The sequence below is a fragment of the Clavelina lepadiformis genome, chromosome 3, assembly GCF_947623445.1.
Source record: "Clavelina lepadiformis chromosome 3, kaClaLepa1.1, whole genome shotgun sequence".
NCBI classification, from domain to species: Eukaryota; Metazoa; Chordata; class Ascidiacea; order Aplousobranchia; family Clavelinidae; genus Clavelina; species Clavelina lepadiformis.
The window spans coordinates 14,453,154-14,555,081 of record NC_135242.1 but is presented as its reverse complement, the minus strand read 5'-3'; the positions used below and the strand labels follow the sequence as shown (position 1 = coordinate 14,555,081).

At 35.0% G+C, this 101,928-nt stretch overlaps 4 protein-coding genes and 1 long non-coding RNA gene across 7 annotated transcripts; 2 read left to right on the top strand and 3 right to left on the bottom strand.

The window, feature by feature from the left end:
- Positions 1-8,997: 8,997 nt before the first annotated feature.
- LOC143449788 (uncharacterized) lies at positions 8,998-14,300 on the bottom strand. 2 transcript variants are annotated; one of them, XM_076950117.1, is made up of 7 exons: positions 14,154-14,300; positions 13,484-13,750; positions 12,697-12,811; positions 9,937-10,052; positions 9,733-9,850; positions 9,343-9,489; positions 8,998-9,226 (listed from the first exon to the last, which is right to left on the bottom strand). In XM_076950117.1, the coding sequence occupies exons 2-7, from the start codon at positions 13,737-13,739 to the stop codon at positions 9,124-9,126; spliced, it is 855 nt and encodes a 284-aa protein (XP_076806232.1). In that variant the 5' UTR covers positions 13,740-13,750; positions 14,154-14,300; the 3' UTR covers positions 8,998-9,123. The 2 variants fall into 2 exon arrangements, with proteins under 2 accessions (XP_076806232.1, XP_076806231.1); XM_076950116.1 differs by lacking the exon at positions 14,154-14,300 and having other exon boundaries at positions 13,484-13,917.
- Positions 14,301-25,773: 11,473 nt separating this feature from the next.
- On the top strand, positions 25,774-34,020 carry LOC143450843 (sperm axonemal maintenance protein CFAP97D1-like). Its single transcript, XM_076951573.1, has 5 exons — positions 25,774-25,923; positions 29,118-29,269; positions 31,668-31,829; positions 32,377-32,499; positions 33,865-34,020. Exons 1-5 carry the CDS (start codon positions 25,821-25,823, stop codon positions 33,922-33,924), a joined length of 600 nt encoding a protein of 199 aa, XP_076807688.1. The 5' UTR covers positions 25,774-25,820; the 3' UTR covers positions 33,925-34,020.
- A 6,292-nt stretch (positions 34,021-40,312) lies between these two features.
- On the bottom strand, positions 40,313-48,868 carry LOC143449974 (sperm axonemal maintenance protein CFAP97D1-like). Its single transcript, XM_076950336.1, has 4 exons — positions 48,620-48,868; positions 47,118-47,317; positions 41,127-41,319; positions 40,313-40,936 (listed from the first exon to the last, which is right to left on the bottom strand). Exons 1-4 carry the CDS (start codon positions 48,710-48,712, stop codon positions 40,856-40,858), a joined length of 567 nt encoding a protein of 188 aa, XP_076806451.1. The 5' UTR covers positions 48,713-48,868; the 3' UTR covers positions 40,313-40,855.
- A 2,286-nt stretch (positions 48,869-51,154) lies between these two features.
- Positions 51,155-52,917, top strand: LOC143449597 (uncharacterized). 2 transcript variants are annotated; one of them, XR_013114595.1, is made up of 2 exons: positions 51,155-51,559; positions 52,222-52,917. It is a non-coding gene; the product is annotated as an uncharacterized LOC143449597 (long non-coding RNA). The 2 variants fall into 2 exon arrangements; XR_013114594.1 differs by having other exon boundaries at positions 51,155-51,708.
- Positions 52,918-56,946: 4,029 nt separating this feature from the next.
- On the bottom strand, positions 56,947-97,339 carry LOC143449612 (histone demethylase UTY-like). Its single transcript, XM_076949879.1, has 25 exons — positions 97,070-97,339; positions 93,720-93,780; positions 91,184-91,289; positions 89,785-89,834; positions 89,601-89,659; positions 85,923-86,043; positions 85,691-85,745; positions 85,456-85,590; positions 84,044-84,170; positions 83,771-83,912; positions 82,920-83,063; positions 80,738-80,898; positions 77,209-77,410; positions 73,710-73,871; positions 67,332-68,212; positions 61,786-61,912; positions 61,478-61,654; positions 61,270-61,404; positions 59,973-60,179; positions 59,057-59,271; positions 58,850-58,994; positions 58,595-58,779; positions 58,395-58,521; positions 58,151-58,318; positions 56,947-57,689 (listed from the first exon to the last, which is right to left on the bottom strand). Exons 1-25 carry the CDS (start codon positions 97,144-97,146, stop codon positions 57,669-57,671), a joined length of 3,990 nt encoding a protein of 1,329 aa, XP_076805994.1. The 5' UTR covers positions 97,147-97,339; the 3' UTR covers positions 56,947-57,668.
- Between the last annotated feature and the right edge of the window lie 4,589 nt (positions 97,340-101,928).

Sequence of the window (101,928 nt, the reverse complement as noted above, 5' to 3'; positions counted from 1 at the left end):
CACAAAGTAGCTTCTTGAAAGTGGTCTTTATCCCAGCTTGACCGACAGCGCAAAAGAAATGGCTTCGATGCTTGGTAGCACGTACACATGTGAACAAATGTTTTCAACAATGAAATTCACGAAGAGCAAGCTAAGATCACGCATTTCCGACGCCTATTTAGAAAATGTTCTGGTTCTTGCTTCATATGACTTGTCACCAGATGTTGAAAAACTTTCACAAAGCAAGCAGCATCAAGTGTCACTTTAATGCTGTGTTGTTGAAGTGTGAATACAGATATTTTGCTCTTCTTGTGATTGGTACGATTGAGATTGCAGCAATGTGGTGTAATATACTGAAGTGAGTGTGAATTATAGTATTAATGAGGCATCAGGTAAGTAAATAAAGTGACTAACCGCTAGAAGGGAAAAAGTGTTACCGTAGTCTGTGCTATAAATTCATAACCAACAAGAAATATTTCATTTATTTATGGGAAGTTATATGACTGTTATAATTACATTATTTGAGCATATTGTGTATACTTACATTTCCACACTATTTGATTTTAGACATCTTAAGAATTCTTGTAATTTTTTCCACGTGAATAACGATTGTATACATTTCGAAATGGAATTCATTTTAAGTGAAAAAGGCAAACGAAAGTTGGCCTTGAACGGTTTCATGTACGTTCGTGACAAAACAACAAATGGCGTAACTTACTGGAGATGTGAGGACTACCTCAAATGTAAAAGCCGTCTATCCACAGCCGAGGACGACAGCCTCATGAGAACACCATCTGAACACAGCCATCTACCAAACCCTGCACGTGTTATAGTTGCGAGAGCACAAGCCAGCATGCGAGATCGAGCAGTCAATTCAGATGAACGTACCTCAAACATTATTCAGAGCGAAACGCAGGATATATCCTTAGCGACCGCTGGTGCTCTCCCTAAAGCAACATCATTAAAGTGGATGATACAGCGTAAGCGCGTATGTCCAGAAGGAAAGGGCTTGATGGATGAACTCCGCGTGACACCGAGGGGAGAAGCCTTCGTTCTCGAGGAAGACGATCAGAACGAATTCTATATGTTTGCGTCTCAAAAGAATCTGGATATACTAAACAACTGCGCTAATTGGTTTTGTGACGGTACATTTGATGTTGCCCCACTTGGATACCAGCTGTACACGATACACGCGCTGGTCGATGAAAATCGCACGGTGCCACTCGTATACACCGTTACCGAGAACAAATCTGAAGCTGTGTACAATCGCATCTTTTGTTTATTGGAACAACAGCGACCAGGAATAGCCCCAGAAACCGTAACAATAGACTTTGAAATGGCAGCATATAATGCTCTTTCTTCCAGCTTCCCTCGGGCAGAAATTCTCGGCTGCCTTTTCCATTTTGGCCAATGTAGCTTCCGGAAAATTCAGGCTCTCTCTCTGCAGCGGTGGTTCAATGAAGATCCAGAGCACGCCCTTCGCATAAAATGCTTCCAGGCACTGGCATTTGTTCCGCCTGAAGACGTTGTACAACGGTTCGAGGACTTCCTGGCCACGTTCAGTGACGACGATGAGCAGCACTTGTCTGAATACATTGACTATTTCGAAACTATACTTGGATTGGACGATTGTGTCGCAGGAATCGTCGTCAACCTCTATTTCCTATCCGGTGTTGGAATGTCTTCCACCGGGTTCAAGATGACCTTCTACGAACGAATAATAGCATTGAAGGATGGCACAATGCGTTCAGCAAGCGTGTCTCAATATCCCATCCGACGCTTCGCAGACTCGTCAAAAAAATTAAGCGGGAACAAGGTTCCAACGAAATGTTAATTGAGCAATTGAGTGCTGGAATTGATGGCCCACCTCGGAAGAGGCGCTACGACGCTGTCAACCAACGGCTGAAGAGCATAGTCGAAAATTGTGATTCAACGAATATTGACATAAAAAGTTGTAATTAAATGAATGCGATTGAAATGTGCACTTTGTCAGTTGTCGTGCTTAGTGCATATCGTCAGTTGTTTCGATAAATTGTGGATCTTTTAACCCTATCCTAACCAGGCTCGCGAGTTTACTAAAAAAACTAGGTGTGGCCGACCCCGCACACACATTTGCAATCGTTAATTACTAAAAAACTATACGTCGTAGACTGATCAGATTTTTACAGGTTAGTAGAAACATCATCTGGCTTCCTGTATACATCATAATTGTAAAACTAAAGAAAGTGAATTTAGTGTAAATTAGGTATTTCTAAAAGTGACACATTTCTAGAAATTCTTGTTGTTACACCGCGCCCCCGCTGTGAGAAGAGAACGAAAGAGAATAGTTAGTCAAGTTATTGGTGCGTAAATGAGTTAACGAAAACGTTACGCTTCAATGCGAAGAGAACAAAATTATATAAATATCACAATATCTCAAAAATTACAAAATCCAACTTTATCAAACAAACATGGACAGATAGCTGAACATTTTTTATGAAAAGTCACCAACTTTTAATTTTCTACAGCAAACAATGCAACTGTACGCCACGTTTTGCTATGACTGTGTGCGGGAGCAGTGACGGTCTCTGGTTTGGTGTTTTTGTAATACAGACACTGCCAAATTATGGAAAATTAATATATATATCGCTATCTGACTCTTAAGAATGATTAGAAGGCTATGAATTCTGTCTAGAAATCCTAAACTTCAGTTGAATAGTTTATATAATTTTAAACGCTGAGATTCTGATTAATATAGGTTTTAGTATTCTTCATTATTACTTCAAACAAACACTAAAATTACAACAATATTATTATTATACAGAAAAGGTTTTAAGAATTATTTAACAATAAAAGCGCATCGCACTACATTTCACATCGATTTAATGAATTATTCACTGAGTTATTAAGATCTATATCTTCTCATTAATTGAACTTTTTAAAACTCCAATTGTATACTGAAGAACTAATATTTAGACAACTAGAACCAATATAATACTAATTCTGAATGCCCAATTACATAGCATACAACGATACATTTATACCCTAAACAAGATAATAAAGATACAAAGATTCAACTTGAAGAGCAATGCGCTTTTCGATAACAGGAAATGATTTGGACTTTTTAAACTCGAAGTTTGCGCTCAGGTGATAATTACAATTTGGCAAATTTCAATTAAAGGAAACAAATGTCAATCAATATGGTCTATTTTTATATTAACAATGTTGTTAATACAAGCTCAATCGTGCAGCTAAACATTTTTACCGATTAAGTTGTCAATCACATAGGGTAATTTTGCATTTTGCAAACTCATACTGCAATGTGAATAACATGTTTGCAAAACATGATGCCAAATATGGAGTTATAATATTTTGCAATAAATTCAAAGGTGCAATGCAGCAAGTATGTTACTGAACTGATTGGCAATCAACTATTCTTCGATAAGTTTGCAATTATACCGTGAAGTTAGATTGAACTTATGGCAAGTACGACGTTATGTAATAGCGCGTTAAATATCAGAAATTTAATTAAAATGATACAACTTGGAAGACAATGGAAACAGTGTCTTCCAGCAGCAACAGTCGATTCGATCAACTGTCGCTTTGATCAGCTGTCGGTTCGATAAAGTGTCGTTCGATCAACTGTCTTCGATCAGCTGTCGTTTCGATCAGCTGTCGTTCGATTAAGTGTCGTTCGATAAAGTGTCTTTCGATCAGGTGTCGCGTCACGTGGAGTACCACAGGGGTCTATTTTGGGGCCCTTGTTTCTCATCTATATTAATGATTTTGTTAAGTGGGTAAATGATATAGAAGATATTATGTTTGTCGATGATACAAGCCTATTCATATGGGATAAATGTATCTAAATCCACCTGGTTGAATTAAGAAATACTGAAATGTCTAGAGTAACTGATTGGCTTGTCACTAACACATTATCACTCAATGTAAACAAAACTAAATTTATAATCTTTTCTGTTAAATCTGTCCAATCCTTTTCATAAACGGTGAAGGTTAATGGTCAAAACATTGAAAGAGATAAAACAATCAAATTCCTCGGAATTGATATAAGCGAAAACTTATCTTATTCACTTTTCTTATAAGCGAAAGATCATATGAAATTTGTGCTTCAAAAACTTAAACCGAATTCAGGTGTAATCATAACAATTAAACCATATTTAAATTATGATTGCTTGCTTGCCCTGTATCATTCTATTAGTTAGATATTGTATCCCTATCTGGAACCATGGGTAAATTACCTTAACGAATCGAATCCAGAGACCATGCAACAAATTTGTGAACAATATTATGAAAAAAGCTTGAAATCTTCCAGCAATCCTTGTATGTTGTCATCGAATGATTTTGTTTTACTAGAAACCTACACAATCACACATAAACATTTAAATGGGCTCTAGCCGGCAATTCCATATTACGTTCTGGGAATAACTACTCAATGCCGTTCTATATGGGTACAAAAGTTAAAAATAATATCTTTCTGCCTTTTTGTAGAAATATTACAACCCAACAATCCCTGAGATTTTTTGGTGCAAAATTGTGGAATTCATTAGGCTACCTGACTCAGTAAAAGACACCAGGTACCACGCTAAGTTTATGAGTCTTGTTAAGCGTCATTTGCTTGAAAAGGCATAGGGTTGATTTAATCAATGTAATATCGCTTTTTACCCTTGCTTTAATTTTTGTTATTTTATAGTGTCTAGTGGTGTTTCAAGTTACTTAGACTTCATTTCCTTTCGAGTTTTTCTGATTCTAAGGTTATTGGGGCGTCATGCACACCAATCACAATGAAAGAATCCAGTCAATCAAAGTCTGTAAGTATTCTCAACAAGGTCATTCTAAAATTACTGATCTGATCTGGTTTTATCACTTTTGCTCCATGTTCATCTTCATTTTAAAACTGATTTGCTTGTTAAGCAGAAAATATATTATTGGAACTTAGCATTAACAAAAAACTGCCCATCTATACTTTTGGATAAGGTAACTAAGACAGACCTACGCAAAAGTACCATGAAACAGTTACCACGACCAAAAAATCGCGAGCAATCCGGTAATGAAGGAAATACTGTAATACTAAAACCAAAATAAAAAAACAACAAAATTAAAAAACATTTCTAGTTTGATATTTCCAGGTTACTAATTTTTTCTGTGATTATTCTCAATTCTTTTATTTTTTGGTTCGGAAAAATTCAATTTGTTTATAGCTTATCTTCTGAAAGTTTATAACCTATAATGCCCCATTTTATTTTATGAAATTATCTAATTTAGTAGATATTTGTGCAGAACTTTCATTTTTTGTGCTGACATAAACCGACTTTTTACTCTTTTAGTTGGAATTGTCCGGTTACACTGGTCAACAGCCAATTTGCTTCTGAAACGAATGAGGTCAATCTTGGCTAATTTGGGGTCACTGATCTCGAATATCAACTTTAAATTTGTTGATTAGCTCTAGTTTTTGAGATATGGCACCATGCCAAAATGTGCTTTACTTGCTAACGTGGAAAGAAGTGTGCGTTTATCTGTTGTAGCTTGCATCTGCCAGATAGAGTTGGGCACTTAATATATTTTTTTGAAGGTAGATGACGTTTCTATTCATATTATTTTTATTTTGACGTATGTTTGAGTTGGGTTGTTTGCTTGCTTTATGTGTGTAGTCTGAACTGCTCTTTCTGCAGATGCCTCGTAAATGCATAAAAAATGCAGACAATTTCTACTAGATTTGTGGTTAAATAACTTTTTCTTCACAAAAGCGAAGTATAACGGCTGTGGTCAGGAAAGCAAACCTTGTATTCAACTTGTATTTTGGATGTAAAGTTGGTGATCAGGACAAGAGTTGGGCCCCTCACATATGCTGTAGCTCCTGTGGTGCAAATCTTTGGCAATGGCTAAACGGAAAAAGAAAATGTATGCCCTTTGCTGTTCCAATGGTTTTGAGAGAACCTACTGACCACATTAGCGATTACTACCTTTGCACGACCCCCCCCCCCCCGGTTTGTAAAGGTTTGTCGAGAAAGAAGAAGCAAAGTATTCAATACACAAATATTCCATCAGCAATTCGTCCCGTACCGCATGGAGAATTACTTCCTGTTCCTGAGGTACCTAAAGAATTCACGTTACGTTGAAACACTATCTTCCAAAGAACCACACCTTATATCTCAAAAGGTACTACGACACCTTATCGAAAGACACTTTATCGAAAGACACTTTATCGAACGACACCTGATCGAAACGACAGCTGATCGAAAGACACTTTATCGAACGACAGTTAATCGAGCCGACAGTTGATCGAAAGACACTTTATCGAAACGACAGCTGATCGAACGACATTTTATCGAACCGACAGTTAATCAAAACGACAGTTGATCGAACGACACTTTATCGAACCGACAGTTCAAGCAAGATTTTAGCGTGTTTCTCAAACATTGGAACAATGAGCCATTGTGATGTGCGGTCTTTGTAATGGTGTGCATTAATGAATTGTGATGTATATATCATAAAGTTGACGATTTATATTTTATATCTATATTTTATATTTGTATCATAAAGTGTTCGATTGCGCATGGCGGCCGGCCCGCCCACATATTAATAAGATATCACAAGAATACGCACGAGAATCACTAAGTACGAGATTGTCTGTACAGTAGACTAGACTAGTCATTATAGATACAAAGAGTAAGGAATTGAAGGCAAAATTTAATAGCAAGGGGCATGTCGCTGTCTGACTTTTACACAAAGTAGCTTCTTGAAAGTGGTCTTTATCCCAGCTTGACCGACAGCGCAAAATAAATGGCTTCGATGCTTGGTAGCACGTACACATGTGAATGTCTTCCACCGGGTTCAAGATGACCTTCCACGAACGAATAATAGCATTGAAGGATGGCACAATGCGTTCAGCAAGCGTGTCTCAATATCCCATCCGACGCTTCGCAGACTCGTCAAAAAAATTAAGCAGGAAGGTTCCAACGAAATGTTAATTGAACAATTGAGTGCTGGAATCGATGGCCCACCACGGAAGAAGCGCTACGACGCTGTCAACCAACGGCTGAAGAGCATAGTTGAAAATTATGACTCAACAAATATGGACATAAAAAGTTATCTTCGAGCAATTGCACACAACTTGTAATTAAATGAATGCGATTGAAATGTGCACTTCGTCAGTTGTCGTGCTTTTAACAGTGCATGTTGCCAGTTCTTTTAATAAATTGTCGTTCTTTTAACAGTGCATATCGTCAGTTGTTTCAATAAATTGTGGATCTTTTAACTCTATCCTAACCAGGCTCGCGAGTTTACTAAAAAAACTAGGTGTGGCCAACCCCGCACACACATTTGCAATCGTTAATTACTAGAAACCTATGCGTCGTAGACGATGAGATTATTACAGGTTAGTAGAAACATCATCTGGCTTCCTGTATACATCATAATTGTAAAACTAAAGAAAGTGAATTTAGTGTAAATTAGGTATTTCTAAAAGTGACACATTTCTATAAATTCTTCTTGTTACGCCGCGCCCCCGCTGTGAAAAGAGAACGAAAAAGAATAGTTAGTCAAGTTATTGGTGCGTAAATGAGTAATACGTTTCAATGCGGAGAGAGAGCAAAATTATATAAATATCACAATATCTCAAAAATTACAAAATCCAACTTTATCAAACAAACATGGACAGATAGCTGAACATCACAATGACCCATTGTTTCAATGTTTGAGAAACACGCAAAAATCTTGCTTGAACTGTCGGTTCGATAAAGTGTCGTTCGATCAACTGTCGCTTTCATCAGCTGTCGGTTCGATAAAGTGTCGTTTGATCAACTTTCGGTTCGATAAAGTGTCTTTCGATCAACTGTCGTTTCGATCAGGTGTCGTTTCGATCAGGTGTCGTTCGATTAAGTGTCTTTCGATAAAGTGTCGTTCGATTAAGTGTCGTTCGATAAAGTGTCTTTCGATAAGGTGTCGGGTCACGATCTCAAAATGAATTGCACGATCTTATCCGGGATTTGGAACTACCAAAAGTTAAATCAGAAATTTAGACTTCAGCTCTAGACTACAGCAATGGAATCTTCTGGCAGAATCATCATCTTCGAAGACGGTAAATTTGATCAAGTGTTATTTGACAAAGAGAAAATTGCATGGGAAGCGTTTAAGTTGCAGGCCACAAAATTCTTGGGGAACAAAAGAGCTGACAACTACACGGAATTGGTGTAAATTTCATTAAAGCATACAGATGCATGGAGTGCAATATGTCACTGAAGATACAATTTTTGGACTCGCACCTGGATCTTTCCACCAAACTGTGGAGATGTTAGTGATTAGCATGGTGAGCGATTTCACCAATGCATATCTTCAATGCAAAAGAGGTACCATGGAAAACAGAATCAATTAATGCTTGCTCACTTTTGCTGGATGATATCTAGGGATGCTCCATTAACCGTATACGAGTTACAGGCCAAAAGGAATATAACAGATAAAATAGATTAGAAATTTATATTTGGAAAGTGGCAGTTATTTGTTGCATATGCTATGCTGAAATAAAAACGCTTGCAATTATTACACTGTTTGTAGATTGTTACTGTTGTGTTCAATAAAGTGCACCAAGGCTTGCCATATATAGATCAACATACAAAAAAAATTTTATCTTTTAAACTAGAGCTAATCAGCAATTTTAACCAACATTTTTGGATTCAGCGTCCAAAAATACATAAGAATCAATTGTTTTCTTAACGGAAGCAAAAAATTTTTCAAAAATTGTTGACCAGTGTTATTTTTAGACTTCTTTACTTATGTTTAATGTTGATATTTTTGATCGAAGGTAATTGGGTGACAACCATTTAAGAGTCTTGGCTATAGACTTTAGACTGCCTTGTGTAGTACAAGCTATATTGGTTAATAGGCTAAGTTAATATTTTGCTGCACTGAAGCGCTGTATTCTACTTTATTTGTCAATAAGTTATAGGCTCAGTATGTATCGTTGGTCATAAATGGCGCCTATTCACAGACTTCGATTTTTTATCTTGTCTCGAAGTACAAATGCAGTGAAGCATTATTCTACAATATATTACATTATGCAATTATTTTACACGCAAGGAGAATACTGATTGTTTTACAGCAATTAGCAAGTTGACATGCATCAGGATAGCAATAATTATTTCTTCAATGCTTTTACTCTTTTGAAATTCCGGCCGGAGCAATATTTTTCCCAGCAGTTTTTGTACTTGATGTAGATCCTGAAGTAACTGCTTTTATTTCCACCTTGAACATTACACTGTAGAAACATACAGAAACGTAAAAATGATAAAAATATGAAGGTCTATTTAAACACTGCCACATAAAATTCCCGAAAACTATCATTCAAGTGCACGCATTGTGTATACTACTTACAATTCACATATATATTTGTGCTTTGCAATTTGACTTCCCCTTTGGCTAGTAGAACAGGTTTCTTGTTTCCAACGTGCTCCTTGGTAGTCTTTACTAATGGCTACCCTTTCAATAGCTTGCCCGGGTGCATCGTTTATATCAATTATTCTGCAAACAGAATGGCAGACGAATACTTTCAGCAAAAAGCTGTTTAATTCTGATTGATGATAAAAATTAACTATTTAATAGTTATAAATATAATAATTATAAATATACTTATTATAATAAAATTATTTTCATGTGGCTGGTTAAAACACTTAAATAATGTTTAAAAGCAAACTTCTGACTAACTGCAGATTTACACTAACATTTTATTTTTATTCCTTTTTTTATATTATTTTTATCACTTACTGAAGAAGATTTTTTTTGTAATTATTTTTCAATTTTCTTGTTATGTCGTAACTTGCCGCTGATCCATCCTCCCAGGTCCAGACAGGAACTCCATCGTTGATATGATTATACGACAACCCTTAGAGGCGTATTTAATTATTGCAAAATTTTAAATCGGACACGTTCAAGTCTCCTGGTAAATAGGTGTTTGTCTGTTTTATTTACCTATCCAATAAAAATCTTCATCGTTAGGATCAACTTCTCGAATATAATCAGCCAGTTTTGTCAGATGTTTTTTGTCCTTGGCCACCGCAAGTCTTGCATTTTTATCTTGAGAGCAACTAAGCCAAAAGAGAAAATAGAATAGACAATAGTTTCAGTAAAAAACGTACTATGCTAAAAAACCTTTCATGATCCCGCAAAAAACCTAAACTGTGCTGGTGCTTGACACGTGTGGTATAACCTATATATCCCACTGCAAATACTTAAACAGATAATGACATAGTATGACATCGGAGACTGTAGTTGATTGACACACGAAGGCTAAAGGGCTTGGCCACAATAAAAAAAAGACAATGATCTTGTCTTATCGGCTCTAAAAATGCTTTGCCTTAAAAGCTAATGTATGTTGTTACTGTCAAAAAATTCTTATCAACTAGCCATTTCTTTATAATGGAGACACTTGGATAAGTCCCTTTAATTTGAAGCGAAAGACAGATAATAATACGTCGATGTTAGATACAGTTAATATTTGTATTGAACAAGTGATGCATTGAATTATGTTTTTAGCGGTAGCCTATACACAAAAAGGTGATTGCGAGTTCGTATTGGGAAGTAATCAGTTGGCACGATTGGGTGGCGTTAACTGTCACAAATCTTAACCTTTGACCAATCTTACGAGTTCTTAATTAATTACGTCAATTAGTTTCGTAAACAAATGGCATAGCGAAAAAGTCGTGATTAATTTCTTTTGTTTTTGAGCTTTAAAGTTAAAATTTAAATAACATGTATTCTATGTGAAATCTAAAAAGAGCCAACAGCCTTCTGCAGAAGTCATACAGTTTACATGTGGTCATCGTTCATTTTCAAACTGCAAGATGCTTAATGCGCCACATTAGTATACATGCAAGTATAATTTTTAAAATCGAAATCAAGATAATTGTCTTCGTAAGATTTTAATCACGACTCCATAAAAAAGAAGAATAACATTAATTTTTCCACCCTACATAATTAAAAAAAATAAAATATGTAGTAAGAGACAAACATTTTCGCCGGTTTGGCTTCCTTCGATAGCTTCGATATTATAAGCTATATAAGTACTTTATTATATAACGTAGATAGGGGAGATAAAACGGTAATTTCTTTCTCAACGTGACCATATTCTTTCAAAAGCGTAAAACACAGCGGAATCCATTTTTCGTTAGCAACTTAAACTGTCCCTACAACGACGTTGTACTTACCACCAATAAAAAGTGAAACCTTTTTTTGTTGGTGAATACAAAGGTCTCTTGTCTTAAAAAAGTAAGAGTTTGCAGAAATGACCGATTTTGCAAATTGTCTGCTGTCCGAAAGCTAAAAAACGATGGTAATATCGTCATCCTAACAGCAAGAGGTACAAAGTGAAAATAAAAATTCTTGAATATACCAGAAAGTATAAATGGTTAGCAGTAACAATGGCTGTAAAAACATATATTTTAACTGTAAAACTGTTGACTTATATAGGGTAATAATAAAAGTGATTCTCCTCAAAACGTAGGTCAATATAACCTAAACTAGCGCAGGTGAATATTATCTGAAACTAGTTAGGAATTATGTAAATAAAATGTTTTAACTGCAATTGTTATAGATAGCCGTTGCTACTTTTGGGACTTAGAAAGCAAATTCATCTCTCCCCATACCTTACTTTGCTAAATATATTTATTACATTAAATCAACCTGTTATTTTAATCTGTTAGATGCCATACTTTGTATGGTATATCTGACAAGTATCCAGTTATGGTAACCATGTGTATGGTATCCGTCATTCGCATGGTATCTTTATACAATAGAACATTTTGAAAGAAAAAATATGGTCCAGCTAACATCTGTATCTCAAAAAAATCTTGTTTTGCCTAATTGCGATCAAACGATAAGAGAGTATTGGCCAATAAACAACATTTTTAGTTTTGAGTTTTTTTTAGCAAACACTTAGTTTATCGGCTGTAAAATGCTTGTCTTAAATCAGGTAATTTATGTCAGCCTTATTAATAATAACATTCAAGCCTTGTCGCTCATTTGTGGTGTCAGATTAGTGATGGAAGCAATGGAACAAAAATGACGGCCTACTTGAAACAAAGCAAACTGCACATTGCAGTTGTGGATACGGAGTTGCTTATTGTTTAATCGAGTGGTAATAACAATCTTAGCAAAGTTATGCGCCGCATAGATCAGCTTATGAAGAGAAACAATTGCAAGCCTCGCATTAAACAGTGCAACGCTCGCCATTATTTTGTAAATGAATTTGTGCGTTTTAACATCTCTCAGAGAGGTTGAGAACAACAAAGCTTGTGGAAATTAACAAACAATCGAACCAAGAAGGTGGAAAATATACCTAGGAAAACAAATAGATCAAAAACAAGTAACTTAGTGGGACTGCAGACTACAGCAACGCATTTAATGCCGAAATTGCTTCATTTTAGAAAAAAAATATACAGCTTAACTAAACATTAAGAAACAAACAAAACAAAAACAATTGTCAATTATACTAAGGTTGGCGACCACGTATATAATTTTATGTATTATGGTTTTTTAGTGATAGGCTACAAGGTTTTGTGATGCATAATTGTGATCTTTTTTACAGATCCCCGAAAATAACCATATTTCGTTATTACCGCGTTTGACACCCTTACCTGCACTGGGGGTGCAAACCGTTTTATCTTTTGGCTGGAGGTACGAGGTACCTCACAAAACTGGGAACCAAATTACGAAATAATAAACATCTATTACATGTTCATGGCTTCATTGCAGTCCATCTCTTCTGCTGATATTTTAAGGCAATTGTACCCATCTTTGGTTTTGAAATATCCTTCTGGACATCTGCATTCTGGAAGCTTTGTACAATCTGCAAAACATATTTAACATAATATAACTTATTTTCCTTATCCTGCTGTCACAGATTTATAACATGAATTTATATAGTATTACTTGTAAACACAATACAAACTTTTATTAGAAGTAAACCTTTTGAATTTCTTTCATGTCATAGCATTATATTGGTGAGGTACAATAGGATTCATATCATATAACTCACATCCGAGTCAACTCGTTTTTTCAACAGACAAAGCAAAACAAAACACGACATTTACCCTAACGCATTGTTAACGCACATAAACGAACTTGTCGAATCGAAAGAACTGAAACATTTTATTATAAGTATGAACGTTTTTGCAGAGTTAAACAACGGTACGAGGTTCGCAATTGAAATCATTATATCTGAACTCAGTAAGATACTAAGATCGTAAGTATGGGTTTTAAATTCCGCTATGATTCATCACATCAGGGTTCGAGACACCTTTGACAAACTTTTTTCTGCAAACATTTTTCCAGTGACCTTTTTAATGAACTTGATACTGACCGGGCACCAATTAAGACTTGCAAAAAGATAACAATGTACCAAAAACAGTCAAATCAAATACACGTTAACTAATTGACATATTACACATTGTATATTGCGCAGCTATAAATTTCAACAATATAATATACGTTCTATGTTTGATTATAGTAAAAAGCCTACCATGTGCTATTGTTTTAATCCTTTCAATTGCTTTATCCAGTGAAGGAGGATCAGAACTGGAAAGTCCAGATGAATATTCTGCTAGAACACTTTGCATTCGTTGTAAAGCAGGTTTTGAGCAATTGCACAAAGAAAGCCAGCCTCTTGTATCATTTTTAACTTCATTTTCAAGTTCTTCATCATAACTTGCTGCTTTTACCGCCAGTACAAAGCAAGTTATGGTAACGAAGTATATAAGGTGAGATAATAATTCCATGTTCAAAGGTACTGAATAAAGCATGTACTTTAATATCTTAACAGAGACATTATTTTAAAACTTGGAAACTCCAAGGAAAATGTTAAATGTTAAATTTAACTTATAACTTCATTAAGTTACAAGGACATTTGTCGTTCACATTACTGAAGATATAGTTCATACCGACGGAGAAGACAGGAACTGTTAACTTATACACTATAGTGTCGGTACTCGGTAGATGTACAATTTGACGCTGCGCTTACATACGTAGTTAAAGTAAGCTTAACAAGCGTACATGTCTTTTTATCATAGTCGATATCTTAGTTTCTTTACATTAAAAGAACATATCTTATAGATAAATGGTATACTGTTATGGATATACAGATAGTCTATAATTACCATATATTGAACAACCTTAATTCAACAACAGCCCACCTATTCCTGCCGCTATGTAAAGTAATTCACGAAAAGACTTTCAAAATGTAATCTCCAGAATTTTGAAATTCTCTACGTTTATGAGACATTTTTCTAGCTAAAGAAGTTTACTTTAACATACATGCTTAGTTCATTCAGAGCTTGGTTGACGTATGTGTCATCGCCACGGGCGTAATCAATTTAACCACTTTGCTAAAGTCAAGGCCGCAGGCATCAAAAGAAGTTCATTTCTCTATATTAAAAAGAACATTGTATAACTGAATTTTGTCAGAGACACCTGATATTTTTTCACCTGGAGCTATATGCACAAGGTTGCAAGTTAAGTTCAACAAGCTTCGGAAACATAGGCTTTTAACAACTTTCACACATATCAGATTATGCCACATCTGATTCAAATTTTTCGTGACGCGCAAGAAAACGTTTTTGCAATATACAGTATTACTCTCACTGAGCTAACCTGACAAACAGGTTAGACAAACTACAATAAAGCCTCGGGCCATTCGCAGGAGGTTATATGATCGCAGACATGTGAAAAAGCATGTGAAGTGAACATGTTGAGCCCCCGGTCTATCTCTTTAAAGCACATATGTAAATGCGAAATATTTTATTATGGCAAAATGTTATTACGCAGACAATACTGCGAGAATCTTAACCATGCGAAAGGAATTAAATACAAACCATTTCCATCAGTTTCTACTATAAAAATATCACCACCTTTTTAAATATAATCCATTTCCTGATACTTTTTTGCGTGCAAGACCAGACAAAGCTCCTGTTGCCAAACTATGCAAACTATATTTTTTGTCAAAAAAGAAAGTGCTCTTGCTCAAGATCAGCTATAACATACCCAAAAATCTACCTTCGACCTTTTGATTATATTCGGGTTGAGTTAGATTTAGTTGGATAGTTGTCCCTTTTCCTTGCCTTACCATATTCACAATTTTGTTTATTCGAGTGTCGGTAAGAGCAATTTTTCTGCATCATCTTGTAGAATGTAGATCATCATAACTTAACTTTAAACTAACGGGATTTCCAGATTCAATCGCAGATTTGATTTTGTATTTCTGTGACTCGGAAATGTTAAGAGTGACTAATGTGTAATGTGTCATTTATTTTAGAAAATTTTTTTTTGGATTTGTTGTAAATGAAATCTAACTGTTATAGTTACTCCGCCTAAATTAAGTTAATAATAAGTTAATAACTTTGATCAGTCAAAGAAGTTTTCATATTTCAAATTAATTTTAATAGAATAGGTAAAAAGACTGGATGTCTAGGTGTTTAAATTATTTTATAACCTTGCGGAACACTTGGAAAAATCTATAAACAACTGGTTGTTGTTTGTCCGTTTATAAATGAACCATCAATAACGTTCAAATCAATAAATATGCTATTTACTCGTAGTATGTTTACAATATTCTGTGATTCAAAATAATGATGTCTGTCTCCTCTTGATTGTACACCCGCAGAGTAAATATGGTTTTCAAACCCAAGTACACCAGCAATTGAATTTTGAGATGTGAAATCAATTTGAAAGTTCTGTGATATAATTCATTATTGACTTTAGTGTATTTATGTTTGGTTTAATAGTTATCAAGTTATTATGTTTTCTTCGTTCCATTTCTAATTGATTCCAAAACGCTGCTTATCATTTTGCTCTGTGTCACTCAGAAAATCAGCACACAGCCACAAGAAATAATGTATGTGACAAACATATATTGGGAAAACTTGAGGGAATTTATAATCCTACTATAAGATAAACACTTGAACGTGGTATTGTTTGTAAGATATTTGGAACAAAAGACAATTTTGGCTTGGGTCTGGAAGAAAACGTGACGCGACACCTTATCGAAAGACACTTTATCGAACGACACTTAATCGAACGACACTTTATCGAAAGACACTTAATCGAACGACACCTGATCGAAACGACACCTGATCGAAACGACAGTTGATCGAACGACACTTTATCGAACCGAAAGTTGATCAAACGACACTTTATCGAACCGACAGTTAATCAAAACGACAGTTGATCGAACGACACTTTATCGAACCGACAGTTCAAGCAAGATTTTTGCGTGTTTCTCAAACATTGAAACAATGGGTCATTGTGATGTTCAGCTATCTGTCCATGTTTGTTTGATAAAGTTGGATTTTGTAATTTTTGAGATATTGTGATATTTATATAATTTTGCTCTCTCTCCGCATTGAAACGTATTACTCATTTACGCACCAATAACTTGACTAACTATTCTTTTTCGTTCTCTTTTCACAGCGGGGGCGCGGCGTAACAAGAAGAATTTATAGAAATGTGTCACTTTTAGAAATACCTAATTTACACTAAATTCACTTTCTTTAGTTTTACAATTATGATGTATACAGGAAGCCAGATGATGTTTCTACTAACCTGTAATAATCTCATCGTCTACGACGCATAGGTTTCTAGTAATTAACGATTGCAAATGTGTGTGCGGGGTTGGCCACACCTAGTTTTTTTAGTAAACTCGCGAGCCTGGTTAGGATAGGGTTAAAAGATCCACAATTTATTGAAACAACTGACGATATGCACTGTTAAAAGAACGACAATTTATTAAAAGAACTGACAACATGCACTGTTAAAAGCACGACAACTGACGAAGTGCACATTTCAATCGCATTCATTTAATTACAAGTTGTGTGCAATTGCTCGAAGATAACTTTTTATGTCCATATTTGTTGAGTCATAATTTTCAACTATGCTCTTCAGCCGTTGGTTGACAGCGTCGTAGCGCTTCTTCCGAGGTGGGCCATCGATTCCAGCACTCAATTGCTCAATTAACATTTCGTTGGAACCTTGTTCCCGCTTAATTTTTTTGACGAGTCTTCGAAGCGTCGGATGGGATAATGAGACACGCTTGCTGAACGCATTGTGCCATCCTTCAATGCTATTATTCGTTCTTGGAAGGAAGCGGAATTGGCCATTGGCCAAAATGGAAAAGGCAGCCGAGAATTTCTGCCCGAGGGAAGCTGGAAGAAAGAGCATTATATGCTGCCATTTCAAAGTCTATTGTTACGGTTTCTGGGGCTATTCCTGGTCGCTGTTGTTCCAATAAACAAAAGATGCGATTGTACACAGCTTCAGATTTGTTCTCGGTAATGGTGTATACGAGTGGCACCGTGCGATTTTCATCGACCAGCGCGTGTATCGTGTACAGCTGGTATCCAAGTGGGGCAACATCAAATGTACCGTCACAAAACCAATTAGCGCAGTTGTTCAGTATATCCAGATTCTTTTGAGATGCAAACATATAGAATTCGTTCTCATCGTCTTCCTCGATAACGAAGGCTTCTCCCCTCGGTGTATTAGCTGAGCGTGATCTTAGCTTGATTTTCGTGAATTTCATTGTTGAAAATATTTTTCACATGTGTACGTGCTACCAAGCATCGAAGCCATTTATTTTGCGCTGTCGGTCAAGCTGGGATAAAGACTACTTTCAAGAAGCTACTTTGTGTAAAAGTCAGGCAGCGACATGCCCCTTGCTATAAAATTTTGCCTTCAATTCCTTACTCTTTGTATCTATAATGACTAGTCTAGTCTACTGTACAGACAATCTCGTACTTAGTAATTCTCGTGCGTATTCTTGTGATATCTTATTAATATGTGGGCGGGCCGGCCGCCATGCGAAATCGTACACTTTATGATACAAATATAAAATATAGATATAAAATATAAATCGTCAACTTTATGATATATACATCACAATTCATTAATGCACACCATTACAAAGACCGCACATCACAATGGCTCATTGTTTCAATGTTTGAGAAACACGCAAAAATCTTGCTTGAACTGTCGGTTCGATAAAGTGTCGTTCGATCAACTGTCGTTTTGATTAACTGTCGGTTCGATAAAGTGTCGTTCGATCAGCTGTCGTTTCGATAAAGTGTCGTTCGATCAACTGTCGGCTCGATTAACTGTCGTTCGATAAAGTGTCTTTCGATCAACTGTCGTTTCGATCAGGTGTCGTTCGATAAAGTGTCTTTCGATAAAGTGTCTTTCGATAAGGTGTCGTAGTACCGGAAGAAAACCCCTTATAAATTTATCAGCAGAAATTATTACCAAAAGAACTTCAGAAAACGGTTTGTAAAAAGGTTTATTAGACGCAGAATTTACGTTACAGATATTGATGTAATATGGGCAGCTGATCTTATTAATGTACAACCTTTGTCTAAACAAAACCTGGGATACAAATATTTGTTAAATGTTATAGACATTGGAAAGGTTTCACATAAGATAGGTAATAGGTAATTATTAAAATGGTTGGGTTATCCGGAATCACTGTCAACTCGGATACCTTATTTAGAAAATGTCACCCTAAATAAATACTTTGCGGAATGTCAGAAACAAGTCCAGGTAATTTAGATCAACAATGTTGTATGTGAAAAAAGAAAATATTAAGGCATACATTTACTAATTGTTCCACAAAGTTAGGAAAATTAAAAACATTTGAACAAATTAATGCAGCTTTTTACGTTTTGGAAAAGAATTCTGGTCTAACTTTTTCTAAGTCACAAAAATCGTATTGTGAATTTATAATCACATTTTCAAGCCATAATGAGAATACAGTTAAATACCCTTGTAAATTAAGACACCAAGTGGAGTTCTAGCTCATGCTTTTATCTAGGAACATGTAAAATATGTGATGATATTCATTTTGATAATGAAAATTGGATAACTGATAAAACTACACCTGGAAACAATTATAAAAACTAATTTTAATATCTATTTCACACTAAGCATGGAATGTCTTACTGAATTATTTTTTAAATTTAAGTTTATTATGTTTTCCTCATACTTTAAAAGCAGAATCAATTTGTCTTTTCCCATTTTTGTTTTTTTTTCACCTATATTAGGAGTTGATAAGATATCTGATGCAAAAATTCTGAAAAATACTTTTATATTTTACATAGATAAACATAGGCACCACAAATAAAAGGTTGAAAATATAAAACCACCAGTTGGAGCTTCGATTCACTGCGTGTCTGGTTAAGTAAATTGTTTAAGTGTTGGTTTAGCGCTAAAAGTCTTCCCTGAGTTCAAATCACGAAGGGAGCAGTAGGGATAATCAAATAATGTAAAAATGTAGGTACTCTGTTGAGAATTATTTTTGAATCAACACTAATAAAATTTTTAACTTTATCACATGCATTTTTAAGAAAACTTCCACCAATTATTTTTTCTCTTCCAAATCGAATTTCTGGTTGTGATATCAACTTTCTAGTTAATATATGTAATTCTACGGGTTATGCCTATACCTTACGAAGGTTAATGTAAAAAGTTACTCTTTCATTGTTCATATCAGCGAAGTTATTATCTTGGTCTTTGATTGAAAATCGAATACTGTCAATTTGACATATATTTTCATTGACACAAAAACATTTTGTCCAAGTTCAACTTCAATTAAACATCCAGGAGCAACATTTGGGCTAACACTAAATAACAAATCGCTTGATATTCCATTGATATAACTCTCTTCAACTAAACTACAATCAATTTGTATGCTGTTAAGATTTGTAATATTGACAATATTTTGACTATCGTGCACTCTGTTTTCTTTCAGTTTTTCAGTTGTATTCCATCAGCCTCTTCAAGCGTACTACGAAAATTAGGACTCTTTAATGTATGAAATAGAAACGGATGATTTCTACAAAGAAGTTAATTCCGACGTTAGAAAAAAGTTTCGAGACTATAAAATTATGAAAAAAATCATACATCTGAAATAGAAACAGGATTAAATTGTAAAATTCCTGGATTTATGAAAGATGAAGCTGGTGGTCAAATAATTACCAAACTTACAGTACTGGACTTAGGTCAAAATTATATCTTTATATATTAGAATTAGACGAACATAAAACACGTAAAGGTGTGAAAAATAACTTTATTAAAAGAAATTGTCATTTGCAGATTACAAAAATTGTTTGTTTAATAAGGAGAAAGAATTTCCTCAGGTGAATTTGATGCGTTGAAAAAAGCATGATATTTACACAAACGAAGTAAATAAAGTTGCTTTCTCCGCAGACGATGACAAACGTATAATTATATTAGATGGAATTAGTGCAAAGGCATGTGAACATTATAACGTTAAACAAAATAAAATGATGATTAAAATTGATAAAGTTGAATTAACTTACTAATCGTTAACAAATTTAAAATTAATGGAAGCCACAAAAAAATTAAAAATAAACTATCATCTGGTTATGTTTTTTTGATCATCTATGTTTGCGTGTAGTAGTAAACTTAGTGATGGTTTTGATTTTCAATAAATGATAAATGAATTATTATGATTCTAAGTAACCAAGAAAATTTAATAACAATAACTAACATTAGACTTCCCACTGACAAATTAGGGCTTGATAAGCAACTTTTTTTAAATAATATTTTTTCAACCCAATCTAAATATATTGGTTCGTATCTCAGTTAGCATAGGTGATCAAATAAATATCAATAATTCGCTGTGATATCCTTAAAATACTCTTCCTGACATTCATAAAACTCTTCCCAAGTTTCTGGTTTGGGTATTATTTTTAAAAATACATCATATATTACAAACTATTTATTACTTTTTTTCATCTATTTATAATTTAAAACTCCAAATTTTTTTATTTCTTCTGCTTCTATAACCGCTTTTTTCCATTGTTTACTTTTTCCTTATAATGTCTTTCCAATAATTTCTAGATCTTTTTCTTTTTTAAACATTTCAATGATTTCCGCAATAAACACAGAAAATTCTTTTCTATATTTTGTTTTTAAATTTTCTAAAGTTTGTTCCACTTTTAATTTTTTGGGTACTTTTCACAATTTTATATAATGTAGTTTTAGTTTAAATATTTTATGTACTTGTATGTTATTGAAAATTGGATACTTTTAAAGCTTCATTTTTTGTTGACGTGCTCTTTTGTGTTAGCATGGGGCAGGTAGTGATGCAGACCGCGATTTGATTTCGCTGTGAGATACACTTCATTTGCTTGTCGTGAAATAAAATGTATATCTTATGAGTGCAAGTTAAACGGTAGTAAATATGAGATAAATAATGGGTGTTAATAGTATTACCCTAGGTATCAGGGGGTGCATTTTGGTTGTGGGCGTTTGTGGAGTTGTTTGGTTATGAAGCCAAACGTTTGTGGGGTCCAGTTTTGCGCTTGTGAAGCTCAGTACCAAAGACAGTTTGTGGGGCTTAGTATTAGTTTGCATTTGTGGGACCTTGTTTGCGTTTGTGAGGTAAATTTCCCCAAGCTGATACAGAAGCCCTGTTAGGCATAATATTTGTGTTGTTTAGTTCTTTGTTCATTTATTCATTTATGTAAACGTTTGGACAGTCGTGTTGTCCACTCTATAGTAAAGTATAGCGTGTTTTCTAACAGAATGGATGAGTTTTAAAGTTATTACAAACATAGAGCAGTGATACCACATTGAAATGCACGCCGAAATGATTAAAAAGCAAATGAAAATTTGACAAAGACAAAACTTAGTAGTTTGGCTGGACGCAAACGAATCTCGCCTTTAGTGGGTTGGCGCAATGACCAATAAGGTTAACTTGCATTAACTTTAACGGCGAGCGGCGGGGTGCTCATGAACTGGCAATCATTGTATATATTTTTCATTTTTTAGAAATTGCCGGCTGCGTAACATGCTTCGGGGAAGAGTTGTAGGTAATACTGTAAGCCGTGTACATGTGGAGAAAACTTTCTAAAAACAATAAACAGAGTTACAAGTGGTATATCGGTAAAACATTTATACCAAACACAAAGTCACACATTGTGCACAAGAATGGCGATAACAATATCGGGGGAATAAGCTACATATACACTTAAAAACACATCATGGAATATATCTAAACATACGTCTAACTCTAAAGCATATCAAAGTGCAATGCTAACCTAACACGCCTGTTGGCATGGTTACAATACAGAAAATTACAAAAGTTAAATTTTGTAACAGTACTATGGGGTGGTCGGACGATTCAACCCACGGACGATTCAACCCCGGACGATTCAACCCACGGACGATTCAACCCAGGACCATTCAACCCAGGACGATTCAACCCACGGACGGTTCAACCCACGGACGATTCAACCCGCGGACCATTCAACCCGCGGACGATTCAACCCACGGACGATTCAACCCGCGGACGATTCAACCCCGGACGATTCAACCCACGGACGATTCAACCCAGGACCATTCAACCCAGGACGATTCAACCCACGGACGGTTCAACCCGCGGACGATTCAACCCGCGGACCATTCAACCCGCGGACGATTCAACCCACGGACGATTCAACCCGCGGACGATTCAACCCGCGGACGATTCAACCCGCGGACGATTCAACCCGCGGACGATTCAACCCCGGAAGATTCAACCCGCGGACGATTCAACCCGCGGACCTTTCAACCCACGGACGATTCAACCCAGGACGATTCAACCCCGGACGATTCAACCCGCGGATGATTCAACCCGCGGACGATTCAACCCCGGACGATTCAACCCAGGACGATTCAACCCACGGGCCTTTCAACCCACGACAGCATCTTCCAAATGTTAGTGAAGTCGCTGTCTGCATTGTCTTTTGTTGCAGTCGCTGACCTGGAGAGTATTTTTGAACAACTTGCCAGCACATTTCCAGACGAGGTAGCCTGCAACGATCTTTTAGTTTACTTTGAAAGCAATTATATCCGTGGTTCAAGAACAAGACGCCAGCAACGACAGGCTAGATTTCCCCCTTCGTTGTGGAATCATTACGACGACGCGATACTTTGCGAGCCCAAAACAACAAATTGCACAGAAGGGTTTCACAATGCCCTCAAATCACTATTTCTGTGTTCTCATCCGAACATTTGGTCATTTCTGGACGGTATAAAACGCGATATCGCGATACAACGGCTCGGTGCTCAAAACGCAGCAGTTGTTAATTTGGACCAACCACGAAGCAAATACACGCACCTGGCTCACAGACTTTCGGCAAAGGTTTGCACTTATGCAAATGAGCCAGATAAATTGATGTATCTGCGTGCAATCGCTCATATGTGCTAATTAATTACCGTTTGTAGTACCCTTTTCAGCTTTGTGTTTTATACGTGCTGTGTTTGTGTTCAGGTTCATGTTCTTAAGCTTGCCTGTAAATAAAACAACTTTCTTTCTAATTAATCGATGTATAAACAGGTGTCTATAAAAATATCTGTAATTTGTGTACATGCAAAAAAATAAATACACACATTTACGTACGTGGGTCGAAAGCATTTTGTCTTTTCAAAAACTTCAAAAATGTTAACTTAATGCTAAAAGGAGAACATTTTATATAATAACCGATCTACACGGGTAAATACAAAAAATAATAGCAGGCGTAGACAGAAATGTACGCAAAGTACTGTATAGGGCAAAATAACAATATTCAAGGTTTTACTGGAAAGCAGAAAACAATAAGTGTTTTGATGTACAACCAATGCTAACAAGAAGTGGTAAAAGAAAAAAAAAGGAAACACAAAAAGCTTTATATTAGCTTAGGCCTATATATTAGCTTTATTTAGCTTACATAATATTGGCTACAAAGTAACTTGGTGATAACCTAAGCCAATAGTACGTGAAAGGTCCGTGGGTTGAATGGTCCTAGGTTGAATCGTCCTGGGTTGAATGGTCCTAGGTTGAATCGTCCTGGGTTGAAAGGTCCGTGGGTTGAATAGCCCGGGGTTGAAAAGTCCTGGGTTGAAAGGTCCGTGGGTTGAATAGTCCGGGGTTGAAAAGTCCTGGGTTGAATCGTCCGTGGGTTGAAAGGTCCGTGGGTTGAATCGTCCTGGGTTGAATCGTCCGTGGGTTGAATCGTCCGTGGGTTGAATCGTCCGCGGGTTGAATCGTCCAGGGTTGAATCGTCCGTGGGTTGAATCGTCCGCGGGTTGAATCGTCCTGGGTTGAATCGTCCGTGGGTTGAATCGTCCGGGGTTGAATCGTCCGTGGGTTGAATCGACCTGGAACCGTACTATGGGGATGGCGAAATTGATTGTTTTATGTGAGCCTAAAGCCAAAGGCTTTAGTTTTTTTTAGAACTCTTTGACTATTTTATTTTTGACTCCGTGGTTTATGCTATCTATGATTGTTTCTTTAAGTCAGCACAACGTTCATAAAGTCCAAATTCTTACATTCTAAAATATTATCGTAATAACATCAGAAGCAATTCCATATCCATTTTTAAATCCGAATAACTTAGAGCTAATCACTTGAACTGCATGATGAATAAGAGAGAAAGGAAAGAGATCGCTTTGAACAAAGCCTCAGTTTTTATACCACTATGCCAGCCAATGAGTGAAAAACATCATTATTTACATCATGCTACGTGTACAGAGTATTTCATAGTAATAGCTAAAAATCTTACATATTCTACGTCACCGAGATTTTTTACCACAAGTACCATTTAACTTCGTACGCTCTAAATATATGACACTTAAAAACACTTATAGCCTATACTGGGTCCACGATGTCGGTTTAGGAATTAAAGGTTTGAATGACATGATTAACCAATGACAGTAGGCCTACAGTTTCTTAATATTACATTTGATCTAGCTCGAGAACACACACGGTTATGAAAATGCCAATTAGATAAATTAATTATTATTATAATTCACTTTTACAATCACCATAGTAGCCTACAACTGTGCCATTGAAGGGTTGCAACTCGAGTCAAGTCAAGTCAAGTCAATTTTAGTTGTGACTCGAATCAAATTGAAAAACATTTTTGACACCGCAGTACGTTTTGCGTTAAATGGGTTATGTTTACTTCATGACGGTCTCCAAATTAGTCTAATGATGATCGGTACTTTCTTTCAAAGTAGTGTAATTTTCTAGAAAAGATAAACGATTTTCTTACCTAAAGCTACATTGTTTGCTATCGCAATTATCATCACCCGATTCGAGTCCTTTTAAACATTGAATTGAGACAAATCGAGTCACTTTGAAAATTAACTCGAGTCATGTCGAGTCATTTAGCCATATGACTCGTGTCAAAGCAACTTACAGAAAATAATGGCTCCGGTCAAGTCAATAACTCGAATCAATGCAACACTGGTCACTGGTTATTGCATACTACCACAACAATACTTTATAACATTGGGAAACATACTAAAATTTTGCATCGTAAGCTATATGGCTAAACGGGTTAAGCCTCTTCATTTAGTACATTTCTTCTTCATTTGCTGCATTTAGTATGTTGGTTATGATTTCAACATACCACGTTTCTTCATGTTATCTCGACGCAAACAAAAAAGTTTGGTAAGTCCTGATCTAAATTATGTACTTTAGAAAAACTGAGTCAACTTTACTGGCACAAAGGATAAGTATTTGATACAGGTAGATTTTGTTGATTCGGGCTGTTAACTGGTTTCAAAAATAAGTGTGTAGTTTTGACATTATTTGTAGTATTTTGTAATGCCATTCAATTTTCTTTTATTCAAGGCCACTCAACGAGTCTAGACCTAGACTCTAGACTACAGTACAGTTGATTTATTTATCTAATTTCTATGACGCAGAATTACTTAGTGATGTCATAATTTAAAAAAATAATCAAAATCACTAAGCTAAAACTTTTCCCTTAAGTTGAAATTAGGAGTAACAGGACTTGGAAAGATTAAAAACGTAATAACGTATAATGCATCGCGCATATCAGCCAACTACCCCCGCAAATAACAAGCTACTAAAGAAAAGATGGGATCAAAGTCGATTTGACTTTCACAGGCGAAACGTAACACAAGGTAAGAAATTGTGGAACTCATTAACCCTGAAATAATTGCAAGGAAAGTTTACTTTACAATGTTTAAACTGGCTTAAAAGCCAACATTTTGTAGACATTGTTATTGTGGTTTCTGATTTGATGTTTTGCCTACCCTACATAGGCCTACCATGTTTTCATTTAATTGAGTAATTACGGCCACAGACCAAAATTTTTGATCGAGATCGAAAATTTTAGTAACGAAAAAGGAAAATGAGATACGGTACTTCTTTCTATGTCAGGGGTTGTCAAATCCTGTCTATTTCTAAGATTATACACTTATTCTGAGAAAAAAGTGTCTTCAGTGGCTTAGCCGTATTCTAAAGGTACGTGGAGCGAACATGTTATCACTGTAGAAAAGGCAACTCAATTTTTACAACCGAAGTTTATTTTTCGAATATGTAACCGGTAAACAATTTACCTTGGGTTACGGGAGTACAGTAAATTTCAAACATCGGGAACCGGAGATTGTATTTCGTTTAAGCTGCTTTTTCCCGACCAGTGGTCCCGAACTCGGAATCATTGTTTGACGTAATTGCTTTATTAGAAAAATTGCTATATTTCTGTAAGGCTCACTTCAGAAATTGGTATAAAATCATAAATCGGGCGACAAACTTAAATCAAATAAGAAAAGGACGACCGCTATCTATTTATAATATGAAGACTGACTGCACAAAATTATTTAATAGCAGCGTTTGCCAAATTAAATCTCTGCTAAATAAAAATACAGTGCGGTTCCAGTACTAAACCACAACAACAGCATTTGGCATGATGAAGTTACTTCGATTAGCCACGTTCCTACAGCTATTGCACTGACAATGTTACGTGTCTATTGAATAGGTCAAAAACCATTATAACTTTAATTGACATTATTTAATTACGCATAGGCCTTTAATTTTTCCGGTGGCGAGCACATTCTCATCATAGCTGTTATGACTGGAAGGAACATTTTGGGCTTTCTCTTGCATTTACGTACTACGGTAAAACTTTGCTGCGCCTGCTTTTCTGTGACGGTTGTTTCTATGACAAATAATTATGGATTGCTAAAACAGTCGAAGACAATGCGGTGTGTTATAATGTATGTTTGCTGAGATTCGTTTAATGCAGGTTTATTCAACGGGGGCGATATCGGCCCCCAAGTGACAATATTGTCCATCAAGGGGGCAATTGTGACAATCTTTGAAGTTGGGAGCGATTTTAGTCTTTAAGGGAGCGGAAAACGCTGTTATCATTGCCTTCCAAATTGTGATTTTATAATTATGTATCTGTTATTTACCGCGCTATTATTGCATAGGTCATATTTGCTTTATTTCTGATTGTCCTTTCTATTTTGCAATAATTTCAAAGCATATCGTACATCGCAAGAAGTAAATACATTCGTAGAAAAATAATGAATAGGGGCGATTTTGACCCAGAACTCTGTAAAAGGGGTGATTTCACAAAATAGGTTGAAGACCACTGGTTTAATGGATAGGATCAGGAGATGCTGATAAACAGCTTATTGCAGTATTTTTTATTCTTATACCTACGATTAACGCAAAATTGTATAAACAAGTAGAAAAATTTGCCTATTATAACTATATTTCCCTGCAAAAACGTATCAGTCGTGGCAGTTGTCCAAATCTACTACATTGAGCAATCACAAAATATAAAACAAAATTCACGTAAAATCTTGTGTTTCTATGGCATCCATTTGTTTGCACGTATCGCGTGGCATGTCTGAAAACATAGTGGTTATATGATATGGTATTGACATAAGGCCGGCCATGACGATCCAATGGCTGCTCGACTTGTACACCCACACATTATGCCTGCTACTTACAATAACACTATACTTACTACTTTTGGTAAGGTATAGCAAACACTTTTTGCATAAAACATAGCTTTTAGTGTCACTACTCTGTTTCTTATTACTAACATGTTATTATTACAACATAATTTTTTTTTTGTCAAAGGCTTATTTACTTACTTCTGTACAACCTACCATGTTAGAAACATACTTGTATACCAATTACCGTATAATATTATATGCTAACCTATAGAAGGTTTTGGCTCCATGACCGGCCGTTCTGGACCGTGCAATATATATGCAATATGTCAAACATGGCAACTGTTAATTTATTATGCCAGTTTTAATCCCAATTTTGACTTCCAACCAGACCACGATAAAATTAAAAATTTTGATGTCAAAAATTTTGATACAGTAATTAAGTTATGATATGTTTCCAAATGTCGGCAAAACTATGAACAGTTTTTTTATTCTAAAATGTTTTTATCATAAAGCTGAATGAAATAAATATATGTCTGGTGCCAGCACCATTGACAAATGGCTCTTTTGATAAAACAGTGAGATTAAGATAAAATGGAAGTAAAATAATATAAGTCAAGTTTAGTCAAGGATAAACCCGATATTGCACAGTGCTTCACCGTTTGTAGAAAAACTTGGAGGTTATATGTTCATCATTATTGTGAAAAAAAACTATGTCTGCACAAGTCAGCCTTAACATCAGAATGATTTTTCCTCAAGTGAAGTATTCTTTTTGCCCTTTCTTCTCCTCCTTCGAGTTCCCGCGTGTCATCCCGCATTAGCTACCTGATTTGCTGCCTTCCGATACTTTTGCGTCTAACTTCAAAAGTGTTTAGTTGCAATCTGTCTCACATACGACCTTCATTTAGGCATGTCCCATTCTTGTAGTGTGCCAGTGTGACCCTTATGCAATAACATAGCGTAACGTCGCATTGCGTATGTTTCTTTTTTATATTTTGCTTGTGTAGTATTGCCGTTTTATTGCTTTTGCTTTATTGCGCTCTGGAATTTTGTTTTTTCATTATGGTCATGCTTTTTAATTTATTTTATTTTAGACTGATGATGTCTAATCCTGGGCGAAATATGTAGCGGTTTTAACACCATAAAACTATACTGTTTTTTTAATAAGTTGATGTTGTCTGAACCGTGTTAACCAAATTTTGAAGTGAAATAAACAAAAGGATATAGTTTGGCACTCTAATGGTAAAACGAAAGACCATTTCGCAGTACACCTGAAGAAGCAAGCTTATGCTTGCGAAAGCTCGTGTAGAAAACTATAAAGTTAACCTTTAGAGTGCCAAACTATATCCTGTTTTTTTATTATGTTTTTCTAATGTTTCACTTAATTGTTCTTATGTGGCGTACGATAGCAATGCCTGTCATCGACAATCGACCACCTGAAACATACATGCACTTGCACCTAAAACTGAAAAAATTGCAAATGGAAGAAGAAAGACTGGCGATAGTAGAAAGAGATAACCGAATACTGATGGAAAAAATGAGTTACATAATGAGAACAAAGGTATATTGATTTTATTACGAAATAATTTAAAGATTATACCATACTTTACCAGAGTGGTAATCATACTAATATTTAGAGCTAAATACATAACTCATAAAATGGTTTCAAAATTATAAATAATAATAATTAATTACAGTATTTGGTTGCATCGCGAGCAATTTGGGTAACTTACGTGCATGTTGGCTTTAATAAAACAAAACTCAATTGGGCCAGTTTATTCTAAGCAAAAACTAACCAAGCCTATCATGCATGGCCAAGACTAGCAAACATCAGTAACACATAGTAGCCAGATATTAACTCGGGCTGCTGGTGGTTCAAGAGCAATTGATTTTCTACACCTCTACTGCAATAGACTCTATACTGTAGCAAGGGTTCTTAATGTTTGCTTTAATACCCGTGGGGTTATTGAGATTACATTTTCGCGATACAATATTGAGTATTTTTATTTCAGAATAGGTGAAGTTATAGATTACACAGTAAGTCAGTAATTGTAATGCGAGAATCGTAAACGACCTGAAGTAGCCTAATCGTAGCGTAACTGATACTCAACTCAAATTGGGTTGTAGGCTACATTTCAGAATAATGGCTGTCAGCATAAATTTTTCATTATACCTTTTTTACATATGATATCAGTTTTGTATATCAGTATTCAGTATTTAACAGTCACTGGCAATCAGGCATTACGCTTACAACGTTTCATTGTTACATATTAATGATAACATTACCGATATTAATAATAACTTTAATAAGTTATCAATGCTAAACTTTATAGGTATTGGGCCAATAGGGGATCTTCAGATTTAAGGTTATTTCGATTAAGGGTATTGAGACATAAAAACTTAAATAACCACTGATTGATTTAATTATTTACTTTAACCAAAGAAAAGGTGTTGTGTTTGAAAATAGTGAATGGTGCTGAATGCCACACGACTACACAAGCATCGTGGGTCTAAATAAAATCAGTGAAATCAAATCACACCTACAGGGTGCCGAACTGGAATTGAAACTATATACCGGTTAGAGCGGATGTTTTTTAGGAGACCGAAGCAAAAAGGACAAAAATACTTACTATATAAGTCTATATCGATACTTCTAATTGCGAAATGTCCTTAGCTAAGAACTGCCCACACCTGATGAATTTCTTTGAGATAATGAAGTTACTCGGAGCGAACCATACGTTAGTAAGTTTGCTAAACCTGAACCCACAACAAAGTAAATGTTTGTACCCAATGCAGACCTGAATGGAAGTATAACCCGTAAAATAACATTTTGTAAAACCTGAACCGGAGTTAGGCCGTTTCCAACTGTGATTCGACTCCCTCCAAACCTTACGATCCTATATAGCTCAACTTGTTGCAAAACAGCAAACCTTGAAAGATCATGCTTTACTCAATAAATAGGTCATGTTAATGGGTATTGCTAAATTCATCAAAATGCATCTAAGACCTAGTGTAAATATTTTGAAGAAATTTTTGCTGGTTAGGTTTTTCTCTTCCTTGAAGTGTCCTACCCATCCGGACCTCAGCAAATTCGAAATTTGAAGTGATTTAAGATCAGTTGACCGTTGTCAGAGTGATCTTGCTGATATACTTCAACTTCGAGTGAGATTAGTTTAATTAAAATCACGGGTAATAGAGCCTTAAGTAAGTTTGTTACTGCGGTGGGAGATAAAGGACTGTTACGTTTTGAATAACAACAAGTTTGCTTATTTCTACAATTTGATAATTATACTAATACCTTATTTGATGAAATATGCGATGTATATTTCAATATTGCAACCTAGATACAGAATTTACTTTTTCGTTGTTATCTGATATCATTTGCCCTGTATCTGTATTGTACTGCGATCTGTAGAGTGCATAGAAAAACTTTGATAGAATAACTGGAAAGTTATCAGAATACTAAATACAAATGTCTAACTAATTTTTGGCGGTAGTGTACTTCTACTGTATTGCTCACCTCACTTCTACAGCATATTAAAGTAAAAAATGTTTTACAGTAATCATTATAACTAGTCTTCACATATTATAGACTTCATATGTTATTATAGATTTCACATGTTATAAAAAAGGCTGCCACTATTTCACGGAAAAAATTCGTATACGTACGAAGCTATATTTTTTAGTTAGTTGTCAACTCGACTTATATGTGATAATAACGTATTAACCTGAACCTAACGTAAATCTACCTTCTAATCTAAATCTAACTTCAATTAAACCCTAAATAACTCAATCGACTTTTCGTATCAATTTTCCTAACCTAACCTATCTTTAACAACGGGCTGCTTGACTTACTTTCGGTGAAATAGTCATTGTATTATAGATTTTTTGCATGTTATTTGTTAATTTGTACGAGCAATGATCGTAAAAGAATTATAGTTATCTAATTTCCTCTAAAGAGTCGGGTGGACAACTGGAATAATTATGAGCGAAAGAGTCTGAATAAGACAAAACGGCAGCGCGAATTGTTAAGAGTTACGCATGAAAATCAAGCAATATTAAAGAGATTATCTTCAAAACTACCCCATTATAATCGCTTTGTTTGGGAGGATGCCTGGAGGGTAAGTTTACAGTAATCAATAATCGTACTATGCTTATCTATGTGCTGTATTTTATAACATATTACTTATAACAAACTCAACATGAATAAATAACGTCAGTCTAGACATTTTCAAAACAATTATAAAATCTTTTCCAAAATTTAAAAAAATTTATTTGAAATGTTTAATGTTATGTAGCAGTTGTTTTTTTAATAAGATCATTACGAATAATGGTTTCCGTAACAATGTTGATGAATATTTAAAACCGCCATAATATGGTAAACATCTTTTCCTTAAAATGTGAACATTTTCGGGGTGCTGCGTTGTGCCTTTATAAAGCTCTCTAAACAGTTTCTAACGCTTTTATTAAATAGTATGGACTATTATCGATTTTTCAGTAGTTTGTTTTGTAACCGAATAATGTTCGGTGATTACTTTACGTCAAGAAAAGTAATTTCTAAAAAAAAACGTTTCTGGGCAAGAGTAGTAGACTACGACAATACGGTATGAGAACCATTTTTAGAAGGACTAATACTGTTCTTTTACATGTTTTATAATGTTATTACAGGTTAATCAGGGGTACATGGCAAACATTTCAAAGTATCCAGAAGACTGGGATTATAGCAAAAATTCTCTTCGCTATTCTTCACGGCCTCAGTCTTTCCATTCTCAACATAAGCCAAGTCGGAGGGTATTGTGACAGACACGTGAAAACTAATTACAGATGATTTCGACATAATAGTTTCATCGTATATAGTACAGTAAAACCTTGTTAAATCGACTTGGGTTAACTTAAAATTTCGAATAACTTGAAGTAGATTTACCGGTCCCAACAAATGCCCCAAAAAAGCAACAACCACTGACAGTTCCAACCATTAATTCCACAGCAACAAACATTTAACTCAAACGTTCGGTTAACGGGAAAATCTTTTTCTGATTCCCAGGGCATAAATAGCATTGCGTTATCACAAAATTAATCGAAAAAGTAGTTAAAGCTGCAATGCGCTATGGCCGGAAGGCGGAAACTAAATCTTAGGCTCTCTCTTCGCATTACGGTAAACCCACTAACTATACTATTCTGTGGCGGTTGATACCTAAGAAAAATTTCGCGTTTTGCGTTCAATAAACGCTAAAATGTTAAAACCATTCCGAAAATTTTGTTTAAAATAAAATCTGTGTGAACACAATGTTCTAAAATACGTTGGTTGCGTTTGTTTGATGCGTTTTATAATGTAAAACTTAAATTCTTTGTCATTTTGAACGGAATATCCTTTAATACAATAAATATATTTATATTAGGAAATATTGTAATCTTGTATATATTGTATTTTGTATAATAAATGTAAGACGTGTAATCGAAAGCAATAGTGTATAAGGTAACACAGCACTTCATTATCAGCAAAAAGGTTCAGGAAGTGGACATACTTCTTATTTGTAAAGTTCAGCACGACTACTTTCTGATGCTATGCCAAGCGAAGCTATACCCTGTTTCAGTAATTTCAAATTAGGTTATGATAATTTTCGTAAGCAAAAGAATGTTATTTTAAAAGTAATCTGTCAAATCGAACACTATTACGTTAAAAGAAATGAAGGTTTGCGATAAATCTTGCAAGAAATATCGGCAAAAATAATTAGATCAGATATGTAGAAACAACCCCAATAAAGTAACAACAAAGGCGTTAGAAACCGTACAAGGTAGCAATAATTAATTAACCATTACTCATTACTTGAGGAATTAAAAATTTATAGCCAACTTCATCCGCAAATATGAAAACAGTTCACTATATAGAATAATAAAAATCATGCCATTTTAATAACCAACGGTATCGTTTAAGAAATCGGCTACACAAACAAATGCCTGCTTGTTTGTTGTTTTGTTTAAACCGGTCATATGATGTTGTTGTACAGTCTATCAAAATAGTGACCAGTAAATTTCAAAACCCTGCTGTATAGACAAGAAATCACTTGAAAGGTTTTAATTCACATGTCGAAATTAGATGATGTAGGTTACAGCATGTAGGCGATATACTTTTAAAGGCAATTATGTATGTAACAGACGGCATCATCCAAGACAAAATCTGGTGGTCAATCACAAAACGAGGGAAAAGGTCATTAAGAAGATCAGGCAAACAGAAATTTGTAAAGGTCATTGGAAATTGAAGAAATGCATATAGCATACGAAAATTTGATTGAAATAAAAGTTGTTAATGTCTTTTGGTTTTAGGGATAGTTTACTGGATAGGCTGCTTTACTGTATAGGCGTAAGGTATAACCCCAAATCATGAAAAAGATGTTTGCTTGAATTTCAGTTTTGCGTTATTAGTAGCTTATTGGTTAGAGATTTGCGTGGTTGGCACAAAATCTATAATCTGAAAAAAGAGCAAGACAGCAAAGCCACTATACGTAAAAAATAACACCACTTATGTTTAGATTAGTTTTTTTTTATGCACAAAACACGAAAATATTGTAAACAATGGTGACAAGAAATCTGCATATATCTTATTCAGCTTTAGCTGAGACTTAAGGCGTTTTTTAGCCAATAGCCAAGCGACACGATCTATTTCTTGGTTTCTTAAACGAAACATACGGATTTCCTATACGTTTGTTTCGTTTTGTGCTTTTTCTGCTGAGGTCACACGATGAAAATTTCAATGCAAGTTTACGAGATTTGTTAGCAAACGAAATATATCTTTGAGCATATTAACGCACAGTATATTTATGATCACATATATATTTCAGTTTTATCACTTATATTTTCGTGCTTTCAATTAATACTGATGATTAGGCTTCAGACTTTGGCAGTAGCGGCGGTACTTTTCCAGAAAAGTAACAAGCCAACTAGGGCAGCGCCATTACTCTCCAGTATAGTGGATATATATGTATATATATATACTATAGATACTTTTTCTATAAAGAAAAATGCTGAGGTCGCTAACAAAGGCGATAAGCATGAATGTTCTATGCAACTATCCATGAGTTTAAAGGCATGCTTTTCAGTTTTATCGCTTAAATAAATTTCCCTTGGCCTAAGATGTGCCGTTATAGTCAAATTCTTCTTCACTAAAATCAGTGTTACATCATAAATCGTCATTATATTTCGCCATAATTGGCATGTGCGTTACTGTGTCTTTTTAATCGCTTGGTTGCGCTCGTGGCTATGAATCGTACTGCCGCCCTTCGAAAATTCTTTGTTGTGCACTCATTTAAGCTGGAGGTCATGTCAAGCGGGTATTTTCTTAGATTTTGTAAAGTTTATTAGTTAATCAACAACGATCCGGTATAATTTGTGCATTTTATCATTTATATATATGTATTTCATTTTGTAGGAGCACCGTAGAAAGCTTTAAATTATTATGTGATAGCCTAATATTGAATTAAGGATTATATTACACTTTCAATGGATTCATATGCCGTTATTGGATTTATTTCGGTGAACTTTGTACAAACATTTTGTGATGATTATCACCTTTTTGAGCATTTTGTAACACCTTTATGATCAATATTCATTCTACATGTATTCATTTTCACATTTGTGTATATAGCATAGCTATTCCGAAGGATATTGGCGATTGTCATAATTTAACCATACCTGGTCCGAAAAACGTGTATTGAATCAACCAGTGCTTCACGTGACCAGTACACTATATGTCATCGGAAGATTTTCGGGCAACCACCTATTGATGTTGTCAGCGCCTTATGCTGCAGAGATAAAGCAAATAACACGGCAATTACCTTGCTCTCACGCGATCTGGAAATCAAACCCAAGACAACAAGACGTTTTTCCTTAGATGCTGCAGTCTTTTAAGACCGTAATCGCGGTTACTCTTTTAAAGTGAAAAATGGTATTCAATAGACGCTCTATATAACTGGCGTCAGTAGCGGGAGATAATCGGCAAGAATTAATCCAGGCGGAAAATCAGATCACAGTTATTCTGGCAGAATCCTAGTAGAATCATAGTGCCCGAAGTCAAGAAGTGTTTTCGACAAAAAAATTAAAAATACTTGTCCTAACAGAGCAAATAAATTCGAATGTTTTGTTGAAAGTTTGACAAAGACGTCGGGGCGTATTTTATTTTTAATTTGAAATCAAATTTCACCTAGTAACCTAGTTTATCACTGACCAGGTTACATTGTTCATTTCTGGTCGGAAAGTCGCGTTATTTCGGACAATGTCACGCTGCCACGCGATATCTTACTGTACACTGGTAGCGACATATCTGTCATTTTGTTAAAAACGTCGTTCAGCTGAAAGTTTGGTAGAGACGTCGGCGTTTTTAACTTTTTGATATGAGAACAAAAGACACAATATGGATTTGATTTCATGTTGTGTAATCGTTTAGTGCCAAATATGTTCATTACTATATTTTAGCCTCTTTGTTGCAGTTGATATGCCCCATTTGAACAAAAACATTTTCTTAATTTTTATGACGTAGGACGTAGTACGTAACCTCTTTGTTTCGTTGCCACGTTACCAGTTGAGTTGGCTTTCAAGGTGTAGGTTAAGTCAGTCCCACTATGGTTTGGCAAGCAACTATTGAATTGCATGAAAAGTGGACGGCAGAGAAAATATATTACATATGTAACTAAATTGCTTTTAATTTAAGACTGGATTAACTTGTAATTAAGCAATTTAGTTTTTATTCGACTTCTGTAGATCAGGATATGTAACGTTACTACTTTAGGCTATCCGCCAGAAAGCACTTGCGCAACTATTTTATGCTGCTCGCATAAACTATTTTCTAGTTTATCTACTAATTAATATTTTCTAAAAATTTGCTGACAAATGTCTCTGTTTTACAAACTACAAAAGAAGCTTAGCTTATATTCTGTATACGGACTTTCTGTGTTCTTTTCTGCAGGCTTTATTTAATACAGCAATGTACAAATTATTCTCTGCATTTTTAGGTGGTTACTGGCACCCGTATGACGTCCTTATTGATTTGGGGTTTGGTTCTAATAACTTTTTTACATTCTCTTATTTGTCCGTAATGCACATTTCTGCCCTCGAGGCCTTGTCACATTTGCCCATTCAATTTGTGGAAATTGTTGTCAATAACTACTAATATGTTTGCGACCACCAGCGTCAGCACAATTTTTTCGTCTCCCACATTGAGGGCGAAAGATAAAATGATTCACAGTCTATGTGATCTGTTTCACCACTCAACACACTTCCGTTTTAAGAAGGTTCTGTATTATTATAGGCTATAAGTTGAAACAACTCAAATTGTTTTACGAGCATCATTGTGTTTTTCACGTTAAGAAATCGGAGAACACAGCTTATCGAAAAAGCAAATTTAGCCCTGCGCAAACGCGTTTCATATAGAACTGCGTTAACGTAAATGATATCATTGTCATCCATGATGTAATAAATTATACTTTTCACATCAATTACGCAGCGTAAATAGTCATTACAACTGCATTCATATTTTTTTTAAATATTTTGCCATATCAGCAGTCTTGTGCAATACGCTGTCTTCAAACAACAAATATTAACAGAAACTTGCGAAATGACTGTGTCATCTATAATGCTCTTTCTTACAATATTGGAAACACAAAGAAAATTGCAAACAAAAATTGTATGATTAGTTACAAAACTAATGAAAATTCTTTTGAAAGTCTGTTGGTGTTTATCGACAGAAATTAAATTCTTCTAAAAAGAACGAAGAAAAAGATAATGCCGATAATCATTACGTTTCCTTGCATCTTCCTTAAATATGTTTACAACAAAAATTATTGACTGGACAGTTTCGTTTTTAATGGACGGACATAGATCATTCCAACGTTTGCCTCCTTCACCTTAGTTTGATGTAGTCTCTCTCGCTTTATGAAGCTGTTTTGTTATTTTAACTTTGACAACAATATTTGAGGTAATAGGACGTTTACAATGTTTTATCTGATCAAATTATGGCGGTTAGATTTCCTGCACAACACTGCTGTAACAGCATCCAAAAATTTTAGTGAGTATATAAGAAAACATATCCAAAGCGTTCCATGTTTGAGTGTACCATGTCATAGTCAATGAACTGCACACGACTATAACGTTACACTGAATTAATTCTTTGAAGGATGAAGGATCACTTTATACAAACGCAAGTAATTTGTAGCAAAAGCATGAACCCAACAAAATCTGAAAACTTTCATCTGGAAGGAAAATTTTGTGTCGTATTTCATTCAAGTCTCGTTGACCGAAGCCCTCATTACAAACAAATCATATTAATACATTTTTACTTTGCTCGGTTTTATGGTATTGGAATCGGTTTATCGCGTGGCGTTATCCAGCCAGGCCGATTCTTTTTTAATGTGAGCCGCCGCACCGAACACATCACAAAGAAACAGGAATTTTGTTCAAAACCTGTTATTTGCGATAGAAATCGACCACACTTACCTCTAATATTTAACAAAAACAAGGCTTACATATAGACTACCGACTGGCGTAGTAATGGCTGATAAAGAAAAGTGAAAATGTTCAAACTACAACACACGCACAAATCAGACAAAAACAATTAAAAAGTCTTAAATTGAGCAATAAAACCCAAATAAAACTTAAATGTTACGGCGTTGATAAATCTGTAATAAATCTTAAAAACCTATATGCTTGGATTTATATACCATTCAATGCTTTTTGATTATTGGCTGAGTGTGCAGGTAGTGGTGGATTTGATTTCGAAAAAATACTTTTGTTTACGCTGCAAACAATATTTATCTGTTATACAAAGTTCATACCAAATTTCTTCACGAAATAAAATCGCAAAAGTTATTGCCGCCTTAACGCCGAAAAGTATTTAATAGAACGATAGAAATGTCATTTGCTTCACAAACTAAGAAGTCGCGAACCAACGTGACATTGTCCAAAAATGCGCACCTTTCCGACCAGAAAGGAACAATCTAACCTGGTCAGTGCTAACCTATAGATGAAATTTGTTTTTAGATTAAAGAATAAAAAAAGCCGACGTCTCTACTAAACTTTCAGAAAAATGACCCAAAGTATTTAACAGAACGATAGATATTTCGCTCCCAGCGTTAAGACGTCGCTTGCCAGCGTGGAATTGGCCAAAATAACGCGACTTTCCGACCAGAAATGAACAATGTAACCTGGTCAGTGGTAAACTAAGTGAAATTTGATTTCATATTAAAAATAAAATCGTCGACGTTTCCGCCAAACTTTCAACAAAATAATCGAATTTATTTGCTCTGTTAAGAAAAGCATTTTTAATTTTTTTTTGTCGAAAACATTTCTTGACTTCCGGATACTATGATTCTATTTGGATTCTGTCAGAATGACAGTGGTAAAATCAGACAGGGTGATGAAATAGACAGAACACAACTATACAAAGGAATCACGTGTTGCCATATTGTCCATTAAAATGCAAGCAAGAAAACCACGCTTCTAGAAAGTCACTGCCTTATCCGTCAAAAGGGAAGAAGAATGAACATTATATATACTGAAGGCTATGGTACTAGACCAGAGGAAAAAGAGAAGAAGACACTACCGTGTGAATTTGAAAATCTCTTGTTGCAAAAAGGGTTGTGAACCGATCGAAGAACTCTGTGAATGAACTTATCGTGATTATTGTTACAAATATTAATATCTGGTGGCAACTGTATGCGTTTGTCAATATCATGTACATTTGTTGCTGGTCGTGTTCCTTGGTTCCAGCAGTTGGTAGGTTGATGAAAGCGAAATTATACATTAAAAACCCACTGGTGAAATGATACGTTTCATAAGTAGGTTCATATAGCGCTAATTAGCGATCGACGAGGCAAACAACAATCAATTGTGACGTAGACATCAATCAAGAGAATAACATTTAGTCACAGATCACCACCACAATGCAATGCCACTGACACGATCTGCCAAGTCAGGGCTTCCCAAATCATTAGTTGCGACCCCGTTTGGAGTCGCAAGGTCGTGAAAAAAATTTAACTTTTATAAATCGAATTGTTTTTTTTAATTGTTATTTTTTGATTCGCTTTACATTTGTATGATTTTACCATAGACAAAAATATCACTTCAAATTTGTGATGGGACGTTTATTTTTTTGATATCCTTCATGTGTGGGCTACTCATCAAGGGGTCGCATAGAAATTTCTTTTCTAAAATGGGGCTTGTGCTAAGTGTTTTTGGAGATTGAACCTTGCTTGTTTACTTGTCACCTAAAGTTAGCTTCGCTCTAGTTTCGACAAGCAGTGTGTTTCCTGGACCCGTTGCGTCTGCACGGTTTTCGATCTTAGGTTTATAAACAAACTCATTTCTTGTGTAGCGCCTGGTAGTATCGACTAATGTACACTTTCGAGCGTTACAATCATATGTCTAAAATCAAGCAAATTTATAAAAACTCAAAGAAATTAAAATAATTTAAATGCGTTCTATTGTAGTATAGTATTATAATAAATTCGCTTGTACTTAGACGGATATGTCATTTATATCATTTAGGTCTAAATGAATATAGTAGCAGGTAACGTCCTTCTTTCGTGCATAAGAATTGTATAAGTTAAAGAAGGCATTGTGTTCAATATCTTTTAATTTTGTCGGCGATTATTTACAACAGTACAGTTGGCATCACTGAAATGTAAAAAGGGGGTTTATAAAATGGAAAAAACGAAGTAATGTTACAGTGTTTGACTGGAAGTTTAATTTGAATTTTACAAAAAATTTCATAAACGTCTTGTTCACAAGTTTGTTGTTTGAACGAAAACAAAATAATGCACCATTGAAACCACTAAAACTAAGCAGAATTACAATAGCAATAAGAAATATTGAACAATAGTTTTAATTTACGTACAAAAAAAGTTTAAAATGAGATAGATTAATTATTATTAGTGCCACCATATTTTGCAAAAAAGAAAGGCATACTTTTCTAGTATTTTATCCATAATCCCGGCATTTTACAGCCTATGTACCATGAACATGAAACCTTAACAGAGGTGTGCAACATTGAATATTGATAGCAGGGTTCTGGAGATGTGAACCGCTTATACGTAAAAATGATACCAAGCAAAATATACAAATACATCATGCATATTAATTTATTAAGGTTTTAACTTTTTTACACTTGTTTATCTTCATCAGTATCTTGTTTCATTGCCATTGGTGCTGAATAAGACTCACGCTTCTGCTTTTGTTTTCTCTGCAAGTACAAAAGGTTTTCCGTGGTGGTTTGCATAGTTTATTACCATGTTCAAATTGAAATTCGGAGATGCGAATTTATGCACTATCAGCAAATTTAAGATTGCAATAACCATGTGCAATCATGATATATAAAACCCTAATTTAATGAACAAATTTCTCAAACAACACAACAACAAACAAACTATTACCTGTTTTTCAACAACTTTCCACCAATTTTTTGGATATCTACCAATATTATCCATCAGCTTTTCAGCAGATTTCCACTCACATTCCCATTTTTGATGATTATATTCCGGTTCTCTCAATGTAATGCGGTTTAAAATATGCTGATTTTCACGTGTCACACGTAGCAACTCACGTTGCCTCTTTTCACGATTCAAGCTAAAAAAGAATTAAATAATGGGTCAATATAATTTTTCTTGTGTACTGAGAACCTTGTTCTGATTTAATTTAATGGTTTCCTGTTCTGGTTAAAACGGTTACAGCAATTGATTTATTAGCGCAGGGATGGGCAATCTTGTGCAATGCAAGAGCCAGATTCGGATAACCACAGATATCACAGAGCCAGTAAGTCTTTTTGTGGTGTTAATACAAATATTTTAAACCAGTGCTTCTCAGCCATTTTGTCCCAGGCCCCAATAATGCTTTCAAAAAAGTTGTGCTCCTCAGTATCAGGAGTGTATTTAGGATTGCGTTTCAGGGGCGGCCAAAAATTTTAAAAACTAACTATAAAATTCCAGCATTTGCTTACCTCGCCTCACAATCAAGATTTTGGGATTTTAGAATACCTCAAATGCTATCACTAACACACCAATTAACAGGCAACAGACTTGTTTTGAGCACAAAAATAATCTCATTGAGGCTGAAGTAATGCAAGCTTGCAGCTCACTGAAAACTTGAAAGGAAACTGATTGGGATAAAATCTGATAAGGAGGTTATGGAGAAAAACAAATCAAGGAGAAATCAGTGTTAAGCTAAACCTGCTCATAGTAGATGTTGGACTCCACCAAGAGTGTGTATTTTCACTTCTCTTCCTCATAGTTTATGTGACTTGAATGGACATGTGTCATGGTGGGAAACACAGGTGTCAATCATCTGTTTTTTTTGAGAAGATTAGGCTTTTTCTGAACTTGATCTCCAACATGAAACCAATTGCTTTGCTCAACTATTTGCAATGACTTAGACATGAAATTGTGCATAAATAAAACTAAGGTACTTTTGCCTTGCACTACAAACCGCAAACCAGGTGGAGGGGTGTGACAACATTGGAGTAAATTCCTGTTTGATGGAAGGCAGAAGAAGTGCAATCATGTTTGAGCTTTAATGTTTGGTGGTCACGAAGCCAGGTCTTTATGAGATTATTAAGCTCTCATTTTTTATATCTGCTTTGTTCTAACCCTCATCTCTTATAATCAAGAACCCTGGATGGTGACTAAAAGACGTAAAGACTTCAAAACAAAATTCCATGACAAGTTTGGAATATACTACTGCAAAATCTGCAAATCTTTCATTGCTAAGCCCCTCTTTTTTGAATTACATAGGAATTCTACTTTTTCCTACTTTTCTGAATGATACAGACAGACATCTTAACATACCTTAAATAGATTCGTTTATCCATTACCTATTGAATCATAGTCTGTTATTTTTATTGTGTACCGTCTGCATTAGCACAATGGTGTATACATCTTGTACGGTTTATTTCGCACCTGTGTCTTGCACATTGTTATATCTTACCTATTAATTATGTAACCTTTAACAAATATTGTTGTCTGTTTTACACCGTGGATTTTTCATTTGTGACAACTTCTGAACGAAGCCATTTATATACTGCAACATTTTGATATCATGCATTTATTTAAACATTTGATCTGATGAAGAAAAGCAGTTTTTTTTCCTTTTAGTAACATCATAACAGTATTTTGACTCTACTCACTCAATGCCTGTACTATCTTGAAGTTTGCTTAAAGTGAGGGGCAAATGCTAAAACAAGTCGACCTTAAATCAAAAACTAGCTGCTACGAAATATACCAGGGTAAAATATTTTTTACAATTAATTTAGTGGTTAAGCAATTGTTGTAGCAACTTTGATGTCAAATATGTGAAGTTCATGTGCATTATGGTGGTGCTCAAGTAGATTATTTTTCTGCTTTCTCCACCTACATTTTCATTGATTTCCACCAAAAATGGACAAAATCATGGATCACATTTTTCACAATGTTCTTATTGTCAGTAAGTATACTGCAGCCAAGTTTCTTAGTCTCATAAAAAAAGAAGTGTTTGGAAAATGAATTAGGGAGACATTGGCTGCAAACCCCAATTTTGTGGTTTTAGTAAATTGTGACTTTTTGTACCGTACACAAAAGTTACTTATAAAACTTTCTGATGGTCAGCTATGAATAAAACAGAACACCTATGCGTGCTAAGATTAATTTTTTAACATGGTTGTCACTTTTTGAATATGATTGATAAGGTTCTAAAAAAGCTTTAAAAAAGTGTAAAAACCTACTTCCTGCTTGTCACACATTGTGGGTAACAGAGTCACAGTGGCACCTTTAAGTCAGTGATCTTTATTTCTTGAAAAATTTATGTAATAGATTGAAGTGAATTGCAAGCAAGTTCAGGCAATTATCTTGTAATTTGTACTATTTTGCAACATCATGTTACAGTTTAGAGTTTATGTAAAAATTGTCTGCTGCACTCCTAATGCTTTGTTGCCATTTTAAACCAGCACAAACTACACTACAGATGATATTTTGCAGTACATAATAATCTATGTCTCTAGCCTATTGGTTATAGCGTGAGACAACTAGCCCTATAATAACATGTTCAACTTAACCAAAGTGCCGGACATAAAACTATTTCCAGCTGCTTCTCCTATTTCAATTTTATAAAGATTGCTAACTGCTAACTTATAAACAGCAAATTTCAGTAGATTATAGAACAAAATATTATATTCAGAATTAAAAAATTAAACTGTGCAAAGTTTAATTTTTAGTCAAAAATATAAATTTTACAAAAACTTTGTTATAATTCGACGATGAATAATCGAACTTTTCGTAGCTAGCTAAGGCCATACTTGCAAGTGCAACTGTGCAGATATCATTGGCATCTTGATAACTCCAGATAGTGTGTCTTCTAATACATAAACTTAAATTATGACGAATTCCTCATAATGCTAAATCTACCTGATATCTCACAATCTTGATTTTTCTATCTCCAAGTTCACCATTTTACTGCTGGAGGTATTGTCATTTATCTCTCCTGTAATGAAAGCCTAAATATCAATTTAGTAGTTCCTTAATAGAATTAAAAACAAAAAATTATATACCTTTGTGTCTTGCCTCTTTCTCTGCTGGGTAAGGCAGTTTGAAATTATATAGCAAACTCATGCTCCAAATATACCTCTACAATAATATTTCTGTGATTCATTACCTATATATACAGTACTATAGTGAATTCCACTAAACAAATTCAGTCCTGATATTTTGTGCTAAGACTTCAAATGATACAAGCTATCAATCTACACACATATTAAACGAGCAAAGATTCTTTGCAAATTTCAATTTAACTTGAGTTTCTAATCCTAATTAAAAGTGGATTAGCATCTTTCTATCTAAACTAACTGTGCTGAGCTAAGCAGTGGCCTAACATGCTGACTTTTAACAGTAATTGTGGTAGCAACACCACGTTTTGCTTTTGTAAAACAATAGCAAGAATTTGAGAGTACTATTTATTTATGTACAGTATTCACTACTAGCTTTTTTTTCCAAACACAAATAACAGTAAATTTGTAAAAACTTCAAACAGTCAGAAGCACTTTTAGGGGTCCCAGTAGCAGACTGCCCTGTAAACTGCGCAACTGTGTGGTGCAATTGCTAGAAAATAACTAATTGTTTGTGTTATGATTTTCACTCAGTTGCATCCACCATTATTGATATAAGTTCATAGCACAAGGCAAGCAGACAAGGTAATTCTATGACGTCACGATCTTCATTGAAAATGGCACAATTAATTCCAAATTTGTGGTTATTTTGGTTGTACAGTAATTTCTTTAGCACAGTACAACTGAAGAAGCAAGCCTATGCTTGCGAAAGCCCGTGTCAAAAAATATAAAGTTAACCTTCAGAGTGCCAAACTACATCTTGTTTCTTATTTTTCTTTATTACAGTAGGTCTAGTAAAAGTTTTAGACATTTTATAAGTGGATGCTTTCTTTGGTTTTTCGGATTCAGATAAACAGCTTGTAGGTGTAAAAACTTATTTTACTTTCATTTAAAAACAAAGGGGTCTGCATATGGATTTGGTAGTAACAGAAGGGATCCACCAAGACAAAGTATGCCCTATATCAGCCAGGATGCCTTATATGTGGATGCCAGGATGCCTTTTATAACCAGTCTACAGATTGCCAAAACAACACTGTTTACATGTATGTGTGAATTGACCATTTGGGTGATTATTGGCATGATGCTAAATATCATTCATGTTATGTACATGCAATAAAATATCTTGTGGAAAAAATTTGCTACCGGTATATATAATATATACTAGAGGGGCCCACCATCCTCTTGAAGCGTTTCTCCTCTGTCAAAAAATCTTTGACCTCTTCTGAATTGCCTAATTAGATTCGTGTAAATTCACTATACTTTCACTTTCTTCAGCTGTTTACAGCCACTCCACATAGGCAGTACGTAGTATCTTCACCAGTTGTGATGCAAAACAGCTTTGTTACATTTCATTGATTAAAATAACATTGTTAATTGCTATTGTTGTATCATGGGAAAACATTGCATTAAAAAGGAAAACTCCATTTCCTTGAAATTATATTTTTTTCTTTTGATAGTTTTTTGAACACTACTTCCTTCACAATTTATCTTGTAGAATACTGTTGCAGATTTTGGAAAGTATTATGTTTGTTCTGAACGGTAACCATTACGGTATTACACATTCTTTCTCCCATTATTGTAATGATATGTTTGATATATTTGCAAGGTAATATACGTATATTATATTACATGTGCATGTTGACCTATTCAACCGCTAAGAAAAATATCATAAAAAATCTAATACTGTACTCAGTGTTATTTTTTCCTACATGACATTAAATTAACTGAGCTTGCGTCCAATTTCTATATTTCAATTTCTTGCAAATTATTATAGCATGACATCCTACTAAGTGAGGTGGTTATTATACTGCAGGTGTAAGTAATCACCTCCATGTGATTAATAATACATATTTAGACTAAGCCTCATAACATACATCAAGTAAAAAATATCAAAGCTGTTTTTCAAAGTAAGGAATGTTAGCAATATATATTTTCGGCCATTGTCATTATTTTCATTCATTCTGAAGGAAACTAAATATGTTTACAAAGTTTTTCTCAAAAATACAAGTATATTGTGCTACAACAATCCTATCAGAAATCTGTACAAAAATTGCTATACAACTACAACGAATCATTGCAATGGCAAAAAATATTTGCTAAAGCCTACATACAGTTCCTAACACATTGCAACAAAACAGTTTTGAAGTTAACTAATATCATACATTTGTAATTTCAATTACAAAAAACTTTGAAAGAAAATGTTCTGTAATTCCGAGCGGTTTTCAGATTTGTTGGTAAAAGCTCATTTTACCAACAATGCTATAACAAGCAAAAAAAAAAAACAAAACATTGGAACAAACAATGTCATAAATTGACCAACCTATAAAAATTAACACTCAATGCGGCCTTTCACATAAAGGAGGTGTACAATTCCTGGTTTACAAGTTAATTATATACAGTGATATTTGAGTTTTTAAGTTAGGGTAAGAATGGTCACCACCCACACACTTTTCAGCTCCAATAAACATTGAAAAGAAATGTTAATGATTGTACATGTGGAATGCGGAGTGTTAAAATTTTATAAATATTTTATCGAATAATTGCTGTCTGCTTTAAACTTTTACTTTTGCTAAGTTTAAATTTTTCAATTTACTTTTACACGCATGATTTTTTTTGACAAATTAATGATTTAAGTTAAGTTCTCCGAAAAAGTTTTCAGTTTTGTGGGTATTTCTGTGAGGAAAAAGATCAACTCCTTTTAAGTTGTTAAAAAATTGGTTATACTGTATTATGCACCCATCCACATCACCTTCCAGGGGCAATCAAACTAACTTCAGCACAAACATACATACCTTACCTTTTATACTCATAATCATTGCGATTTTCTACTCGTCCACGTGTTCTCATGATTAAGCTCATTTTTTCCAAAAGTATGCGATTATCTCGTTCAATTGTACTCATCTTTTCTTCTTCAAGCTGAAGCTTTTTCAACTTTAAATGCATGTGCACATATGTTTGTGGAGCTCTGGTATCAACTACTGACTTTACCGATTGCACCTTCAAAAAATTTGTAGAACATTGAGTAAGACAGTGCAATTGCACCAAGTATTCCCGTATTCTGTGCTATAATCCTAAACACCTGCAAAATCACTTTTTACACAGAAATTTAGTACAAAATTACTTTTTCAAGTATAAACTTGGCCAGCCAGTAATATTAAGTTCATATAGATACCATGGTTGCAGCCAGACATACTAATTTACTAACAGCCAGAGCTGGGCATGAGCGTATGAAGGAACAATGGAATGTACGACTGTGAAACAGGTTTCAAACACTTTACCAAAGGCACCATGCCATTACAATAGAAAGCTATTTTGAGAAAATCCCTATGCAACTAACATGAGTGAGAAACACGTGTTTGTTTGTTTGAAGTGTTTTCGTCATATATTAATGCTAGACTAGCAATTATGTATTTTAATCATGTCAGCTACATTGACTTTAAAAATGACTATTCACACTGTTATATATGACACAATGTTTTCAAAGATGCGGGTTGTGTGCACACTTAGGTTCGAAGCCAGTGTGCCAATTGTACAAAATTAATTTATAACCCGTGAGAAGGATTCCACTGAATATTAGTAGCACATTCAAAGTTATGTTGAATCCATTATTAATTTCCCAGGCTTCTTCTCTCATATCCTCGAAACATGGGTTTAAAAAATTTTGCCTCTAATTGGAAACACTACTCGAATGTTTGTTGAATGAATGTTACTTGTTTGATTCAAACATACATGGATTTGAAGCTATTCTTACAGCATCAGGTCTCATAATTAATTTCCTACGCTAACAAAAGACATACTGTTATACTTGAGGTTATCATCTGCGTATACTAAACAATAAGCACACTATTGTGCAATGATGTAGTAGCTCCCACTCATAAAATGTTCCATATTGCAAGCTTTTTGGCAATGCTTCTTGCAAAATTCTTTGGTTTCAAACTGCCACAGTTTTGATTTAAAAGCTTACAAAGAGGCTTCTTTTACTTATAATAAAAAGTATTAGTTGCTTTCAAAACAAAAAATACTGTTATGGTAGCTTTTCACTCCTCAATCAGAGTGAAAAAATAGATGAAAAATATTTTCAAAATAACTCGAAAATAAGCATAAATCTTAGAAAAAGGCATAAATTGGTAACCCTATTTACATTCCTACAGCATTTGGTTCAATTCCTGTATTTACTAAAATGCTTCACTTATTTGCTTTACAATAAAAACTGCACTCCTAGAATATCATCATCCTCAAAATGCAAGTGAATGGTCCATACTAATATTAGTTGGTTTTATTAATATTATTGGTATTTACCTTTCTTCGATGTTCCGTATAGTAAGTGTTATCCCATTTCTTCTGGAGCAGCCTATTATGACTTGGAAGGATAGGTTGGTATGCGCGATGCATACTTTCTTCACTATGCACTGATATACTTTCACAGAAATTATACGAAGTGCAAAACAGTATTGGTAATTATATACTCAGCAGTCAAGTGAAGTGCATATTACATATCCTACATATTAAATACAAGAAAGTAATGCAAAGCTGAATGCATCCACTTTAAATACTGTATTAAAATACTTAAATACTGTATTTACACTAATAGTAATGAAGTATGATAAGTATGGCAAAATGACTAAAAATATAGTGAAGCAATTCAATGAGCAAAAGTAGCCTAAACTCTGTTTTCATATTCACACAATATATTAGACAGCGTTATTGAATACATTATTTTGTCCTTAATAGTGCTACTGTTCAGCTTTTATGTTTGAGCTATTCAAACCAGTTAATCAGTGAAGTTGCATTGTGGCATCAATGAGTAACGCACAATCAGCTAATTGTGCAATGACAATTATTTAGTATGTCATTACAGCATTAATTAACTATTATAAAAAACTTAATAGACAAAAAAAAGCATACTGTGCCTACAAGTTACACTGTTGAGTTATCTGATTGACGAGTTGCCCTGGGGTGGGCAAATTTATGGAACATTGGCAGGACTAGAATCTTAAACCTCTGCAATATGAGTTCAATTGCTAACCAATATGACCCCAGAATCCTTTCTTTCTCGTTCAAAACAAGAGATTTTCCACATTCAAACAATTTGGGGTAAGTTGTTTAAATGAGGAAACTCTCTTGTCAGCGAAAATCTGCTGGTAAATGGACATTGGTGAAATAGTCACTTTGTTTAGATAGACTAAATTTATAGTTATATCCTTAAGTTTCAACCTAGATATTGACTAGAGAAAGACTGGATTGACTCCTTTACTTTTGCACTCCCATATGAGGATCGAGTAACGGGGAATAATTGCGTCATAATTCATTTTCTATTAATTCAAAACTTTTGCTGATTTTGAATACGATAATGTAATAATTATAATAACGTATACCAAATATCGACTCTTTGCAAATCAGCTCCCATCAGAGCTTGCTTCGTGATATGTTTTTCACCAAACATTCTTTTTTGAGAATAACTTGTGAAATAAAATTGATTTGTGCGAAATAAGAAAAACTAAATTGTTATTTTTGCTTTGTTGCTAGTATCGTAGGTATCACGAAGCCCAACGCAGTCGTTCGCTCGGATTGGCCTATGGCCGGCCCTGATTACAATTCATACAATAGTTTCGTAAGACTTCTGCCTGCTGTAATCACCGCGTTCCTACGTATCTACGCAACGCTTCTACAGATCAATCAAACTCAAATAATCATTCAAGCGTGTCTGAACACCTCTCATTATAGACATCAAAAATATAATCATCACGGAAATATAGATATTGTAGACCAGTGATTCTCAACCTTTTTAGTGCCAGAGCCAAATTTCAAACTTAAGGTTTGCAAGGAGCCGCGTGAAAAATGACGTCACAAACCACAAAATAATTTTACACAGTAGGACGGTAGTACCCTGGTAACATTAGTACTTCGTACATGGGATCCTTGCTGAGACAATTCACTAATTCTTGATTTCTTTTACTTCCTTTGTTGCAATTCTGGTACAACTAATTAATTTTTCGCTAAGTTAGCGAGAGCCGCGGTTGAGAATCACTGCTGTAGATGCCCGACTTGGCAATCTAAGGTGAAGCTAGCATGCAATCTACAGAAAGGCGTGAAACTGCATGGACGTAAGTGAAAGTTTCAAAAGATTGTCTGCTGTACAGCACTTTTTGTGGAGTTAAAGTAGTTTTCTTTTTTAAAACAAAGTGAAAGTAAAGCAGGATGGTGTGGTTTTTCATATATTTTGTTTTAGAATATGGGTGAATGCAGCGATAGCCTGGACCGGAGTCTGCGGAATAGGCTAAGTTAGACAGACGTTAAAGCAGTGATTCCCAAACTGTGTGCCGCCACAGATTCTTAGGTGTACCGCGAACACGTTTGTTTAGTTGTTTTTTGTTAGCTTTTCGTTTTTTACTCTTTTTCGCTTTAAACGTAGAATAACACAAACAAGTGAAAGTTTTCATTGTTTTATGGCGGCAAGCGCGACGCTTTGGATATTTTCCTTTAATTTCTCGTTTTCCTCCTTAATTTACATTCCTTCGTTGATTGCTTTTCTTTAAATATCCTTTCGTTTTTAACTTTGTTCCGTACCTTATTTTACGTTACGTTTATCAGTTTGCAAATAAAGTTTTATCAGTTTTTATTCATTTGCCAACATGCTTATGTGAAGAAATTAGTTAGCTGTGCTTTCCGAGAAAAACACACAACTTTATTTGAATTTGTAGCGGCCTATATAGGTGGTATTTTTAATACCATTACATCATCCGTTACAGCTGCAACGACTCGCAACGCCTTTCTTGTCGAACATTTTAACTCCCATGGCTTTCACGTTATATTGGCTCGCACTTCTACCAGCGAGCAGATTTAGTCGAGTGAATCATCGAGATAGAGCGTTAACTGCGTGAATCAGTGAAATCAACATGTATTAAACATTTTATAAGCACTAGTACAGTATTACTTATGTTCTTGGTTATTTGTAATATAGAGAAAGTATACAGTACCCACAATGAAAACCTTTTCTTTTAAAATATTTCTGTTGTGATATTAAAACTTTTCGGCTGACTAAAGGTTAGAGTAGCCTACTCTAACTGCACGCAACAATAGTCAGATATAATTCAACAGGTGAATTAAATGAAGACACCCTCATAAGTTAAGATACTAATAAGATAAGAAAAAGGCTCTTCAGAGTCGGATGAAGCCTCATCGTGTACTGACATCCTGTTTGGCCACAGTTTTACTGGAAAATTTTATTGACCGATGAAGGTCAGGAAGTTTGTTTAGTAACGAAAAGGCTTGGCCAGCATTTATCGGCAAGCTTGGCATGTGAGGCAAAAATGGTTGCCTATCAGGCTATGTGGATAGTATAACAACATTACTATGCAAGACCTATACTGCTGCGCAAGCGGTACAATGTAATTAAGAAAAACTGGTTTACAATAGGCCTATTTGCATTAACACCATCTGTGGTTATCTGAATCTCATCCGCTTTTGCATTGCGCAAGTTTGCCCACCCCGATATAGTCTATTAGCTAATGCTAATTGGTCTCGTAATTAATTAAAATTAGAAATCAACTTGTCCAAATAGAATTTTTTGGTAAAACAATGAAAATTTCTATGCTACAATTTTGCATTATTCTACGTCTAAAGCGGAAAGAGTTAATAGAAAACGACAAGTAACCAAAACAAAATTATGCAAACCGAACGTACTAATTTGTCGTTTTATTTAAAGTCCTTGCTGCTTATACTGCTGCGTACTGCGCTCCAGGCTATCGCCGTATTCACCCATATTTAGACACTAAATATATCAAAAAGCACACCATAAAGCATTAAATATGTTATTTTCACTTTGTTTTGCAAAAGAAAATTGCTTTTACTCCACGAAAAATACTGTAAAACAGGCAATCATTTGAAACTTACGGTTCTAGGTCGATTCAACCCGCGGACGATTCAACCCAGGACCATTCAACCCAGGACGATTTAACCCACGGTCGATTCAACCCACGAATGATTCAACCCACGGACCTTCCAACCCACGGACATTTTAAACCACGGACTTTTCAAACAACGGACGATTCAACCTACGGACCTTTAAACCCACGGATGATTCAACCCATGGACGTGTGGCGATCGTGATAACAAATTATAACAAGTTCTATAATTGGCATTTGTTAAGCAATTTTTGTGTTTTCCAGTCAAACTCTAAACAAAATTAAAATGTATGCTTCCTAGTAATCCTTATTCAAGTAGTTCCAAATCGACATGTGACGTAGTTAAGTGTGTCAAGTGGTTTTCTGTACCCGATGTAAATCGATTTGAATTCTTTGTGATAAAAGCTTAGAATGTAACATAGACAAGTAGATACGTGTCATTGTATGGCTAATTTGGCATTCGCTCATTGGTTAAAATACGGGAGTATAAAAGCTAATGTTTGGTTTAAATCGCTCTCTTCGAAACTCTTGTCTTTTGGTCGTTTAGCTAATTCTTCTGTTCTGCTGAATTGAAGTATTGCTGAATCATTCGGAATTGGAATCATTATTGAATTCAAGTTATAGTTTGGTTTAAATTTGGAAAGATGGTGTAATAATATCTAATTCGATACAACCTATTCGGACAATATAACAATTAGACTCTATGAAGTTGGTGTTGATTTGAAGAAACATTATAGAGACAGTAAACGCAACTGAGTCAAAGACAATTATCTCGGAGTCAAACAGTAAGACTATTAGTCTCGGCCTCAGGCCAGCCTAAAAGCAAACACACCACCATCATCCCCATAGACCAGGGGTGGGCAACATACGGCCCGCGGGCCGGATCCGGCCCGCGACGGGATTTTGAGCGGCCCGCAGACAGTTTCCGGTCTTACATGATAATGTGGTAATCCCTGTATTGCGTCACTGAATAAGTCCAAGTTTGCCAACCTGAGAAAGATGGCCATGAATCTACTTGTTCTGTTCGGGTCTACATACATTTATGAGTAAACATTTTCGACCATGAACATTAATAAGACAAAGCTGCGTTCCAATCTATTCAGCAATCCGGCCCGCCAAGTACTTCATTTTCTCATATCAGGCCCGCCGACCGAAGAAGTTGCCCGCCCCTGCCATAGACGATTCAACCGCGGACGATTCAACCCAGGACCATTCAACCCACCGACGATTCAACCCACGGATGAATCAACTGCCTGACGAACAGAGGATTCTTGTGGCAGTATAGACTTGTAACCAGTGGTATAGGTGCATTATATTGCTGTACTGGCATTGCATAATCTAGTATGGCTAGGCTATCCAAGATGTACTGGGTGTTCATTGTATTCTGTCACAGTAGACTAGGCGGGTAGCCTGTATGGGCTGATGAAAGTATTTCAATTCTGTTATAGAGTACTATAACAAACGCCTGATAACAAACTGCGTAGACGTTTTTGTAAACGGGTTAAATCGTCCGTGTGTTTAAAGGTCCGTAGGTTGAATCGACCGTGGGTTGAATCGTCCTGGATTGAATGGTCCGTAGGTTCAATCGTCGGCGGGTTGAATCGTCCGTGGGTTGAATCATCAGTGAGTTGAATCGTCCGTGGGTTGAATCATCCTTGGGTTGAACCGTTTTAGGTTGAAAGGTCCTGGGTTGAACCGTCCTGGGTTGAATCGTCCGGGGTTGAATTGTCTGTTGGTTGAATCTTCCGACCACCGTAACTTACACTTGCGCCCATTTACGACCATGCAGTTTCGCTCCTTTCGTCAATCGCATACTTGCTTTACTTTTTTCCCTAGCAACGTAATTTAGTCGGGCATCTAGTGTTTTTATTCCCAGTGTCTACGCCATTCACAGCAAAGAAAAACAGGAATTAAGATAGTGCAGAGGCTTAATTTATCTTATGTTAAATTGATTTAGGAGTATCTTAACTCCTGTTGGTTTATCTGACTCTATTGTTGCGTGCGGTTAGAATACTCTCACCTTTTGTCAGCCGAAAGGTTTTAATATTACAACAGAAATAGTTTACAAGAAAAGGTTTTTATTGTAGGTGCTGTACACTTTCACAATATTACGCATAACCAAGAACATGGTAATACCACTGCTTATAAGGTGTCTATTGAGTTGCAAATCACCATGACTAGCGTCAACAGCTCACCTGTTCATTTCAATGATTTTCTGTATGTGCCTCTGCTCGCTGGTAGAAGTGCGAGCTTATAAAACGTGAAGCGATGGGAGTGAAAATGTTGGACAAGAAGAACGAAGCATTTCAGCAAATTTGCAGCGAGGAAAACGATGTGTTGGCAATGGGAGATACATGGAGTTAAAGCTGACACATAGATAATAATCAGTATAAAGTTAAGAAGAGGGCATTTCGAATAAAGATTTCTTATCAGCAAAGGAGCTGGAAACAACCTGGGAACGTACGAAAAGGAGTTTTCACACGAAGTTATTCAGACCAAGTTTCCAAATATCAAATGACAGTTGAAGTGTTATCAAAAAACAAGTAAATAAACTTCAATCAATAACTAGAAAACACTTTTCCAAGAAATAATGTAATGGTATTAAAAATGCCACCCAGGCCGCTACAATGGTAATCCAGGGTTAAATTTTATTTTAAAATCTTTCTAGGTTATACGAGCTTTCGCAAACATAAGCTTGCTTCATCAGGTGTACTAAGAGAGCTAGACAAAGCAAAGCATCAAAGCACTGTGACAAGCCATACTGAACAAAACTGAAAATCGTTTGGTGTAAGGTTGGGTCGGTCAAGTGGGATAAAACGTCTAGTCGGAGGCGATTATGCGTTAACAAAGAGTGGAGTGGTGGGTTGAAATCGTTGTTGGCCAAAGTATCGATAATAATACATTGCATTATGTAATATTGTAATGTGATAATATCTATGGCCCAGTGGTGGTGTAGCATTCACCACCCTGTTAGCTAGGTAGCGACAAGAGACCTCTTCCATTGGCCAAAAAAGTCATTGTGTTCTTCACATTTCACAGTTTGTATTTCAATTTAGTCTTCTTTCACACAAGGAGGCACGCAGACGTTCTTTTGAAACGTCGCTCCACGTTAAGTTCTTCCTGTGCTTCGGCACATGTTATTTGCTAACAAAATAATATCAAGTTCTCAAAAAGCGCAAGTCCAAGTCAAGTCGAGCCTTTTCGTTACAAATGAAGTCTTTCGATCTTTACTACAGCGAAAGTGGATGGAAACATTACGTATTTCGGGATAAAAAAGTTTGGCGTACACCTTGACGAATCTCTTGTGTGTACAGTATTTGCCACACGTTCTACTGTGGATTTTATAACGCATTAGGCCATACAATTCAGCACAGTAATGACTATTGTACAAAGATGTTGCAACCTGAACTTAGTCACAATGCCTATTTCTCAAAAATTACCACAAATTACGAGTAGGCTATGTTGGATGGCAAATGCGTACGCAGTTCTGCTTATAAATTACAGAAATTATGCAGGTTTCACACTTTTTAGTGTTGATAGCTAAAATTCTCTAGATTAGAAACTTTTTTTGGTATAAAAGCAGTACAAAATACAATATACTGATTTTATGGAGACCGTTACAAACACGTGATAGTGGTAATGGGTACTTGATGTGATAACGATTTAAGTGATGACTTCAAGGTTTTGAGAAGAATGTTTTTCAAAAGTTCATTATAATTAAACTTCAATGCAAATTTTAGTACTTGCTTTTTGTTTATCTAACTTAGGCTACAAAAGCCCAATAAAATCGTAAGGAGTGAATTCACATATGTTCTGACCTGGAGTAACGTTTGGCGGGACCATAACAACTGCAAAATTTGTACTTACAAGTTACAACAGGATACGATATACAAAAACTACCGGTAATTCTAAAATGTATATTAATACAGAATATGGTAGTCGGTAGTTTCGAAGTACCGACTTCCCACCACTGAAAAATGTATAACATTTTGGACTTCAGTAGTGACTGCTTCAATGTGCTTTATAATCAGTCGTCCGCCCCGGATTTACATGGGAGTGTTCTGGACTCCTTTCATTAAATTATAATTTCAGCGCACATTCGTAAGTTAAGTTATGTTAACTTTTTATAGGAACAAGTATACTTGCCAGTTGCTGTTAGTGTTCCATAAAAAATTGTGCAACTGCAACCTACTTATAATAAAAATGTCGGCCTGAATAAATTTAAAAAAATTATTGAGCGCTTTGAAAGAATAGAAAAGTAATACGTGTTTGCGTTTTGTTTCGTTGGACTTGGACAAAAATTACAGCCCTGCAGACCCTAGGAAACTTTATTTCATCTTCGGCAATAATGGCCTAATTACAGCATAGTGATGAAAAATTCTTTTTCTGCCTTACTTGATTTAACATTTGCACGCACTTGGACCGAAAGCTCCAGCACCAATGCGACGCCTACTTCTTACTTCCGACTATTTGGGCAAAGGTTATATCAACAGTAACGGAATTAAATTTTGCAAGCCTATAATCGGCTGCAATATTCTACGACGGCCCAACAGCTGGTAATTTGTTGATAGGAAAACCAAATGTTACCGGTACAGATTTGTAGATTAAGTTCGGTAGCAAGGCACAGGAGAATGTCATACTTAAAATTGCTGCAAACGAAGCGTTCCCATACGCTTCCACAGCCTACAACCAAAGCTATTGTTGGAAAATTTTACCTCTGTAGAAACGACAAAACTATATAATTATGCATTCAAGCATTTTGTGCGTATGATTATCATCTGATGCAAGCTAAGAAACGGAACAAAGAGTGCTAGCAAACATTGAAAAACATCAAAAGAATAGTTATGCGTTAAAATGCGCCATTAAGGACGAAAATACGAACTGTTAAACCGATTTCCCGAACAAAGAAAAAACAAGAAGCAATAATGAACATGTATTAAAAATACGACTATTTGTGCGAACTTCCCAAAACTTATAACAGAAAAAATAGTGCGCAACTTAAAACATGTAGTACAATTCCAAAATGCAAACAACAAAGTAACCCAAAAATCCGTTTTGCTTTATTTGTTGTTAATAAGTTGCGATTCGAAGTTGACTATATTGCACTACCAATTAATTGTTGTCAAATCTATCAAAACACTGTTGCGTATATAACATGACCAAATATGTTACTATTCCAGGTACTTATGTTAAATAACACAAACAAAACGATATTTAATTTTCTACCTTAAAAATATTCGTTTGTGAAAATATAATACGTTTACAAGAGTTGTCAACCATGACATGAAAAACATTAAATTCCTCATAAGCTATGGATTACATTGAAAACAATTAATCAAACGTAGATTGCTCCCACAAAGTGTAAACTTGCATAGGAGGTGAAAAATTGTATTCCTCTGGGAGTGCTAGCAGACCGTTATACAGCTGACACCTCAAAATCTAGGTCATGTCTTATTTTTTTTAGCCTGAATAAAAAAAATCAATGTAATAATAACTAAACCAGCGAACTGAGAACAGCTAAAACGAAACTCTATTTTTCTGGAATTTGAAAAGTTACATAAATGTAAGTCAGGTCTATACACAGTCAGTTGGGCTTACAGCTGGTGAATGTGAATTTTATATAGTACCTGAAATCCTTTTTAAAAGAAAGTTGTTTATAAGTGAAATGCTATTTTATTACAGTCAGTTGAATGAAATTTTTTAGATTGGCAAGACTTCAACGTAAAATTTCAAAACTTGACCCACTATTACTTTTTCACCACTTCGGCAATATCGTAACATTGGACACGTGGATAATGAAAGTTCTTACGATAATCTGAGCTAAACCAAACTTACTTCATCAAAGAAATAATTTATTGAATATGTATATATAATAAATATAATATAATAGAAATAACTAGCAGTGGTATAAACATTTTGTATTTACCAGAGAAAACTGATCGTAAATGCCCATCAGTTCATCCGTCTGATATTGGTTGAGAATAACGAAATTTTCTAAAGTAGTACTGAATTTTCGTGCGCAATTTGCACAATGTACCGGATGCGTTTGTAAATTTTCACATCTTCGCACAAACAGCAGATTAAACAACTCCACCTGTAACGATAAAAATATATTAATATTTATCACATGAAAAGTATACTAGTTAATGAAACTAACGCTTTCAGTATACCTCGCACGTTTCGCAATAATGAGATGGTTCGTTATCACCTTTACCATGCCATATAACCTCGATATTACTGCGCTTCAGGTTATCCAACATATGCTGGCATTGCCACAGAGACCTCATCATACAATTTCTTGAAAAAAAAACGACAACGTAAGATCTTGCAAGGCTCAAGAAAACCAATCTTTTCCATACAAGCGGCTTACTTCATCATGGAAAATAATTTACTGTCAGTAACACGAACATGTTGAGCCATGTTCCATGTTAACTGCAATAATGGGACGATTGACTTGTAACCACATAGTTTATTCCATTCATAACGTTCAACTGCCATTTGATATTGGTAAGCAGATACAAGCCCAACATTCCAAGCGATATTGTTACACCAGCCCTAGCAAAAAAGGGGGGCTAAGTAAAAACACCACTGACAAATCGTAGATGTTATAATGGATAATAATCACCACAGCTTGCACCCAGTGAACAGTGCCAGCATTGAGCCAAACCATATCACCAGGCTTCTGAATAAATCTGTATACGGGAATGTTGGCATGATAAAGATCTTCAAGAACTGGCCACCAAGATCCAGAAAGATAATTGATGTTATGCCTAAAAACCAATGTAATTAGCTAGTGGGTCGAGTGAACATAACCGTTGATTTAATTACATACCTTTCACATAAACTGTTGATTTCTCCCCAAAATTCTTCTGGTACAGCAAACCATTCACAATCTCCGGGACCAATGTTGATATTAATTGCGGAGTAGTTGTTGTTTTCTTGATGCCCAGGAGTTCTAGATCCAGGCACTTTCATATAAAGCTGAATAGTATTCATTCCCAGAATCTTGTGACCAACATGACTAAGCATATTTCCAGCGGAGACAAGCTGAAACAATTTTGCAATACGACATAAACACAGTACAAAAATATGGACTAGAAACCAATTAATCAGTTATGGTAATATTGAAGTCTTCATATAATGAAAGCCATTTTTGCAAAATGCAAATAAATATTACTATACAGAAAACGACTGTAATCGATTCTGGACATGTCCAGACTGAACACTAGTTGAGTTATTTAGTCACCGTTATCATCAGGAATTATAATTTTGTTGTAATAAATATCACCAGAAGAACAACCGGTTCAGAAGTCTATAGGAAAACAGCACAGAAATAAATATAAAGATACATACACTGCGCTTCTATGAACTACACAGTGATCCAAAAAGGATTTAAAGTTCAAGTTCGTTGATTTTTTTGGAGGAAGCTGACACTGATGATATATGTTGATAATAATGAACAGAAAAGCAAACTGGACAAAAGTTTTATGGTGTTTTGTGCCCTCATCACACTGGCCCGATCACATTAATGAATCAGCTTGAATAAAACTACACATATCCAGTGCTTAACGAGTGGACGGCAAGTAAAAATACTATATTGAAACTTAATTGTTGGCCATCTTCTAAAATTTCAGCCAACCAATGCCAACGAGTTGTTCTACAAACTGACTGCAGGAGGTCCAAATTAGAAAACACATCTCGGAATGAAAAATGTATCTATATGAAAACATCGCCTATGCAATGCTTACCCTGAATAACCATGGTAATTTTGACAATTCTTGTAGTTGCGAATGCCATTTCTTTTCATTAGACAAATCAATGTTTGTTCCAAACTTGATAGTTTTAAAACCTTTTCTTTTCGAAACATTAGGTTGAATAAGTTCATTAGCTTCTGACTTTGCTTTACCATCCAGCCCAGCATTGGAGGTTTGAGTTTGGCGCCTCATTTCTTCTTCCTAAACAATTTATTGTCATCCTTAAAAGCTATATAATAAACATAAAAAATCATGTGAAACTAAAAAATAATTGTAACTAATCCACTAAAACAAAGGTATTGAACCGCATTTGAAAATGGTTTATTTTCAGTTCAGGTTTTACAAGAATTTATTTTACAGTCATGCTCCAGTTTGAGATAGTATTCGTTCTCATTCCCAGGCTCTGCAAACATGCGCTTAAACATATTCAAGCAAATTGCTTTTACTTTACTATTTTTCGTTGCTGGTCTTCAGGAACACTAGTTTATAGATCAGGGAATTTTACACAAACTAACAATTTCTTAGTTCAACACAAATAATTGAAATTAGGTAATTGATCTCATGGCGTCGACTAGAGAAATGCTTTCAATAACTTTTCAGCCAAGTTTTATTACTTAAAGACTTGTCAATACCAAAACAGATTTTAAAATTCCAGTTTGAGTTTCTGTTGCTTTCTCTTTAATAATAATTAAGAAAATTTAAGCGTATTGATTAACTTCAATTTTTTTACGAAAGATTTATTCCAGTTCAAATGATAGTGTTTGGTTCCATTTAAACACTTTGTTTTGAAAAATACAAGCATTTGTTGGAATAAAGGGTTTCATTTTTTTAACATTCAATTAACTCTAAAACAATCAGACGAGGCTGCTCCCTTGGAAATTTGTTTTTGAAAGTATTGAAAAGTGAAAGCTGAAATAGTGCAGTAACAAGTTTATCTTACATTTAGAAGCACATATATAACCGAATAAACAGGTATAAAGATTTTAAAACATTTAACGGTGTTTAGGCAATTATTCTAAAAACTTAAAAAATCCTAGAAATTTGGCATTCACTGTGACACACTAAGAAGGGATTGTAATTTCATCCAGAGAAAACACGCATATGCATGATAAAAACTCTTGATTACAGTACAGGAACTGAAAGGAGTGTCTTGTATTGATTAAGAACTAATGGATAGATCAACCGATCAAATAGGAAACAAAAATACGTTGCAGTTAATATTTCCGCAAGGCAGTCAATTGTTAAATTATTTCTATCCGGTCTATGGCATATGTTACGATAAAAAAGAAACCTGAAGGGATTCTTGAAATGTTGAAGCTTGATATTGCGCATATTTTGCAATGCTAGTGTATGATCTACTGCTTTCACAGAGCCAAACTTTTTTGGTACCAGTGGGATCCCAATTCTCTTCTGACGGCTGCTGAAGCTGCGTAAACATACGTTGAGAAGTTTTCCTCGGTCAAATGTTCAGTCACAATGCTGCTAACCATAAAAGGTACCTGTGTTCGTACTTCAACAGTGCAGTCTGGATTACTTTCAACAAGTGTTTTAGTAGAAAATAATCCCAAATCCAGCTTCAAGGCAGCTGCCAATCCTCTTATCACAGTGACAGGATTTTTTGGATTTGTGCAAAAATCAGCTAAGGCTTTCGACATGGCTTCTTTCTTGTTTTCAAGCTAAGAAATAGTTTCCAAAATAAAGTTTTTATCAACAAAATATTCAGAGTTTAGAAAGCTAAAGCAGGACATTTTACCTACAAACAGTTTACAACAACAAACACAAGTAGGTGTGAATAAAAATGTCATACATATATTGTGGGTGCAGGGGGGCATAGCTCTTCTTTGGAAATCATACCAACACGCCGCTTGGGTTTTGATGGTGGCGGACACTTGTCAAGAAAAAAATGTTTTGATGTTCCATTGCAAGTTAACCTCCTGGTGGTAAAAGGTGTAAGTCATTAGAAAATATTAACACAACCTCTAAAACTACAAATCGATTGTAGTTTTGGATGGATTGATTGCTGATTCAGATTTACACAAACCTCAATCAACAGGAAAATTAAACAAATAAAGATTAGGTTTATTGGGATATCTAACTTGTGACTCTGCATGCCATGTTACTGGCTACGCACTTGGAACAGATTCACACAATGACAATGGTCAAGGTTAACTGAATTGAAATATCAACGTTTATTCGTCCGATTTTAAACGATTCGATTTTATTTCTTTTTTGATTGCAGCTTGTTTATTACTCCGAGCGCAATTTGTGGGCAGGGGGGTTAGGGTGGCGTTTAGCTCCACATGGCGTTATCTCTAAATCTTTTCGGAAAGTTTCTCACAAGTAAATATCATTGGGTGTGTATAAATGCTTGTACTGACATAATGTCTTACGTTTCATGAGTTCGAATAAACGTTTTTGTTTGAGATTTTAACCTAAATCTTTATCTGCACTTTTTGCTGGCAGAGAAGGACACAAAGCCTTCATGGAAGTCAGGTTAAGCGGAGTTAATTGACGCAGACACGTGATCTACCAATCAGAGATCGCTACAGTGTATCGACCAGCGGTTCCAAATCAATGGGAAATTTAATTTAATTAATAAAAAAACCTGCTTTTCAGTGTCTGTCTGTAGCAATACATTTTAGAAAAGACTGCACTGTTGACATAAAAAAAACAAACTTAACTACTTTTGAGATAAAAAACGAGGTTTAAATCTTGCGTCGCGAGATGTTTGTTCTCCTCAGATTTGGGTCACGCTCAAAAAAGTTTGGGAAACGTTGGTTTATACCAAAGGTAGGCAAACTGCGGCTCGGTGAGATGTTTTTTGTGGCTCTTCTATCGAAATAGTAATACGCATTATTGTTCATTATCCATGCATTATTTACCGTATTTATATTGACACTACTGATTTTGCGGCTCGCTACTGTGTCTAGTTTTCCGCAAGTGACTCTTTCATTGAACAAGTTTGCCCACCCCTCTACTTTACAGCCTCCTGCACTCACAAAACACGCAAAGAGATATATCCAGCTCATAACTGTATAGTATCAGGCATGACTGAGATATGCAAACTTTGCTTTTGTGGTACATTTCAAAGTTGTATTGGCAAGCGAGTTACAAGACCATCAAACTATGATTAAACAAACACACTACCAAAACATAAATATCTACATGTTTTTACAATTACTACTAGTAAGCTTGAAGAAAGTCATAGGGCGAGAGTTAAAAAAAAATATACTATAAATGTTTGATCACAATGTGATGTTGCCAATGTTTAACATCTGAGTGGATACACCTCTGGCCGTTAATGCGATGTTTGTGCTTATCGTAAACTTAAAAAGACTAGAATGCTAATTATAGTCTGCAATATTGTCGGTCATGGTACCGTTATAATCATCTTTTATTACTGAGACAACTATCTCTGCAGTGCCGGCATTAAAAAAACATATAATTACCCCATAAACTTGCATTTCAGTGTCATTGTGTTACAAGTTTGTCGTGTTTGATTGCTATAAATTCATTAAACTAAAGTGTTTGGTTGGCAATGCTCAATTAGGCTATGTAAGTGAGGCTTACAATACTGTAGCAAGAAGGTAGTTTTAATGCTTGTACAGTATGCTTACTAAAAGAAACTGAAAATTTCAGACTGTGTTTGGCTTTGTTAGTGGGAAATCAAATCAAAAGGTTAAGAACCGCTGGTATAGACTGGTACATAAATTGAAATACTGAAACTAAACATTGTCATTTACATGAGTATAGGTGCCCGTACACCAAGCAGATTGTATTCTTGAGCCCATCGTATGCCCACCAATAGTTTTATGACAAAAATGGTTTTTTGGAATAAACGCAGCAGTAAACCCTCCAGTTATGTTACGTCATCGTTAGGGCGATTATTTTTTGACTTGTCAAAAAAGTAAAACATTTGTCAAATTTACAGCGTTAGGTCAAAAATTGACAAAATTGTTTACAAACTGGATCGCCGTGGTGTCATAGAGGTTGAAATATAGATGAACTTGTCATTTTACATCATACACCTTGTAGCCTACTTTATACTGTTGTAAATGGCCCATTGTCTACTTATTGTGAATCTGCTCTTGCTTCGGTTTTGCTTTAGATACTTTATGTATCTTTAGTTTAGACAAATGTATTGAACAGTTTTTGTTGTGTCTTAGTTGCAGTTTTTTTGACAGTGATTTTGTAATTAGCTCATTTCCCTTTTCAGAATAGGCTAGGTCTGTGTTCAGACTTTTGCTCTTCTTTACTACAATAAATTTTAACTTTTCGTACAATAATGCCTAATTTAACTACTTGAGTTCTTCATACGTCAAAATTTGTCAAAAAAAGTTTTTTTAATGTCAAAATTTTCAATTTTTAGGTCAAAAAATAATCGCCCTACTTATCATGTGTTACGGCAAAATTTAATGTCATAATGCACACATTACGTCTGGGAATAAGTTAATATGATAGTCAGCAGGGTCAACACAATGAAGATAAATGCCATTTAGAATAGAATTTCTTACTCAGATCGGAGTAATGTGATAGGCTATCTGTTATTAAAATGCGACCACGTAACTCTTAAATTTTATGTATTTCTTTAATTTATTGCTATCGAGTATGTTAGTGTAAGGTTGTCAATAAGTTTGAAGTGTAGTTTAAGAAACTATAATCAAAGGGTACAGACCCAAAACCACTACCACAGAGCTCAAAAGCTGGGAAGGAAATAGAACTACATAATTACTAATTATAACCTTTGTTTTATGTACATGTATGAAAGTTCACGTTGTATTTTCTTAAATGATTAATTAGGTTAGGATAGGTTACAATGAATTAAACATGCTTTTTTGATTTTTTTTTTCCGTCAACAAGCAGCTGGAAGTCCCCATTATGATCTTAAAGTGCATTTATGAAGAAATAAAATAGCTTTTATAAGAAACATTAATTTTGTGGTCCAAGAAATCTTAAAACTTGTTGTAATGGTCCATGGATAAAAAGAAGTTGGGAACCACTGATCTAAGTACATCTAACTGGCAAAGTTAGTTTTGGTGTTAATTAATAAGTGCTGTTCGTCACGTGACTAGTTTTTGCAGGATAAGCATTCATAAGCAAAAACAACTTCCTAGAATATGGCAATGCTATTTACTGCATTTTGAAATATTACAAATCTTAATGATTTCGCTCAAGTAAAATTACTACTGGCTTAAATCTTGCAAGATTATGATGAAATATAGTTTTGGGCCATTATCTTTGGATCATATGATTTGATGTTCTAAATTTTTATAAGCTTAAATAGATAAACAAATGAACAAAACCAAAGTTTCATCATATCAAAACAAACAACTTTTAGGGTTAGAGAAAACTACAAGGGATTACCAGCATTACGAACAATAGCCTGGTGATTAACTGTAGTTTGTATTTTTTGCCAACATGCTTTGGTAAATGCAAATTTTTATACAGAATTTCAAGAACCCACCCTGCAAAATAGTTAAGCAGAATCGTGTAATTTTTATAAGGTTCAAAAGTATCACTATCACGTGATCAAATCCAATAATCACTGCTGGTGTGTTTGTCTTCAACCGAAATGACATTCTGAGCTAACTTGTCCGATTTTTGTGGAGTGAGCCTTGTAACCATATAAGATATGAAAGTAAAAAAATTTTTCCCTACAGCATTTTTACTGTTTTACTAGAATATTCTGGTGAATTTAGAGACAGAAGTATTTTTTTGCTTAAAAAAGTAAAAACAAAATTAATGTAGTTGATCAGTGGCTGCCAGCTTAGGGGCCTGAAACCACTAAAACCTTTTTAATTAAAAATTATCGGCTTATTCTACAACATTTTTGTATTGTCGGGGCTGCTGTATAATGCATAATTGTTAGGGTATTTTTAAATGGAGAGACATTGTGTTCCAATGCGCCTGTCCTTTGTTTAATCACAATTAAAAAAGCTGATCATAAATCTCAAAGTTGATTTTGTTACATGAGTTTACACTTTAAGCATCAGGAGGTTGGCAACTGTTTTCCTTACATGAAACAATATTCATCAAAAAGTCGAAAATTTTTTCTATACTTTTTGCAACAGCAAATGTAACTAATACCTTTAACAACTGATTACATTAACTGATTTTGCATTAATACCACTTTTATATATTACCACAATTCTTCACAGCTACAGTATTTTGCTGTTAATGTTTGCTGTTTTTTTTACCTAACAATTGACTAAAGTTAGTAATTCTGGTTCTAAAAACTTTTAATGATGCCTCTAGAAAAATGTGCAGATACTAACTAAATACCAAATTGAACTGAAGTTTTAAATTAAAAGACCCACTGGCTATTGACCAATACAGACTTACTGCAGTACAATAGAATGAGAAACAGAACACTGCTATAGTTTGCCAATGGATATGATATTGTATGGAAAGGATATAGATTGTCAAACATGAAGGAACACGGTGTCATTATATACCCCTTAACAGTCAGTACCTCTTATTCGGAAACTTGTACCTCAAATATCACTTGACTTTGGACACAAAAATATCAAAAACCATCTTGTTTATACCCAATCTCAAGCAGTCAATAAATTGTTAGTAATCTGAGAGGGTTAACCGAAAATTTGTAAAATTTTTTGTTAGAATGACATAAAATGTCTTCATTATGAAAAATTGGGATGATAACTAACATTGAGATGATAACCACACCTTAACATTCAAACAATACGCTGGAAAGGAAAGTTGTTTAAAATTAACACGTCAACAAGGACTAAATAAATGCCAAAAATTGGGTGTTTTAAAAATTTTCAAAAATTCATTGAGTAGTCACATGACCATAGTCAAAAGCAAAAAATGTTATTTTTTCCAAGCCCATATGGACCAAATTTCAAAGTCATTTGACTTCATTTAAAGGAGTTACAGGTAAAAGCAATATGGAATAAAACTTTTAATAATGATCTGTCATAATAAATACTTTCGACAATTTGCTCAAAACAACTGGTTTCAACCCCTAAAAAACCTAATGTAAGGAAAACAACTTTAATTCAACATATATTCTCCACAAACACAGCTTCCTACAACTAAGGGCCTCTACTCAATGGATTTATAAGTTAGAGACAGAAACATGATGTCATGTGCCACATCTAATTGAGTAACTGTCAAATACAAGTAGATTACGTTAAAAGAAAAAAGTGTGCAAGTCAATTACCAGTCTCTTAGCATTAACTTTAGTGTCTGAGTAAAATAATTGGGTAAAAATGTCATTTCAACAGCATTCAAGTACAGGCAGTTGTTTCACTTCCGGACAAATTCTACAAACCTGATTAACAGATAATTATAGAACACAGCTAATAACCAGAAGAAAATCACGTTTACCTGCAAGTGGTAATAACATCTCGAGCTGGTACATTTTCTGAGATTCCAATTGGTCTAAGCAGATGTGGCAGAGCCCTACTTTCGATTTGAGATAGCAAGTAAGACTCTTTCTCATATGGATCCAAATCAACACCAGTGAAAGAGCAATGCCTTTCTAAAGAGTCATTTCTGCAAAAAACTTGTTCATGGTCTACTGAGGACAGGGTAGCTGGTGGAGACAAAACATTCTCCAGAGAATTGTGATTCGAAAAAGGAGACATCTTCCCATGAAAAATGTTGTTTGCTTGCTGGGCAGAAATGCATGATACCTGTCCACCATCACTAGATGGAGTGTCTTGTGGGGTATCAATGGCAATATTATACCTATCTTCATCATGTGCATTTTGGAGTACTTGATCCTGTGAAACCATCATGCCCTTGTTCCTTTTGTATAAAAATGGAGGACCTTTACCATTGCAGATGGACTGTTTTATGACTGGTGTAGTTGAGGTAGTTGGTGTTGCTTGCTTAGGACTCACTGCTGCACCATTAAAAAGACTTGTTACAGTTGAGGAAGGTGAAGACGCTTCTTTTAGCGCAGCATCATGTGTCACAAGCAATGGTTTTAAATGTTCAGTTTTACAGTGATTTGTATTATTCAAGCCAATTAATGTATTGGTTTTTGTTGATAACGGTGAAACATTATTGGGGGTACAAGTTTTGTCAAAGAAATTCTGCTCATTTTCCTGAGGGCTTCCAAAACTTCCGTTAAGAATTGGTATTGAAGAAACGGTGTTTCCAGGTAGTTCACTGGATGGTGTTGCAAGTGGTAGGGTGTCGGGAATTGACAATGCAGATTCCGAAGAATATACTGGATCATACTTCTGTGCCTGACTAATGCACTAAAACATATATTATTTTACTACACTACATACATGATTCACTCCAAACAAAAGCACTAAGGTATAGTAAAAAGCTCAAAAACTTGACTCTGTTTTAATCAAAATTTTGAACTTGATCAACTGTTTAGTTGGTCCCTAGTCTTTAATTTGGTCATACACACAATAGGAGGAAATAAATGTAGTCACAAACATTTAAAATAAAAAAATTAAGTCGTTACAGAAAACAAAAATACAATTACTCCTCAGCTAAGTCTTATCACTTTTTATTCTACCAATACGCAGTGGGATTGCATCTTGTCAATAAACATTACTGATACTATGGTCAGTGCCATTAAATCATTATCAAGTTTTTTTTTTTAAATCAAAAATGTGTAATTTTTCCTTACTATGTGCTTTACAACTTACCAAATATTTACTGATCGCTAAAAGTGTATCGGGGTCCAGTTATGTTTTTATGGATGATTACAGTCAATTTCATTGACTCAAAATAAATCAAACTTTGGAGAATTCCATTTACTTTTATGAGACCTTTCAACTGTCAGTTGGTAAGCTTCCAATGTATAACTAGTTCATATACAGTATATCCTTAGAACATGAATGAATTTTGGAGACTAATTAATGTTACTGCAGTTACTTCTGCTACCAGGCAATTTAACTGATGAATTAAAAACTGAAGTCAAAAGTCAATTTCAACTAATAATACTTTGCTGAATACTTACATAAAGAACTTGCCAACTTTGGTTGCAAAAGCTCAAGACAGTTTAATGGACACCTTCAGCTTGTGTAATCAAGCTTTCAATGTATATATTTATATGGCATAGTTGTACAATGTACAATGTACAATGTACAATGTTTAATTTAAAATTTCAACCATGTTGACATTGTTTTACTTACCATATAAATAGCATTGAAGAGGGTAGCGTGCAATGAACTCTATCATAAGAGGTGTATGTGACCCAACAAAAACCCTGAATTGATTTCATAAATATGATATCAATGTTTCATTGATATTAAGGAATTTAGGCGAAGTCAGGAGAATCTCGATTAATGATCACTCTGGTCTTACAACAACCAAAATGAGATCCAGATTATCTTCTTATTGTAATGTATACCACTTGGTTCCCCTAAGACAACCACTCTGGCATTCAGACGACAAACACACGATAGCTGGTGAAAAACAAATAACTGAACACCGCCTTACACGACCATTTATCTATTATTATGCAAAAATCCACAAATTAACTACAGAGCTCTGCCTTTTGAGCACATAGAATTGTATTCTAGAAAATCGTTTGTATGTGAACACACAAAAGCTAGTGCATGGGATACCACTTTTTGGTATGATAAATATAATAATTTATTATACATTTCCATTTATACTGTATTATATAATACAATGATTTATTATTTATAGATAAAGACTTTTATCTTGAAACCTTTATTCGTCTCAAGAGGACAATAATGGCATAACATAAGACCAAAGTTAAAACAATTCCAATCAAAGAATTACACTAATTACGCAAAGGGAAATGTCAACTATTGCATTAAAACAAGATTTTATTATTAAAATTTAAAACATTTCAAGCAGGTAATGTTTATTTTTGACATATGAATGACAGCGCATGAATTGGTTAAGCATTCTTGTCTTTATGGCAATTACTGTTACCGTAGTAGACTAGTGCCAATGGCCATGACTGAGCTTTACCTTAGAATTTACATTAGAGTCATTCCATGTATAATCAACCAATTTTTTTAAAATTTGTAACCACTACTCTTGGATTTTGATAATTTCAATATATGTTATAGACCTTGGAAAAAGCCGAAGATTAAAAAAAAAATTTTGAAAATATCTCCAGGCGTTTTCGAGTTATTCAAGTTTGAAATTTTCGCCACACGATGGCTTTTGGCTAGTGAGCACTGGTCACGCTTTATGATTTTCTTTAATATCTTTATTTCTGAAGGTAGAATAATAAAACAAATGTTGAATTTACCATTTTTGGGGTCAAGGAATTCATTTAAGCACATAAAAAACCTATATCACACCTCCTTCATGGAGTAAATTAAGTTTTTTCATTGATGTCAAAGTTCAAGTTTACGACGCAATTACAAAAATAGCAATCGCATTGGAAACATAATTTTTGCACTTTTGTGTAACATGGTTCATGTATTTTCATGTATCCAAAAATTGGAAACTTGTTTTTTGTCCTTTAGGAATAAAGTTGGTTTTAACAGCAAGCACTCTTTTTAAGATTCTTATAAGATATAAAATGCAGATTTGAGCAATATCGTAAAACTGGTCATGCATATATATGCAAGGTTGCAATTCCAAGGCACCAACTGCTAGTGTTTAAAGATTATTCACCAAAAACATTAATTACTGCCTGCTAAAGGTGCACTCTGAGAGAGGTTACAGTAAATTTGAGTTCCTTTTTTGAACTTGAATTTTGCCTACTCCTATTTTGATTCTTATTATTTTATTATTATTATTCTTACTATTATTTTGATTTCATTTATGTATGAAAATGATGAATTTGCCTGCTTAATGCCTGGAATTAAAGATTATGTAAGTGTTTCCAAATATTTTCATAAGCAAAAGAAGCTCATTTTGTGCAATTTGAAGGAATTATATGCCACATTTTGTGAAAAATGTCCCGAGCTGAAGATTGGATTCTCAAAGTTTTGTTTACTCCATCCCAAATGGTGTGTCCCCGTATCATCCAAAGGCACTCATTCTGTCTGTGTGTATCCAACATCAAAATGCAATCCTTCTGGTTGCTGCTGCCAACAACAATGAAACATACAAAACATTGATTGACAAAATAGTGTGCAGCACGGAGAACAAAATGTGCATGTTGCATCGTTGTGAACAATCTGCTGGGTCTCAAGCACTAGAAGGCTTTAGGCTTGGACAGTATGATGAGAAACTTGATGATGAAGTCCAATGCCAATAATGGAAGTCTACAGACACGATGGATCTTATCACGGTGTTCATGATAAGATTTGAATGGATTCAAGAAATTATAAGAGTTTTGGATGACCTTACAAAGCATTCATTCATAGCTAAATGCCAATCTAGATACTTAAACTCCAGAAAGAGTTCTTTAACAGATGATAATTGTGTGATTTTGCTGGATTTCGCTGAGAATTACACTTTTACAATCTAAGATGAAGTACAAAGCTATCACTGGAACCAGCAGCAATGTACAATCCACTCCGCTGTTGTGTATTACATGCAAGATCACATCTGGTCAGATGTAGGTCTTTGTAAGCTAGCTGTCTTAACCAGTCGTTTAACAGTACCTCCAACACCATCACATGGAGATTTCCCGTGACTGGTTGCAAAAAAGGACCAACACGCTTCCAGGTTGAAATCACACTTGTGACGGCACAGATTCAGCATATTTTTATAATTTTTATACTGTCCAGCGCGACCGTCCGAGAAATATTCAACTTTAGTAATGGTGCTGGACAAGCTTGGAATCAATGCAGTGAGTTTGTACAAAAGCCCATGCACAAAAGCTGTCTCATGTGTTAAGTCATCTGAAACAATGCAAAATGACTGCTGGTATCATCTGTTAAAGAACTCTGCTGGAGTTTAAGTATCTAGATTGGCATTTAGCTATGAATGAATGCTTTGTAAGGTCATCCAAAACTCTTATAATTTCTTGAATCCATTCAAATCTTATCATGAACACCGTGATAAGATCCATCGTGTCTGTAGACTTCCATTATTGGCATTGGACTTCATCATCATGGACTTCATCTTCATCAGAATGAGTGCCTTTGGACGATACGGGGACACACCATTTGGGATGGAGTGAACAAAACTTTGAGAATCCAATCTTCAGCTCGGGACATTTTTCACAAAATGTGGCATATAATTCCTTCAAATTGCACAAAATGAGCTTCTTTTGCTTATGAAAATTTTTGGAAACACTTACATAATCTTTAATTCCAGGCATTAAGCAGGCAAATTCATCATTTTCATACATAAATGAAATCAAAATAATAGTAAGAATAATAATAATAAAATAATAAGAATCAAAATAGGAGTAGGCAAAATTCAAGTTCAAAAAAGGAACTCAAATTTACTGTAACCTCTCTCAGAGTGCACCTTTAGCAGGCAGTAATTAATGTTTTTGGTGAATAATCTTTAAACACTAGCAGTTGGTGCCTTGGAATTGCAACCTTGCATATATATGCATGACCAGTTTTACGATATTGCTCAAATCTGCATTTTATATCTTATAAGAATCTTAAAAAGAGTGCTTGCTGTTAAAACCAACTTTATTCCTAAAGGACAAAAAACAAGTTTCCAATTTTTGGATACATGAAAATACATGAACCATGTTACACAAAAGTGCAAAAATTATGTTTCCAATGCGATTGCTATTTTTGTAATTGCGTCGAAAACTTGAACTTTGACATCAATGAAAAAACTTAATTTACTCCATGAAGGAGGTGTGATATAGGTTTTTTATGTGCTTAAATGAATTCCTTGACCCCAAAAATGGTAAATTCAACATTTGTTTTATTATTCTACCTTCAGAAATAAAGATATTAAAGAAAATCATAAAGCGTGACCAGTGCTCACTAGCCAAAAGCCATCGTGTGGCGAAAATTTCAAACTTGAATAACTCGAAAACGCCTGGAGATATTTTCAAAATTTTTTTTTTAATCTTCGGCTTTTTCCAAGGTCTATAACATATAATGAAATTATCAAAATCCAAGAGTAGTGGTTACAGGGCCTGGTTGATTATACATGGAATGACTCATTACCAAATACAAATAGACCAATGATAAACTAGCTTGGGCTTATTTCACGCAAAATGTTCCTGTTATACATTTAATTAAACCGATTACTTGTACCATACGAAACATTCTACTTATACTTGATCAAGATACCAGAATCCTGCCCATTATTTTAAATTGTGACAAAATGATTTATACTATCTTCTACATACTAAGCGATATAACTGTTTTTCACCACTTATTTATACCAATAATTCCTAAACCACTACACATAAGTTATTAGCACAATACCTTTGTCTAGTACACTTACTGTTACAAACAACTACTCTTTGATTTAGGGCCGACTTGTTTTTGGATTTGTCCATCACTTCCAAGGCATTTGCTTATAACTAAAATGAACCACTGACCCCGCACATGTATACGACTTCAGTATAAACAAAACAGTTTATAATTTTAAAATAACTATGCTGTTCAGTTATTTGTTATGACCCCTGCCTGGGTGATGAAGAATGCCAGAATAAAAGGATGTAAGCCTTAGACTAACTCTTTTTAGGAATATGGATTTCTATATTACTAAATGGCGAGCTTCATAGTCAGTAGTGAACCTGTACTTCGTGGCAGCTGAACACTCAAAATTAATATTTTCAAAGTCAGCATTTTAAAGACAAGCGTGCAAGCCCATAGAGTCATAGACTATAATAAACACTTCTTTCTTAAATAATTTGACTTATGATCAGTTGATTACCTTTTGGTGATGTGACATAACTGAGAAATTATGTTCCAGCCTTTCTAAATCCACAAGCTGATGATTGGTTAATAGAGAACGATTGAGGCGCAAGTTTTGTAGAACTTGAATCTGAGGTGCACTAAGGTACCATGATGGAGGCTGCCATGCTTCTTGAGTTTTCTGATGCAGAGGTTTTAAATGTTACTATTAAGCATTACACAGCTTGTACATTAAAAACAATAGTAGAATGCACCACAAAAGGCCAAAATCTGTTTTAAATTTGAGCATAGGCGCCTACTTTTGAAAATATCTGGGGGGGGGGGCAAATGTTAATGACTCAAGTATCAAGTTAGTGACTAGCTTTAAAGTAAATTGTTTTATAAATATAAGTGATTTAGGCCTAAATTGTATCCATTTGGTCATATAAGCCGGGAACATGAGCATTGTTCGTTTTATGTTCCAAATGATCAATTATAACATCATAACAGGCATGGTTTGTCTCCATTGGCTTTGCTGATACAGTAGTTTTGAAATTGTTTATTATACGTTTTGGGTATTGCACTTAGTCACATTAAAGTTTCAAAACATTTAAGTCGCATTGATCTGATAATCTTAACCTCCAGCATTTAACTGTAAATGAATACTCTGGACAGAATAAAAATGCTATGATGTATATAAGGGGTCGGTAACCACCGGGCTGGGGCCCAGTGGTCCATTAGAAATTTTTACTGGGAAACAATATTTTAGTAGTACAGAAAAAATGTTTTATAAACGGATGTCAACAGAAATCAAGTTAAAAGCCTCAACCAACAAAATTGGTTGTATAGTCGTAACAATGGACATTGTTTTTCAGTAACCAGTAGTAGCAGCTATTTGAGGCAGTGGGAGTTGTTTTGAAGTTATAAGTATTTCGTATTTGGCAGGTCATGTTTCAATACTTAGTTAAAACCGGTCCTTAAAATAATGCCTGATATAAGTCGATCCTTAGTGCTAAAAAGGTTGCCGACCCCTGATGTATATGGATTTATAAGGACAGAATATATACCCCTTCATTAATTTTTTTAATTTTGGTATTACATCAGGGGAACTACCGTTATATGCTTGATTGCTGAATTCTTCAAAGCTGAGTGCCTAAGTCTTTTTTTCCAAGTCTACTAAATTGTAGATGGTCATAAAGACTTGTTGGCCAAATTTCAAGGGGGAGTGGAGCCGCACCCCTGAAGTGGGTGCCCATGAATTAGACTGATATTTCAATTATTGACATGGATGAAAATTTCTTAGTCCATTTCAGCTTCCAAGTCTATATACCATCTAAAACAGCGATTCCCAAACTTTTGAGCGCAACCCAACTCTGAGTTTGGCGAACATCTTGCGACCCAAGTTTCAAAGACCATATTTTAACCAGGGCTGGGGAGCCACTGCAAAAAAGCATAGGCTCCGGCTCCAGCTCCGAAGCTATCAAGCATTCATCCACTAGCTCCAACTCCAGCTCCGGAGCTATAAACTTTTAAACAGCGGCTCCGGCTCCGGTATAGGTTTTAAAAATAGCAGCTAAGACAAATTATCACTACGTAACACAATTTTTGTTTGGCTACTTTTTTTAATATGTATTTTTGGGTGCTGAGTTCAAAAATCCAGTTAGTTTTTTCGTACCATCGTTACTTTTTGAAATACTGTATTCAAATTTTGATATTTCAAAAATTCAAATTGTGTTCTACTCTTGCAGTAGATTTTAGCTCCACATCAAGGTTCTGTTTGGTTTATTAAACGCAAAAACCAGTTTAAAAACGTTAGTAAGGAAGGCTTGAAGATAAATGTAACATAGTTTTGTCAAACAGTAAGAGTCGTTCAAAAATGTACTTTTGAGCGAGTTTTTCTTTTATGACTACTCCTGTCTTGCCTTACTAAAGACCAAATGTAGTTTCCCATCATTACACTATACCAGCGGCCTTTATATCGTTTTTCCATTGGCTAAATATCCTGATGAAGTCTCTCACCGTGCTCCTCACTGAAGTCACCTAGATTTTCTTGAAAAAAATCCAGATGCGAACATAAAAAATGAAGTTTGACAGACATGCGACAACCCATGTTTTGGTAACTTTTGATCAGTTTCTCCACCAACTCTTTGTAATTTCTGTGCCTTTTATTTCCCAAAAATCGATCAACCACACCTCGAAATGCTTGCCACACTTCTTTTTCTGTTTCATTCATTTTTTCTTCCAAGCTTTTACACTTTAACATTGTGTTTATCTGAGGACCAACAAATATTCCTCCTTTTATTTTGGCAAGTGATAGTCGGGGAAACATTGAACGGATTTCTTGAAAAACTTGTCCTTGAAAATCCAAAGCTTTGACAAACTGTTTTACCAGACCTAATTTGATATGAAGTGGAATCAGTAAAACTATTTCCCGGCTTACAAGAGGTTCCCTAATAACGTTGTACATTCCTGGGTTTAGTTTTTCCCATGTCGGCCATTAATTTTCTCATAGTGCTCACCGTCAGCTCTACTATTCCACAAGCACAGAAAGCAAGAGTATTTTGAGTAACCACCCTGCAGACCAAGCAAAATTCCCAACATTTTAAAGTCACCACAAACATACCACTTAAACTGGGTGTAATTGATTTTAATGAGCAGTTGCTTGACGTTTTCATAATCTTCTTTCATCTGTAAGGAATAAGCAAGTGGAATTGATGGATATATGTTGCCATTGTGAAGTAACACTGCTTTAAGACTTTTGGTAGAACTGTCAATGAAACGCCACCACTGAGTAGGATCATGATCTATTCTAACAGCACCAAACAGGCCTTCTACATCTTTGCAATAGCAAAGGTCTTCAAAAACTTCAAAGTTGACAGAAAACTCCAAGCATTTGAATAGCATTTTTGAAATCAGCGCTTGAAAATCATACAGATACACTTAATAAATGTAGCCAAACAAAAATTTTTTTAAATTTTGTTGCGTAGTGATTAAAGTTTGTTATATTCAATACTGGAGCTGGAGCTGATAAATATTTTGTAGCTCCAGCTCCAGCTCCGGCTCCACAAGAAATGTTTAAAAAGGCTCCAGCTCCGGCTCCGGAGAAAATGCTTGGCTCCAAGGCTCCAGGCTCCGGCTCCCCAGCCCTGATTTTAACACGAAAAACCAATGATTGTATCGATGATTTTTGGCGTCAAGTTGCTAAGTTTATTTTTAATGTCAGCAATGTAGTATTTTCTCAAATACCTACGCTACAGACAGGCAGCGGTAGTGTGGTCCATTCACTATAAAACAACCAAGTTTGGATTGCCTCAGAGCGACCCATATTTCAGGTACCACTAATCTAAAAAGCTTAAAAATCTAAAGCCACTGACAAGGCGATATGCTAAATCTAAATCTGGCCTACAAACTATACCTATCTAGCAGAACTGAGTCATACATTTCGCAGTCTAACTGAACATTTTTATCAATTTGTTAACCAAGTAATACTTACAATTTTATATACTTTAACCATAAATAAATCCAATAAAAATACTAACAGTAAGTTTCCTCCTTTTTGGCTTAATCGCTTGCAAGGTTTCTTCAGCAACAGGTTCATGATATAAGTTGTCTTCTGAAAGTGGGGTTGAGCTGTTTGTAGCAGAATGGTCTACAACATTTGAGCTATCTTTTTTGGTATTTGTACGAGTGAACACATCTGTAAGTGAGCCAAGCTGACCTTTTTGCTGGATCGGTGGGCATCTATAAAAATACATGTGTCAAATTTTTTACAAATTAACATTTCATTAAATTTAGGGGCCAGTGCAAATACAAGTGAAGTTTTACTAAAGTGGCTTGTTAGTAAGTAAGTGAAACAACAAATGCTTTGATAACAAAAAGTGGTAAAGGAATCATTGCCAAAAAATGTCATGAAATTGGGGTTTAGATTGAAGTTGTTTAAATATTGTTGAATAATTATGCAGCAAACTTATTGGTTTTGAGCAGCAAACTTATTGGTTTTGAGCAGCGAACTCGAAAAAACTCGGTTATTTTGCTGAACTTGAACGAGAAAATAAAAAATAAAATTTTCTGAACTCAAAAAAAATCGATGGAATCCGAATTCATTAACTGAGTAATCTTGAAAAATAAAATCTTTTTTAGCTTCTATATCAAAAACACTAAAAGAGTGTGCTTTATCTTACAGCAATTGGAATAATCTTTTACCTACCATTGAATGGATGCACAAGAAGCACAACAGAGTGCAACGTCATGCTATGCTTGAAGGTCAGCAATAATGGTAGAGCTTTTTTTCCACCAATGGTAAATAACATTACACCAGACGTGACCAACCTTTTCACAACAAAGCCCACTTTTTTACATGCGGAGCCAGATATGCCATAAAATTCTTTCATATGATTAGATATTACAGAATAAACAAAAAACAATATCTAACACAGCTGACCAACTTTATGTGTCATAATGAAACTTTTTTAAAAGTCACCGACAAAAATGTGTCGAGTAAAATTTCATTTGTACTTTTAGGTTTAATTTGGCATGCATCGGTGCTTTGGTGGTTTTTTATATGCATTACAATAAAAAATTCATTAATTATATATTGCAGCTTGAAATTATAATAAACTCCCAAAATTGATCTGAAAAACTTGAAGTCGAACTTAATAATATTGCTGAACTTGACCTTTAAAAACCTTTCTAAACTTAAACTCACTTGAAAATCGATCGAGTTTGCAGTCTTGTTTGCAACATAATGTTGATTGCTTCATAACTATAGTTAATGAAATCTTGAATACAAATTTGACTTCCCTTACTGAATTACAGTAAGTAAGAGATATCAAATTTACACAGACGTTTTTATCGACAAAATATAGAATTATTTCTCATCAAATTTAATAGTTTTACAAGCAATGATGTACTGAATATACTGGTATTAAATACTACAGTGAGCTTACACGCCAAACTTAACATTGGTGTTTTAATATGTTCTATGATCCTTTGGTCAAAATACTAAACATTGCTGAACAATCAATGAAACTCAAGGCTGGGATTTTTTCAAAAAAAAAACAAAAATCATCAACATACTGATACGTGAAATCCTTTTTGCAACGATCAATTTTGATTATTTATGCAAAGGCTGATAAATTGAAAGAAAAAACAGCTGACAGTAAGTATAAGTTAATAACAGCATGATACAAAATCAGAAAGCTTAAAAACGGAGTTCCCCAGGGTTCTGTACTGGCCCCAACCCTGTTCAACATATACATGAGTGACTTGCCAACTACAAGCGCTAAACAATTCGGATATGCTGATGATTGGGCAATAGCAACCCAGTCAACAAAATTCAAAAGCTTAGAAAATACGCTATCCAAAGATGTCAGCACACTCCATAGTACCTGAAAATGAATACCTCCAAAACCGTTACTTCGGTATTCCACCTGGACAACCAACGGGCAAACCAGACACTGAAAATACGCATTGGAAGCAAGCTGCTACCAGCAGAGCGTAACCGAAAATATCTTGGACTAACACTAGACAGAACATTGACTTACAGCAAACACACTGAAAATGTAGCAGAAATTGAAAATCAGGAACTCGATTCTGGAACTTACTGGAACAACTTGGGGTCTCCACCAAACCACACTTAGAACATCAGCCTTGGCACTCTGCTATAGTGTAGCAGAATACTGTGCGCCGGTATGGGAACGCAGCAAACACACAGAAAAAATCGACATTCAACTCAACAATACAACGAGAATTCTCTCAGGCTCCTTAAAACCAACGCCCAAGATCTGGCTTCCAACCATGGCAGCTATAACTCCACCACACCTCCGAAGACAGGAAACCACCCAACGGATTCACGACCAAATTGACGACCTGCCCGACGACATTCCACTCAGTCAAGTCATTCAAAATGCACCCACCACAAAACGATTAAAAAGCCGCCAACCTTTCTATAACTCATACAACAGTAACTTCGATGTGCACCCAGCCTGAAAAACCTACTGGCAAAAACACAAACCTATTGGAACAGATTTGATAACCGACCCCACGAAAGCATTACCCGGTTTCTCAACAGCCACACGAAAAATGTGGTCCACGGCAAACAGAATACGATTAAGACAGGCAAGAACAGCATCAAACTTATATCGATGGGGCTTAATCGACTCCTCAACATGTCCAGCATGTAACAAAGCCCCACAAGATACCGACCACCTCGTGATAAAATGCCCCAATACAAAGTTGACTGGAGGCTACAGCACCGTCAATCAATGCGGCCAAAACTTCAAAAGCTGGATTGATAATGTGACGGTGAACGTGTGAAGACCAAACGACGATGATGATGATGATGACAGCAATACGAGATTTAGCTTTTTATAATAAATAATATGAGCCGAAATGAGATTAGGAGCAAGTGTTGTTTTTTAAGTGTTAAGAAGTCCTACGTTACAGCACTGAAATACCAATGACAGAGAGGACTGAAGCTGTAGCTTAGTACCGGCTTTTATCAGTAGTCCTACAATACAGAACGGCAAGTTGGCATAGCCCCTAAATCAATAAAATATAACTGTTTAACAATTGAGAGTGTTTAAACTTCTGCTGCCTATTGTCCACAAGGGATGTCTTATTCAAGATAAATGCAAATGGTTAACACAACTACTTGAATTAAACACCTGTGTCCAATTTTGTTAAGTTAAATTAATATTAAGATGATGTTGAGATGTTGATATTATGATTGCTGCTATGCACATCATAACACGCAGCAAACTTTCAGCACATTTTTGACAATAGTCGTTTCACCATTAAATATTTGTTAGAACATTTTTTTGTTCAGTATGCTTGCAAGACTATTTTCAAATAAGATTCACTTGTATGAGTACTAACCTCATCCTTAAGGTTGCAAGTCAATGATTCATTTCAGCGTATTACAAAATTAGTATCATTGCCACACATACTAAGTTGCAGTATGAAATAAAAGAGCATTTATGGCATTAACAAGATTGCACTATACAGAACATAAATGAAAAACAATTTCGCAAATAAGTGCTGGTACCACAAAGAATTGATCATAATTACTTGAAAGCACTTTGTCTCTGGGTAAGTTCAGCTGGTATTGGCAATGTCCAAGCATCTTCAATGCAAGGAAGAATCCGTCCTTCAGTATAGTCTGAACCACAATTATCAACATGCTCTTGTAAGGAATTAATTCTCCGAGAAAGTTCCTCTATTCGGGTGTGCTGGAAAAAGAAAACAAAAAACAACTCATTTAACATATAACATAACTGTAATAAACACAAGGATTAAATAGGGATGAAATTTAGAGGTCTACCGAATCGTCACGGATTTGGTCAGAAACCAAATTACTTCGGCCAAATAGTGCATTCCAGTAGTATAATAAATTGTACTGTAAAAATGACCAAATTAGTGCCTACAAATCATGTCTGATATATATATGAGAAACAGAAGTTGGTACAACCTACATTTAGGTGTTCCTGGTGAAAAAATGATAAGTAAATGAAATAGGGTAGTTTGATTTCCTGTGACATGCAATAACGAACACATCCGCCTTTTTCTTTTGGTTTTCTGCGATGAAAGACTATTCACGCAGGTTTTAGACCAAGCTTTAAATATTCGCTTTTAGTTGAATCTGAAAATAAGTTCGGTCTAAAACCAAATTTGGGCATTTTTACTCGAGTTTTACCGCAAAGTAATTAAATGACTGCGGACCGCAGCCTGCGGTATTCCTAAGTGTGCTTAAAATTGTTTGTGCCTGTGATTAGTATCGGTCACCTGCCATGAGGCGTTGAGTACAGATGCAAAAGTGTGTTGTGTGATTTACAATTTATTTATTTAGGACATCTTTTTAACAGTCAAAAGACAATGAGCAAAAATCCAGCATCAAATTCTGCTAAAATCTTGGTGATCCTCAATCTTCACGGGGGGCATTTCAGTGGTGTAATCCATAACAACGAAACTTTCACTGATGGCAAAACCTGTAACCTGCTTAGACTTATTAGGTTCTTTTTTTATTACCATTGTTAATACTGCTTTTTATGAACATCTACCTTCAGTTCTTTTCTTCTTGACCTGTTATTGAGCGTAAAATAAACAAGAAGACAGTTTGAAACCCATTAAACAATTTATGATTACTCAGGTTTGGTAAATTGCAATGACTAAAACATTTCTTACACAGAAATGCATTCCATGATTTACAAACAGTCAAGAAACGCTGAACTTTGGTTGCTATCACTTTATGGTCAAAAAGATATTGTAACTTGCTAAACGAGCTACAAAGACAAAACTCTAGGTGGTTTTGCCACCAACTCAACACAATAGTTATCTTCTTTAGTGTTTTTGGACTAACACTTGACATACTACATTCTTTGCTGCCAAACAAGAAAGTTTCCTATAAAACTTGACCAGTTTCTTGGTGAACTATTGTGAAGTTGGCCAATGATTGATTTGCAAATAAGAGCTGCTAAATTATGTTATTAAAGCATGAGTCTACAAGAGCTCTGGTGAACCATGAGACCAAACAATCAAGATTATTCTGATATATAAGAATACCAAACGTATAGCTTCATCATTGCAGGAGCATGGAAACAAATTTATATCAAAAGTCAAATGTAGAAATAACAGCTGGACACACAAGCTTTGCAAAAATTTTTTTCTTGTTATGGTTGAATAAATTGCACATAACTTATTGGTAACCTGCCTGTAAACCAGAACTATTATTTGAACTAGGAAGATAAGTGCTGTGACTTATCCCCCTGAGATTATTCTATACTAAACCTGAACTCAGTCACCGGCAAAATTTAAGAGAAACTAGAAGTATTTTATTCATAAGGCAATGCATAGTCAAACAGACAATTTGGCTACATGTATAGGTCCATCTGAACCACCGGCAATGTTGACTGCAACAAAGGTTGAGCATTACTAATGTGTCAGCAAGAAGCTGGTAAAAAATAAATTGACGGCAATGAATATCTTTATTATGATATCATTCTAAACAGAATGTAAAAACAACTTTGACACAAAATGTCAAAAGTTTGCCATGGGAAGTTTTGAGTTAGGGGCTGTTTAAACAGCTATAAAGGCATTTACCGGTTAAATAGCAGCATTAGAGAACATACAAATATCATAACAAGTTTAGGTTTGCTATAAATGTTACACTAGCAGAATAAATATGAGCACGTGCTTCGAAAGCTTACAGTTCAGTTTTAAACCATAAAATGTTCAAAGAAATGAAAAAACATACCTCATGTTTAATATTTAAACAATGCTGTGCATTCATGTAACACACCAAGGCATCTTTTGGTTGCTGACAAGCTTCGTAAAGAACAGCTAAGTCTCGCCAAGCAGCTTCATGACTTCTATCAAGTTGTACTGCACATATGTATGCCTAAAAATACATAAAACAACAAATTTGGTTATTGTAAAATGAGCATTAAAACACATTTACCATAGCCCAGACAGATAAATATTTGTGCTCAAATAAATATTTTGAACAGAGCTTACTGACTAATGCATCTATGCATATGCAACTTTATTTTAAGACTTGTCAACGAGCAGTGAATGAGAAGGCATACAATATAACTACGTTAGACGAATAAATATGATCAGTTAAGATGTTATGCCTGGAAAATGGCAGTTAAAGGCAATCCTCTTCTGTTGAGCAAATTTTGATTTTGGTTTGGACTTTTGGAAAAACCTTAGTGAGTTTGTGATAAAAACCATAATTGTAACTTTTAAAAGAGTCAAACAAAAATGTTGTTACAGATCTGAATGCATTCCTTGCAGTTGCGTTTGAAGAACCACTACATCACACAGGCAGACAGAATACTGTATTACTAACCACCAAGAATCTCCGCAAAAACTTATATCCAGACTTATCACAATAAATTTCAAACTAATTAATAAACAAGAAACGTTCAACGCAAGAAAATCATTCTTAACCTACGCTGTTACGTAATTTAAATCAAAACAACATCAAAAAGTAAAAGTTCCATATAATAAAAACATTAAAGTTCAAACACAAAACAAAGTAAGCCAATAAGATGAGAAACCTGAAATGTATTTACGTTATGAATGCAGTTACAACCCATTTACCTGAAGAGCATCCATTGGCTGGTTTTGTTCTTGGTACAAGACACCAATAGAGCACCATGTGTCTGCACTTGCTTCAGACTTATCAATAGATTGTCTGTATGAAACGAAAGCATCATGAACTTTTCCCATGCTTGAATAGTACCTGTTGTTTTAAAGAATAAATTTGTGATCCAATAATGTTAACCAACACAAAAACTAAGTTTTACGCAGACAAAAGGGCTACAACAAACACGGAAAAGTAAAAACAAAATTCTGACATGAAGGAGGGCTTACCTTCCTAAAAAATACCACGTTTGACCATTATTAGGATCAATTTCAATTGACCGTTGAAGAAACTGGAGAGCTGTAGCAGACCTTAACGAAATATCACCAAAATCTTCTACCGTATGATACATCCATCCTGTAACAACACAGAGCTTTTCTGCCTTGAGCCAGATATGATTACAAAAGAAGTCAGTGTCACATATTAATGTAAAAAGTAGTCTAATTTGCCAGAATTAACCAATGCATAACTTATTCTTCCCCCACTGAGATACAGGTATTCCGTCCACAATTCTGGTAAATGACGTTATATAACAATTTTAACCTTCCTTTGTATAACCATTCATGATTAAAATTTCTGATATGTAGGCTGCCGGAGTATGTCATCTTTCTTATAATGTACCTTAGCCTACATAATGCAACATTTTAAGTCTACTTTGGTTGAATTTACAATCTTGTTTCAATATTACCGTTTTGGTACAAACAATGCTCCAGCGAAAGTGTGGTTATGATTATTTATCCTCACAAAATTTTAGCTTAAATGTCATTATTGTTACACAACTTGGTGATAAAAAAATCTAATTGATTCAGACCAAGCTAATTTCATACACTGATTTCAAGCTTATGCGTTTTCAGTAAAAGAACATCTAAAACATGACTGAAAGGCAGATATTATAACGCCTTTACAAACCTTTAAAAATGTTCCAGTGACACCAATAAAAGATACATTGATCTTTGGCCAGAGTCTTTAAGTTATAACAGACTAATAATGAACATTTAAAGTTAGAAACTACATATGTTTGACAGGTGGTGGATACCATACCAAGAAAATATTTTAAAGTGTGCATCACCTTCAAAAGCAGACAAAGCAGTGCACAGCAACTTTTTCTATTGGCCATACGCGTTGTGCACAATTTATCGGAATATTATCTACATTTTAGAAACAATCTGGATCAAGTCAAACCAGCAGTGTTTAACAAGAATCCGCAAAGCATTGAGGTCTGTGACCTTTAAGGGTTCTATAGATGTTCCTCCTTGCAATTCAGATAAAATGACTTTTTACAATTTTTGAACAAATTAGCAATATAACTATACATAGTTACATCAGTAAAGTCTAAAACCTTCCCAGCTGAACTTCACTATATTGCATAAAATTACAGTATTATAGCTTCAAATTATGGGCTAACAAAAATGTCTGTTTAACAGGAATATTTTCATGACAACGTTATATGAAAACAAATCAAGAAATGTTGGCATAGTGGCATTGCATCGCTAACAAACACAATTCTAATGTCACCAACCCTCATAGCTAGCGTAGTGTTTGCAAGAAATACAATGTAATTTAAAAAATGAGCTAAACAGTATTTTTCAGTACCTTTCCTACTAACAGAATGATAACACATAAAACTATATCATTTATATACCTAGCTGTCGGAGAGTATTAGCTTGTACATAAGGTTTCACTTGTGTTGCTGGTAAGGTTAGAATTTGCTCATATTCTTTTTTTGCTTCAAAATATTGCAGTTGTATTTCCAGGAGATGCCCCAAATGAAAAAGAACTATACAAGAAACTTATTTTTAAAATTCATGACATGTAGATAGGGTTTCATAGCTTTCTTTTTTTATGTATGTAAGTATGTTATTACACAGTACCCTTACTTTCAGACTTGTTAACACTGCAGTATCTGTAATCAGATAAAGATTGTCTGAAATGCTGTGAAAAACAAAACAAACTATAACCAATAATGTCTGAAAAACAACAAATATCCATACAACGCATATGAGACACAGCTAATATTATACAGCACGCAAAATGTACTAATTAGTACTAATTAACTAAATAAATTTTTACATGAAATTGAACTACTGGTCGACTCGATTCAATAATTACCTTTATGGCAGACTGATGATTACCAGTTAGTTTGAATATTAAACCCAGTCTACAATGAACTTCATTGGCTTTAGAAAATCCAGGATCATAGTACAGCAGTTGTTGAAACAACTTAACAGACCTAATAATTACAAAAAAAATTAAATTGTACTGGTCTGGTACTAAGACACTGTCAGAGAACTCACCTTAATTTTAAAAAAATATAATGATATTTTCTTTTGTAGGTAAAAGTAACCACCTTACATCTGATGCAGAGAACATACATTATTTTATATCACATAGTTTAGTAAAATAAAATAATAAGTTTGTTTTGCAGAGCCAAAAGACCACCTTACACCTAACCTTTCTAGCTAATATTTTAATGTTAGTGACAGTCTGCAATAGCTGACCGCTATTAAGATACACATTTGGGGTCTAATGCATCAGTGCATAATCACAGAATAAATTGAGTCTTGTATACAAGTACACAACCAGATGACTTCACTATTTGAGAAGTTGAGGTCTAGTATACAAAGGCGTCCTGTGGTTGCGCACTTCTGCACTAGACTCCAAATACCTATCTAATTAAACCCTGGTAGAAGCACTGACACTAGCAGTTTTACAATTAGTTATATGAAGGACGTCGGTAACGGGTAGACGTTCACAAATTATATCCGCCCGTCTACGCACATAACATGACATAACAGTTCTGTAGAAAGCAAGACACATTTCTTCTTGCTTTAAATTACTGAACTGTTACTAAAGTACCTTTGACCAACCAAATGCACCTACCACCTACTTCAACTGTGCGAGCTTCAACACTACCAAAGAAATATAATGAGATGTCCTTTTGATAACAACACGATCACCAATAGTGGTGTGTGTGACTCGTTGAGACCAAACAAAGAGCACACACGCGTGCGAAGTGGGTGTGCGTCATAAAAGAGAAAGGAAAGAAAAACCCGGTTGGTAGAAAAAAGATTCTCACATATCCTCCAAGGCGCAGTTCACATACATTGGGGCGCGAAATATGACTGCAACCCGTGTTTCTTACAAAAAACTAAAATCGACGCTTCTAAATTCATTCATTATAGCTCTTTAGTGAAAATACAAAAAAGGTTAGTGGTCTACTGATAATTCACTTTCAACATTAGTCATTGTACAACTCTCAATTTGGACCCAAATCGCCTGCAATGTAAGCACAACTTCCGCTTCAGCAGCCCTGGCTCGTCTACTCTGCTGTTAAGTATTGTGCACCTGTCTGATGTCGCAGTACACACACGCACCCCATCGACACAGTCATAATGCTTTGCGTACTATGACTTGATGTCTGCAAACCAAATTGTTGGCTAGGTGGTAGAGCAGTTAGCGTGCCTGGCACGCATATACGCGAAACGGGTTCGATTCCCAATTGCGTTACCATTGCAATACCCTTGGGCATTATATGAACAACGCTTTCTTTTGTTTAGTGGTACTAGTGAAGATAGAACAGTTTCAAATTTAGGCAAAATAAAAAAGCTCAAACGACGCTAGGGAACTGGGGTGACGAATCGTCGCCTGGTCGTGCAAAGACTTTACTCAGTCTGAGGATAAAAATTGTGATACCATTCCATTATTGGACAATAGACATCCCATCCTCGCGGACATCGAATCTGCTGTAAAGGAGCTACACTTCTCTCGCTTGTCGAGTAACGGTACCATGCCATCTGCTATACTTAAAGCTTTGCCCCGGCAAATAAACCAATTCGACGACTGCAATCTTTACACTCATTTGTTCAGGCCGCACGGCTACAGTTAGATCACGCCGACAACTTTGCCGTAAGTGCGTCCCGTTCGGCCGACTATAAATAGAACACACAGTGGCAGTTCAAAGCCAAAGTGAAAGAAACTAAGGAAATAGGCATGGACGTTGTTTTTGTTATTGCAGCACTCAGTGGAGGAAACTGCATTAAATAGCGTTTTTGTCAGACAATTTGAAAGAAATATAATGAGCACTACGCATGAAGAATAACCCACTTCTTGATGGGAAATTAAAAATCAAAGAAAGAAAATTCCAGCATAGATGTGCCGGGGGGGGGGGGGGCAAAAGGGGCCATACTCCCTCAATTTTTGTGTCTATAGGCTTCTACATCAGGTGGCGGTGTCTTAAACCAAACACTATGTAGTTCCCTTGAACTCATGAAATATTTGGCCCCCCAAATTTTTTTTCTGGTTACGCCACTGAATTCAAGGCTAACCGCATATCTGCAAAGGAGCTGCCCAACTGGGGAAATAGCTTCATCAGTCTGAAAAGGAATGAGTTGAGAACTGGATCAGAGAGCAGTGATGATGAATGATCAGACATACACCTACACAACAAAAAATACCACTACACAGAAGATTGTGTCACAAAAATTGAAACTTTTTTGACAAGCCTATTCCCAACATTTTAAGTAGTTGCTAATGATTTAATTTCCACTTTGGTAAAATTAAGATTGCTATCATATGGTTTGGGTAATTCTGGTCTCAACTTGATAACTATAACCACATTGAGTATGCAGAGCACTTGCTGGTGTAGCGGCCATTGAACAATTTTCCCCTTGTCGCTAGTTGGTACTATCACATTTGCATTTGAGAAAAATGTACTGTGATAGCATCTACGTTTGTTTTATCGTTTTTCTTTTCTTTCCAATTTTCGACTGACAATAAAAATTCAAGTTTATAGAATATATGTGTGAACTTTAGGGTGCCAAGCACGCATCTTCTGTATAGACAGATGGAGTCAAGCGACAACTGCCAAATTAAGAGGGTGACCTTTTTGCACTAAATTTGCTCTAGAAGACTCAGGTGCTTCGTCGCACCTCATAAAAATAGGGCCAGCAAACCATTTTGCCCACCACTCTTAGTTTGCCATGCTGGCACAACAGGACAACATATCGCACCTTGAGAATCCTTTTAGATGTCACTGGGTAATGTTTATAGCGGTTGTTTTTCCTCTGAATAAACGTGAGATGCAACAATAAAAAATAGAAATGAACAAACGAATCCACAATATTTTAAAAATAACATAACATAGCTGCACTTGGAAAGCTTCAAGTGCAAATACTTAGCCTGTTTAGTGGCAAACCGTTATAAAAAATATTACTACAGTAGACTCTGCTTATTATGACCACCTTGGGACCAGACCATACTGGTCATAATATCCAAAACTGCTACAGTACTGTTTAACCACACCAGGATCAATACAGTTAGGCATAAAATGACAAAAGATGTCAAATTCATCATTTATTTCATTAACGTTAAGTAGTAACATTATAATGAATGCAAGTAGATTAATTGGGAATACAAGTGGCACAATTTTCACTGTCAAGTTGCATAATTGACGCGAAGAAGTGATAAAAAATCTGAAAAGACCGAAAAATAGATCCTAATATTCGAAGACTGATCATCAAAAACAGAAAGTTTTATATGGTGAATTCAAAATGGTACTATAAAGCGGGTGATCATCTTAAGCAGATTCTACTGTATTACATAAAAAATGAAAATTACATCTTTTATAAAAACAACAACAATATTTTATTTGCTTTATGGCTAAGCAAATCTATCTGGTAAAGAATTTTCTACATTTGCAGAAATTTAGAAATCATGTTGGTATACTGGGCAAAGGAAAAATAGATTTATGACATTTTGTTCTCCTTAGTTGTGTCATATTTAACTCACCATGCATAAGCACTGAAATGATAATAGACAATTCCAAGGCCATAAAGGAAAGGGGAGTCCTAAAACAACATATGAATAGCGTTGAACAACCTGCTTGAAATGAGCATTCACAACTGCTTGAAACATATATAAATTTACTTTAATTTAGATCAACTAATTAACATTTCATACGTAACAAATTCACCTTCCAGTGATCCTTTTCCAGGACAAAGTACCGATTGTAGGCTGACAGTGCTGAAAATATATCCTATTCATTAATCTTATAATAGCCAACATAATCAGAGTTTATAGTAAATTTTTTTTCTAGCAATTTAAAGAAGTAAAAACATGTTTCCGTTGTCTAATAGCAAGGCTAAAAAATAAAATGTAATTAGCATCTTTGAGATTGTTCTCTTAGCATTGATCACATTTTAACATTACTAAATATTAGAGATGGAATGAGTCATTTCTGTGTAATATGACATCAAAATGCGCTTAGCCGTTTAAAACATGACATCGCATTACTAGGCACTTGGTCAAAACAATCAAGCTAATATATATATAGCATTAAATGATTAAACAACATTAAATGATAATAATTGACCCTGAAGTTTATATTCAAACAAAAAGAAGGAAAGGAAATTCATGAGTGTATGATGCAAGCATTTCCAGCCAGGCTCAACAGGCTAAAAAATTGTGCGCCAACTTTCAGGTTAAAGATTCACTTTGCGTTTAAAAGGTCAGTTAATGATTTTAAGACACAAAAAACTCATTGCAAGAAATCTGTTAATTGATATTGAATAGATAAAAACACTCTATGCCACAACAAAAACAAAAGTTTTTTCTGCTAAGTTCCTTATACTCCAAGTTTACGAGAGGTTCCCTTTGTATTTTCCAGCCTTCTTTCAGACTTTTTAGAAAATTGACTGTGTGCGTGTATTTTAGTAAATATTATTTTGTACCATTAGTCACAATATTCACCATTAGTTACAAGGTTTTTTTGCAAAAATATAATATGATTTTCTGTACAATATATATATGGTTGTGCATATGATACTGAATAAAAAATTTATTTCACAACACAATTGATTTTTTATTTCACTTTTCATAGGAGACACCAGTAATAACAATGTGCGTTGCAAGTAGCATTTAAAATACATTCTACCTGAAATGTATCCCTTAATGATAATGTGGGAATCTTAAGGATAATCAATCAAGCTTTGGTGGAATGTTTGTTTGACAACAGTCAGGAAAATGATTTTTCTTAATACTGTACGTTCCTCAGGTTCTCCGAGTTCAATTGGTTTTCTGGATACCCTAGGTTCACTTGTTTATCATCACTAATTTGAAGGAACGTAAGGAAATCCTAGGTCGATGTTGTCTGAACCGTGTTGACCAAATTTTAAAGTAAAATAAAAAACAGGACATAGTTTGACACTCTGAAGGTTAACTTTCAATTTCAATTCAATTTATGCAACTCTTTCCCCAAACTATTATTGTGTAACCATCTGGCTCTGACTCCTGTGGTGAAAGTATATCAGTACACATTAGTATACATTTGTATATATAGTTACATATAGTATAATATATGCACACTATCTCACCTTTGTGATAATCTTCCAAAAGTAAATGAAAATGGCCCAATTTACAGTAAAGAACTGGGTCACATTTTGTGGCTTTACGAGTCAATTTCTCATAATAACCAACTCCCTGCAAATGCAAAATAAAGTGAATTACAACTTCACACAAGTCATGTCAAGTTTGGCTTTGACAACCTCTCCTTGAATGATAAAAGTGTCGCAGAAATCCATGTTTCCTTACAGCATAAAAACTTGTCTTTTTAAAACAAGTAAAATACAAAGTAAAAAGACAAACTGAGGTGCCATAGAATTATAATAACCTTAATAACGATATTATTCTGAAAATGTGTTTCCAAAAAATTTGCTCTTCTTTTTTAATGCACATGTTTACAGATAACATTAAGGATAGTATGTAAAGTATGTAAGGATAGTATGTAATTTTGAGCGAAACAAAATCACAAAATTGGCCTTAATTGTGACGTAGATCACAGATCAGAAACCGATACTACAACCCATACAACAATTTTTATTGAATTTGTTTTAAAGCTGTTAACAAATTGTAAAATTTTGCCGAAACTATTTTCGTAATGTTTTTAACATCATCTGTTAATGTGCGGCTTTAGTTTTTGAAGGCCAAAAAGTAAATGATTTCATAGATTTACACTTTGTTATTCATCACAAATTTGAATTTCACACATTGGGCTTTCCCGTCTCACTTCTGCTTGTCTGTTGGACTCTTTTCTCTCGCAGCTGTTATAATCTCTTTATTATCTTGCGTTATCCCTTCTTCTATCTTCAGTGTTCTCAAGGTAAGCAAGTGTTACTGTCACTTTTTCTCCCTCGTTAAGTTTTGCGCTTTTTGTCCTTTTCAATGCACTAATTATCATCAATCGTATTTATGCCTAACGACCTCAATGACAGTGCAGGTGATCCTAAAAACGTAATCTTCTGCAAATAGGGCAAAACGTCGACGTTGATAGCAAAATATAACTAACGTTTTAATCTATAAGAATTTTCATGGGTTAATTGAAGATCAAAACATCTAAGGGAATCTTGATGGAATCTAAGGAAGGGGTGAATCTAAATTTTGCCTCCCTATAATTCACAACTGGGGGGCGTGCTCCCGGAATTTACGACTATAAGTGGTACTCGCGCAGCTTTCGGGTTATATGCCAAATTTATTTACAATAAATCTTGAAAAATCTATTACTGCAACCAAGTTACTAATAGTAATAGTAAGTAATAATAGTAATGTATAATAATAATAAAATTTTATTACCATGTGGTACACAACAGTTATATATGGAGTTACACGATCAGGGCTTCCATACCATCCATATTTGTAAGGTTTGTCCTTATTTTCAGGCACACTTAGACAATATTACTGTCCCTATTCCTAAGAAACGTCCTTAATTTTGACCTGCATCCTTATACTCACTGAATAATCTGGCGAATAGTTTTGAAAATAATCCTTGATTAGGTGTAATAGTAACCAAAAAAAAGTGCAAAATTGGCCTTAATTGTGAGGTAGATCAAGGGTATTGTAATGTCAAATGTAATCACAGACAACCTTCGCAAATTCATAAATTTAGCAATACTACTTTGTTTTACTGTGTATCATGTATGTATCTGTTATAGCTGTATAGACTGCTCTTGATAACTTGATAGGTGACAGCCCAACCACCGCAACCAATACTGTACGAGTTTGACAGGTAGCCTATGGTCCAAAGTAATTACATCACTTAATCAACCAATCGTAATTGATTCAATTACAATGTTGTACATTGCTAACTTCTTCACATGACACCTTTTTGGACATAGGCTAATCTCTTATGGTAATTCTGACTTCAGTTGACTACATCACCAGGACACCAACAGCATGTTGTCAAACAACTTTTTTAATTTATGACATAACAAAAGCCTTCATCTATGTCACAATGAATGCCAAAAACTAAGAATTTTTGGGATTTTCTTTTGCTGATAACTACCTAATCAAGAAGTATTTTTCACAAATATTTTACCAGAATGTTCAGTAAATACAGTAGAGTTCTTTCATTTAAAATCAACTTGTTTTTGGACCTGCCCCTCACTTCAACCCATTTTACCTCGGGACAGAACTTTCAAGTTGTAGAATCGACATTTAATAAATTTTGATTCTGCTTTAAAACTTCATTTGCAATCCTAATTTCGGGAATGTTTTTTATCAAAATGTTTGCTTTTTGTAAAAAGATGAATTTAATCACTTGCAAATTAGTTCGTATTTCAAAAAGTTTTTGATTGTCAACAAATAATGACCCTGTCTTAGCTAATAAATAATATAGCACAAGCCAATCTCATGATTGATCTGCAATTTGCCAGACTCAGAAAGTCTGATAACAATTTAAAAACATACCACAAGGCTACACTTTTTCTCTAATTTACAAAGCATAATCCACAAATTAAAAAGCGATGATTTGTTTGCATTACTGAATGTATTTTCAACATTTTGGCGACTATGTTTAGTGTGCCAATGGATTTATTAAATAGATTTCAATGTATTGCAAAAAAATAGCAAGCTCACCTTTTTCAGAAGCATTCGCTTTTGTTCGTTTTCATTTCCAAATAACCTTCCATACATGCAACTAAAAATATAGACAAACACTGACAGTCATCATGTGTACCGGTAAGTAAATTATATGCAATAGTTAACACTTGTAACAAGTCATGCTAAGGTTTGTATCAGAGAAATTTTTGGGCCTGATAATTCAATTGGTTTCCATAAAAACTTTCATAAACAGAGTGACAAAAACTTATTACTATTCCTACAGTGTAAGGCTTTTAATGCCAAATGTGGCAAATTCATCACAAGCATATACCAGTGTGTAAGCCTCCTTTTTTGAAGAAAATATTGGGGCAAAAAACCAGAGAGGAATTATACACCCGACCAAAAATCTGGAAAATAAATTTATGTGTCATCGGCCGAATTCCATTTGTGCGATAAACCGACGACACGTGATTATCTTTAAACAACAAAATGAAATACACGAGACAACACGATTAAATTTTTCACCAGACAAAGCATCTCAGCTGCTGATGTTGGTAACAAGGCGCTGCATTGTCATCTCGCTTAGGACCTTTAAGGGGAAAAGGTGGTATACAATGCAATGTATAACGGTAAAGGAAGACTGTGACATGTACAAAACTTCGCAATGTACCGTAACTTACGGTAAGTCACCTAACATATAATGAATGCAAATTAAAAGTTACCAATAATTGCTTGGAAAAAAAATTTTCACTTACATAAAGCAGTTTTATGTTTTAACTTCAAATGAAGTTTGTTTCTCTTAAACTTTTAACGTATGTTTCACATTTCTTTATCTTTGGTAAGAAGTGTCAAGCAATGTTCCCTCTAAACTGCGCGTGTGCGCATTGCGCACTGCTGACACGATCTCCGCACACAGAAAATCTGTGCTGCGCACAACAAAAAAATCCAATCTGAATTGAAAATAAACGCATAATAATGGCCACAGTGCGCACGTCTGATGCTGCTCACAATGGTCCAAGGGACCGCTCAGGGAGTTAGTGTGTTTGCTCAGACTCGTGAAAAATTAGAGGGAACATTGGTGTCAAGTATATACTCGAGTATAGGTCGAGATTTTCACAACTGATTTTCACCTCAAAGAGTAGGGGTCGACCTATACAAGGGACAGGCCAGAGTAAAACTTCCAAGTCCAGCTGACAGCACGGTGACTGATGCATACAAAGTACGGAAATCTCTCCGATAAAATAAAAAGTTTAATCACAATAAACCAAATAGTAAACGCAACCAACAATACGAAATAAAACCAGGAGATGCATTTCGATAATATATCAGTTTTAAAATCCATCAAATCCTTCTTCACTATTATTGCTGTCATCACATCGCTATCGCTGTTTTTTCTGACATGTTAAACTCCCGAGCAGCGCCAGAATTATTAGTTTTTTCGGGAAATTCAACAATGGTTAGCTTAAACTTTGACATGAATTTATTGTGCAGGCTAGGCAACGAAAAGCTAGTCAACTTATATACGAGAGAATAAAAATATCTCCGATTTTAAGCAAAAAGGTAGGGGTCAACCTACAAATGAGGTCGACCTATACTCGAATATATTCGGTATATTGTTTAAATTGGCTCAGGTTCAGGCTCATTATGCTTATGAACCCTACTTGCAACGTTTGTTTAACAGCTATTTGTTATAGCGTAACAATTCTATTTATTCTAAGTTTAATTTTGCAACAAGTTACTTTGCTGGCTTCTGTTACTTCAGATTAGACAGTCTTTTATTGATTTTTGTATCAAATTTGATATCTAGCAAGTTTGTAAGTTTAGTGCTAGTAACTTGAACATTTTTCATTGTTTCTTTCTAGCTAACGAGGTCATTGTGACACAGTTTGCAACACTGTGTGTCTGTCATTTTTTCTATTGCCATTGTTTTGTGTTAGAGCTTGGCTAATATCTATGTACAGACAAAATCGGTAATTATTGGATTATTGCATAAAGATTTTGGCAAAGTTTCTGTTCGGTTAATTGCATATTTTCATGGACAAACATTCCAACAAAAAACATTTTTATTTTATGTGTTCCGCAATGCAATAACTTGTGCTTTTAATTCGTAGCTGACTTTCTTCCTGCGGAAGAACAGAAAAGCTAATTTTAATGCTCATTGAGACGTTATAAACGTGTTTATCATCATATGTCAGGTGGTTTCGTTACGTCTGTTGTAATTTGATTTTATTGACGTGATACTTTGGCACCATTGTAAATCTTAATGCTGCACAGTGTGATCGACCAAGTATGATAGATTTCTGCTTGTGCATTTCTGCGTGTATGGATTGCACTGTTTTTGTTCTTTTTCTAAAGTCTTTCTAAAGCAAATTGACAATGCATTGCTTATTGCTTAGTAGCAACACAAGCAGCAGAGACGCTTTACTAGGAGAAAAATTTAACTACGTTCCCGCAGAGGCTTTATTTATTTCAAAGCAATTGTTTTAAAACAAGGTTGATAATCTGAGCTAGCGAGACATTTTAAATCATCCTAGGTAAATCATCTTCTTCGTCTTATTCTATATTTTTTTGGCAAATGATGTAGTTGCAATGATGTTTATCAGCATTCAAAAATATATTTCAATGGTAACATTAACAGTCAGTGATTTCTAACGACCTGTCAAACAGACTTTATGATTAATTCGCCTGTAAATTTCTCTGATTTTGTTGTTTTAACCATAACAGCATGCGCAATATTTAGTACATGCGACATAAAATGTTATGATCAGATTTTAGGTCTGGCATACAAACCCTTGCCTGTTTTAGGGTCTGATAGTTTTGTTTTGAAAGGCATATACCATGGTATACACAAAACAAATCAGTCTATCTGCTAGTGAAGTTTGTGTGGCTTTGTTAGAGTATATTTTTGTAGAGTAAACACTCGTCTGTTCATGGTAACCTTTTTTCTAGAGCAGACCGCTTAAACGCATATATATATCAAATCATTGCATAAAAACGTCGGAAAAAATGGATATACGATTAACAGATTTCGTCTGTACATGCAATTCAGCAGCGTAACATAGCTAAAGGTGAAATATTAATTACCTTAGGTCCAACATTGTGATCTACATCTAAAGTTGTTAAGTTTCCAAACAAAGTTGTGGTGAAAAGCACACTGTTAAACTTTGAATTACTTTGGTTGCGATTTTCAGAACACCCTATTCACCTAACTTTGGCGCTTATGCCCACAAGAATAGTTTATAATGGGCACATACAAAAGTTAATTAAAGTTCGGAATATTAGAAACAAAATATAACTAAACTGCTTGAAGATATCAGCACACAACGTGACAAACCATAGCACATATACCACAGAATACAACATATCTATGGCCAAACAAATCATACCTGTCAAAAGTTTCAATTTCCAAATGAGTAGTACAATGATTGGAGCGATGGCTCTCTTTGCAGTCACCGAAGGACATGTCTTATGAGCCAAAGTCTCCTACGAAACTTTGAGTAGGTGGACTGTTTGGTAATAATGACTTTGTTAAGTTAATTGTCCAATTGTGCCAGCATTACACTCCATACAACTTATAACTATATGTTGTGGCAGTACTGGAAAAAAACACTGCCTGTACATACCGTACCGTATTACCTAAACAAGAGTATTGATAAAAACTTTGACTCAGCAAAATACATACATCATAGTGGAAATTATTTGTATTGACAGAAGATCAACAACCTAGGCATATTGATGAGCAAAACTGAAATGATTTCTTTTTTAAACTCAGAACCCAATACTTATTCTAGAACAGTTTCAAATCAATACCAACGACACTTGTTTTATATGAAAAGCCCTGTATTGGACACACTATTTTCAATCTTTAAAAAATAAAAAATAAAGTAGATAGCAGGTAGCATCGTGCAAAATAAATAAAAAAAGTTTACCAGCTTCTTACACGCATGATATATTACATTTTTTAATATGTCAATAAATGCAACAAACATAAAGTTGCTCAGTATTGTTCAAAGACTTTGCAATTACAGTACCTTTGGTTTGACATACTGATAATTAAAAACAGCTAATTCGACCTTTTTCTGTGAAATGCAGTCTATCGAGTTAAGTTATATTTTGGAAAACTCTTACAAAACACTGCAGCCTGGAGATACAGGAAATTTTTAAAGTTTCAGTGTTCTGCCAACACTTGATGACAGGGAATTCCCCAAGTTATACTTCTGAATGCTGTATTGTAAAACATGTTAAGGCAACAACCAACGAAGAAGTCAACTTTCAATTTGCCTCCTCCCCCATTTTTTTAATTTCTTTTGAAAAATTAATGCCTATTGTTGTTATAACTGAGTCGATAGCTTTAATGTTGTCGACATCATGCAATCATAATGTAACGTATTCTCATCCTCCGAGTAATTAAAGTGTCTTGAAGTGCCTTTTTCTATCACCTTCCAATGTACCAATTCCAATTCTCGACACTATTTGCCATTTCGTTGCGGTTTAGTTGTGCTTTTTCCCTAATAAAGCACAAATCTCACATGAAAATTTAGTTAACAGGAATGTACTAAAAGATGGTGCAATCAAAACTAGGTGTGAAATGCATTGTACAAAATGCAGTTGGTACAGAAACAGGATAAACCCAACAACAAGAAAACATTGTACAACGACAAATAAAATTTAATATTTTGAAGAAAAAACGATATACTGGTAAGTGCCATTTCCTTATCTGTCCTATCCTTTTTCAATCTTGCCATTTTCTGCGCCACCATTTTCTATCATAACATATCAGTCTGTCAAAATACTACACCTAAGCTAAGCACATAAAAGTAGACTATTGTTTTCTACTGAAATAACCATATTGTTTAAAGTTTTGGTTGGTATGAAGGATAAGTCTTGTCTGTCTAGTCTGGTTACACAATCGAAATAGGGCACTACTGGAAAGTATCATTCAGTTCTCATTCAATTCAATTATCATAATATCATTCATATTACATTATTGCTTGAGCGAAAACATTTGAATCATAAAACAGTTATAACGAAATGAAATATTAACTCGAAATAATACGAAAAACAATTATATAAAAAAGCAGAAAAACCGTAAGCTTAAAATATGCTGGATGTTTGACCCATCCTCAGTTTTTTGAGCAAGGAACACAACAAAAAAATTGTGGAATTTAGCCCTACAAATATCAAACAATTTTGGCTGACACTATTTGAAATTACACCAAAAATATGATTACAGTGTGGTAATTGCAAAGCCTAATTAAAACATACAACCTTGTTTAACCTGCAAAACTAGTGATTCTGTGCAGATAGATTAAGTAACCATACTTTTTAGGAATGGCCGAACTTAACGGTCTGGGCACACTCACACACACAATATTCATTTAAGCTATCTGTGCAAAGAGACATTTTTTATGCTCACATCCAATTATATAATAAACAAGGCAAGGGTGGTTCTTAATATCATACAACCGAATATAAAATAAATAGCCTAAACAAAGAACTGTCTCAAGTGTGCCAAAACTTGTGTCTCTGCATGCATGATTTCACACAGAAAACTGTCATTACTTTCCATTCTGCCTAGATGTTGGTTTGGTGCAATTTTTGGCCTTAGATTTATTGGTGTATACCAATACCAACTATAGTATAATTGCTGGTATGATATGGAATGATAAATTTTATCCTCAAACTAAGGAAAGTTTTTGCATGACTTAAGCTCAACTATGATTCATCATCGATCAAGCCCTGGTTACCGAGCTAGCACTTGTGCAAGTTCAGCTTTTCACAAATTTTTATTTGTTTTTTTAATTTAATTTTTTATATAGTATTGCTCAAATTTGGGCAAGTAAAAACTGCTCACAAGGTCCACTAAACAGAAGCAAGTGTTGTCATGGTAAAAAGTTAAATATTTGCATGATTACACACACATAGCGCATCTGAGCCACACTCGTGACGTACCAGAGGAACACCTATGGCACATTTGAGGCTCCACAATGTTTGCCGAACACAAGATCTTGCTGAAAACAGCCATACTCTGTATTCCAAGTTATTTAGCTTATGATTCACTGTAGCGATGTAATTTTATTAAGAGCTTTTGTGTATATAGGTCAACAGCCTGTTTTGCAGAGTGTTGGAAGTCTATATTATATTTTAACCCACAAACTACTATAGCCTAAATTAATTATTTGACCAGCGTAGCAGACGTCTCTTGGGTACAACTGGAAATATCTAATCAAAATAGTTCTATAACTTCATCCTTTCAGAACGTAATGCCTTTCTCTGATTGCGTCAAAATTGAGCTAAGTATGTTAGTAGCTTTAAACATCTACGATCTGAAAACGGTCGAGATGGTTGTGTCACATATATGTAGTAAGACAATATGAGTCTTCTTTGGTAATAGTGGAAAACACCCAATTTCACTTTCGAGATTTTCCAAGACTTTGCTTAGTAACCCAAATGTCTCTTTTTTACAGCCAAAAAAAGGATCCACAGGCTTTGTGTTTAGGCTAATGTTCATTGCACTGCAAAATACACCATGCACACTATTTTTCCTCCCTGATTTTAGTCGTCCAGCACCTGTTCAGACAGATTTTAGCCTTCTTGCATCCCGAGATCTTGTTGAAGAATGCTAGGCTATGCATTCCAGGCAAATCTGGGGGCTAGCCTAGGCTGGAGAGACTGTTCAAGGTTATTTAACTTTTTTGCACTTCAAACAAATTACTATGAACTTTCAATGGCATTTGATTGTGCTTGTGTAAACTTCTGAACGAATTGCCTCCAATCAACATTATGGAGAATATTGTAATGGGGTCAAGACAAGAACTACATGTAACTATACTAGCACGGAGTTATACTCTAAGATGCTTCAACACTAGGTCTATCGTGAGTTCTAATGCTTTCTTGAATGTGCCCTTTCACAAACGAATTCGTAGCAAGCCTACAGTGTAGCCTATATAACCAACCGGTACCGGCAGACCGGTATGCTACTAAGTAGGACTAGGCCTAGGCCTATCATAAAAGTTTACCTAACTTCGCATTCATTATCTCTGAACATCTAGGTACACCCTTGGGCTAAGTCACCCTAGCAACTCTGTGTCAGCAACAAATCGAAAAATTTGACGTAACTAAGCCTAATCTATAGCGTTCAGTAGTCTAGGCCTAGTTGTACATGAACGTTAGCCACCATCATGCACCTCCTATAAATATCACGTGACTCCAGCAGCGTATCAGATTAGCAACGTTACGAATGTTGATAAAAATTTAACCAAGTAGCCTTTCTAGTACCCTACGGAACTGTAGGCTATTATCAGATGTGGGCAGTCGGTGCTTTAAAAGTACCGTCGATAGCGATACCAAAACTTGGCATAAATTTACTGACAGTTCCGGTATTCGATAATAATTTTAAAAAAGTAGTTCGGTTCTTGGTACCGGTACTTTTTGTGTAAAAGATGGTGCTGCAAGTGCAATGTTTGCCTCTATTATGGTTGTTCCAGGTCAAAACATATTTGACGTTACTCGTTTGAAATTTAACTTCACATTTCTACATTAATAAAGATCAGCAGATGCTAAAATTGGTATTAAGGTTTAATTGAAAAGCATTTTTGAAAACATACTTGTTAAAAATTTTGAAATAATCACGTGAAAAGTACCCAGTACCGGGGCCGACTGAACTTTCTTGAAAAAAGTAATTTGGTACAGAGATTCGGTACTTTTTTTCAAAAGTACCGACAGTATCGGTACCGAAAAAGTATCGTGGTACAGTAATTCGGTTCTATAGTATCGCGGTACTGCCCACCAATGCAGTCAGCACTTTGAAAGTAGACCTACCGTTGGAAACTGTGCCAGCATCGGCTATCAAATGTACTGACGGTATTGGATAGCTTATTGTTTCAAAAAAGTAGTTTGATGCTATCCTACTGATACTTTTAGTACAACCGATCCTACTGCTTCAGTCAATTAGCAAACATTGACTGGCGATTACAAAACTACTAAAATGTTGATAGGTCTTCGTTTAAGGTTGAGCAATATTTTCTACAGCATATTGTAACTTTAGATCTTTTTGATTTTGTGTTTTGCGTTTTTCGATATATTATAAAAAAAGGTTGCTCATTTTACTTTTTATTTGTTCGCCAGTCTTGGTTCGCCTACTTTGCTTTTGCAAGTGGCTCTAGGTCGATTCAACCCACGGACTGTAGTCAAGGATGGTTCTAGGTCGATTCAACCCACGGAAGATTTAACCCTGGACGATTCA

What these genes read in the sequence shown, in the direction of transcription:
- LOC143449788 (XM_076950116.1), bottom strand. Translation starts at nt 13,763, where the DNA reads ATGCTTTATTCAGTACCTTTGAACATGGAATTATTATCTCACCTTATA. An exon ending in TGCAATGAAGCCATGAACAT is followed by an intron (nt 10,053 to 12,696) that starts GTAATAGATGTT and finishes CTTTTGGCTTAG; the next exon opens with TTGCTCTCAAGATAAAAATG. An exon ending in CACAAATATATATGTGAATT is followed by an intron (nt 9,227 to 9,342) that starts GTAAGTAGTATA and finishes ATGTTTCTACAG; the next exon opens with TGTAATGTTCAAGGTGGAAA.
- LOC143449612 (XM_076949879.1), bottom strand. Translation starts at nt 97,146, where the DNA reads ATGTCCTTCGGTGACTGCAAAGAGAGCCATCGCTCCAATCATTGTACT. An exon ending in ATCATCAGTCTGCCATAAAG is followed by an intron (nt 85,746 to 85,922) that starts GTAATTATTGAA and finishes TGTTTTTCACAG; the next exon opens with CATTTCAGACAATCTTTATC. An exon ending in TTTACGATCAGTTTTCTCTG is followed by an intron (nt 57,690 to 58,150) that starts GTAAATACAAAA and finishes TTTTTTATTCAG; the next exon opens with GCTAAAAAAAATAAGACATG.
- LOC143450843 (XM_076951573.1), top strand. Translation starts at nt 25,821, where the DNA reads ATGCATCGCGCATATCAGCCAACTACCCCCGCAAATAACAAGCTACTA. An exon ending in TTTGGGAGGATGCCTGGAGG is followed by an intron (nt 31,830 to 32,376) that starts GTAAGTTTACAG and finishes ATGTTATTACAG; the next exon opens with GTTAATCAGGGGTACATGGC. An exon ending in AACATAAGCCAAGTCGGAGG is followed by an intron (nt 32,500 to 33,864) that starts GTATTGTGACAG and finishes TGTATGTAACAG; the next exon opens with ACGGCATCATCCAAGACAAA.
- LOC143449974 (XM_076950336.1), bottom strand. Translation starts at nt 48,712, where the DNA reads ATGCATCGCGCATACCAACCTATCCTTCCAAGTCATAATAGGCTGCTC. An exon ending in ATACGGAACATCGAAGAAAG is followed by an intron (nt 47,318 to 48,619) that starts GTAAATACCAAT and finishes AATTTTTTGAAG; the next exon opens with GTGCAATCGGTAAAGTCAGT. An exon ending in AATGATTATGAGTATAAAAG is followed by an intron (nt 41,320 to 47,117) that starts GTAAGGTATGTA and finishes ATTCTTTTTTAG; the next exon opens with CTTGAATCGTGAAAAGAGGC.